This window comes from Misgurnus anguillicaudatus, chromosome 8 (assembly GCF_027580225.2).
Source record: "Misgurnus anguillicaudatus chromosome 8, ASM2758022v2, whole genome shotgun sequence".
Classification (NCBI taxonomy): domain Eukaryota; kingdom Metazoa; phylum Chordata; class Actinopteri; order Cypriniformes; family Cobitidae; genus Misgurnus; species Misgurnus anguillicaudatus.
Genome location: NC_073344.2, coordinates 44420467 through 44564645, shown reverse-complemented (window position 1 = coordinate 44564645; position 144179 = coordinate 44420467). Strand labels below are relative to the sequence as shown.

The window sequence follows — 144179 nt, the reverse complement described above, 5'->3', positions numbered from 1 at the left end:
AGTCTCACAGGGCTAACCTATAACACAGCAATGATTTAGAATAAGCTAACACACCTACATGCATTTACACACAGAAGCAGAAATATCAGAGTTAGGAAATAAGACTTTGAAATAAATGAACAATCTCCATATGCTTGATGTCCTTCAAGAGTTCATCAACCTATTTAAATGTTTCGCCTTTGTCAGAATGTCGCTTGACTGTAAAAACAGATACACTCAGAATGATTGATAAAATGTTTATTTAACATAATAATAAATGACTTCATAAAGTTAAATCATGTATCCATTGATAAAACGTGAACACAATTTCATTGGGTATACATTTTTGAATAATAAATAATAATTTTACAATTAATTTTACATAAAATTAGTAGTGAATATTGTAAAGGAAAAAAGATAGACACATTTTTAATTCAAATCCTAATAAGCATGCTCTTAAGTATGTTAATGAGGGTCTGTGTTTCACACAGAGAGTATATAAGAGAATACTGATTTTTGGATTTGGAAACAATAAAGCAATGTTACACATTTTAATAGAAACATTTTTAGGCTGTCATGTTAAATTGTCAAATAGTGGTATAGCTCTGCAATCATTGGCATGTGATTTTAGGGTGGGCCAATAAATAACTTATCCAGATATGTTTTCAATATCAAATTGTGTCAATAACAAGTGTCATGTCATTTAGAAGATTTGCAGCATATTTGCTGGTGAGCATTTGACTGTGTTCACTTTCATAAAGTGCAACTATTTAGTTGGGTTCTAGCAGGTCATGTATGTGAATAATAACCAATTGCATTATTACATGAAGTTTTGGGTGCAATATTTTAAAAAGAACGTATAAAAATGTAACTATATTATACATCATGTCAGGACACGTTTATGTCATGGAAGGTAGAATAGAATACTAATGCTACTGATGTAAATACAGCCAGACATATATCCTCTTGATAGCAGCAATTCATTTCTGATGATGCTCAGAGTTTTGGGTAAAATGGAAAACTTTAATCCATATCTTAATGATTTCCTATAAACATGCGTGCTGCAATTCAGTCGTACAAATGACACCTACACCACTGTGTGACATCACATGAAATCTTTGCATACAACAGCAGGTATTCAAATTCATTACATTTTGTATTTGATATATCTTTACACACAAAGGACAGAAAAAATGTACTATACTGATTTTATTGTTGTTGACTGAAAACCCTAGGAGTAATTTTGAAAAGTTGTTTTTGTAATTCAAACTTAAACAACTAAAGGAATAAGACTTACAATTGGTGATCACAATTTGGCATTTATATTGTCTCAAAGACTACAGGAAATTGTACTGCATTGTCTTTACTGTTGTTGAGTGAAAAACCAAGTATTAGTTAACAAAATAGTTTTTTCATATAAACATAAACATCTAGAGCAGTGTTTCTCTACTCCATTTCTGGTGGACCACTGCTCTGCACATTTTGAATGTTTCTCTCATCTGACATAATCAGTTTAGTTCATAGAGATCTCTACTATTGTGCTAATTATTTGAAGCAGGTGTGTTGAGAACCACTGATCTAGAGAACTTTTACTTCACACACATTTTTTCAGAAAGATGAACCTGAAAGTAGATTTTATATGCAAATAACAATTACGTCAGACCAATACTTATATATCATATACATATGCTATAGACATTGTTTATTGTTCTCATGTTATAGCACCACCTAGTGGACAATCTCTCCCATTTTTTGCAGTTGCTATTAATATAAATGGCATCGACTTTACCATATATGGTGGCAGACAAGGCACAGTATGTTGCTAATTGTTTAGCCCTCTTTTGGGGCATCCTAAGTTGTTGTAGCCCTGATACAACCAGCATGTGTATATGGCCTAAAACACACACACACACACACACACACACACACACACACACACATTTATAAAAGCAAGCAGAAATCGCAATGTTGGACAATAAGACTTAATACTCACATACAACAATATACAAAGGAATAACATTGAGAACCACTGATCTAGGGGACAGTTAACGTAACACCCGTTGTTCTAGATGCAAATATTTCCGGAATGATGAGCCAAAAATCCTCACAGACACTTGAGAACATAAGACAAACAGGCCCATCAGTTTAGTTGTAATCACACACCATTACACTGGACTCGTACATGGTTAATGCTGGCTGGCTGTTGGTCTCATGTTTTCTAAGATATGTAATTATCCTAATAGACCCTTATAAGAATCTGAAAGCAGATGTTAAGTGCAAAATAACAAGTAGGTCAGACAAATATTTATGTGTCGTATACATATGCTATAGTCATCGTTCTTTGTTCTTAGGTTATAGCGCCACCTAGTGGACAATCTCTGCAATTTTTTTGCATGTGACCTCGGCCTTGGTCTATACATATGTGTACCAAGTTTCGTGTTGATATCTGATTCTTATCATAAATGATAGCCATTTAAGTATTTGTTGCACCGCCTGTTCGTACTTTTAACCGTGGTGTTGCGACGAAAAGTGCAAAGTTCAACTTTTTTTTGATAATTATTGATATTCAGTGTCTAAGGAATATTCCAGCACTGGATTGGTTCAGATTGGTCAAAAAACCTAGGACTAGTTCGCAAAAGTAGGTTTAAAAGAAAATGATGAATATCTAACAAACGATTCGACTGAGACAAATGCTTCTTGAGGTAAAGTTGTTCATTATAAGTACCTCTATTAAATGATATGAAGATCTTGTTGATATCTGAAACACTGCATAATACACAATCACTTAAACACTGAAAAAACGCGATAGCGCCTCCCGGAGGCCGAATTTTTTCTTACTCTGCACAGACCTTCATGGCCAAGAGACAAACAGGCCCAACGCGTTTCGTTTTGATCGGCCTCTGTTAACCCTGTCTAATAGCTGCTTTTTCTTGATTGGCCGATGGCGGCCATGTTCTTTTGGCTACGCGAAATTCCTTTTAGAAATAGATAGTACCCTAGACCAGAAGCACCGGTGCCAAATCTTAAGTTGATCGGTTCCATATTTCTCTGGTTACAGCCCTTCAAAGTTGAGGTGGTGTTATAGCGCCAACTAGTGGTCAAGCGATGCAATTTTTTTCACGTGACCCCAGAATAGTCCGCTGTATATGTGTACCAAATTTGGTTTCGATACCTCTTTCCAGTCCCAAGTTATAGTCATTTAAGTCCAAGAAGCTCCGCCCATTGGGGGCGTTTGGGCGTGGCTTGACGACGACGAGTATAAAGTTCAACTTTTTTTTGATAACTTTTTATATTCACACTCCAAGGAATATTACAGCACTGGAACGGTTCCGATCGGACAAAAAACCTAGGACTAGTTCATTTTTATTTTTTTCGACAAAATCGAAAATAGCGGAAAATTTTTAATGACGGAAATGAAATCGGAGATATACATTTTGTTCGCATTTGTGACGCAAGGAATCCAGGGATATAAGACACTTGACATTAGGACAAGAATTGTGGAAGTTATGAGCATCAACGCGTTTGCCATCGCTATAGCGCCCCCCATAGGCCGATTGGGGTGACACTCTGTCAACTTCGCGCACGAATGAGACCTACCATTTGGCGAAGTCTCAAGTCTCTAGGCCTTACGGTTTGGTCTGCACGTTCCGTTTTACGGCAGAAGAAAAATAATAAATAGAATAATAATAAAAATCCATAAAAATACAATAGGGTTTCAGCCCTACGGGCTTGAACCCCTAATAATAATAAAAATCCATACAAATACAATAGGGTTTCAGCCCTACGGGCTTGAACCCCTAATAAAAATCCATACAAATACAATAGGGTTTCAGCCCTACGGGCTTGAACCCCTAAATATAGCTGCAGGCAGCGATTAGCGGGGTTCAAGCGATCTGGGACCTTAAAGGGGTCATAGCGTGAAAATCTGACTTTTTCCATGTGTAAGTGCTATAATTGGATCCCCAGTGCTTATATCAACCTAGAAAACATGAAAAAGATAAAAAATAAAATAATCGAGAGCACAATTGAGTTTCAATTACACAAAACCACCATCATTGTGATCAGTGTTTGCATTTCATTCGCTCATTTGCATTTTAAATGAAACACCCAAAAACGGCACACTTTTGCTCAGGCCTACAAAGTGTCAATTTTAACATGCTATAATAAATTAGCTGTGGAGTATTTTCAGCTAACACTTCACATACACACTCTGGGGACACCAACGATTCATTTTACATCTTAAAAAAACTCATAATATGACCCTTTAAGACCTTTAAGGGCATGCCTGTTTAGATTTGCTGCATTGTTATCAAATATACTTAGAATATGAAATACTAACATGTTACCAATTAGGTAAATTAGGTAAAAGAGAAAATGATGTGGTGCATGCCGTTGCAAGATTTGCCACACAAAATGTTTCAAAAATTGTTAACATGAGACAAAACAGCCCACCACAATTTCTCTATGATGTTCTAATATAGAGATATAAGTCTCACAGGGCTAACCTATAACACAGCAATGATTTAGAATAAGCTAACACACATACATGCATTTACACACAGAAGCAGAAATGGCAGAGTTAGGAAATAAGACTTTGAAATAAATGAACAATCTCCATATGCTTGATGTCCTTCAAGAGTTCATCAACCTATTTAAATGTTTCGCCTTTGTCAGAATGTCGCTTGACTGTAAAAACAGATACCGTCAGAATGATTGATAAAATGTTTATTTAAAGCTCACGTAACACACGCTGTTTCTGCATTTCTGATATCAATCTGGAGTACCTATAGAGTAGTATGACATCCTTTATATCTCTGAAGAGTCTTTAGTTTAATCAGATTTATAAAAGAAAGATTAGCTTTACCGAATCTTTCCGATAACGTACGAAAAAATGAAGAAGGAGGAGTTATAACACGGGAGGAGCGAGTACGAGTCATACAACACTATACAACACTGTTTTAACTTATGATTCACTACATGTTCGTGTCATTTATATAATATACACGCGCCTATTTCCAACATAAGACAGAAGTCTTACTTACCACGTGTAACTCGTCATGACCCGGTTCTGAAAATCCACCGCATCAAACACACACGCAAAACTCCGCTGCTAATCCGGATAATAAACTATATCCATTGTTTCCATAAGGCTGGATGTCTTCTCCTTACATCCAAAAACACACTTCTGTTGTGCCATTGTTGACTTTTGAAATTAAACAAAGCTGAGTGGCGTGATAAGCTGTTAGCAAGCTCTAGCGTCTCCCGCTGACTGACGGCTGGGCGGGGTTTTCCGGGGGAAGTTTTCCGGCGGAAGCCCATACAAAGAAGTGATATGTATCGAAAACCCCTGAAACGTCAGTTAGAACCATAATCGAAAAAAATTAGCCGAAACTTGTACGAACCATGGCGAAGTGCATTCGGCACAGAAATACTCTGAAACACGCCCAACTGCATTTTTGACACTTTGCCTACGTTTAGCATGAGGAAACAACTCTATAACTGTGTTAATAAGTCAGAATGCTTGAAATACCATTAAACCCCCCCTTTATTTAACATAATAATAAATCGTCCCCTTGGAATTATAAGGTTCTATCTGCGTTCAGAGCAGTTTTGAGATATTGAGCTTCAAAGTTTTTGCATTACATATAGGAAAACTTACATGGGGAAGAAGTTTCTTTCAAACATGAAAATAACAGGGACCCTAAATGTATTCTAAATATACAATATCAAAATCCTCTCAAATTTCTAAATGTGGATTTTTGGAAGGGGTCAAATGCAGATAGAACCTTCTAATTCTAAAACAACACTTTTCGCTAAGAATTATAAGGTTCTATCTGCCAAAACATTATTTAAACATTAAATATAAAATTAATGTTGTAACAATTTTTTAACATGTGTTAGAAAGTAACATTTTAATCCTTTCTATGACATTTTATATTTTTATTTTTAGCACTTTTATCTCTAAGAGTCTGATTTTACATTGCTCATTTACAACATTGCTCCTTCCCTCTTCTGCCTCAGTTTCTCTACCATCCTCCTGTATATGTCGGGTTCATTACAAAATAGACAATTTTGGTTTAGCATGTTATACCATTCCCTACTGAAAAATCCAGCTAAGACCAGCATAAGTTGGTGAGCTGGTTTGAGCTGGTCTCAAAACTTGGTTTTAGCAGGTCTCCCAGCTTGGTTTTAGCAGGTTTGCTGGTGTAGTAGCTGGTCTAGCTGTGTTTTGGTCACTTTTTAAGCTGGTCTAGCTGGACTTAGCTACTACCATCTTAAACCAGCTAAAACCAGCTACCAGCTTATGCTGGTCTTTGCTGGATTTTTCAGTAGGATTAAGCAGCTACAGGCTACAATCATTCTGAAATCATTGTAATAATGAGGTAACTCTGCTTTAGTAATCTTTCTCATGTTTACATTTTGACATTACAATCATAACTTACTGTAAACACACTTTTTTGGGGTAGGATAGGTTAGATAGTTTTTTCTGTATTTTTTATCTTAGTGCTTGCCTCTTAATATCAGGAACTAAGAAGCTAGCATTGCTGGCTAGTGTGGTGTCTAACTATGAAAACAATCTCCTCAGCAAGACCTAAAAAAACTGCCCCTACTGAAAAATCCAGCAAAGACCAGCATAAGCTGGTAGCTGGTTTTAGCTGGTTTAAGGTGGCAGTAGCTGGTGTAAGCTGGTCCAACCAGCCTGGCCAAGCTGGTCAAGCTGGTGGGTCAGCTGGTCTTCCAGCATGACCAGATAAGTCCAGCTAGACCAACTTAAAAAGTGACCAAAACACAGCTAGACCAGCTTAAAAAGTGACCAAAATACAGCTAGACCAGCTTAAAAAGTGACCAAAAACACAGCTAGACCAGCTTAAAAAGTGACCAAAACACAGCTAGACCAGCTTAAAAAAGGACCAAAACACAGCTAGACCAGCTTAAAAAGTGACCAAAACACAGCCAGACCAGCTTAAAAAGTGACCAAAAGACAGCTAGACCAGCTTAAAAATGTGACCAAAACACAGCTAGACCAGCTTAAAAAGTGACCAAAACACAGCTAGACCAGCTTGCTATACCAGCAATACAGCAAAAACCAAGCTGGGAGACCAGCTAAAACCATCTCACCAGCTTAAGCTGGATTTTACAGTAGGGTGTAGTAGCTGGTCTAGCTGTGTTTTGGTCACTTTTTAAGCTGGTCTAGCTGGACTTAGCTACTACCATCTTAAACCAGCTAAAACCAGCTACCAGCTTATGCTGGTCTTTGCTGGATTTTTCAGTAGGATTAAGCAGCTGCAGGCTACAATCATTCTGAAATCATTGTAATAATGAGGTAACTCTGCTTTAGTAATCTTTCTCATGTTTACATTTTGACATTACAATCATAACTTACTGTAAACACACTTTTTTGGGGTAGGATAGGTTAGATAGTTTTTTCTGTATTTTTTATCTTAGTGCTTGCCTCTTAATATCAGGAACTAAGAAGCTAGCATTGCTGGCTAGTGTGGTGTCTAACTATGAAAACAATCTCCTCAGCAAGACCTAAAAAAACTGCCCCTACTAAAAAATCCAGCAAAGACCAGCATAAGCTGGTAGCTGGTTTTAGCTGGTTTAAGGTGGCAGTAGCTGGTGTAAGCTGGTCCAACCAGCCTGGCCAAGCTGGTCAAGGTGGTGGGTCAGCTGGTCTTCCAGCAAGACCACATAAGCCCAGCTAGACCACCTTAAAAAGTGACCAAAACACAGCTAGACCAGCTTAAAAAGTGACCAAAATACAGCTAGACCAGCTTAAAAATTGACCAAAAACACAGCTAGACCAGCTTAAAAAGTGACCAAAAACACCACATATAGGAACAGTTTCACAGACAGGGATTAGACTAGTCCTAGAATAAAGCTGTCCAAACTGAAAACAACTTGCACTGACATATCTTAAAATACATCAGTGCCATTTGTTTAGCCTCAAAATGCACACAAGTAATACTTTTAGTAAGACATGTTTGTTAAATATTTTCTAATGAAACTAAGTTCTAGTTCTGGCTTAAACTAATCCCTGTCTGAGAAACCACCCCATAAAGTTGATCCTGATTGGTCCCCTTCTGTGCATTTGAAGTGCTGATTAGCTCACGCAGATAGAACCTTATAGAGCCACGTTAGAGTTCGATTTTGTAGATAGAACCTTTTTGTTTTTTTAATAAAACGTCCCAAAATGTACAAAACTTAAAATAAAACATCACATAATGTAAATAAGTTGTCACAGAGTAAGAATATGTGAATAACTCAATTTTGACAAAAATGTTAGATAGAACCTTATAATTCCAAGGGGACGAAATGACTTCATAAAGTTAAATCATGTATCCATTGATGAAACGTGAACACAATTTCATTGGGTATACATTTTTTAATAATAAATAATAATTTTACAATTAATTTAACATAAAATTAGTAGTGAATATTGTAAAGGAAAAAAGATAAACACATTTTTAATTCAAATCCTAATAAGCATGCTCTTAAGTATGTTAATGAGGGTCTGTGTTTCACACAGAGAGTATATAAGAGAATACTGATTTTTGGATTTGGAAACAATAAAGCAATGTTACATATTTTAATAGAAACATTTTTAGGCTGTCATGTTAAATTGTCAAATAGTGGTATAGCTCTGCAATCATTGGCATGTGATTTTAGGGTGGGCCAATACATAACTTATCCAGATATGTTTTCAATATCAAATTGTGTCAATAACAAATGTCATGTCATTTAGAAGATTTGCAGCATATTTGCTGGTGAGCATTTGACTGTGTTCACTTTCATAAAGTGCAACTATTTAGTTGGGTTCTAGCAGGTCATGTATGTGAATAATAACCAATTGCATAATTACATGAAGTTTTGGGTGCAATATTTTAAAAAGAACGTATAAAAAAGTAACTATATTATACATCATGTCAGGACACGTTTATGTCATGGAAGGTAGAATAGAATACTAATGCTACTGATGTAAATACAGCCAGACATATATCCTCTTGATAGCAGCAATTCATTTCTGATGATGCTCAGAGTTTTGGGTAAAATGGAAAACTTTAATCCATATCTTTATGATTTCCTATAAACATGCGTGCTGCAATTCAGTCGTACAAATGACACCTACACCACTGTGTGACATCACATGAAATCTTTGCATACAACAGCAGGTATTCAAATTCATTACGTTTTGTATTTGATATATCTTTACACACAAACTACAGAAAAAATGTACTATACTGATTTTATTGTTGTTGACTGAAAACCCTAGGAGTAATTTTGAAAAGTTGTTTTTGTAATTCAAACTTAAACAACTAAAGGAATAATACTTACAATTGGTGATCACAATTTGGCATTTATATTGTCTCACAGACTACAGGAAATTGTACTGCATTGTCTTTACTGTTGTTGAGTGAAAAACCAAGTATTAGGTAACAAAATAGTTTTTTCATATAAACATAAACATCTAGAGCAGTGTTTCTCTACTCCATTTCTGGTGGACCACTGCTCTGCACATTTTGAATGTTTCTCTCATCTGACATAATCAGTTTAGTTCATAGAGATCTCTACTATTGTGCTAATTATTTGAAGCAGGTGTGTTGAGAACCACTGATCTAGAGAACTTTTGCTTCACACACATTTTTTCAGAAAGATGAACCTGAAAGTAGATTTTATATGCAAATAACAATTACGTCAGACCAATACTTATATATCATATACATATGCTATAGACATTGTTCATTGTTCTCATGTTATAGCACCACCTATTGGACAATCTCTGCCATTTTTTGCAGTTGCTATGAATATAAATGGCATCGACTTTACCATATATGGTGGCAGACAAGGCACAGTATGTTGCTAATTGTTTAGCCCTCTTTTGGGGCATCCTAAGTTGTTGTAGTCCTGATACAACCAGCATGTGTATATGGCCTAAAACACACACACACACACACACACACACACACACACACACACACACACACACATTTATAAAAGCAAGCAGAAATCGCAATGTTGGACAATAAGACTTAATACTCACATACAACAATATACAAAGGAATAACATTGAGAACCACTGATCTAGGGGACAGTTAACGTAACACCCGTTGTTCTAGATGCAAATATTTCCGGAATGATGAGCCAAAAATCCTCACAGACACTTGAGAACATAAGACAAACAGGCCCATCAGTTTAGTTGTAATCACACACCATTACACTGGACTCGTACATGGTTAATGCTGGCTGGCTGTTGGTCTCATGTTTTCTAAGATATGTAATTATCCTAATAGACCCTTATAAGAATCTGAAAGCAGATGATAAGTGCAAAATAACAAGTAGGTCAGACAAATATTTATGTGTCGTATACATATGCTATAGTCATCGTTCTTTGTTCTTAGGTTATAGCGCCACCTAGTGGACAATCTCTGCAATTTTTTGCATGTGACGTCGGCCTAGGTCTATACATATGTGTACCAAGTTTCGTGTTGATATCTGATTCTTATCATAAATGATAGCCATTTAAGTATTTGTTGCACCGCCTGTTCGTACTTTTAACCGTGGTGTTGCGACGAAAAGTGCAAAGTTCAACTTTTTTTTGATAATTATTGATATTCAGTGTCTAAGGAATATTCCAGCACTGGATTGGTTCAGATTGGTCAAAAAACCTAGGACTAGTTCGCAAAAGTAGGTTTAAAAGAAAATGATGAATATCTAACAAACGATTCGACTGAGACAAATGCTTCTTGAGGGAAAGTTGTTCATTATAAGTACCTCTATTAAATGATATGAAGATCTTGTTGATATCTGAAACACTGCATAATACACAATCACTTAAACACTGAAAAAACGCGATAGCGCCTCCCGGAGGCCGAATTTTTTCTTACTCTGCACAGACCTTCATGGCCAAGAGACAAACAGGCCCAACGCGTTTCGTTTTGATCGGCCTCTGTTAACCCTGTCTAATAGCTGCTTTTTCTTGATTGGCCGATGGCGGCCATGTTCTTTTAGCTACGCGAAATTCCTTTTAGACATAGATAGTACCCTAGACCAGGAGCACCGGTGCCAAATCTTAAGTTGATCGGTTCCATATTTCTCTGGTTACAGCCCTTCAAAGTTGAGGTGGTGTTATAGCGCCAACTAGTGGTCAAGCGATGCAATTTTTTTCACGTGACCCCAGAATAGTCCGCTGTATATGTGTACCAAATTTGGTTTCGATACCTCTTTCCAGTCCCAAGTTATAGTCATTTAAGTCCAAGAAGCTCCGCCCATTGGGGGCGTTTGGGCGTGGCTTGACGACGACGAGTATAAAGTTAAACTTTTTTTGATAACTTTTTATATTCACACTCCAAGGAATATTACAGCACTAGAACGGTTCCGATCGGACAAAAAACCTAGGACTAGTTCATTTTTATTTTTTTCGACAAAATCGAAAATAGCGGAAAATTTTTAATGACGGAAATGAAATCGGAGATATACATTTTGTTCGTCTTGACGCAAGGAATCCAGGGATATAAGACACTTGACATTAGGACAAGAATTGTTGAAGTTATGAGCATCAACGCGTTTGCCATCGCTATAGCGCCCCCCATAGGCCGATTGGGGTGACACTCTGTCAACTTTGCGCACGAATGAGACCTACCATTTGGCCAAGTCTCAAGTCTCTAGGCCTTACGGTTTGGTCTGCACGTTCCGTTTTACGGCAGAAGAAAAATAATAAATAGAATAATAAATATAGCTGCAAGCAGCAATTGCCGGGTTTCGAGCATTAAAGCGCGTCAAAAACGTCAGACGTTGCTTACCAGGCTGAGAAGTTGCACCCGAATACAGACACAATGAATGATAGACCACCTCGCTCCAGAAAAACGAAAGAGATGGTCAAAAATGGATCATACAGACTATTTATGCTTACACAAATGTGCACCTACAAGACAAACATTTAATGTCCTTAATGTGAAGTTATAAGAATAATTTGTTAACGAGAATTAGTTATTCAGATTTATACGGAAACATACAATTCAGAAGTGGCTGTGTTTAGTTTAACTAAAAGGCCATTGAGTCATGGTATGGTCATCAATGGTTCAAACAGACTGCAGATGTGCATATACGACACAAACAGCAGCGCAGCAGACCGCAAAGACCTACAGTGGACAGCACATCAAAGATGTCAGACGTCGTCGACCAGGCTGATCCAGCATCCACAAAAACGAAAGAGATGGTCAGAAACAGTTCATACAGACTATGTATGCTTAAGCACACGTGCACCTATAGGACAAACATGTCACTTGCTTAATGTGAAGTCATTCGCTTGGGTTCAAGCAATTTGGGACCTTAAGATCTTTAAGGGCATGCCTGTGTAGATTTGCTGCATTGTACAAAATAAATGATGAAAAGTAAGCTACCAGACACACGTGTTCATAGTTGTCAGCAAAAAAAGGTGCTATCATTCAGTGAAATGTCTCCCTCTCTTCTCACGGAACATTGACAAACAGAACATTGAAGGAAATGTTTGCGGTGCTTGCAGTGGCAAAACTCGGGTCACAAAATGTTAAAATAGTGTTAATAAGTCAAAATAGCCGAACCCCATGTCTCTAAGATGTTCTGATACAGAGATACAGCTCTTGCTAAATGGTTGCTATGGTATTCTCATTGGTTGCTAGGGAGTGAACTGCAATCCACCAATGATTATACTCAAAGCCATGAAAGGCACAATCTATGATGACTCATGATTTTAGATGAAAGGTTGCAGTATTTTTAAGTGAAAATAACAAATAACCACTAGGTGGCGCTATGACAAACTCGTGCATGCAACCTCGGGGCATGACTGTGCTACATGTAGCTAGAATCACGGCTATTCACTTTAGTTTAGTGAAGAAACAATTGTATGACCATTGGGCTCACTCAATGTCAAAGGTTTTGTTCAATTATGAGGCCAACTAGTGGTGTAGGCAAACAATTTTTTTTGTATTGCCTCAGACTCTGCTCAGACATCAGCGTATCAAATCTGGTAAAAAAATGTCATTTCGTTGCGGAGTTATAACCATTTATGTGTAAAAAACATATAATTTGGAGATAATTTTTCGTTTTTTGCAATTTTTGGCCATTTCTGATAGAAATTTTAACATAACGCCAATAGAGTTTTTTGTTCAGAAGGTAAAGTTAATTTCTTCCTATGGTCGTTTCGAGTCGATCGGAAAAACCCTCGCGGAGTTATTCGCGCGTGTTTTGTAAGTGCTATTTTTGCTGTGCAGAACTAACTGTAATGCGAAATCTGGCATGATTGGTATCGTAGGACTCGGAAACAATTCAGGATGCTAAAAAAACAACTCCCATGAAAATCTCTTCACCACAGATAAAGTTATAGGCATGAAAGTTGTAACCATTGCATAATCACAGTATTTAGTGCCATTTTCCCAGTTATAGCGCCATCTAGTGTCTGATCGGCGAGCTTTTTATATTACGACCTTAGACCGATGGCCTACACATATGATTCAAGCCCCATGATGATATCTCAAACGCCTCTCGAGTTATGGCCGTTTAAATGTTTTAAGCTCCGCCCAGTTCGGATTTTGGCCACTCCTTGCGTGTTTGAATACAAATGTCAACTTTTTTTGATAATTATTCATATTCACACTCCACAGAATCAATCAGCCTTGGTTAGGTTCGGATCGGGTGAAAAACCTAGGACTAGTTCGCAAAAGTATGTTTGAATGTTATCGTCAATAACTAACGAACCGTTTGATTGACAGCAATGCTTCAAGTGGCAAAGTTTTTCGTCATGAGACGATCTATCATATGATGTCATGTTTGTGTGTGTATGTCAAACGTCACATGATGCAGGCACCAAAATACGATATAACGCCCCCCTAGTGGCCAAATGACACCATAATTCTTACAAGCCGTCAGGAGCAGTACACAAAGAAGCACAGTGCGTTTCGTTCCGATCGACCTCCGTTAACCCTGTCAAATCGGTCCTCAACCTTCCTTGGCTGATGACGACCATGTTTTTGGGGATATGCCAATGTCCTTCTAGACCCTCATGGTACATTACACAAAGACACACCATACCAAATATTACGTGTATCGGGCTAACGGTTGTGTAATAACAGCCATTCCCGAACTCAAGCCTATTATAGCGCCACCTAGTGGCTAAAATCGTCATCTTTTGTACTGTGACCCCGGAGTGAGCTAGTACACATGTGTACCAAACCTTGTTAAGATATCTCAAACCGTTCACCAATTATAGCCATTTCAGTGACGATAGGCAACTTCCTGTATGGAGTTTTGGCGCCCCCTAGTGACCCTAAAGCGAAATTTCAACTTCTGTTCGATAATTATTTACCTACTCACTTCACAGATTTCTCCTGCATTGGAACGGTTCCGATCGGGTGAAAAACCTAGGACTAGTTCATTTTGGCTTGAAATGTATATTATGCAAATTAGCGAAAAAATTTGCATACCGGAAATGAAATCGGAGATATACATTTTTTCAGTTTGGAGCAAGGGATTACAATGATACCAAACACTTGAGTGTATGATGTCCGGATTAGTAGTTATGAGCCCCAACGCGTCGGGCATTGCTATAGCGCCACCTGTGGGCCGATTGGGCTGGTTCACTGTATCTGAGTAGCCTGCTAATATACAACCAGTTGACCAAGTGGCAAGTTTCTACGACTTACGGTTTGGGCTGGGCAACGCGTTTTAGCGTGGAAAAATAAAAATAATAATAAAACAGACAAATACAATAGGTTTTCAGCACTTCGTGCTCGAAACCCTAATAAAAATCCATACAAATACAATAGGGTTTCAGCCCTACGGGCTTGAACCCCTAATAAAACAGACAAATACAATAGGTTTTCAGCACTTCGTGCTCGAAACCCTAAATATAGCTGCAAGCAGCGATACCGGGGTCAAGCCAAACATGGCAAAAAATGATTCATACGTGATGACTGTCATGATTTAAGATCTAAGTTTGCATTAGTTTTATGAAAAAATAGCATTTTTTTGTATCTTGAGACCACTAGGTGGCGCCGTGCCGAAACAATAGATGGTGCCTCAGGTCTTGATTGTGATGACACCCACCAAATTTGGTGTAAATACGATAAAGAGATGCAGAGATATAGCTTCAAATCTCTTGACCACTAGGGGGCACCGAAAAGTTTACAAGTCCTCCCAGAACATGTTGCTGATAAACCATACCAAGTTTCATAACAATACGCAATTGCGTTTCTGAAATACTTGAACTTAAAGAAAAATTCAAAATGGCCGACACACAAAATGGCCGACCAAAAACCATTTGGTATCGTTTGACTCGGCATGCCTCACGAAATCTAAAAAAGACCAGTCTCATAATTTTACATTCAAGTTTGCAGTAGTTATAAGCAAAAATAGACATTTTTTATATTCCGTGACCAGTAGGGGGCAGTGTGACGAAACGGTGCATGCACCCTCAGGACATCACTGTTATGACATATACCAAGTCTCATATTAATACGCAAAAGTTTTGCGAAGATACAGGCTCAAACACATTTTGGCGTGCTCGCCCTCGCATTCTTTGATGCGTTATACGACAACGGATAGGTCTACCGAAAAGCTTTTGATAACTTTTTGTCTGGAGTGTCTCTAGATGATGCGTACCAAAAATCAAGCCAATCACTCGAGCGCTCTAGGAGGAGTTCGAAAAAGTAGGTGTTCAATATAATTCAAAATGGCCGACAGGAAGTAGGTTTGACTCAGACATATTTGGTACAGTCGGACTCAGCATGAGCCAAGGAATCAATAGAGTGAAGTCTTATGTCAGTGTGGCAATTCAATCAAATGATATAAAGATTTGAAAATTTCTTTTTACATATCCTGACCACTAGGTGGCGCCGTCCTAAAGATTTATAGGTGCGCTCAGAACATGTCACTGATGAACCACGCCAAATTTCGTAGCGATACGCAATTCTGTCTGTGAAATACTGAACTTAATGAGAAAATTCAAAATGGCCGACACCCAAAATGGCCGACCGAAAACCGTTTGGTATCGTTTGACTCGGCATGCCTCAAGGAATCTAACAAGACCACCTTCATGATTTTAGACTCAAGTTTGAAGTAGTTATAAGCGAAAATATGCATTTTTCGAATCTCGTGACCACTAGGTGGCGCTGTGACGAAACGTTGCAGACACCCTCAGGTCATGACTGTTATGACATAAACCAAGTTTCGTGTCGATACACCAAAGTTTTGCGAAGATACAGCCTCACGTCCGTTTTGGCATGCTCGCCGCCATATATGTTGTCAGTTTATATGAGAACGCATTGGTCTATCAAAAAGCTTTTGATAACTTTTTGTCTGGGGTGTCTCTAGATGCTACATACCAAAGGACATGCAAATCGGACAAACGGTCTAGGAGGAGTTCGAAAAAGTAGATTTTACGAAAAATTCAAAATGGCGGAAAGATGTGCATGACACAAATGACATCAATGTGTGCAATTGAATCATCATGAGCAAATGATTCAGAGGAAACAAGAATTTAGTTTCTAGGACTCACGGGTCAGAAGTTGTGAGCATGAACATAAGTGGATTTTTGGACTGTTGGAGGCGCTAGAGGGTTTGAGTCAGACACACCAATGTTGCTATAGTAACTTCTGAGACTGTCCTCTACATGTGTGCCAAATTTCATAACTTTCCTGTGTACGGTTCTATGGGCTGCCATTGAATTTCGGCGGAAGAACGAGGAAGAAAAATAATAATAAGAAAACTAACAATAACAATAGGTGTCTACGCCACTTCGTGGCTTGACCCCTAATAATAATAATAATAAGAAGAAGAAAACTAACAATAACAATAGGGTTCTACGCCCCTTCGGGGCTTGACCCCTAATAATAATAAGAAAACTAACAAATAAAATAGGGGTCTTCGCCCCTTCGGGGCTTGACCCCTAAATATAGCTGCAAGCAGCGATACCGGGGTCAAGCCAAACATGGCAAAAAATGATTCATACGTGATGACTGTCATGATTTAAGATCTAAGTTTGCATTAGTTTTATGAAAAAAATAGCCATTTTTTCATATTTTGAGACCACTAGATGGCGCTGCGCCAAAACAATAGATGTTGCCTCAGGTCATGACTGTGATGACACATACCAAATTTAGTGTAAATACGATAGACCGATACGGAGATATAGCCTTAAATGACTTGACCACTAGGGGGCACTGACCAAACAATAAATTGTAACTCAGGCCTTGATTGTGATGACACCCACCAAATTTGTTGTAAATACGATAAAGAGATGCAGAGATATAGCTTCAAATCTCTTGACCACTAGGGGGCGCCAAAAAGTTTACAAGTCCTCACAGAACATGTTGCTGATGAACCATACCAAGTTTCATAACAATACGCAATTGCGTTTCTGAAATACTTGAACTTAAAGAAAAAATTCAAAATGGCCGACACACAAAATGGCCGACCAAAAACCATTTGGTATCGTTTGACTCAGTATGCCCCAAGAAATCTAACAAGACCAGTCTCATAATTTTACATTCAAGTTTGCAGTAGTTATAAACAAAAATAGACATTTTTTATATCTCGTGACCAGTAGGGGGCAGTGTGACGAAATGTTGCATGCACCCTCAGGTAATCACTGTTATGACATATACCAAGTCTCATATTAATACGCAAAAGTTTTGCGAAGATACAGGCTCAAACACATTATGGCGTGCTCGCCCTCGCATTCTTTGATGCGTTATACAAAAACGGATAGGTCTACCGAAAATCTTTTGATAACTTTTTGTCTGGAGTGTCTCTAGATGATGCATACCAAAAATCAAGCCAATCACACGAGCGCTCTAGGAGGAGTTCGAAAAAGTAGGTGTTCAATATAATTCAAAATGGCTGACAGGAAGTAGGTTTGACTCAGACATATTTGGTACAGTCGGACTCAGCACGAGCCAAGGAATAAAAAGAGTGAAGTCTTATGTCATAGTGGCAATTTAATCAAATGATATAAAGTTTTTAAACAATTTATTTACATATCCTGACCACTAGGTGGCGCTGTCCTAAAGATTTATAGGTGCGCTCAGAACATGTCTCTGATGAACCATGCCAAATTTCGTAGCGATACGCCATTCTGTTTGTGAAATACTGAACTTAATGGGAAAATTCAAAATGGCCGACACCCAAAATGGCCGACCGAAAACCGTTTGATATAGTTTGACTCGGCATGCCTCAAGGAATCTAACAAGACCAACTTCATGTTTTTAGACTCAAGTTTGAAGTAGTTATAAGCGAAAATAGGCATTTTTCGAATCTCGTGACCACTAGGTGGCGCTGTGACGAAATGTTGCAGGCACCCTCAGGTCATGACTGTAATGACATATACCAAGTTTCGTGTCGATACACATAAGTTTTGCGAAGATACAGCCTCACGTCCATTTTGGCGTGCTCGCCGCCGTATATGTTGTCACTGTATACGAGAACGCATTGGTCTATCAAAAAGCTTTTGATAACTTTTTGTCTGGGGTGTCTCTAGATGCTATATACCAAAGGACATGCAAATCGGACAAACGCTCTAGGAGGAGTTCGAAAAAGTAGGTTTTACGGAAAATTCAAAATGGCGGAAAGATGTGCATGACAGAAATGAAATCAATGTGTGCAATTGAATCATCACAAGCCAAGGATTCAGAGGAAACAAGAATGTAGTTTCTAGGACTCACGGGTCAGAAGTTATGAGCATGAACATAAGTGGACATTTGGACCGTTGGTGGCGCTAGAGAGTTTGAGTTAGACACACCAATGTTGCTATAGTAACTTCTAAGACTGTCCTCTACATGTTTGCCAAATTTCATAACTTTCCTATGTACGGTTCTATGGGCTGCCATTGACTTCAATGGCGGAAGAGGAAGAATAATAATAAGAAAACTAACAATAACAATAGGTGTCTACGCCACTTCGTGGCTTGACCCCTAATAATAATAATAATAATAAGAAGAAAACTAACAATAACAATAGGGTTCTACGCCCCTTCGGGGCTTGACCCCTAATAATAATAAGAAAACTAACAAATACAATAGGGGTCTTCGCCCCTTTGGGGCTTGACCCCTAAATATAGCTGCAAGCAGCGATACCGGGGTCAAGCCAAACATGGCAAAAAATGATTCATACGTGATGACTGTCATGATTTAAGATCTAAGTTTGCATTAGTTTTATGAAAAAAATAGCATTTTTTTCGTATCTTGAGACCACTAGGTGGCGCTGTGCCGAAACAATAGATGTTGCCTCAGGTCATGACTGTGATGACAAATACCAAATTTAGTGTAAATACGATAGACCGATACAGAGATATAGCCTTAAATGACTTGACCACTAGGGGGCACTGACCAAACAATAAATTGTAACTCAGGCCTTGATTGTGATGACACCCACCAAATTTGTTGTAAATACGATAAAGAGATGCAGAGATATAGCTTCAAATCTCTTGACCACTAGGGGGCGCCAAAAAGTTTACAAGTCCTCACAGAACATGTTGCTGATGAACCATACCAAGTTTCATAACAATACGCAATTGCGTTTCTGAAATACTTGAACTTAAAGAAAAAATTCAAAATGGCCGACACACAAAATGGCCGACCAAAAACCATTTGGTATCGTTTGACTCGGTATGCCCCAAGAAATCTAACAAGACCAGTCTCATAATTTTACATTCAAGTTTGCAGTAGTTATAAACAAAAATAGACATTTTTTATATCTCGTGACCAGTAGGGGGCAGTGTGACTAAATGTTGCATGCACCCTCAGGTAATCACTGTTATGACATATACCAAGTCTCATATTAATACGCAAAAGTTTTGCGAAGATACAGGCTCAAACACATTATGGCGTGCTCGCCCTCGCATTCTTTGATGCGTTATACAAAAACGGATAGGTCTACCGAAAATCTTTTGATAACTTTTTGTCTGGAGTGTCTCTAGATGATGCATACCAAAAATCAAGCCAATCACACGAGCGCTCTAGGAGGAGTTCGAAAAAGTAGGTGTTCAATATAATTCAAAATGGCTGACAGGAAGTAGGTTTGACTCAGACATATTTGGTACAGTCGGACTCAGCACGAGCCAAGGAATCAAAAGAGTGAAGTCTTATGTCATAGTGGCAATTTAATCAAATGATATAAAGTTTTTAAACAATTTATTTACATATCCTGACCACTAGGTGGCGCTGTCCTAAAGATTTATAGGTGCGCTCAGAACATGTCACTGATAAACCATGCCAAATTTCGTAGCGATATGTCATTCTGTTTGTGAAATACTGAACTTAATGAGAAAATTCAAAATGGCCGACACCCAAAATGGCCGACCGAAAACCGTTTGCTATCGTTTGCCTCGGCATGCCTCAAGGAATCTAACAAGACCACCTTCGTGATTTTAGGCTCAAGTTTGAAGTAGTTATAAGCGAAAATAGGCATTTTTCGAATCTCGTGACCACTAGGTGGCACTGTGACGAAACGTTGCAGGCACCCTCAGGTCATGACTGTAATGACATATACCAAGTTTCATGTCGATACAATAAAGTTTTGCGAAGATACGGCCTCATGTCTGTTTTTGCGTGCTCGCCGCCATATATGTTGTCAATTTATACGAGAACGCATTGGTCTATCAAAAAGCTTTTGATAACTTTTCGTCTGGGGTGTCTCTAGATGCTACATACCAAAGAACATGCAAATCGGACAAACGCTCTAGGAGGAGTTCGAAAAAGTAGGTTTTACGGAAAATTCAAAATGGCGTAAAGATTTGCATGACACAAATGACACCAATGTGTGCAATTGAATCATCATGAGCCAAGGATTCAGAGAAAACAAGAATTTAGTTTCTAGGACTCACGGGTCAGAAGTTATGAGCATGAACATAAGTGGACATTTGGACTGTTGGTGGCGCTAGAGGGTTTGAGTCAGACACACCAATGTTGCTATAGTAACTTCTGAGACTGTCCTCTACATGTGTGCCAAATTTCATAACTTTCCTACGTACGGTTCTATAGGCTGCCATTGACTTCAATGGCGGAAGAGGAAGAATAATAAATATAGCTGCAAGCAGCGATACCGGGGTCAAGCCAAACATGGCAAATAATGATTCATACGTGATGACTGTCATGATTTAAGATCTAAGTTTGCATTAGTTTTATGAAAAAAATAGCAATTTTTTGTATCTTGAGACCACTAGGTGGCGTTGTGCCGAAACAATAGATGGTGCCTCAGGTCATGACTGTGATGACACATACCAAATTTACTGTAAATACGATAAAGCTATACGGAGATATAGCCTTAAATGACTTGACCACTAGGGGGCACTGACCAAAACAATAGATGGTGACTCAGGTCATGATTGTGATGACACCCACCAAATTTGATGTAAATGCAATAAAGAGATGCAGAGATATAGCTTCAAATCTCTTGACCACTAGGGGGCGCCGAAAAGTTTACAAGCCCTCTCAGAACATGTTGCTGATGAACCATACCAAGTTTCATAACAATACGCAATTGCGTTTCTGAAATACTTGAACTTAAAGAAAAAATTCAAAATGGCCGACACACAAAATGGCCGACCAAAAACCATTTGGTATCGTTTGACTCGGCATGACTCACGAAATCTAAAAAGACCAGTATCATTATTTTACATTCAAGTTTGCAGTAGTTATAAGCAAAAACAGACATATTTTATATCTTGTGACCAGTAGGGGGCAGTGTGACGAAACGGTGCATGCACCCTCATGTCATCACTGTTATGACATATACCAAGTCTCATATTAATTCGCAAAAGTTTTGCGAAGATACAGGCTCAAACACATTTTGGCGTGCTCGCCCTCGCATTCTTTGATGCGTTATATGACAACGGATAGGTCTACCGAAAAGCTTTTGATAACTTTTTGTCTGGAGTGTCTCTAGATGATGCATACCAAAAATCAAGCCAATCAAACAAGCGCTCTAGGAGGAGTTCGAAAAAGTAGGTGTTCAATATAATTCAAAATGGCCGACAGGAAGTAGATTTGACTCAGACATATTTGGTACAGTCGGACTGGGCACGAGCCAAGGAATCAATAGAGTGAAGTCTTATTTCAAAATGGCGAATTTATCAAATGCTATAAAGATTTTAAAAAATTTTTTTATATAACCTGACCACTAGGTGGCGCTGTCCTAAAGATTTATAGGTGTGCTCAGAATATGTCACTGATGAACCATGCCAAATTTCGTAGCGATACGCCATTCTGTTTGTGAAATACTGAACTTAATGAGAAAATTCAAAATGGCCGACACCCAAAATGGCCGACCGAAAACCGTTTGGTATCGTTTGACTCGGCATGCCTCAAGGAATCTAACAAGACCACCTTCATGATTTTACACTCAAGTTTGAAGTAGTTATAAGTGAAAATAGTCATTTTTCGATTCTCGTGACCACTAGGTGGCGCTGTGACGAAACGTTGCAGGCACCCTCAGGTCATGACTGTAATGACATATACCAAGTTTGTTGTCGATACAATAAAGTGTTGCGAAGATACAGCCTCACGTCCATTTTGGCGTGCTCGCCGCCATATATGTTGTCAATTTATACGAGAACGCATTGGTCTATCAAAAAATTTTTGATAACTTTTTGTCTGTGGTTTCTCTAGATGCTAAATACCAAAGGACATGCAAATCGGACAAACGCTCTAGGAGGAGTTCGAAAAAGTAGGTTTTACGGAAAATTCAAAATGGCGGAAAGATGTGCATGACACAAATGACATCAATGTGTGCAACTGAATCATCATGAGCCAAGGATTCAGAGGAAACAAGAATTTAGTTTCTGGGACTCACGGGTCAGAAGTTATGAGCATGAACATAAGTGGATTTTTGGACTGTTGGTGGTGCTAGAGGGTTTGAGTTAGACACACCTATGTTGCTATAGTAACTTCTTAGACTGTCCTCTACATGTGTGCCAAATTTCATAACTTTCCTACGTACGGTTCTATGGGCTGCCATTGACTTCAATGGCGGAAGAACAAGAAGAAGATTAAATATAGCTGCAAGCAGCGATACCGGGGTCAAGCCAAACATGGCAAAAAATGATTCATACGTGATGACTGTCATGATTTAAGATCTAAGTTTGCATTAGTTTTATGAAAAAAAAGCAATTTTTTCGTATCTTGAGACCACTAGGTGGCACTGTGCCAAAAGAATAGATGGTGCCTCAGGTCATGACTGTGATGACACATACCAAATTTAGTGTAAATACAATAAAGCGATACGGAGATATAGCCTTAAATGACTTGACCACTAGGGGGCACTGACCAAAAAATAAATTGTGACTCAGGTCTTGATTGTGATGACACCCACCAAATTTGGTGTAAATACAATAAAGAGATGCAGAGATATAGCCTTAAATGACTTGACCACTAGGGGGCACTGACCAAAAAATAAATTGTGACTCAGGTCTTGATTGTGATTACACCCACCAAATTTGGTGTAAATACGATAAAGAGATGCAGAGATATAGCTTCAAATCTCTTGACCACTAGGGGGCACCGGAAAGTTTACAAGTCCTCTCAGAACATGTTGCTGATGAACCATACCAAGTTTCATAACAATACGCAATTGCGTTTCTGAAATACTTGAACTTAAAGAAAAATTCAAAATAGCCGACACCCAAAATGGCCGACCGAAAACCGTTTGGTATCGTTTGACTCGGCATGCCTCAAGGACTCTAACAAGACCACCTTCATGATTTTAGACTCAAGTTTGAAGTAGTTATAAGCGAAAATAGGCATTTTTCGAATCTCGTGACCACTAGGTGGCGCTGTGACGAAACATTGCAGGCACCCTCAGGTCATGACTGTAATGACATATACCAAGTTTCGTGTCGATACAATAAAGTTTTGCGAAGATAAGGCCTCACGTCCGTTTTGGCGTGCTCGCCGCCATATATGTTGTCAATTTATATGAGAACGCATTGGTCTATCAAAAAGCTTTTGATAACTTTTTGTCTTGGGTGTCTCTAGATGCTACATACCAAAGGACATGCAAATCGGACAAACGGTCTAGGAGGAGTTCGAAAAAGTAGGTTTTATGAAAAATTCAAAATGGCGGAAAGATGTGCATGACACAAATTACATCCATGTGTGCATTTGAATCATCATGAGCCAAGGATTCAGAGGAAACAAGAATTTAGTTTCTAGGACTCACGGGTCAGAAGTTATGAGCATGAACATAAGTGGATTTTGGACTGTTGGTGGCGCTAGAGGGTTTGAGTCAGACACACCAATGTTGCTATAGTAACTTCTAAGACCGTCCGCTACATGTGTGCCAAATTTCATAACTTTCCTATGTACGGTTCTATGGGCTGCCATTGACTTCAATGGCGGAAGAACAAGAAGAAGAATAATATATAATAATAATAATAAATATAGCTGCAAGCAGCGATACCGGGGTCAAGCCAAACATGTCAAAAAATGATTCATACGTGATGACGGTCATGATTTAAGATCTAAGTTTGCATTTGTTTTATGAAAAAAATAGTATTTTTCTTGTATCTTGAGACCACTAGGTGGCGCTTTGCCGAAACAATAGATGGTGCCTCAGGTCATGACTGTGATGACACATACCAAATTTAGTGTAATTACAATAAAGCGATACGGAGATATAGCCTTAAATGACTTGACCACTAGGGGGCACTGACCAAACAATAAATTGGGACTCAGGTCTTGATTGTGATGACACCCACCAAATTTGGTGTAAATACGATAAAGAGATGCAGAGATATAGCTTCAAATCTCTTGACCACTAGGGGGCGCCGAAAAGTTTACAAGTCCTCCCAGAACATGTTGGTGATGAACCATACCAAGTTTCATAACAATACGCAATTGCGTTTCTGAAATACTTGAACTTAAAGAAAAAATTCAAAATGGCCGACACACAAAATGGCCGACCAAAAACCATTTGGTATCGTTTGACTCGGCATGCCTAACTAAATCTAACAAGACCGGTCTCATAATTTTACATTCAAGTTTGCAGTAGTTATAAGCAAAAATAGACATTTTTTATATCTCGTGACCAGTAGGGGGCAGTGTGACGAAATTGTGCATGCACCCTCAGGTCATCACTGTTATGACATATACCAAGTCTCATATTAATACACAAAAGTTTTGTGAAGATACAGGCTCAAACACATTTTGGCGTGCTCGCCCTCGCATTCTTTGATGCGTTATACGACAACGGATAGGTCTACCGAAAAGCTTTTGATAACTTTTTGTCTAGAGTGTCTCTAGATGATGCATACCAAAAATCAAGCCAATCACACGAGCGTTCTAGGAGGAGTTCGAAAAAGTAGGTGTTCAATATAATTCAAAATGGCCGACAGGAAGTAGGTTTGACTCAGACATTTTGTACAGTCGGACTCAGCATGAGCCAAGGAATCAATAGAGTGAAGTCTTATGTCATAGTGGCAATTGAATCAAATGCTATAAAGATTTTAAACAATTTATTTACATATCCTGACCACTAGGTGGCGCTGTCCTAAAGATTTATAGGTGCACTCAGAACATGTCACTGATCAACCATGCCAAATTTCGTAGCGATACGCCATTCTGTTTGTGAAATACTGAACTTAATGAGAAAATTCAAAATGGCCGACACCCAAAATGGCCGACCGAAAACCGTTTGCTATCGTTTGACTCGGCATGCCTCAAGAAATCTATTCTGTCCTAGATGCATGCTCCCCTATGCAACATTGACAGATAGCTAACAATTAGAAGTCAAAAAAGGGCAGACGCAGGAGTAAATTTGAGGGTTTTACTGTAATGTTCTTTCTTCTTCTTTTCTTTTTTGTAAAACTGAAACATACAAAGATTACAATGTCTTGTTACAGAATATTCACAAATAAAAGCTAATGAATTTGCAATAACAGACATAACAAAGGGCATTCAGCTCTGCTTAATACTGCCATTGCCGTATAATAATTTGTTTTAAACTTAAACTTATGAATTACAATATATGTTTGCATATATATGTTTTGCACAAACACACAAAAAGAAATAAACTTACAGACAAAGCCTTTCAAGGACCCAAAATGTAAGGAAACAGAGTGAAGAGACTTTTTAGCCAACCGCATGGAAAGATTCTGGAACACTGCAGTTGTTTCCTAGTTCACCTCTAACCTAAGAGTCACATGACTTTAACCAGCCAATAAGAAAACAGTTTATAGTAATTAATGTTGTTACACTAAACTGCCACAAGATGGAGCTATAAATAACAAATGAATGTGTGCCATGACACTCCCCGCCTGGTATTGTTTAGATACCACTACTTCTAAATAAAATAAGGGCAATGTTCACATAATTAGGACTCACAAAACATCAGTCCTCTGCTGGCATGAGAAGAACTGTTTCTGATATAGGCCTAAGGAATGTCTTGATTGTCCCATCTCTGGCAACCTTTAACTCAATTGATCTCACCTTTTTGTCACTACTAGGGAACGTCTTGGTTACAAGAGCCATAGGCCATTCATTGCGCTTGGCTTGAGCATCCTTAAGAAGGACTACATCTCCCTCTTTTAGGTTTCGTTGTTCCTCTTGCCACTTGCTATGGTCTTGAAGAGTTGCAAGATATTCACGCTTCCATCTGTTCCAGAAAGTGTTAGCGAGATGCTGTACCCTTCTCCATTGCTGTCTGTGAAGATTGGTTTCCTTAAAGTCGCCTGGAGGTGGAAGAAGTGTACCCTTTTGAGTCAGGAGCGTGGCTGGTGTCAGCAAGAAAGGTGAATCTGGGTCTGCAGAAATTGGAACAAGAGGTCTTGAATTAATGATTCCAGAAACCTCCGCCATCAGAGTAGACAACACGTCATGTGTCAAACAAGAAGGACTGATTTGCTGGAGCATGTAATCTAGTATGCGTCTGGAGACTCCTATCATCCGCTCCCAGGCTCCTCCCATGTGGGATGCGTGAGGAGGATTGAAGACCCAGGAACAACCTTCTCTACTGAGGTACTTCTTCACACTGGGCTCTTGAGAGTCAGTTAGGACAATTTCCAGCTCTTTACAGGCCCCTACAAAATTGGTCCCGCAGTCAGAACGGATTTGCTTTGCAGGTCCTCGCAGAGCAAAAAACCTTCTCAAGGCATGTATAAAGGTGGATGAATCCATGCAATCGATCAGTTCTATATGTATGGCGCGAGTACTCATACAGGTGAAAAGAACAGCCCATCTTTTGCTTTGTGCCTGTCCTCCTCGTGTGCGCCTTGCAATGACTGACCAAGGTCCGAAAACATCAAGACCAACATACGTGAAGGGAGGTTCAGTGCTCAGTCGATCGATGGGTAGGTCTGCCATCTTCTGCTTAGTTACCTTTCCACGAAGCTTGTTGCATTTAACGCATTTGTGTAGAATGCTGTTGATGAGCTTCCTAACACCAACAATCCAATACCCTGCATTGCGGATAGCAGATTCAGTAAACACACGACCCTGATGCTTGATACGGTCATGGTAGTACTCCACAAGTAGTTTTGCAGCATGACTGCGTCCTGGAACAATCAAAGGAAACTTTTCTTTGAGATCCAGTGTTGCATTCTTAAGCCGACCTCCTATCCTGAGAAGACCTTTACGATCTATGTAAGGGTTCAGTTTCTTCAGAGCACTGTGCTTTGGAATGTCATTTCCTTTGGAAATACAGGTAAGCTCTTCTTGGTAAGCTTCCTTCTGCACGCTTTTGATTATGACTTCCTCTGCTTGTAACAACTCTTCCACTGTATGAGGCTTAGCACAGAAATGCCATGATTTACACGCTCCGTCTTCATGATCAGTAGACTTGTAAGTCCTGGCGACATGTATAAGAGAAGCAATGGCTCTGACTAATGATCTCCAAGAAGAGAAACGTTGGAAACGTTGACATTCAAGATGAGAATCTTCTGTGGAAAGAGTAGTAGCCAGAGGACGAACCTCTGTGTCCAACTCTGGCCCAACGAGGTCGAACTCCTTATCCTCAGATGATGTATTTTGATCTGCCTGCGATAGAAAAGCAGGTCCTGTTAGCCAGGTGCTTGTGCTCAACAGACTTGCTGGTATGGAACGAGTGGCATGGTCTGCAGGGTTATGCTTTGTAGAGACATAGTGCCATTGGGCTGGGCTTGACACTTTACGAATATGTTCCACTCTGTTGGCTACGTATACATAGAAACGTCTTGTTTGGTTATAAATGTATCCCAAGACAACTCTGCTATCTGTGTAAAATTCTACAGCATCCAGAGGGAAGTCCAGCTCATTTGTAATTGTCTCTGCTATGTCTGCAGCTAGAACTGCTGCTCCTAGTTCCAGTCTTGGAATTGTATGTGCAGCTTGTGGAGCTAACTTTGCCTTTCCTAGGATGAATCCGGTGTGACATGCTCCTTGTTCATTGATGACACGAAGATATGCCACTGCTGCAATTGCTCTGACAGAAGCATCCGAGAAAACATGGAGTTCCTTTCTCAGGGCTGTAGAGAGTGTACAATCAACATATGGTCTCAGGATCTCCAGCTTTTTGAGATCTTGTAGGGATTTTCTCCATGTATTCCATGCTTCTTTTTTATTTTTAGGGAGAGGAGAGTCCCAGTCAAGAGCCTCACTTGAGAGTTCTCGTAACAGGAATTTCCCTTCAATGATGACAGGGGCAACGAACCCAAGCGGGTCGAAAAGACTATTGACTATAGCAAGAATACCTCTGCGAGTAAAGGGCTTCTGAATGTCTGTTACATGAAAGGTGAATGTGTCCTTCTTCACATCCCAGCTAAGTCCGAGACTACGTTGAATTGGGACAGGGTCAACATCCAAATTGAGATCTTTGAGTCCCTTCGCGTGATCTTCAACCGGGAATGCATTCATTACTTCCTTGCTATTAGAAGCAAATTTGTGCAGTCTCAAATTTGAAGTGGCCAGCATCTCCTTAGTTCTTTTCAATAGGTCGATGGCCTCTGCAGCTGTAGGCATTGACAAGAGTCCATCATCAACATAGAACTCTCTCTCTACAAAGTGTTTGGCGTCTGAACCATAGTCTTTCTCACCATAAGCTGCAGCTTGTCTGAGACCGTAAATGGCTACACCAGGAGATGGACTATTTCCGAACACATGCACCCTCATGCGGTATTCAATAATCTCCTTGCCAGTGTCATTGTCCTTGAACCAGAAGAAACGAAGGAAGTCTCTATCTTCCTCTTTCACAATGAAACTGTGAAACATCTGCTCGATGTCCGCAGTTACAGCTACCAGCTCCCTTCTGAAGCGCAGCAAGACTCCCAAAAGACTATTATTTAAGTCTGGACCGGAGAGAAGAACATCATTCAGAGAGATGCCCTCTTTCTGTGCGCTGGAATCGAAAACTACCCTGATCTGACCATGTTTCTGTGGGTGGTATACCCCAAAAATAGGTAGATACCAACATTCCTGGCCTTCTTGAAGAGGTGGTGCTACTTCAGCATGGTCACGATCAAAGATGTTCTGCATAAAGGTAAGAAAATGAGACTTCATGTCAGGCTTCTTTTCCAGTGTGCGCAAAAGTGAGTTTAGGCGTGTTAGTACCTGGTCTCTGTTATCAGGGAGCCGCTGGCGAGGGGTTTTGAATGGAAGTGGCGCAACCCAACTATTGCTCTCGTCCATTAACAGCTCTCTATCCATGATTTCCAAAAAGCACCTGTCTTCAATGGACAATCCAACTTTGTTATCATCCTTTGACCTCTTAAAGATGCTATCCCCTATGGCACAGTCATCAAAGAGGAAAGTGTCACATGCCAGAGGTATCTCAGGTAGAGGCTTGATGCCAAACTTTTCATTGATGCTAAGTTTGTTAGGACATGGAGGAAGTAGAGAAGGACGTCCATTATCCAGGACATGGGTACGGTATGTATTAAGTGTTGTAGGCCTGTGTACAGATCCTAAGCAGACATCACCTACTACAACCCAGCCTAGGTCTAGTCTTTGTGCGTAGGGTGCATTATTAGGTCCATTACGTTGCTCCCGTACTTTATGAAGCTGAAGGATGTCTCGACCCAGGAGAATAAGAATTTGGGCTTTTGGATCCAAAGGAGGTATGCAATGGGCGATGGGTCTTAGGTGATTGTGCCAACGTGCTGCCTCGGGAGTCGGTATCTCAGTCCTGTCATCTGGCATATTGTTGCATTCAATCAGAATTGGCAATTTCACCTTTGTTACTCCATCTAAAGATTCTAAAACAAAACCTGCGGCTCTTCTTCCCTCCATTTCTGTTACACCTGCGCAGGTACGTAGGGTGTATGTTGAGCTCTCTCCTTTGACATGCAGCAAGTCGAAGAATTTACTTCTGGCAAGTGATCTATTGCTCTGGTCATCCAGAATGACATAAATCCTGATTGCTTCCTCTGGGTGGCCCTCTGGGTAGACCTTAGCCAGGCTAATCTTAGAGCAGGATCGTGAACTTCTACCATTACCACAAACCTCAGTACACTTGGAAGTGACAGCAGGTTGGGTTGTGTCTGTCTCTCCCTCCCCGCCATGCTCAGATAAGTTTGAAGGCAATGGTCCTGAGTGAAGCGCTGCGACATGAGCATTACTACCACATTCCTTACATTTAATAACTGCTTTACAGTCCCTAGCCAAATGAGTAGTAGTTGCACAGCACCTGTAGCAAACCCCTTTCTCCTTTAGAAAACTTTTGCGTTCGTCTAAAGATTTGCTCCTAAATCCTCTGCAACGTTTGAGAGGGTGAGGCTTTTTATGAATTGGGCAGGTCTTGTCCACATCATCTAACTCTCCAGTTGAATTATGTGTCTGACTCACAGTACCTGATGAGACCTCTGTCTTGTGAGTATAGACTGGCCTTTTTACTTGTCTCTGAAATGGCTGCTCCATCTTCATCACATTATGGATTACTGTAGTCAGAGCAAAACTCGGATCGTTGCGTGTGCGAGCCTCCCTGCAGACAAAATCACAGAAAAATGAGAATGGAGGGAAGGGTACCTGATGTACAGTTTTATACTGAGAACCTTGGGCCATCCACTTTTCCTGGAGGTTGTAAGGTAGCTTATCCACGATTGGAGCTACACCACGAGCAGTGTCAAGATAAGTAAGTCCAGGCAGGTAGCCCTCATGCTTTGCAGACTCAATTTCTTGCAGAAGATCTCCGAGCTCTTGAAGCTTTTTCACATCTTTGTTGTTAATTTTAGGAAAGCTATCGATCCTGTCGAAGAGAGATTTCTCAATAATCTCTGGAGAGCCGTAACAATTTTCCAAGCGCTCCCAAGCCTTTCGTAAGCCTGTAACTTGATTATTTGTATGCACAGCTCGGATCCTCCTAACATGATGCGAAGACTGTTCTCCCAACCATTTCGACAGAAGGTCTAACTGTTCAGTGGCTGACAGGTTCAACCCTTCTATGGCATTGATAAAAGACGACTTCCACGCCCAATAATTCTCAGGATGATCATCAAACTTGAAAAGACCAGAGTTAATAAGCTCTCTGCGTGCTAAGTACCTAGCAGTCTCACTCACATTAGCGTCATTGTTAAATGATGGCTGTGGTGTTGTTTTATATGGTGTAGAAGTGAACGGCGGCACTTGGGGTTCATGGTAGGTCATTTGAGCTGACTTCTGAGGCATGTTCTCAGTATCAGGTTTGTTATAAGCATCTCTTACATCCCAAACCATAGAGCGTTGCTTCCTTTGTGGTGTTTCAGATCTCAGAACATGGACAATGGGCTCTAAGGGTGATGGAAATGGTTCGTCTACAACAGGTGGTGACAGATCCAATTGAGACTGATGTATAACGTAATCACGAGTGCGATCAGAAACCTCTTTCACGTCAGAATTCCTTTCTCCACACTCACTTACTGCTGCTGCCTCCAACACCTTTGCCTCAGCAAGGGCAGCTGCTACCTCACTTTCATGTTTTAAAGCCGTCAGAGACGCTTCCATGCGGGCCTCTGTCACTTTTAGTTGAGCCTTTTCGATCAAGATTTCAGATTCCCTTTTAAAGACTTCAGCCCTGGCTCGTGCGGCTTCCAGCTTAGCCCGAGCCTTGACGGCAGCTTTACTAGCTGATGAGCTTCTCGATCTATTTGTAGAAACTGAGGCTATTGATCTTGTTTCTAATGCTTGACTTCGCTCTGTGACTTCCTCAACCTCTGTAGCTTTCTCCGCCATCATGTATTGCTGATTTAGGAATGCAACATGTGATGATGAACGAGGAATAATGAAGGTAGAGTTTGCTTTCCTTGAACTTTAGTGTCTACTGTGAGGATGTCTTTTTACTATTCTGTCCTAGATGCATGCTCCCCTATGCAACATTGACAGATAGCTAACAATTAGAAGTCAAAAAAGGGCAGACGCAGGAGTAAATTTGAGGGTTTTACTGTAATGTTCTTTCTTCTTCTTTTCTTTTTTGTAAAACTGAAACATACAAAGATTACAATGTCTTGTTACAGAATATTCACAAATAAAAGCTAATGAATTTGCAATAACAGACATAACAAAGGGCATTCAGCTCTGCTTAATACTGCCATTGCCGTATAATAATTTGTTTTAAACTTAAACTTATGAATTACAATATATGTTTGCATATATGTGTTTTGCACAAACACACAAAAAGAAATAAACTTACAGACAAAGCCTTTCAAGGACCCAAAATGTAAGGAAACAGAGTGAAGAGACTTTTTAGCCAACCGCATGGAAAGATTCTGGAACACTGCAGTTGTTTCCTAGTTCACCTCTAACCTAAGAGTCACATGACTTTAACCAGCCAATAAGAAAACAGTTTATAGTAATTAATGTTGTTACACTAAACTGCCACAAGATGGAGCTATAAATAACAAATGAATGTGTGCCATGACAAAATCTAACAAGACCACCTTCATGATTTTAGGCTCAAGTTTGAAGTAGTTATAAGCGAAAATAGGCATTTTTCGAATCTCGTGACCACTAGGTGGCGCTGTAACGAAACGTTGCAGGCACCCTCAGGTCATGACTGTTATGACATATACCAAGTTTCGTGTCGATACAATAAAGTGTTGCGAAGATACGGCCTCACGTCCGTTTTGGCGTGCTCGCCGCCATATATGTTGTCAGTTTATACGAGAACGCATTGGTCTATTAAAAAGCTTTTGATAACTTTTTGTCTGGGGTGTCTCTAGATGCTACATACCAAAGGACATGCAAATCGGACGAACGCTCTAGGAGGAGTTCGAAAAAGTAGGTTTTACGGAAAATTCAAAATAGCAGAAAGATTTGCATGACACAAATGACATCCATGGGTGCAATTGAATCATCATGAGCAAAGGATTCAGAGGAAACAAGATTTTAGTTGCTAGGACTCACGGGTCAGAAGTTATGAGCATGAACATAAGTGGATTTTTGGACTGTTGGTGGCGCTAGAGGGTTTGAGTCAGACACACCAATGTTGCTATAGTAACTTCTGAGACTGTCCTCTACATGTGTGCCAAATTTCATAACTTTCCTACGTTCGGTTCTATGGGCTGCCATTGACTTCAATGGCGGAAGAACAAGAAACTGAATAATAATAAGAAAACTAACAGAAACAATAGGTGTCTACGCCACTTCGTGGCTTGACCCCTAATAATAAGAAAACTAACAATAACAATAGGGTTCTACGCCCCTTCGGGGCTTGACCCCTAAATATAGCTGCAAGCAGCAATGCCGGGGTCAAGCCGAAAAGGGCACAAAAGGATGTAAAATTGAGATTGGATAAGCAGATTGAAGAACCTAGGTAAACCTAATGATTTCAGATGAAGAACGCAAAAGTAAGCAACAAAAATAATCTATGTTCTTGTCTACTGCAATTGTCCTTCTGTTATTGACAATCATGGAACATTAGAGCACTGAAAGACACGTGAGTGATGTTTGCAGTGGCAAAACATGGGTCACCACATGTTACAACAAGTCAAATGAGTCAAAAGAGACCATCCCTGTGTCTCTACGATGTTCTGATGCAGAGAAAAAGCTCTTGCAAAAAAGTTGATATGGTATTCTCATCGGTTGCTAGAGAGTAAATTGACTTCCACCAGTGATTATAGTCCAAGCCATGAAAGGAATAATCCATGATGACTCATGGTTTTAGATGTGTTGTTGCAGTAGTTTTAGGCAAAAATAGCCATTTTCTATCTCAAAACCAGTAGGTGGCGCTATGACAAAATCGTGCATGCAACCTCAGGTCATGACTGCGTTACATCTAGCTAGTTTCATGACTATACACTTTAGTTTAGTTAAGAAATAGTTGTATGACCATAGGGCTGGCTTGTTATCAAAGGTTTTGTTCAATTATAAGGCCATCTAGTGGTGCAGGCATACCAATTTTATTGTGTGGCCTCAGACTCTGCTCATACATCAGCGTATCAAATCTGGTGAAAAAATATATTTTTGTTACGAAGTTACAATCATTCATGTGTAAAAAACACAAAATTTGAAGGTAATTTTTCGTTTTTTGCAATTTTCGGCCATTTCTGATGAAAATTTTACTATAACGCCAATAGAACTTTTTGTTCAGAAGGTAAGGTTAGTTTCTTCCTATGGTGTTTTCGAGTCAATCGGAAAAACGCTCGCGGAGATATTCACGCGTGTTTTTTAAGTGTTGTTTTGCTGCGCAGGGTTAACCGTAAGGCGAATTCTGGCATGTTTGGTATCGTTGGACTCGGCAACTATTCAGAACTCCAAAGAAACAAGTCCCGTGAAAATACGTCAATCGAAGCCAAAGTTATAGGCGTGTAAAGCATAAGTCTGGCCACTAGGTGGCGCTGTGACAAAACTCAGCATGCACACTCAGTTCCTGACTGGCATCTCAAGTACCAAGTTTCGTGTCGATAGGTTTAAGTTTGGCGAAGATACAGCCTAAAATCTGTTTTTTTGCGCTCTACGTAAAATTCAATAAGGTGGTATACGACAACGGATTGCTGTATCGAAATTCTTTTGATAACTTTTTGCCATGAGTGTCTCAAGATGATGCATACCATTTTTGGGGGCAATCGGACAAAAGCTCTAGGATGAGTTCGAAAAAGTGGGTTTTATGAATAATTCAAAATGGCAGAAAGATTTTCATGACGGAAAATGACATCATAGGGTCCAATCAAATCGTCTTGAGCCAAGGAATCAGAGGAAACAAGAATTTTGTTTCTAGGCCTCACGGATCAGAAGTTATAAGCAAAAACATAAGTGCAACTTTGGACTGTTGGTGGCGCTAGCGGGTTAGACATAGAGACTCCAAATTTGCTGTGGGGACACATTGGAGTGTCCTTTATCAGTGTGCCAAATTTCATAACTTTCCTACGTACGGTTCTATGGGCTGCCATAGACCGCAATGGCGGAAGAAGAATAACTAATAAATATAGCTGCAAGCAGCAATGCCGGGGTCAAGCCGAAAAGGTCACAAAAGGATGTAAAATTGAGATAGGATAAGCAGATTGAAGAACCTAGGTAAACCTATTAATTTTAGATGAAAAAACAAAAAAGTTATCAACAAAAGTAGTCTATGTTCTTGTCTACTGCAATCGTCCTTCTGTTATTGACAATCATGGAACATTAGAGCACTGAAGGACACGTGAGTGGTGTTTGTAGTGGGAAAACATGGGTCACATCATGTTACAACAAGTTTAATGAGTCAAAAGAGACCACCCCCATGTCTCTACGATGTTCTGATGTAGAGATATAGCTTTTGCAAAAACGGTTGATAAGGTATTCTCAATGGTTGCTAGGGAGTGAATTGGCAACCACCATTGATTATAGTCAAAGCCATGAAAGAAATAATCCATGATGACTTATGGTTTTAGATGTGTTGTTGTAGTAGTTTTAGGGCAAAAAAACACATTCTACCTCAAAACCAGTAGGTGGCGCAATGACAAAATTGTGCATGCAACATTAGGTCATGATTGTGTTACATCTAGCTAGTTTTATGACTATACACTTTAGTTTAGTGAAGAAACAGTTGTATGACCATAGAGCTGGCTTGATATCAAAGGTTTTGTTCAATTATAAGGCCATCTAGTGGTGAAAGCATACAATTTTTTTTGTGTAGACTCAGAATGTGCTCATACATCAGCGTATCAAAGCTGGTGAAAAAATCTCTTTTTGTTACGAAGTTACAACCATTTATGTGTAAAAAACACAAAATTTGAAGGTAATTTTTCGTTTTTTGCAATTTTCGGCCATTTCTGATGAAAATTTTAATATAATGCCAATAGAACTTTTTGTTCAGAAGGTAAGGTTAGTTTCTTCCTATGGTGTTTTCGAGTCGATCGGAAAAACGCCCACGGAGGTATTCACGCGTGTTTTTTAAGTGCTGTTTTGCCGCAAATGGTTAACCGTAAGGCGAAATCTGGCATGTTTGGTATCGTTGGACTCGGCAACTATTCAAAACTCCAAGGAAACAAGTCCCGTGACAATACATTGACCGCAGCCAAAGTTATAGGCGTGTAATACATTAATCTGACCACTAGGTGGCGCTGCGACGAAACTGTGCATGCACCCTCAGTTCCTGACTGGCATCACAAGTACCAAGTGTCATGTCAATAGGCCTAAGTTTGACGAAGATACAGCCTAAAATCAGTTTTTTTGCACTCTATGTAAAATTTGTTAAGGCGGTATTCGACAACGGATTGCTGTATCGAAATTCTTTTGATAACTTTCTGCCATGAGTGTCTCAAGATGATACATACCAATTTTCGTGGCAATCGGACAAAAGCTCTAGGACGAGTTCGAAAAAGTAGGTTTTACGAATAATACAAAATGGCGGGGAATTTTTCTTGACGGAAAATGACGTCATAGGGTCCAATCGAATCGTCTTGAGCCAAGGAATCAGTGGAAGCATGAATTTTGTTTCTAGGGCTTACGGATAAGAAGTTATAGGCAAAAACATAAGTGCAATTTTGGACTGTTGGTGGCGCTAGTGGGTTAGATATAGAGACTCCAAATTTGCTGTGGGGACACATTGGACTGTCGTTTATCAGTGTGCCAAATTTCATAACTTTCCTACGTACGGTTCTATGGGCTGCCATAGACCGCAATGGCGGAAGAAGAATAACTAATAATAATAATAAAATTAAGAAAACTAACAAATACAATAGGGTTCTACGCCCCTTCGGGGCTTGACCCCTAAATATAGCTGCAAGCAGCAATGCCGGGGTCAAGCCGAAAAGGGCAAAAAAGGATGTAAAATTGAGATTGGATAAGCAGATTGAAGAACCTAGGTAAACCTAATAATTTTAGATGAAAAAACAACAAAGTTATCAACCAAAAATAATCTAAGTTCTTGTCTACTGCAATCGTTCTTCTGTTATTGACAATCATGGAACATTAGAGCACTGAAAGACATGTGAGTGGTGTTTGCAGTGGCAAAACATGGGTCACATCATGTTACAACAAGTTTAACTAGTCAAAAGAGACCATCCCCGTGTCTCTACGATGTTCTGATGCAGAGATATAGTTTTTGTAAAAGTGGTTGATAAGGTATTCTCAATGGTTGCTGGGGAGTGAATTGGCAACCATCAGTGATTATAGTCAAAGCTATGAAAGGAATAATCCATGATAACTCATGGTTTTAGATGTGTTGTTGCAGTAGTTTTAGGCAAAAATACCATATTCTATCTAAAAACCAGTAGGTGGCGCAATGACAAAATTGTGCATGCAACATTAGGTCATGATTGTGTTACATCTAGCTAGTTTTATGACTATACACTTTAGTTTAGTTAAGAAACAGTTGTATGACCATAAGGCTGGCTTGTTATCAAAGGCTTTGTTCAATTATAAGGCCATCTAGTGGTGAAAGCATAAAATTTTTTCTGGGTAGCCTCAGAATGTGCTCATGCATCACCGTATAAAATCTGTTGAAAAAATATATTTTCGTTACGAAGTTACAACCATTTATGTGTAAAAAAACACAAAATTTGAAGGTAATTTTTCGTTTTTTGCGATTTTCGGCCATTTCTGATGAAAATTTTAATATAACGCCAATAGAACTTTTTGTTCAGAAGGTAAGGTTAGTTTCTTCCTATGGTGTTTTCGAGTCGATCGGAAAAACGCTCGCGGAGATATTCACGCGTGTTTTTTAAGCGCTATTTTGCTGCGCAGGGTTAATCGTAAGGTGAATTCTGGCATGTTTGGTATCGTTGGACTCGGCAACTATTCAGAACTCCAAAGAAACAAGTCCCGTGAAAATACGTCAATCATAGCCAAAGTTATAGGTGTATAAAACATTTCTCTGGCCACTAGGTGGCGCTGCGACGAAACTGTGCAAGCACCCTCGGTTCCTGACTGGCATCAGAAGTCCCAAGTGTCGTGTGAATAGGCCTAAGTTTGACGAAGATACAGCCTAAAATCTGTTTTTTTGCGCTCTACGTAAAATTTGTTAAGGCGGTATACGACAACGGATTGCTGTATCGAAATTCTTTTGATAACTTTTTGCCAAGAGTGTCTCAAGATGATACATACCAATTTTCGTGGGAATCGGACAAAAGCCCTAGGACGAGTTCGAAAAAGTAGGTTTTACGAATAATTCAAAATGGCGGAACAATTTTTATGACGGAAAATAACGACATAGGGTTCAATCGAATCGTCTTGAGCCAAGGAATCGGAAGAAGTAAAAATTTTGTTTCTAGGGCTTACAGATCAGAAGTTATAAGCAAAAACATAAGTGCAACTTTGGACTGTTGGTGGCGCTAGTGGGTTAGACATAGAGACTCCAAATTTGCTGTGGGGACACATTGGACTGTCCTCTATCAGTGTGCCAAATTTCATAACTTTCCTACGTACGGTTCTATGGGCTGCCATAGACCGCAATGGCGGAAGAAGAAGAAGAATAACTAAATATAGCTGCAAGCAGCGATACCGGGGTCAAGCCAAACATGGCAAAAAATGATTCATACGTGATGACTGTCATGATTTAAGATCTAAGTTTGCATTAGTTTTATGAAAAAAATTGAATTTTTTTCTAATCTTGAGACCACTAGGTGGCGCTCTGCTGAAACAATAGATGGTGCCTCAGGGCATGACTGTGATGACACATACCAAATTTAGTGTAAATACAATAAAGCGATACGGAGATATAGCCTTAAATGACTTGACCACTAGGGGGCACTGACCAAACAATAAATTGTAACTCAAGCCTTGATTGTGATGACACCCTCCAAATTTGGTGTAAATACGATAAAGAGATGCAGAGATATAGCTTCAAATCTCTTGACCACTAGGGGGCACCGAAAAGTTTACAAGTCCTCCCAGAACATGTTGCTGATGAACCATACCAAGTTTCATAACAATACGCAATTGTGTTTCTGAAATACTTGAACTTAAAGAAAAAATTCAAAATGGCTGACACACAAAATGGCCGACCAAAAACCATTTGGTATCGTTTGACTCGGTATGCCTCAAGAAATCTAACAAGACCAGTCTCATAATTTTACATTCAAGTTTGCAGTAGTTATAAGCAAAAATAGACATGTTTTATATCTCGTGACCAGTAGGGGGCAGTGTGACGAAATGGTGCATGCACCCTCAGGTCATCACTGTTATGACATATACCAAGTCTCATATTAATACGCAAAAGTTTTGCGAAGATACAGGCTCAAACACATTTTGGCGTGCTCGCCCTCGCATTCATTGATGCGTGATACGACAACGGAAAGGTCAACCGAAAAGCTTTTGATAACTTTTTGTCTGGAGTGTCTCTAGATGATGCATACTAAAAATCAAGCCAATCACACGAGCGCTCTAGGAGGAGTTCGAAAAAGTAGGTGTTCAATATAATTCAAAATGGCCGACAGGAAGTAGGTTTGATTCGGACATATTTGGTACAGTCGGACTCAGCACGAGCCAAGGAATCAATAGAGTGAAGTCTCATGTCTGTGTGGCAATTTAATCAAATGATATAAAGATTTTAAACAATTTCTTTACATATCCTGACCACTAGGTGGCGTCGTCCTAAAGATTTATAGGTGCGCTCAGAACATGTCACTGATGAACAATGCCAAATTTCGTAGCGATACGCCATTCTGTTTGTGAAATACTGAACTTAATGAGAAAATTCAAAATGGCCGACACCCAAAATGGCCGACCGAAAACCGTTTGGTATCGTTTGACTCGGCATGCCTCAAGGAATCTAACAAGACCACCTTCATGATTTTAGACTCAAGTTTGAAGTAGTTATAAGCGAAAATAGGCATTTTCGAATCTCGTGACCATTAGGTGGCGCTGTGACGAAACGTTGCAGGCACCCTCAGGTCAAGACTGTAATGACATATACCAAGTTTCGTGTCGATACACCAAAGATTGGCGAAGATACGGCCTCACGTCCGTTTTGGCGTGCTCGCCGCCGTATATGTTGTCACGGTATACGAGAACGCATTGGTCTATCAAAAAGCTTTTGATAACTTTTTGTCTGGGGTGTCTCTAGATGCTAGATACCAAAGGACATGCAAATCGGACAAACGCTTTAGGAGGAGTTCGAAAAAGTAGGTTTTACGGAAAATTCAAAATGGCGGAAAGATGTGCATGACACAAATGAAATCAATGTGTGCAATTGAATCATCATGAGCCAAGGATTCAGAGGAAACAAGAATTTAGTTTCTAGGTCTTACGGGTCAGAAGTTATGAGCATGAACATGAGTGGATTTTTGGACTGTTGGTGGCGCTAGAGGGTTTGAGTTAGACACACCAATGTTGCTATAGTAACTTCTAAGACTGTCCTCTACATGTGTGCCAAATTTTATAACTTTCCTATGTACGGTTCTATGGGCTGCCATTGACTTCAATGGCGGAAGAACAAGGATGAATAATAATAATAATAAGAAAACTAACAATAACAATAGGGTTCTACGCCCCTTCGGGGCTTGACCCCTAATAATAATAAGAAAACTAACAAATACAATAGGGGTCTTCGCCCCTTCGGGGCTTGACCCCTAAATATAGCTGCAAGCAGCGATACCGGGGTCAAGCCAAACATGGCAAAAAATGATTCATACGTGATGACTGTCATGATTTAAGATCTAAGTTTGCATTAGTTTTATGAAAAAATAGCAATTTTTTCATATCTTGAGACCACTAGGGGGCGCTGTGCCAAAACAATAGATGGTGCCTCAGGGAATGACTGTGATGACACATACCAAATTTAGTGTAAATACAATAAAGCGATACAGAGATATAGCCTTAGATGGCTTGACCACTAGGGGGCACTGACCAAGCAATAAATTGTGACTCAGGTCTTGATTGTGATGACACCCACCAAATTTGGTGTAAATACGATAAAGAGATGCAGAGATATAGCTTCAAATCTCTTGACCACTAGGGGGCGCTGAAAAGTTTACAAGTCCTCCCGGAACATGTTGCTGATGAACCATACCAAGTTTCATAACAATACGCAATTGCGTTTCTGAAATACTTGAACTTAAAGAAAAAATTCAAAATGGCCGACACACAAAATGGCCGACCAAAAACCATTTGGTATCGTTTGACTCGGCATGCCTCACGAAATCTAACAAGACCAGACTCATAATTTTACATTTAAGTTTGCAGTAGTTATAAGCAAAATTAGAAATGTTTAATATCTCATGACCAGTAGGGGGCAGTGTGACGAAATGGTGCATGCACCCTCAGGTCATCACTGTTATGACATATACCAAGTCTCATATTAATACGCAAAAGTTTTGCGAAGATACAGGCTCAAACACATTTTGGCGTGCTCGCCCTCGCATTCTTTGATGCGTTATACGACAACGGATAGGTCTACCGAAAAGCTTTTGATAACTTTTTGTCTAGAGTGTCTCTAGAAGATGCATACCAAAAATCAAGCCAATCAGACGAGCGCTCCAGGAGGAGTTCGAAAAAGTAGGTGTTCAATATAATTCAAAATGGCCGACAGGAAGTAGGTTTGACTCAGATATATTTGGTACAGTTGGATTCAGCATGAGCCAAGGAATCAATAGAGTGAAGTATTATGTCATAGTGGCAATTTAATCAAATGATATAAAGATTTTAAACAATTTATTTACATATCCTGACCACTAGGTGGCGCTGTCCTAAAGATTTATAGGTGAGCTCAGAACATGTCACTGATGAACCATGCCAAATTTCGTAGCGATACGCCATTCTGTTTGTGAAATACTGAACTTAATGAGAAAATTCAAAATGGCCGACACCCAAAATGGCCGACCGAAAACCGTTTGGTATCGTTTGACTCGGCATGCCTCAAGGAATCTTACAAGACCACCTTCATGATTTTAGACTCAAGTTTGAAGTAGTTATAAGCGAAAATAAGCATTTTTCGAATCTCGTGACCACTAGGTGGCGCTGTGACGAAACGATGCAGGCACCCTCAGGTCATGACTGTAATGACATATACCAAGTTTCGTGTCGATACAATAAAGTTTTGCGAAGATACGGCCACACGTCCGTTTTGGCGTGCTCGCCGCCATATATGTTGTGAATTTATACGAGAACGCATTGGTCTATCAAAAAGCTTTTGATAACTTTTTGTCTGGGGTGTCTCTAGATGCTACATACCAAAGGACATGCAAATCGGATGGACGGTCTAGGAGGAGTTCAAAAAAGTAGGTTATACGGAAAATTCAAAATGGCGGAAAGATGTGCATGACACAAATGACATCAACATGTGCAATTGAATCATCATGAGCCAAGGATTCAGAGGAAACAAGAATTTATTTTCTAGGACTCACGGGTCACAAGTTGTGAGCATGAACATAAGTGGATTTTTGGACTGTTGGTGGCGCTAGAGGGTTTGAGTCAGACACACCAATGTTGCTATAGTAACTTCTGTGACTGTCCTCTACATGTGTGCCAAATTTCATAACTTTCCTATGTACGGTTCTATGGACTGCCATTGACTTTTGGGTGGAAGAACGAGGAACAAGAATAACAATAATAATAAATATAGCTGCAAGCAGCGATACCGGGGTCAAGCCAAACATGGCAAAAAATGATTCATACGTGATGACTGCCATGATTTAACATCTAAGTTTGCATTAGTTTTATGAAAAAAAGCAATTTTTTCGTATCTTGAGACCACTAGGTGGCACTGTGCCGAAAGAATAGATGGTGACTCAGGTCATGACTGTGATGACACATACCAAATTTAGTGTAAATACAATAAAGCGATACGGAGATATAGCCTTAAATGACTTGACCACTAGGTGGCACTGACCAAAAAATTAATTGTGACTCAGGTCATGACTGTGATGACACATACCAAATTTAGTGTAAATACAATAAAGCGATACGGAGATATAGCCTTAAATGACTTGACCACTAGGGGGCACTGACCAAACAATAAATTGTGACTCAGGTCTTGATTGTGATGACACCCACCAAATTTGGTGTTAATATGATAAAGAGATGAAGAGATATAGCTTCAAATCTCTTGACCACTAGGGGGCGCCGAAAAGTTTACAAGTCCTCCCAGAACATGTTGCTGATGAACCATACCAAGTTTCATAACAATACGCAATTGTGTTTCTGAAATACTTCAATTTAAAGAAAAAATTCAAAATGGCCGACACACAAAATGGCCGACCAAAAACCATTTGGTATCGTTTGACTCGGCATGCCTCACGAAATCTTAAAAGACTAGTCTCATAATTTTACATTCAAGTTTGCAGTAGTTATAAGCAAAAACCGACATATTTTATATCTCGTGACCAGTAAGGGGCAGTGTGACGAAATGGTGCATGCACCCTCAGGTCGTCACTGTTATGACATATACCAAGTCTCATATTAATACGCAAAAGTTTTGCGAAGATACAGGCTCAAAAACATTTTGGCGTGCTCGCCTCGCATTCTTTGATGCGTTATACGACAACGGATAGGTCTACCGAAAAGCTTTTGATAACTTTTTGTCTAGAGTGTCTCTAGATGATGCCTACCAAAATTCAAGCCAATCAAACAAGCGCTCTAGGAGGAGTTCGAAAAAGTAGGTCTTCAATATAATTCAAAATGGCCGACAGGAAGTAGGTTTGACTCAGACATACTTGGTACAGTCGGACTCAGCATGAGCCAAGGAATCAATAGAGTGAAGTCTTATGTCATAGTGGCAATTTAATCAAATGAAATAAAGATTTAAACAATTTATTTACATATCCTGACCACTAGGTGGCGCCGTCCTAAAGATTTATAGGTGCGCTCAGAACATGTCACTGATGAACCATGCCAAATTTCGTAGCGATACGCCATTCTGTTTTTGAAATACTGAACTTAATGAGAAAATTCAAAATGGCCGACACCCAAAATGGCCGACCGAAAACCGTTTGGTATCGTTTGACTCGGCATGCCTCAAGGAATCTAACAAGACCACCTTCATGATTTTAGACTCAAGTTTGAAGTAGTTATAAGCGAAAGTAGGCATTTTTCGAATCTCGTGACCACTAGGTGGCGCTGTGACGAAACGTTGCAGGCACCCTCAGGTCATGACTGTAATGACATATACCAAGTTTCGTGTCGATACACCAAAGTGTTGCGAAGATACGGCCTCACGTCCGTTTTGGCGTGCTCGCCGCCGTATATGTTGTCACGGTATACGAGAACACATTGGTTTATCAAAAAGCTTTTGATAACTTTTTGTCAGGGGTGTCTATAGATGCTAGATACCAAAGGACATGCAAATCGGACAAACACTCTAGGAGGAGTTCGAAAAAGTAGGTTTTACGGAAAATTCAAAATGGCGGAAAGATGTGCATGACACAAATTACATCAATGTGTGCATTTGAATCATCATGAGCCAAGGATTCAGAGGAAACAAGAATTTAGTTTCTAGGACTCACGGGTCAGAAGTTATGAGCATGAACATAAGTGGATGTTTGGACTGTTGGTGGCGCTAGAGGGTTTGAGTCAGACACACCAAAGTTGCTATAGTAACTTCTGAGACTGTCCTCTACATGTGTGCCAAATTTCATAACTTTCCTACGTACGGTTCTATGGGCTGCCATTGACTTTTGGGTGGAAGAACGAGGAACAAGAATAACAATAATAATAATTAAAGCTGCAAGCAGCATTTACCGGGTTTCGAGCATTAAAGCACGTCAAAGACGTCAGACATCGCCGACCAGGCTGATCCAGCATCCACAAAAACAAAAGAGGTGGTCAGAAACGGTTCATACAGACTATGTATGCTTAAACACACGTGCACCTATAGGACAAACATGTCACGTCCTTAATGTGAAGTCATTCGCAGCTACCAGACACACGTGTTCTAAGTTGTCAGCAAAAAAGGTGTTATCATTCAGTGAAAGTGGTGCTTGCAGTGGCAAAACTTGGGTCACAAAATGTTAAAATAGTGTTAATGAGTCAAAAGAGCCGAACCCCATGTCTCTACGATGTTCTGATACAGAGATACAGCTCTTGTAAATGGTTGCTAGGGTATTCTCATCGGTTGCTATGGAGTGAATTGCAATCCACCAATGATTATACTCAAAGCCATGAAAGACATAATCCACGATGACTCATGATTTTAGATAAAAATACTGCAAAATTACAAGTGAAAAAAACATATAACACTAGGTGGCGCTATGACAGACTCGTGCATGCAACCTCAGGTCATGACTGTGTTACTTGTAGCTAGAATCACGCCTATTCACTTTAGTTTAGTACAGTTGTCACCAGTCAACAGTTGTATGACCATTGGGCTTACTCAATGTCAAAGGTTTTGTTCAATTATGAGGCCAACTAGTGGTGCAGGCATACCATTTTTTTTGTATTGCCTCAGACTCTGCTCAGACATCAGCGTATCAAATTTGGTGAAAAAATGTCATTTCGTTGCAGAGTTATAAGCATTTATATCTAAAAAACACAAAAAATGAATGTAATTTTTCGTTTTTTGCAATTTTCGGCCATTTCTGATGGAAATTTTAACATAACACCAATAGAACTTTTTGTTCAGAAGGTAAAGTTAATTTCTTCCTATGGTTGTTTTGAGTCGATCAGAATAACCCTCGCGGAGTTATTCGCGCATGTTTTTTAAGCGCTATTTTGCTGCGCAGGGCTAACCGTAAGGCGAAACCTGGCATGTTTGGTATCGTTGGACTCGGCAACAATTCAAAACTCTTAGTAAAAAAGTCCCATGAAAATACGTCAAACTTAGCCAAAGTTATAAGCATTTAAATGATTCGTCTGACCACTAGGTGGCGCGGTGACGAAACGAGGCACGCAACCTCAGGCCATGACTCTCATCACAAATACCAAGTGTCGTGTTGATACTTCATTTCTGTCCCCAGTTATAGCCAAAAAAGTCCAATTGGCTGCGCACACTTCAGACGTTTGGGCGTGGCATGTCGACTGTGAGTCGAAAGTTCAACTTTTTTTTAATAATTATTGATATTCGAACTCCAAGGAACATTTTAGCGTTGGAACGATTCCGATCGAGCGAAAAACCTAGGACTAGTTCGTTTTTATTTTTTTCGACAAAATCGGAAATAGCGGAAAATTTTTAATGACGGAAATGAAATCGGAGATATACATTTTTTAAGTTTGGAGCCAGGGATTACAATGATACCAAACACTTGAGTGTCTGATGTCCGGTTTAGGAGTTATGAGGCCCAACGCGTCGGGCATTGCTATAGCGCCACCTATGGGCCGATTTGGCTGATTCACTGTATCTGAGTAGCCTGCTAATATACAACCAGTTGACCAAGTGGCAAGTTTCTACGACTTACGGTTTGGGCTGGGCGACGCGTTTTAAGGCGGAATAATAATAATAATAAAACAGACAAATACAATAGTTTTCAGCACTTTGTGCTCGAAACCCTAATAATAATAATAAGAAAACTAACAATAACAATAGGGTTCTACGCCCCTTCGGGGCTTGACCCCTAATAAATATAGCTGCAAGCAGCAATTACCGGGGTCAAGCCAAAAAGGGCACAGAATGAAGTAAAGTTGAGTTTGGATAAGCAGACTAAAGAACCTATGTAAACCTAATGATTTCAGATGAAAAAACGCAAAAGTAATCAACAAAAATAATCTATGTTCTTGTCTACTGCAATCGTCCTTCTGTTATTGACAATCATGGAACATTAGATCACTGAAAAACATGTGAGTGGTGTTTGCAGTGACAAAACGTGTCACAACATGTTACAACAACTTAAATGAGTGAAAAGAGACCATCGCCATGTCTCTCTGATGTTCTGATGCAGAGAAAAAGCTTTTGCAAAAATGGTTAATAAGGTATTCTCATTGGTTGCTAGAGAGTAAATGGACATTCACCAGTGATTATAGTTCAATCCTTGAAAGGAATAATCCATGAAGACTCATGGTTTTAGATGTGTTGTTGCAGTAGTTTTAGGCAAAAATACCATATTCTATGTCAAAACCAGTAGGTGGCGCAATGAAAAAATTGTGCATGCAACATCAGGTCATGATTGTGTTACATCTAGCTAGTTTTATGACAATACACTTTAGTTTAGTTAAGAAACAGTTGTATGACCATAAGGCTGGCTTGTTATCAAAGGTTTTGTTCAATTATAAGGCCATCTAGTGGTGCAAGCACACAATTTTTTTTGTGTAGCCTCAGAATGGGCTCATGCATCAGCGTATCAAATCTGGTGAAAAAATATGTTTTCGTTACGAAGTTACAACCATTTATGTCTAAAAAACACAAAATTTGAAGGTAATTTTTCGTTTTTTGCAATTTTCGGCCATTTCTGATGAAAATTTTAATATAACGCCAATAGAACTTTTTGTTCAGAAGGTAAGGTTAGTTTCTTCCTATGGTATTTTCGAGTCGATCGGAAAAACGCTCGCGGAGATATTCACGCGTGTTTTTTAAGCGCTATTTTGCTGCGCAGGGTTAACCGTAAGGCGAATTCTGGCATGTTTGGTATCGTTGGACTCGGCAACTATTCAGAACTCCAAAGAAACAAGTCCCGTGAAAATACGTCAATCGGAGCCAAAGTTATAGGCATGTAAAGCATATGTCTGACCACTAGGTGGCGCTGTGACGAAACTCTGCATGCACCCTTAGTTCCTGACTGGCATCACAAGTACCAAGTGTCATGTCAATAGGCCTAAGTTTCACGAAAATACAGCCTAAAATCTGTTTTTTTGCGCTCTACGTAAAATTCGTTAAGGCGGTATACAAGAACGGATTGATGTATCGAAATTCTTTTGATAACTTTTTGCCATGAGTGTCTCTAGATGATACATACCAATTTTTGTGGCAATCGGACAAAAGCCCTAGGACGAGTTCGAAAAAGTAGAGTTTACGAATAATTCAAAATGGCGGAAAATTTTCATGACGGAAAATGACGCCATAGGGTCCAATCAAATCGTCTTGAGCCAATGAATAAGCGAAAGCAAGAATTTAGTTTCTAGGACTTACGGATCAGAAGTTATAAGCAAAAACATAAGTGCAACTTTGGACTGTTGGTGGCGCTAGCGGGTTAGAGATAGAGACTCCAAATTTGCTGTGGGGACACATTGGACTGTCCTTTATCAGTGTGCCAAATTTCATAACTTTCCTACGTACGGTTCTATGGGCTGCTATAGACCGCAATGGCGGAAGAAGAATAACTAATAATAATAATTATTATAAAAAGAAAACAAACAAATACAATAGGGTTCTACGCCCCTTCGGGGCTTGACCCCTAATAATAAATATAGCTGCAAGCAGCGATACCGGGGTCAAGCCAAAAATGGCAAAAATGATTCATACGTGATGACTGTCATGATTTAAGATCTAATTTTGCATTAGTTTTATGAAAAAAATAGCAATTTCTTTGTATCTTGAGACCACTAGGTGGCGCTGTGCCAAAACAATAGATGGTGCCTCATGTCATGACTGTGATGACACATACCAAATTTAGTGTAAATACAATAAAGCGATACGGAGATATAGCCTTAAATGACTTGACCACTAGGGGGCACTCACCAAACAATAAATTGTGACTCAGGTCTTGATTGTGATGACACCCACCAAATTTGGTGTAAATATGATAAAGAGATGCAGAGATATAGCTTCAAATCTCTTGACCTAGGGGGCGCCGAAAAGTTTACAAGTCCTCCCCGAACATGTTGCTAATGAACCATACCAAGTTTCATAACAATACGCAATTGCGTTTCTGAAATACTTGAACTTAAAGAAAAAATTCAAAATGGCCGACACACAAAATGGCCGACCAAAAACCATTTGGTATCGTTTGACTCGGCATGCCTCACGAAATCTAACAAGACCAGTCTCATAATTTTACATTCAAGCTTGCAGAAGTTATAAACAAAAATAGACATTTTTTATATCTCGTGACCAGTAGGGGGCAGTGTGACGAAATGGTGCATGCACCCTCAGGTCATCACTGTTATGACATATACCAAGTCTCATATTAATACACAAAAGTTTTGCGAAGATACAGGCTCAAACACATTTTGGCGTGGTCGCCCTCGCATTCTTTGATGCGTTATACGACAACGGATAGGTCTACCGAAAAGCTTTTGATAACTTTTTGTCTAGAGTGTCTCTAGATGATGCATACCAAAAATCAAGCCAATCACACGAGCGTTCGAAAAAGTATGTGTTCAATATAATTCAAAATGGCCGACAGGAAGTAGGTTTGACTCAGACATATTTGGTACAGTCGGACTCAGAATGAGCCAAGGAATCAATAGAGTGTTGTCTCATGTCTGTGTGGCAATTTAATCAAATGATATAAAGATTTTAAACAATTTCTTTACATATCCTGACCACTAGGTGGCACCGTCCTAAAGATTTATAGGTGCGCTCAGAACATGTCACTGATGAACCATGCCAAATTTCGTAGCGATACGCCATTCTGTTTGTGAAATACTGAACTTAATGAGAAAATTCAAAATGGCCGACACCCAAAATGGCCGACCGAAAACCGTTTGGTATCGTTTGACTCGGCATGCCTCAAGGAATCTAACAAGACCACCTTCATGATTTTAGACTCAAGTTTGAAGTAGTTATAAGCAAAAATAGGCATTTTTTGAATCTCGTGACCACTAGGTGGCGCTGTGACGAAACGTTGCAGGCACCCTCAAGTCATGACTGTAATGACATATACCAAGTTTCGTGTCGATACACCAAAGTGTTGCGAAGATACGGCCTCACGTCCGTTTTGGCGTGCTCGCCGCCGTATATGTTGTCACTGTATACGAGAACGCATTGGTCTATCAAAAAGCTTTTGATAACTTTTTGTCTGGGGTGTCTCTAGATGCTACACACCAAAGGACATGCAAATCGGACGAACGCTCTAGGAGGAGTTCGAAAAAGTAGGTTTTACGGAAAATTCAAAATGGCGGAAAGATGTGCATGACACAAATGACATCAATGTGTGCAATTGAATCATCATGAGCAAAGGATTCAGAGGAAACAAGAATTTAGTTTCTAGGACTCACGGGTCAGAAGTTATGAACATGAACATAAGTGGATTTTTGGACTGTTGGTGGCGCTAGAGGGTTTGAGTCAGACACACCAATGTTGCTATAGTAACTTCTGAGACGGTCCTCTACATGTGTGCCAAATTTCATAACTTTCCTACGTACGGTTCTATGGGCTGCCATTGACTTTTGGGTGGAAGAACGAGGAAGATAAATAATAATAATAAGAAAACTAACAGAAACAATAGGTGTCTTCGCCACTTCGTGGCTTGACCCCTAATAAGAAAACTAACAATAACAATAGGGTTCTACGCCCCTTCGGGGCTTGACCCCTAATAATAATAATAATAAATATAGCTGCAAGCAGCGATACCGGGGTCAAGCCAAAAATGGCAAAAAACGATTCATACGTGATGACTGTCATGATTTAAGATCTAATTTTGCATTAGTTTTATGAAAAAATAGCAATTTCTTTGTATCTTGAGACCACTAGGTGGCGCTGTGCCGAAACAATAGATGGTGCCTCAGGTCATGACTGTGATGACACATACCAAATTTAGTGTAAATACGATAAAGCGATACGGAAATATAGCCTTAAATGACTTGACCACTAGGGGGCACTGACCAAACAATAAATTGTGACTCAGGTCTTGATTGTGATGACACCCACCAAATTTGGTGTAAATACGATAAAGAGATGCAGAGATATAGCTTCAAATCTCTTGACCACTAGGGGGCGCCGAAAAGTTTACAAGTCCTCCTGGAACATGTTGCTGATGAACCATACCAAGTTTCATAACAATACGCAATTGCGTTTCTGAAATACTTGAACTTAAAGAAAAAATTCAAAATGGCCGACACACAAAATGGCCGACCAAAAACCATTTGGTATCGTTTGACTCGGCATGCCTCAAGAAATCTAACAAGACCAGTCTCATAATTTTACTTTCAAGTTTGCAGTAGTTATAAGCAAAATTAGAAATGTTTAATATCTCATGACCAGTAGGGGGCAGTGTGACGAAATGGTGCATGCACCCTCAGGTCATCACTGTTATGACATATACCAAGTCTCATATTAATACGCAAAAGTTTTGCGAAGATACAGGCTCAAACACATTTTGGCGTGCTCGCCCTCGCATTCTTTGATGCGTGATACGACAACGGATAGGTCTACCGAAAAGCTTTTGATAACTTTTTGTCTAGAGTGTCTCTAGATGATGCATACCAAAAATCAAGCCAATCACACGAGCGCTCCAGGAGGAGTTCGAAAAAGTAGGTGTTCAATATAATTCAAAATGGCCGACAGGAAGTAGGTTTGACTCAGACATATTTGGTACAGTTGGACTCAGCATGAGCCAAGGAATCAATAGAGTGAAGTCTTATGTCATAGTGGCAATTTAATCAAATGATATAAAGATTTTAAACAATTTATTTACATATCCTGACCACTAGGTGGCGCTGTCCTAAAGATTTATAGGTGAGCTCAGAACATGTCACTGATGAACCATGCCAAATTTCGTAGCGATACGCCATTCTGTTTGTGAAATACTGAACTTAATGAGAAAATTCAAAATGGCCGACACCCAAAATGGCCGACCGAAAACCTTTTGGTATCGTTTGACTCGGCATGCCTCAAGGAATCTTACAAGACCACCTTCATGATTTTAGACTCAAGTTTGAAGTAGTTATAAGCGAAAATAGGCATTTTTTGAATCTCGTGACCACTAGGTGGCGCTGTGACGAAACATTGCAGGCACCCTCAGGTCATGACTGTAATGACATATACCAAGTTTCGTGTCGATACAATACAGTTTTGCGAAGATACGGCCTCACGTCCGTTTTGGCGTGCTCGCCGCCATATATGTTGTCAATTTATACGAGAACGCATTGGTCTATCAAAAAGATTTTGATAACTTTTTGTCTGGGGTGTCTCTAGATGCTACATACCAAAGGACATGCAAATCGGACAAACGCTCTAGGAGGAGTTCGAAAAAGTAGGTTTTACGGAAAATTCAAAATGGCGGAAAGATGTGCATGACACAAATGACATCAACATGTGCAATTGAATCATCATGAGCCAAGGATTCAGAGGAAACAAGAATTTATTTTCTAGGACTCACGGGTCAGAAGTTATGAGCAAGAACATAAGTGGATTTTTGGACTGTTGGTGGCGCTAGAGGGTTTGAGTCAGACACACCAATGTTGCTATAGTAACTTCTGAGACTGTCCTTTACATGTGTGCCAAATTTCATAACTTTCCTATGTACGGTTCTATGGGCTGCCATTGACTTTTGGGTGGAAGAACGAGGAACAAGAATAATAATAAGAAAACTAACAATAACAATAGGGTTCTACGCCACTTCGTGGCTTGACCCCTAATAAAACTAACAATAACAATAGGTGTCTACGCCACTTCGTGGCTTGACCCCTAAATATAGCTGCAAGCAGCGATACCGGGGTCAAGCCAAACATGGCAAAAAATGATTCATACGTGATGACTGTCATAATTTAAGATCTAAGTTTGCATTAGTTTTATGAAAAAATAGCAATTTTTGTATCTTGATACCACTAGGTGGCGCTTTGCCGAAACAATAGATGGTGCCTCAGGTCATGACTGTGATGACACATACCAAATTTAGTGTAAATACAATAAAGCGATACGGAGATATAGCCTTAAATGACTTGACCACTAGGGGGCACTGACCAAACAATAAATTGTGACTCAGATCTTGATTGTGATGACACCCACCAAATTTGGTGTAAATACAATAAAGCGATACGGAGATATAGCCTTAAATGACTTGACCACTAGGGGGCACTGACCAAATAATAAATTGTGACTCAGGTCTTGATTGTGATGACACCCACCAAATTTGGTGTAAATACAATAAAGAGATGCAAAGATATAGCCTTAAATGACTTGACCACTAGGGGGCACTGACCAAAAAATAAATTGTGACTCAGGTCTTGATTGTGATGACACCCACCAAATTTGGTGTAAATACGATAAAGAGATGCAGAGATATAGCTTCAAATCTCTTGACCACTAGGGGGCACCGGAAAGTTTACAAGTCCTCCCAGAACATGTTGCTGATGAACCATACCAAGTTTCATAACAATACGTAATTGCGTTTCTGAAATACTTGAACTTAAAGAAAAATTCAAAATGGCCGACACACAAAATGGCCGACCAAAAACCATTTGGTATCGTTTGACTCGGCATGCCTCACGAAATCTAACAAGACCACTCTCATAATTTTACATTCAAGTTTGCAGTAGTTATAAGCAAAAATAGACATTTTTTATATCTCGTGACCAGTAGGGGGCAGTGTGACGAAATGGTGCATGCACCCTCAGGTCATCACTGTTATGACATATACCAAGTCTCATATTAATACACAAAAGTTTTGCGAAGATACAGGCTCAAACACATTTTGGCGTGCTCGCCCTCGCATTCTTTGATGCGTTATAAGACAACAAATAGGTCTACCGAAAAGCTTTTGATAACTTTTTGTCTAGAGTGTCTCTAGATCAGTGTTTCCCAACCCTGGTCCTCGGGCACCCCCTCCCAGAAAGTTTTAGATGTCTCCTTATTTAGCACACCTGATTTAACTCATCAGCTTGTTAGGGACACATGTTTACCATTTTAGAAGGAGGCTGATGAGTGGAATCAGGTGTTTTAAATAAGGAGACATCTAAAACTTTCTGGGAGGGGGTGCCCGAGGACCAGGGTTGGGAAACACTGCTCTAGATGATGCATACCAAAAATCTAGCCAATCACACGAGCGCTCTAGGAGGAGTTCGAAAAAGTAGGTGTTCAATATAATTCAAAATGGCCGACAGGAAGTAGGTTTGACTCAGACATATTTGGTACAGTCGGACTCAGCATGAGCCAAGGAATCAATAGAGTGAAGTATTATGTCATAGTGGCAATTTAATCAAATGATATAAAGATTTTAAACAATTTATTTACATATCCTGACCACTAGGTGGCGCCGTCCTAAAGATTTATAGGTGCGCTCAGAACATGTCACTGATGACCCATGCCAAATTTCGTAGCGATACGCCATTCTGTTTGTGAAATACTGAACTTAATGAGAAAATTCAAAATGGCCGACACCCAAAATGGCCGACCGAAAACCGTTTGGTATCGTTTGACTCGGCATGCCTCAAGGAATCTAACAAGACCAACTTCATGATTTTAGACTCAACTTTGAAGTAGTTATCAGCGAAAATAGGCATTTTTCGAATCTCGTGACCATTAGGTGGCGCTGTGACGAAACGTTGCAGGCACCCTCAGGTCATGACTGTAATGACATATACCAAGTTTCGTGTCGATACAATAAAGTTTTGCGAAGATACGGCCTCACGTCCGTTTTGGCGTGCTCGCCGCCATATATGTTGGCAATTTGTACGAGAACGCATTGGTCTATCAAAAAGCTTTTGATAACTTTTTGTCTGGGGTGCCTCTAGATGCTACATACCAAAGGACATGAAAATCGGACAAACGGTCTAGGAGGAGTTCGAAAAAGTAGGTTTTATGGAAAATTCAAAATGGCGGAAAGATGTGCATGACACAAATGACATCAATGTGTGCAATTGAATCATCATGAGCAAAGGATTCAGAGGAAACAAGAATTTAGTTTCTAGGACTCACGGGTCAGAAGTTATGAGCATGAACATAAGTGGATTTTTGGACTGTTGGTGGCGCTAGAGGGTTTGAGTCAGACACACCAATGTTGCTATAGTAACTTCTGAGACTGTCCTTTACATGTGTGCCAAATTTCATAACTTTCCTATGTACGGTTCTATGGGCTGCCATTGACTTTTGGGTGGAAGAACGAGGAATAATAATAATAAATATAGCTGCAAGCAGCGATACCGGGGTCAAGCCAAACATGGCAAAAAATGATTCATACGTGATGACTGTCATGATTTAAGATCTAAGTTTGCATTAGTTTTATGAAAAAATAGCAATTTTTTCGTATCTTGAGACCACTAGGTGGCGCTGTGCCGAAACAATAGATGGTACCTCAGGTCATGACTGTGATGACACATACCAAATTTGGTGTAAATACAATAAAGAGATGCAGAGATATAGCCTTAAATGACTTGACCACTAGGGGGCACTGACCAAACAATAAATTGTGACTCAGGTCTTGATTGTGATGACACCCACCAAATTTGGTGTAAATACGATAAAGAGATGCAGAGATATAGCTTCAAATCTCTTGACCACTAGGGGGCACCGGAAAGTTTACAAGTCCTCCCAGAACATGTTGCTGATGAACCATACCAAGTTTCATAACAATACGCAATTGCGTTTCTGAAATACTTGAACTTAAAAAAAATTCAAAATGGCCGACACACAAAATGGCCGACCAAAAACCATTTGGTATCGTTTGACTCGGCATGCCTCACGAAATCTAAAAAGACTAGTCTCATAATTTTACATTCAAGTTTGCAGTAGTTATAAGCAAAAATAGACATATTTTATATCTCATGACCAGTAGGGGGCAGTGTGACGAAATGGTGCATGCACCCTCAGGTCATCACTGTTATGACATATACCAAGTCTCATATTAATACGCAAAAGTTTTGCGAAGATACAGGCTCAAACACTTTTTTGGCGTGCTCGCCCTCGCATTCTTTGATACGTTATACGACAACGGATAGGTCTACTGAAAAGCTTTTGATAACTTTTTGTCTAGAGTGTCTCTAGATGATGCCTACCAAAATTCAAGCCAATCAAACAAGCGCTCTAGGAGGAGTTCGAAAAAGTAGGTCTTCAATATAATTCAAAATGGCCGACAGCAAGTAGGTTTGACTCAGAAATACTTGGTACAGTCGGACTCAGCATGAGCCAAGGAATCAATAGAGTGAAGTCTTATGTAATAGTGGCAATTTAATCAAATGAAATAAAGATTTTAAACAATTTATTTACATATCCTGACCACTAGGTGGCGCCGTCCTAAAGATTTATAGGTGCGCTCAGAACATGTCACTGATGAACCATGCCAAATTTCGTAGCGATACGCCATTCTGTTTGTGAAATACTGAACTTAATGAGAAAATTCAAAATGGCCGACACCCAAAATGGCCGACCGAAAACCGTTTGGTATCGTTTGACTCGGCATGCCTCAAGGAATCTAACAAGACCACCTTCATGATTTTAGACTCAAGTTTGAAGTAGTTATAAGCGAAAATAGGCATTTTTCGAATCTCGTGACCACTAGGTGGCGCTGTGACGAAACGTTGCAGGCACCCTCAGGTCATGACTGTAATGACATATACCAAGTTTCGTGTCGATACACCAAAGTGTTGCGAAGATACGGCCTCACGTCCGTTTTGGCGTGCTCGCCGCCGTATATGTTGTCATGGTATACAAGAATGCATTGGTCTATCAAAAAGCTTTTGATAACTTTTTGTCAGGGGTGTCTATAGATGCTAGATACCAAAGGACATGCAAATCGGACAAACGCTGTAGGAGGAGTTCGAAAAAGTAGGTTTTACGGAAAATTCAAAATGGCGGAAAGATGTGCATGACACAAATGACATCAATGTGTGCAATTGAATCATCATGAGCCAAGGATTCAGAGGAAACAAGAATTTAGTTTCTAGGACTCACGGGTCAGAAGTTATGAGCATGAACATAAGTGGATTTTTGGACTGTTGGTGGCGCTAGAGGGTTTGAGTCAGACACACCAATGTTGCTATAGTAACTTCTGAGACTGTCCTCTACATGTGTGCCAAATTTCATAACTTTCCTATGTACGGTTCTATGGGCTGCCATTGACTTTTGGGTGGAAGAACGAGGAATAATAATAATAAATATAGCTGCAAGCAGCGATACCGGGGTCAAGCCGAACATGGCAAAAAATGATTCATACGTGATGACTGTCATGATTTAAGATCTAAGTTTGCATTAGTTTTATGAAAAAAAAGCATTTTTTTCCTATCTTGAGACCACTAGGTGGCACTGTGCCAAAAGAACAGATGGTGCCTCAGGTCATAACTGTGCTGACACATACCAAATTTAGTGTAAATACAATAAGGCGATACGGAGATATAGCCTTAAATGACTTGACCACTAGGGGGCACTGACCAAAAAATAAATTGTGACTCAGGTCTTGATTGTGATGACACCCACCAAATTTGGTGTAAATACAATAAAGAGATGCAGAGATATAGCCTTAAATGACTTGACCACTAGGGGGCACTGACCAAAAAATAAATTGTGACTCAGGTCTTGATTGTGATGACACCCACCAAATTTGGTGTAAATACAATAAAGAGATGCAGAGATATAGCCTTAAATGACTTGACCACTAGGGGGCACTGACCAAAAAATAAATTGTGACTCAGGTCTTGATTGTGATGACACCCACCAAATTTGGTGTAAATACGATAAAGAGATGCAGAGATATAGCTTCAAATCTCTTGACCACTAGGGGGCACCGGAAAGTTTACAAGTCCTCCCAGAACATGTTGCTGATGAACCATACCAAGTTTCATAACAATACGCAATTGCGTTTCTGAAATACTTGAACTTAAAGAAAAATTCAAAATGGCCGACACACAAAATGGCCGACCAAAAACCATTTGGTATCGTTTGACTCGGCATGCCTCACGAAATCTAACAAGACCACTCTCATAATTTTACATTTAAGTTTGCAGTAGTTATAAGCAAAAATAGACATTTTTTATATCTCGTGACCAGTAGGGGGCAGTGTGACGAAATGGTGCATGCACCCTCAGGTCATCACTGTTATGACATATACCAAGTCTCATATTAATACACAAAAGTTTTGCGAAGATACAGGCTCAAACACATTTTGGCGTGCTCGCCCTCGCATTCTTTGATGCGTATACGACAACAAATAGGTCTACCGAAAAGCCTTTGATAACTTTTTGTCTAGAGTGTCTCTAGATGATGCATACCAAAAATCAAGCCAATCACACGAGCGCTCTAGGAGGAGTTTGAAAAAGTAGGTGTTCAATATAATTCAAAATGGCCGACAGGAAGTAGGTTTGACTCAGACATATTTGGTACAGTCGGACTCAGCATGAGCCAAGGAATCAATAGAGTGAAGTCTTATGTCATAGTGGCAATTTATTCAAATGATATAAAGATTTTAAACTATTTATTTACATATCCTGACCACTAGGTGGCGCTGTCCTAAAGATTTATCGGTGCGCTCAGAACATGTCACTGATGAACCATGCCAAATTTCGTAGCGATACGCCATTCTGTTTGTGAAATACTGAACTTAATGAGAAAATTCAAAATGGCCGACACTCAAAATGGCCGACCGAAAACCGTTTGGTATCGTTTGACTCGGCATGCTTCAAGGAATCTAACAAGACCAACTTCATGATTTTAGACTCAAGTTTGAAGTAGTTATAAGCGAAAATAGGCATTTTTCGAATCTCGTGACCACTAGGTGGCGCTGTGACGAAACGTTGCAGGCACCCTCAGTTCATGACTGTAATGACATATACCAAGTTTCGTGTCGATACACCAAAGTGTTGCGAAGATACATCCACACGTCCGTTTTGGCGTGCTCGCCGCCATATATGTTGTTAATTTATACGAGAACGCATTGGTCTATCAAAAAGCTTTTGATAACTTTTTGTCAGAGGTGTCTCTAGATGCTATATACCAAAGGACATGCAAATCGGACAAACGCTCTAGGAGGAGTTCGAAAAAGTAGGTTTTACGGAAAATTCAAAATGGCGGAAAGATGTGCATGACACAAATGAAATCAATGTGTGCAATTGAATCAACATGAGCCAAGGATTCAGAGGAAACAAGAATTTAGTTTCTAGGACTCACGGGTCAGAAGTTATGAGCATGAACATAAGTGGACTTTTGGACTGTTGGTGGCGCTAGAGAGTTTGAGTTAGACACACCAAATTTGCTATAGTAACTTCTAAGACTGTCCTGTACATGTGTGCCAAATTTCATAACTTTCCTATGTACGGTTCTATGGGCTGCCATTGACTTCAATGGCGGAAGAGGAAGAATAATAATAATAATAATAAATATAGCTGCAAGCAGCGATACCGGGGTCAAGCCAAACATGGCAAAAAATGATTCATACGTGATAACTGTCATGATTTAAGATCTAACTTTGCATTAGTTTTAGGGAAAAAATAGCAATTTTTTGTATCTTGAGACCACTAGGTGGCGCTTTGCCGAAACAATAGATGGTGCCTCAGGTCATGACTGTGATGACACATACCAAATTTAGTGTAAATACGATAAAGCGATACGAAGATATAGCCTTTAATGACTTGACCACTAGGGGGCACTGACCAAACAATAAATTGGGACTCAGGTCTTGATTGTGATGACACCCACCAAATTTGGTGTAAATATGATAAAGAGATGCAGAGATATAGCTTCAAATCTCTTGACCACTAGGGGGCGCCAAAAAGTTTACAAGTCCTCCCAGAACATGTTGCTGATGAACCATACCAAGTTTCATAACAATACGCAATTGCGTTTCTGAAATACTTGAACTTAAAGAAAAAATTCAAAATGGCCGACACACAAAATGGCCGACCAAAAACCATTTGGTATCATTTGACTCGGCATGCCTCACCAAATCTAACAAGACCAGTCTCATAATTTTACATTCAAGTTTGCAGTAGTTATAAGCAAAAATAGACATGTTTTATATCTCGTGACCAGTAGGGGGCAGTGTGACGAAATTGTGCATGCACCCTCAGGTCATCACTGTTATGACATATACCAAGTCTCATATCAATACGCAAAAGTTTTGCGAAGATACAGGCTCAAACACATTTTGGCGTGCTCGCCCTCGCATTCTTTGATGCGTTATACGACAACGGATAGGTCTACCGAAAAGCTTTTGATAACTTTTTGTCTAGAGTGTCTCTAGATGATGCATACCAAAAATTAAGCCAATCACACGAGCGCTCTAGGAGGAGTTAGAAAAAGTAGGTGTTCAATATAATTCAAAATGGCCGACAGGAAGTAGGTTTGACTCAGACATATTTGGTACAGTCGGACTCAGCACGAGCCAAGGAATCAGTAGAGTAAATTCTTATGTCAGTGTGGCAATTTAATTAAATTATATAAATATTTTAAACAATTTATTTACATATCCTGACCACTAGGTGGCGCTGTCCTAAAGATTTATAGGGGCGCTCAGAACATGTCACTGATGAATCATGCCAAATTTCGTAGCAATACGCCATTCTGTTTGTGAAATACTGAACTTAATGAGAAAATTCAAAATGGCTGACACCCAAAATGGCCGACCGAAAACAGTTTGGTATCGTTTGACTCGGCATGCCTCAAGGAATCTAACAAGACCACTTTCGTGATTTTAGACTCAAGTGTGAAGTAATTATAAGCAAAAATAGGCATTTTTCGAATTTCGTGACCACTAGGTGGCGCTGTGACAAAACGTTGCAGGCAACCTCAAGTCATGACTGTAATGACATATACCAAGTTTCGTGTCGATACAATAATGTTTTGCGAAGATACAGCCTCACGTCCGTTTTGGCGTGCTCGCCGCCATATATGTTGTCAATTTATACGAGAACACATTGGTCTATCAAAAAGCTTTTGATAACTTTTTGTCTGGGGTGTCTCTAGATGCTACATACCAAAGGACATGCAAATCGGACGAACGCTCTAGGAGGAGTTCGAAAAAGTAGGTTTTAAGGAAAATTCAAAATGGCGGAAAGATGTGCATGACAGAAATGACATCAATGTGTGCAATTGAATCATCATAAGCAAAGGATTCAGAGGAAACGAGAATTTAGTTTCTAGGACTCACGGGTCAGAAGTTATGAGCATGAACATAAGTGGATTTTTGGACTGTTGGTGGCGCTAGAGGGTTTGAGTCAGACACACCAATGTTGCTATAGTAACTTCTGAGACTGTCCTCTACATGTGTGCCAAATTTCATAACTTTCCTATGTACGGTTCTATGGGCTGCCATTGACTTCAATGGCGGAAGAACAAGAAGATGAATAATAATAATAATAAGAAAACTAACAATAACAATAGGGTTCTACGCCCCTTCGGGGCTTGACCCCTAAATATAGCTGCAAGCAGCAATGCCGGGGTCAAGCCGAAAAGGGCACAAAGGATGTAAAATTGAGATTGGATAAGCAGATTGAAGAACCTAGGTAAACCTAATAATTTTAGATGAAAAAACTAAAAAGTTATCAACAAAAATAATCTATGTTCTTGTCTACTGCAATCGTCCTTCTGTTATTGACAATCATGGAACATTAGAGCACTGAAGGACATGTGAGTGGTGTTTGCAGTGGTAAAACGTAGGTCACATCATGTTACAGCAAGTTTATTGAGTCAAAAGAGACCACCCCCATGTCTCTACGATGTTCTGATGCAGAGATATAGCTTTTGCAAAAACGGTTGATAAGGTATTCTCAATGGTTGCTAGGGAGTCAATTGGCAACCACCAGTGATTATAGTCAAAGCCATGAAAGGAATAATCCATGATGACTCCTGGTTTTAGATGTGTTGTTGCAGTAGTTTTAGGCAAAAATACCATATTTCTATCTCAAAACCAGTAGGTGGCAAAATGACAAAATTGCGCATGCAACATCAGGTCATGATTGTGTTACATCTAGCTACTATTATGTCTATACACTTTAGTTTAGTTAAGAAACAGTTGTATGACCATAAGGCTGGCTTGTTATCAAAGGTTTTGTTCAATTATAAGGCCATCTAGTGGTGAAAGCATACACTTTTTTTTGTGTGGCCTCAGAATGTGCTCATACATCAGCGTATCAAATCTGGTGAAAAAATCTCTTTTCGTTACGAAGTTACAACCATTTATGTGTAACAACACAAAATTTGAAGTTACTTTTTCGTTTTTTGCAATTTTCGGCAATTTCTGATGAAAATTTTAATATAACGCCAATAGAACTTTTTGTTCAGAAGGTAAGGTTAGTTTCTTCCTATGGTGTTTTCGAGTCGATCGGAAAAACGTTCGCGGAGATATTCACACATGTTTTTTAAGCGCTATTTTGCTGCGCAGGGTTAACCGTAAGGCGGATTCTTGCATGTTTGGTATCGTTGGACTCGGCAACTACCCAGAACTCCAAAGAAACAAGTCCCGTGAAAATATGTCAATCGGGGCCAAAGTTATAGGCATGTAAAGCATTGGTCTGGCCACTAGGTGGCGCTGCGACGAAACTGTGCATGCCCCCTCAGCTCCTGACTGACATCACAAGTATCAAGTGTCGTGTCAATAGGGCTAAGTTTGACGAAGATACAGCCTAAAATCAGTTTTTTTGTGCTCTACGTTAAATTCGTTAAAGCGGTATACGACAACGGATTGCTGTATCAAAATTCTTTTGATAACTTTTTGCCATGAGTGTCTCAAGATGATACATACCGATTTTCGTGGCAATCGGACAAAAGCTCTAGGACGAGTTCGAAAAAGTAGGTTTTACGAATAATTCAAAATGGCGGAAAAATTTTCATGACGGAAAATGACGACATAGGGTCCAATCGAATCGTCTTGAGCCAAGGAATCAGAAGAAGCAAGAATTTTGTTTCTAGGGCTTACGGATCAGAAGTTATAAGCAAAAGCATAAGTGCAATTTTGGACTGTTGGTGGCGCTAGCGGGTTAGACATAGAGACTCCAAATTTGCTGTGGGGACACATTGGACTGTCCTCTATCAGTGTGCCAAATTTCATAACTTTCCTACGTACGGTTCTATGGGCTGCCATAGACCGCAATGGCGGAAGAAGAAGAATAACTAATAATAATAATAATTGTTATAAGAAAACTAACAAATACAATAGGGTTCTACGCCCCTTCGGGGCTTGACCCCTAAATATATCTGCAAGCAGCGATACCGGGGTCAAGCCAAACATGGCAAAAAATGAATCATACGTGATGACTGTCATGATCTAAGATCTAAGTTTGCATTAGTTTTATGAAAAAAATAGTAATTTTCTTGTATCTTGAGACCACTAGGTGGCGCTTTGCCGAAACAATAGATGGTGCCTCAGGTCATGACTGTGATGACACATACCAAATTTAGTGTAAATACAATAAAGTAATACGGAGATATAGCCTTAAATGACTTGACCACTAGGGGGCACTGACCAAACAATAAATTGTGACTCAGGTCTTGATTGTGATGACACCCACCAAATTTGGTGTAAATACGATAAAGAGATGCAGAGATATAGCTTCAAATCTCTTGACCACTAGGGGGTGCCGAAAAGTTTACAAGTCCTCCCAGAACATGTTGCTGATGAATCATACCAATTTTCATAACAATACGCAATTGCGTTTCTGAAATACTTGAACTTAAAGAAAAAATTCAAAATGGCCAACACACAAAATGGCCGACCAAAAACCATTTGGTATCATTTGACTCGGCATGCCTCACGAAATCTAAAAAGACTGGTCTCATAATTTTACATTCAAGTTTGCAGTAGTTATAAGCAAAAATAGACATTTTTTATATCTCGTGACCAGTAGGGGGCAGTGTGACGAAATGGTGCATGCACCCTCAGGTCATCACTGTTATGACATATACCAAGTCTCATATTAATACACAAAAGTTTTGCGAAGATACAGGCTCAAACACATTTTGGCGTGCTCGCCCTCGCATTCTTTGATGTGTTATACGACAACGGATAGGTCTACCGAAAAGCTTTTGATAACTTTTTGTCTAGAGTGACTCTAGATGATGCCTACCAAAATTCAAGCCAATCAAACAAGCGCTCTAGGAGGAGTTCGAAAAAGTAGGTATTCAATATAATTCAAAATGGCCGACAGGAAGTAGGTTTGACTCAGACATACTTGGTACAGTCTGACTCAGCATGAGCCAAGGAATCAATAGAGTGAAGTCTTATGTCATAGTGGCAATTTAATCAAATGATATAAAGATTTTAAACAATTTCTTTACATGTCCTGACCACTAGGTGGCGCCGTCCTAAAGATTTATAGGTGCGCTCAGAACATGTCACTGATGAACCATGCCAAATTTCATAGCGATACGCCATTCTGTTTGTGAAATACTGAACTTAATGAGAATATTCAAAATGGCCGACACCCAAAATGGCCGACCGAAAACCGTTTGGTATCGTTTGACTCGGCATGCCTCAAGGAATCTAACAAGACAACCTTCATGAATTTAGACTCAAGTTTGAAGTAGTTATAAGCGAAAATAGGCATTTTTCGAATCTCGTGACCACTAGGTGGCGCTGTGACGAAACGTTGCAGGCACCCTCAGGTCAAGACTGTAATGACATATACCAAGTTTTGTGTCGATACACCAAAGTTTTGCGAAGATACAGCCTCACGTCCGTTTTGGCGTGCTCGCCGCCGTATATGTTGTCAAGGTATACGAGAACGCATTGGTCTATCAAAAAGCTTTTGATAACTTTTTGTCTGGGGTGTCTCTAGATGCTAGATACCAAAGGACATGCAAATCGGACAAACGCTCTAGGAGGAGTTCGAAAAAGTAGGTTTTACGGAAAATTCAAAATGGCGGAAAGATGTGCATGACACAAATGACATCAATGTGTGCAATTGAATCATCATGAGCCAAGGATTCAGAGGAAACAAGAATTTAGTTTCTAGGACTCACGGGTCAGAAGTTATGAGGATGACCATGAGTGGATTTTTGGACTGTTGGTGGCGCTAGAGGGTTTGAGTCAGACACACCAATGTTGCTATAGTAACTTCTGAGACTGTCCTCTACATGTGCGCCAAATTTCATAACTTTCCTACGTACGGTTCTATGGGCTGCCATTGACTTCAATGGCGGAAGAACAAGAAGCAGAATAATAATAAGAAAACTAACAATAACAATAGGGTTCTACGCCCCTTCGGGGCTTGACCCCTAATAAGAAAACTAACAATAACAATAGGGTTCTACGCCCCTTCGGGGCTTGACCCCTAATAATAATAAATATAGCTGCAAGCAGCAATGCCGGGGTCAAGCCGAAAAGGGCACAAAAGGATGCAAAATTGAGATTGGATAAGCAGATTGAAGAACCTAGGTAAACCTAATAATTTTAGATGAAAAAACAAAAAGTTATCAACAAACATGATCTATGTTCTTGTCTAATGCAATCGTCTTTCTGTTATTGACAAGCATGGAACATTAGAGCACTGAAGGACATGTGAGTGGCGTTTCCAGTGGCAAATTATGGGTCACATTATGTCACAACAAGTTTAATTAGTCAAAAGAGACCATCCCTGTGTCTCTACGATGTTCTGATGCAGAGATATAGCTTTTGCAAAAACGGTTGATAAGGTATTCTCAATGGTTGCTAGGGAGTGAATTGGCAACCACCAGTGATTATAGTCAAAGCCATGAAAGGAATAATCCATAATGACTCATGGTTTTAGATGTGTTGTTGCAGTAGTTTTAGGTAAAAATACCATATTCTATCTCAAAACCAGTAGGTGGCGCAATGACAAAATTGTGCATGCAACAACAGGTCATGATTGTGTTATATCTAGCTAGTTTTATGTCTATACACTTTAGTTTAGTGAAGAAACAGTTGTATGACCATAGGGCTGGCTTGTTATCAAAGGTTTTGTTCAATTATAAGGCCATCTAGTGGTGCAAGCATACAATTTTTTTTGTGTAGGCTCAGAATGTGCTCATGCATCAGCGTATCAAATCTGGTGGAAAAATATATTTTCGTTACAAAGTTACAACCATTTATGTGTAAAAAACACAGAATTTGAAGGTATTTTTTCGTTTTTTGCAACTTTCGGCCATTTCTGATGAAAAATTTAATATAACGCCAATAGAACTTTTTGTTCAGAAGGTAAGGTTAGTTTCTTTCTATGGTGTTTTCGAGTCAATCGGAAAAACGCTCGTGGAGATATTCACGCGTGTTTTTTAAGCGCTATTTTGCTGTACAGGGTTAACTGTAAGGCGAAATCTGGCCTGTTTGGTATCGTTGGACTTGGCAACGATTCAGAACTCCAAAGAAACAAGTCCCATGAAAATACGTCAATCGCAGCCAAAGTTATAGGCGTATAAAACATTCGTCTGGCCACTAGGTGGCGCTGCGACGAAACTGTGCATGCACCCTCAGTTCCTGACTGGCATCACAAGTACCAAGTGTTGTGTCAATAGGCTTAAGTTTGGCGAAGATACAGACAAAAACCTGTTTTTTTGCACTCTACGTAAAATTTGTTGATGCGCCATACGACAAAGGATTGGTTTACCAAAATTCTTTTAATAACTTTTTGCCTTAAGTGTCTATAGATGCTGCATACTGATTTTCGTGGCAATCAGGCAAAAGGTCTAGGACGAGTTCGCAAAAGTAGGTTTTACGAATAATTCAAAATGGCGGAAAATTTTCATGACGGAAAATGACGTCATAGGGTCGAATCGTCTTGAGCCAAGGAATCAGAGGAAGCAAGAATTTTGTTTCTAGGGCTTACGTATCAGAAGTTATAAGCAAAAACATAAGTGCAACTTTGGACTGTTGGTGGCGCTAGCGGGTTAGACATAGAGACTCCAAATTTGCTATGGGGACACATTGGACTGTCCTTTATCAGTGTGCCAAATTTCATAACTTTCCTACGTACGGTTCTATGGGCTGCCATAGACCGCAATGGCGGAAGAAGAAGAAGAAGAATAACTAATAATAATAAGAAGACTAACAAATACAATAGGGGTCTTCGCCCCTTCGGGGCTTGACCCCCACACCCGTCGCTATGGGCGGGCCTTAGGGGGCCGGGCCCGCCCTCAAGGACGCTTGTGCCCCCCCCAGTATTTAAAAAAATACTGTCATTTTAAATTATTAATGTTGCTAATTTTGTGTTGCATTAATGTTGTATTCTTTATAATTAAAAAATTAAAAATATAAAAAACAATGGTGTGATTTTGTTTGATTGATGGGAATCTAGCTACACTGTAACAGCCTATCACGAGGCTACGTACGACACGTACGTGACGTAGCCTACGTCAGTGTAGCCGCTCAACAGTTACCGCACTTTTTTTAAACAGGATGAGTTTTCGCTTAGCTATACTGCTTTAAGATGGATATTATCCGCAAATGGTTAAAAGCCCAACAACAGTCTCCAAAAGACGCGCAGCAGTCAGACAGAAAGAAACTCCGGTGGCCTTGCAACCAATTTGGCGAGCTGCTCCATTGGTTTTACTTTGTTATCTGACGACGACACCAACGTAACTTAACCGCTAAAATGTAAATTTATAATTGACTGACATGTTTGTCTCAACGAAAATGAACCTTCCGACAACCACACAATGTCGCAGGCGCTCTTGGCAAACAGATGAGAGGTTTGAAAAGGATATTGACGCACACAGGCGAGAGAGTTCAGGTCTTCTCGGGTCCGTTCAAAAAAAACACATTCATTTTTAAATTACCCGAGACCCGATGCCGCTATTGTTGTACCCGACCCGTGTCTGAGGCACATGTGAAACTTTTAGACCCGAACCCGATCGGGTCTCGGGTCGGACCTCGGGTTTTCGGATCTAAGTGGACCCGTGAAGAACTCTACCGTGGAGCCCGACCCTGGGCCTAACATACTACTACATTCAGAAGATATGGACTTGTTCACTGCGGTGATTCAGCTTGCTTCTGAAAAGGACCTCACTCACAAGTTTAATTCCGAGTGGACACTTTATTAATGAGGAGCTTCTGCTCTGAGAAACGCCGCCTGCCGCTGTACTGACAGGAGGGGAGGGAGAGACGACAGCGCTTGCCTCCACAGTACCGTAGGTTCAAAGTCTGCGGGCATGTGTGTGAATGTGTGTGTGTGTACGTGTCTCATGGCAATGCATATCCCTTTGTTGACTGCTTTAAAATGCAATGTTTGAGAGATGTCTCTGGTGTTACATGTAATATGTTGTATAGATTTATGGATATTCATAAAATTGTTTCTATATGTAATGTGGTGTGTAGGCTATAGGCTATCTGGTCATATTGGTGATGGTTGTTTAACGTGGTGATTACGTGCTGCGCGAATAGAATATATATTTTATAAGTATACGTACTGTAGGCTAATAATAAGTGTGCCCTCCCATGCATTTCATATGCCCCCCTTGAGGTCTGGCGACGGGTCTGTTGACCCCTAATAAATAATAAGAAAACTAACAGATACAATAGGGGTCTTCGCCCATTCTGGGCTTTACCCCTAATTATAATAATAAGAAAACTAACAAATACAATAGGGGTCTTCGCCCCTTCGGGGCTTGACCCCTAAATATAGCTGCAAGCAGCGATACCGGGGTCAAGCCGAAAAGGGCACAAAAGGATGTAAAATTGAGATTGGATAAGCAGATTGAAGAACCTAGGTAAACCTAATGATTTCAGATGAAGAACGCAAAAGTAAGCAACAAAAATAATCTATGTTCTTGTCTACTGCAATTGTGCTTCTGTTATTGACAATCATGGAAGATTAGAGCACTGAAAGACACGTGAGTGATGTTTGCAGTGGCAAAACATGGTTCACAACATGTTATAACAAGTTAAATGAGTCAAAAGAGACCATCCCCATGTCTTTACGATGTTCTGATGCAGAGAAAAAGCTCTTGCAAAAAACGGTTGATAAGGTATTGTCATTGGTTGCTAGGGATTGAATTAACAACCACCAATGATTATACTCCAAGCCATGGAGGAATAATCAAGGAATAATCCATGAAGACTCATGGTTTTAGATGTGTTGTTGCAGTAGTTTTAGGCAAAAATAGCCATTTTCTATCTCAAAACCACTAGGTGGCGCTATGACAAAACTGTGCATGCAACCTTAAGTCATGACTGCGTTACATCTAGCTAGTTTCATGACTATACACTTTAGTTTAGCTATAAAATAGTTGTATCACCATAGGGCTTGCTTGATATGAAAGATTTTGTTTAATTATAGGGCCAACTAGTGGTGCAGGCATACAATTTTTTTTGTGTGGCCTCAGAATGTGCTCATTCATCAGTGTATCAAATCTGGTGAAAAAATATTGTTTCGTTGCGGAGTTATAAACATTAATGTGTAAAAAACACAAAATGTAAAGGTAATTTTTCGTTTTTTGCAATTTTCAGCCATTTCTGATGAAAATTATAATATAATGCCAATAGAACTTTTTGTTCAGAAGGTAAGGTTAGTTTCTTCCTATGGTGTTTTCAAGTCGATCGGAAAAACGCTCGCGGAGATATTCACACGTGTTTTTAAGCGCTATTTTGCTGCCCAGGGTTAACCGTAAGGCGAATTCTGGCAACTATTCAGAACACCAAAGAAACAAGTCCCGTGAAAAAACGTAAATCAGAGCCAAAGTTATAGGCCTATAAAACATTCGTCTGGCCACTAGGTGGCGCTGCAACGAAACTGTGCATGCTCCCTCAGTTCCTGACTGACATCTCAGGTACGAAGATTCGTGACAATAGGTCTAAGTTTGGCGAAGATACAGCCTAAAACCTGTTTTTTTGCACTCTACGTAAAGTTTGTTGACGCGCTATACAACAACGCAATGGTTTATCGAAATTCTTTTAATAACTTTTTGCCGTGAGTGTCTCTAGATGTTGCATACCAATTTTCGTGGCAATCGGGCAAAAACCCTAGGACGAGTTCGCAAAAGTAGGTTTTACGAATAATTCAAAATGGCGGAAAAATTTTCATGACGGAAAATGACGTCATAGGGTCCAGTCGAATCGTCTTGAGCCAAGGAATAATAGGAAACAAGAATTTCGTTTCTAGGACTTACGGATCAGAAGTTATAAGCAAAAACGTAAGTGCAACTTTGGACTGTTGGTGGCGCTAGCGGGTTTGAGATAGAGACTCCAAAATTGCTATGGATATTATTTGGATTGCCCTCTGTCAATGTGCCAAATTTCATAACTTTCCTATGTACGGTTCTATGGGCTGCCATAGACCGCAATGGAACAGGAAGAAGAATAATATTTAAAAAGAAAAAGAAAAAGTAAACTAACGGATACAATAGGGGTCTTCGCCCATTCTGGGCTTGACCCCTAATAATAAGAAAACTAACAAATACAATAGGGGTCTTCGCCCCTTCGGGGCTTGACCCCTAAATATAGCTGCAAGCAGCAATACCGGGGTCAAACTGAAAAGGGCACAGAAAGATGTAAAATTGAGTTTGGATAAGCAGATTAAAGAACCTAGGTAAACCTAATGATAACAGATAAAAAAACGGCAATGTAACCAACAAAAACAATCTTTGTTCTTGTCTACTGTGATCGTCCTTCTGTTATTGACAATCATGGAATATTAGAGCCCTGAAGGACATGTGAGTGGGGTTTGCAGTGCTAAAAAGTAGGTCACATCATGTTACAGCAAGTTAAATGAGTCGAAAAAGACCACCCTCGTGTCTCTACGATGTTCTGATGCAGAGATATAGCTCTTGCAAAAAACGGTTGATAAGGTATTCTCATTGGTTGCTAGGGATTGAATTGGCAACTACAAATGATTATACTCCAAGCCATGGAGGAATAATCAAGGAATAATCCATGAAGACTCATGGTTTTAGATGTGTTGTTGCAGTAGTTTTAGTCAAAAATAGCCATTTTCTATCTCAAAACCACTAGGTGGCCCTATGACAAAACTGTGCATGCAACCTTAAGTCATGACTACGTTACATATAGCTCGTTTCATGACTATACACTTTAGTTTAGCTATAAAATAGTTGTATGACCATAGGGCTAGCTCGACATGAAAGATTTTGTTCAATTATAGGGCCACCTAGTGGTGCAGGCATACGATTTTTTTTGTGGCCTCAGACTGTGCTCATACATCAGCGTATCAAATCTGGTGAAAAAATCTCTTTTCGTTGCGAAGTTATAACCATTTATGTGTAAAAAACGTCTCGGTTACATATGTAACCCTCGTTCCCTGAAGGAAGGGAACGGAGACGTCACGTCGTGACCGACGAATTGGGAACCGCTTCGCGGGTGACCTATCTGCTTCGAGAAACCTTTAAAACGCCAATGAACTTGGCATGCAGATAATTGCATCTGCCGGCGCCGCCCCGCCGCACAGGTATTTAATGAGCGGCAGGTGCAGTTATCAAATCAGCTATTTTTTGCTGAGAAAGCTGGACAGAAGGAAAGGGTCCGGCCGATATCAGCAGTGGAACAGCAAACTGTGGCGACGGGACGTGACGTCTCCGTTCCCTTGCTTCAGGGAACGAGGGTTACATATGTAACCGAGACGTTCCCTTTCAGTCGGTCACTACGACGTCACGTCGTGACCGACGAATTGGGAATCCCTACCAAAGCGCCACTGAAGCTGACCCTTCCAGTGCCTGCATAAACCCTCCGACTCTCCTCTTTAAGGGAACGGAAATGGGGTTGAAGCAGAGGCCGGTCACTACTTGTTCCTTAACCCACGATAGTGACTAGGCGAACTGGGAAGCGAACTCATCAGGCAGACTAAGATCGCTGCGGAAGAAAAACCCTCTAGGGGTCTACCACTAAGGTGATGGATAAAAAGACACGAGGTCTATAAAAATACACTCTCTTAGCAACACTAGAGAGGCGCGGAACGAACTCCGCTAAGGGAAACGTGGTAAATCATAAACTTTCCACGGAAATACTCACAAAGAAACAACTAGGGGGCGCAATGTGGGCGCTAGCCTCACCCAGATAGTCAAGAATACATCTAGTGAGAGGCTGGCAGCCGATGCTCCGCAACATCGGTCACCAAGCGGTGGAAAAGACAAAAAACATTTTTTGTAACGTTTTTGCCTTAATGGCCTTCCATAATGGTGCGGTTTCTGCACAGCCAAAAAGAAAGGCTCCAAGCCGACACAGGACCCGTTCCTCGATGTTCTCACTGATCTGACGAGAGAACTCGAGAGGATACCGGCTCAACACGAACACTGTAGAATCTAGTGAACGTATTAGGTGTCACCCAGCCAGCAGCTCTACAAATATCTGAAAGCTTGGAACCACGAGCCAAAGCCCAAGATGAAGCCACGCTTCTGGTTGAATGGGCTCTCAAACCAAAAGGGCAAGGAATGCCCTGTTTCTCATATTTCAGGGCGATTGTGTCTACAATCCAATGAGACATCCTCTGTTAAGTGACAGCTTTCCCTTTCTGCTGACCACCGTAACAGACAAAGAGCTGTTCTGAGGTCCGAAAGCTTGGAGTGCGATCCACATACACACGTAGTGCACGTACAGAACATAACAAAGCCATAGCTGGGTCTGCCTCCGAAGGCAGCGCTTGAAAAGTCCACCACCCGATCTCTAAAGGGAGTGGTGGGAACTTTAGGCACGTAGCCCGGCCGGGGTCTCAGTTTAACCCTCTGGGGTCCGACCATTTTGGGACACTGTCAGAGGTTCTGACATGCTCTTACATTTGGTCTTTTTTCAGTTGCTTTAAAACATAATAATGGCAAGTGTCTCATACCACTGTGTTCAGCACAAACTGGGCTAAAATATTATATGAGCTACATGTATGTACATGTTTGTATTTTTGAGAGAAAAAGGTTTATGCGTGGTTTTTTAAAAAGCTAAAATTTTAAGTCACCGATATAAGTCCACAAAACCCATACTAAACATGTTTTAACAAGACTTTCCTAAACAGAATCTAGTAGTCTATAGTTTTTTCTTTAAAATTATGTGAAAATCATCCTGCCTACTGATTCACCTAAACCAATATATTGATTTAGAAATTGTAAGACACTTTTTGTTTAGAGTGGCCGTATGCGAGAAGGATTGATTGACAGCTAGCAAACAAAGGCTCGCATAATGAGCTGCATAATGAGCTGCCTAATGAGGGAGGAGGGAACTACAGTAAAGAATGTGAGGACAAATGAACATGTTTGTTTGAGGTTTATTAAGAAGTTAACAATATAATCAAAATAGAAATGAAGGTCAGTAGGACCCTATTCAAAAACTTAACTTGTATAAGAAACTGATAAACAACAGAGCTGTAAACTTCATGTGGCTCATGTTACCATACAACTTTATGTCTAAAGAGTGTGAATATGTTTTTCCACTTCATAGTTTACTGATGAGAGGGATGCAGACCTGTAAGAGAGTTATGAACAGCTGTTAGCATAAATTGTCCACAGAAATACCCTTACATACATAACTGATGGGTAAATGATAGCACTTGTAACGGTGGTCGCCTAAACTCAATATACTGTATAAAAATAACTTGGCCTAACCGGTTTCGAACCCGGGTCTACCACATGGCGGCCTAACGCACTACCGCTGCGCCACCATTTGGTCACGTGATTTGTGTCTTTCACACACCTAGGTAGACTGGCCAAGGTAAATTTATAATTTTTAAAAAAAAGGCGAGTCTCCGTGTAAACAACGCGGAGCTCATAATAAAACGGTGTCTCGTGTAAAACGCAATGTATGGAATGCGTTGCATGTAAACAATATCATATTACAGCAGACTCCCCCAGTGCAGCATTACTCAAAGTTGCCATGAAGGATACGAAAGTGTCTACTGTACAGCATGTAACAATGAAATCCGCCATTACGTGATCACGCGTACTCGTTTGTAAATAAGCATGTAAACATGGAATCTTACAGCACACACTTAAAAGACACAGCAGTGCAGCATTACTCAAAGTTGCCATGAAGGATACGAAAGTGAATAACTATGTCTAACACTGTACAGCAAACAATGAAATCCGCCATTACGTGATCACGCGTAAGTTACTCGTTTGTAAACAATGCGAACGTTTTTCAATCCGAGGCGTGCAGTCTGTTGAGGTTGCTTATGTAGGTTGAACTGCACAAGCCATAACATATTACATGATAGCAAATATAAATGAAGACAAATGACTTACAGTTTCTTCAGGAATATATCCGCCTCCATTGCGCCTTCCATTGTTCTTCTTCTTAGGTAACGTTAAAGATAAACGCTTCTCTTCCTCAATGTCCAGACATAAATGAAGATATTCCTCACGTGTGTGTATAAAGTTTATAATCCAAACATGCGCTAAAGTCTTTAAATCTTATCAAACATTACGCTTTGCTGGTTTGAACAGCTCGTTTCTTCATTACCATGTCAACAGCGTGTGGGCGTGACCGCATTAGAGATAATGAGCTCAGCCAGGAAAAACGGTACTCTTTTTACTTCTATGCAGATTATATAAACAGGAAATATTTGTTTTTGATACTCATTAGCTTGTTTAAAGGTAGACATTTCAGGCTTTCTTTGGATATGTGTATTATGTTTGTGTGACGAGTATTCGCGGAGTTTCAACTAATTTTTGTAACGTGATTTGAGAGACAGCTGGCGGAGACAGAAATGTCTGAATGAGCACCCTGTTTATTTTCTTTATTTGACAAAAACACAAAGATCTGTTGTTATTGTGAATGTACACTAATTTAAGAGGACCCTTCAGAGTTTCAAATGATGTCAAACACGTAAGTGTTTGATTATTAATGATGGAGTATTTTAAGTTGATTCTGCTATGATAAGGAGAAAACACGTCAAAACGCGTCCCCGCGTTTTTGGACCCCTGGGGGTTAATGCTGGATTCAGCTGGCCCGAACTGAAGGCACGAATCGTTGACTGAAAATGCATAAAAATCCCCTATCCTTTTAATAGAAGCCAATGCGAGGAGCGTCAAAGTTTTCATAGTGAGAAACTTGACGCTCACCGTCAGCAGAGGCTCGAAAGGGCAGTGCTGAACTTTCAGCACCATGGACAAGTCCCAAGGAGGAATAGAGGGAGGCGCAAAGGATTCAGCCTCCGTGCCCCTGTTAAAAACCTAATGACCAGATCGTGCTGACCCACAGATCTACCGTCTATAGGTGCGTGATGCGCGGATATTGCCGCGATATCTACTTTAATAGTAGATGGTGACAGCCTCTTCTCCAAGCGGTGCTGGAGATATGAAAGCACAATACTGATCGAGCATTCTCGGGGGTCCTCTCGCTGAGAGGTACTCCAAACCAAATACAGGTTCCATTTCAGCGTATACGCCTGTCTCATAGACGGTGCTCGCGCTGCAGCGATGGTGTTAGATACCGCCTGGGGTAAACCACCTAAAACCTCCGCGCCCCGTCCAAAGACCACACATGGGGGTTCCACAGATCGGGGCGAGGGTGCCATAATGTGCCAAGGAGTCAGCCAGGGAGGGACTGTCGCAAGGAGAGTGAACTCTGTAAAACCAATTCCTAGTTGTCCGGTACGGCGCAACTAATAGAATGCGCTCCTCGTCCTCCCTGACTTTGCACAGTGTCTGCGCAATAAAGCTTACTGGGGAAAACACCACGGCCAGCTGTGTGCCAGTGCATCCACGCCGAGTGTTCCTTCGGATAATGAATAAAACAGGCGACAATGGGTTGTCTCTGAAGAAGCAAACAGATCTAACTGCGCTCTGCTGAAACATTTCCAAATCAGCTGAACCGACCGGGGGTGGAGTCGCCACTCGCCGGAGCGCGCTGCTCGTGAGAGCGCGACTGCCGCTGTGTTCAGCGACCCCGACATGTGAATGGCACGAAGAGACCTCAGATACTTCTGACTCCAGAGGAGGAGAGACGGGCGAGATGCGACAGGTGACGAGAGCGCAGACCGCCTTGGCGATAGATATACGCTACAGCCGCAGTGTTGTCGGTGCGCACTACATCTTAAGCATCAAATCACGTTGACGAAACGGACGAGGCAATTTATGCTAATGTCGCTGGAATGTCGAACAGACCCCCGAAGCGACGAGCCCGCCGTACGTGGCTGCCCACCCCGTGGTAGAGGCATCTTTGCCAACCATAGCATGCCTGGAGACCTCTCAGTGGCACCCGCACCCTGAGAAACGCTGGGTCTGACCACGGGGTGAAAGTGTGACGGCATCTCTATGTAATTATAATACTGTGAAAGCCGGTGAGCCACGCTCTCCTCTGGACTCGGTCATAAAGCCAACACTGAAGCGGTCTCATATGGAGCAGCCCGAGCGGTGTCACGGCCGCGGCTGCTGTCATATGCCCCAGAAGTTTCTAAAATTATTTCAGTGGAACCGCAACCCTGCCTTTAAATGTTGAGGCAAGCCAGAATTGACTGAACACGCGCTTCTATGAGACGTGTTGTTAAATCGACCAAATCCCGTTACTTTCCGAGAAAAGAGATTCTCTGCACGGGGCAAAGTTTACTCTTTCCCCAGTTGGCCTGAAGACCGAGACGAGCGAGGTGTTTAAGTACACGATCTATGTGTGTGCACAGCATCTGACGAAACTGAGCTATTATGAGCCAATACGCCAAAACGCAAACACCACTCTGTCTCTCAGGGGCTGCAGTGCGCCATCCGCAACTTTCATGAAGACACAGGGAGAGAGAGAGAGAGAAAGCCCGAACGGTGAGACTTTGTACTGATATGCCCTCCCCTCGAACACAAAGCGGAGAAACGGCCTGTGTTGGGGGAGTATGGAGACATGAAAGTACGCGTCCTTCAGGTTGAAGGCTGCGAACCAATCCTATGGGCGGATGCATTAAAATATGCTCCTCTGCGTAAACATTTTGAACAGCATTCTGTGAATGTGAATTCTGTGAATTCTCGATTCAGTACGCGCAGATCTAGGATCGGACGCAACCCGCCACTCTTCTTGGGTACAATGAAGGGTTGTAAAGCCCCGAATTTATCTCGGCTGGAGGGACCGGCTGGATCGCGTCCTTTCGCCAATAGGACAGCAATCTCCGCACGCAGTACGTGCGCATCGACAGCCTTCACTGTGGTGAAGCGAATGCCTGAATATTTGTAAGGTAGCCGGGCAAATTGAATGCGTAACCGAGACGGATCGTGCGTAAAAGCCAACGCGACGGGCTGGGAAGCTCTTCCCAGGCCCCCAGATACCGAGCGAGAGGAAATTAACGGCACAATGTGTGTACCCGTGGCAAGCGGGGAGACAGGGAACTCAACGACGTGTGCTCTTTGGCCGCATTGTGAGATGTTGTGTGTAATGAAACACTCACCCGAAACCGCTGATGGATGCTGAGCAAAGGCTCCTTTGTAGATGTCCCGCTCGATACATCCGCTGGCGAAAGAGGAAGAGGAGAACTTAGGGTTTTGAGCCCATCCGAAACTCCTATATGCCTCCGGTGATCTGGAGAAAGAAGAGGAATTCGCTCTTTGAGGTTAGTGGGTGCCGATTGAAGTCGGCGGAACACAAAACGAAACCAAGGATTCCCCACCCGGCCCTCCTCCGGGGTGGGGGGGAGAATGATGCTTTCACCATCTCCTGAAGAGCGATCCTCTCAATCTTCAGATCGCCCGACTCAGAGCCGCTAAGTTTTATTTTCCACCTCTGTAGCGGGCTGAGTGGGCGGGTGTACTGCTTACGACAGGTTCCTCAGAGCTGCCGGGATGAAGGAACAAAAAAAGCCGTAGAAGGACGCCCTCGGCGAAAAGCAGACCAATATACTGACGTAACGGAGGGGGCAGCTAGGCTCCGACGTGGCACGATGCCTCAGTCTGCTCTAAAGCGGCCGATCATTGTTGGACACTCTCAGCCGCGTCGCCGAAATGGCTGGTCTAAAATGGAACATTTAGGACGATTATTAACGACCTACTTAATGCCCGCAAGACACAACCAGAGATGGCATTCCTGGACCACCGGGGGTGGGCATAGCACGTCCGGCGGCCTGTGGGGTGAACCCAGTCGCACGTAGCGCCAGGTCAGAGCCACCGTGTCAACCAACATGCAACCCGGGAAGAAAGGCACAGAAGGTCGGGGCTGTTCTTGCAGTCCTGAAGTGCCAATCATCTAGGCGGGACGGTGCGGTGGGGGAGGAGCTCTCCGCTCCACGCAGACCGTCTCCGCGCACCCGAGCGTACATGGCCGCCACTCGGGGTCGAGCACGGAAGCCCCTACCCAACCCGAAGGCGGGAGTGGGTCCGAGTCGGCGACCGAATAGACGACCCCCTCTCCGATGCTGTGACAGACATAGAATCCTCGTGAGGACTGAAAGAGGACGAGAGCGCGTATAACACGCGCCACCCGTCTCTTACGGCACCTCTGGCTGTGGATGGGGGTGCTGAGAGTCACTGGACGAACCAGCTAACCGATTCAGCACCGTTTATACGGAGATAAGATTTCCGGAGTTTTGCCACCACATCTTTAACGGGGCTCCGCAACGGAAAAACGGGGGTGACGTTCCCGGAGGTACGAAACCCGTCTCTGCCATCCAAGAGGTTCATGCTCTCTTAGGAGTATGAACCCTCCACGATCGCAGCCTCAGCATGCACTCTTGCGCACGAGAGAAAACGATCGTGGCCACCCGGGGACCCATACATTTGCCGCATCCAGAAACACGGACGGAAAGACATCTTTAAAAAGACGCTCCCGTCTCAGTGCAAGTGAAATGTTGTCTTTAAAAAGACGCAGAACACCGCAATACTCTTTTAGAGGAAATACTCTTTTAATGTGCTGATGTTGATGAAGCACACAGGGGAACGGCTACGCACACACTCAACTAAGAGTGAGAAAAAAGTCAAAAAATTAAAAAGAGAGGTGGAACACCCACGAGCCTCCGCTGAAATGCCTTTGCCCAACCAAATCGAACACGCAGAGTTCTCCAAAGAGCAGAGAGTAGCTTCTCGTGAGCAGTCAGTCTGCCAGCTTTCGAAGCTAAAAAGCTGATTTGATAACTGCACCTGCCGCTCATTAAATACCTGTGCGGCGGGGCGGCGCCGGCAGATGCAATTATCTGCATGCCAAGTTCATTGGCATTTTAAAGGTTTCTCGAAGCAGATAGGTCACCCGCGAAGCGGTTCCCAATTCGTCGGTCACGACGTGACGTCGTAGTGACCGACTGAAAGGGAACACCAAATTTAAAGGTAATTTTTTGTTTTTGCAATTTTCGGCAATTTCTGATGGAAATTTTAATATAACGCCAATAGAACTTTTTGTTCAGAAGGTAAGGTTAGTTTCTTCCTATGGTGTTTTCGAGTCGTTCGGAAAAACGCTTGCAGAGATATTCATGCGTGTTTTTTAAGCGCTATTTTGCTGCGCAGGGTTAACCGTAAGGCGAATTCTGGCATGTTTGGTATCGTTGGACTCGGCAACTATTCAGAACTCCAAAGAATCAAGTCCCGTGAAAATACGTCAATCGGAGCCAAAGTTATAGGCGTGTAAAGCATAAGTCTGACCACTAGGTGGCGCTGTGACAAAACTCTGCATGCACCCGTAGTTCCTGACTGGCATCACAAGTACCAAGTATCGTGTCAATAGGCTTAAGTTTGCCGAAGATACAGCCTCAAATCCGTTTTTTTGCGCTCTACGTAAAATTCGTTGACGCGGTTTACGGAAACGGATTGACAAATTAACATGAATTCCATAACTTTTTGCCTTGAGGGTCTGTAGATGCTACATACCGATTTTCGTGGAAATCGGGCAAAAGCTCTAGGACGAGTTCGCAAAAGTAGGTTTTACGAATAATTCAAAATGGCGGAAAAATTTTCATGACGGAAAATGACGTCATAGGGTCTAGTTGAATCGTCTTGAGCCAAGGAATCAGAGGAAACAAGAATTTAATTTCTAGGACGTACGGGTCAGAAGTTATTAGCAAAAACGTAAGTGCAATTTTGGACTGTTGGTGGCGCTAGCGGGTTAGACATAGAGACCCCAAATTTGCTATGGGGACTCATTGGACTGTCCTTTATCAGTGTGCCAAATTTCATAACTTTCCTATGTACGGTTCTATGGGCTGCCATAGACCGCCATGGCGGAGGAATAATAATAATTATTATAAAAAGAAAACTAACGGATACAATAGGGGTCTTCGCCCATTCTGGGCTTGACCCCTTAAAACTAACAGATACAATAGGGGTCTTCGCCCATTCTGGGCTTGACCCCTAAAAAGAAAAAGAAAACTAACGGATACAATAGGGGTCTTCGCCCATTCTGGGCTTGACCCCTAATTATAAAAAGAAAACTAACAAATACAATAGGGGTCTTCGCCCCTTCGGGGCTTGACCTTTAAAAAGAAGAAAACTAACAGATACAATAGGGGTCTTCGCCCATTCTGGGCTTGACCCCTAATTATAAAAAGAAAACTAACGGATACAATAGGGGTCTTCGCCCATTCTGGGCTTGACCCCTAAAAAGAAAACTAACAGATACAATAGGGGTCTTCGCCCATTCTGGGCTTGACCCCTAATAATAAGAAAACTAACAATCCCAATAGGGGTCTCGCCCATTCTGGGCTTGACCCCTAAAAAGAAAACTAACAGATACAATAGGGGTCTTCGCCCATTCTGGGCTTGACCCCTAACTAACAGATACAATAGGGGTCTTCGCCCATTCTGGGCTTGACCCCTAATTATAAGAAAACTAACGGATACAATAGGGGTCTTCGCCCCTTTGGGGCTTGACCCCTAAAAAAAAGAAAACTAACAGATACAATAGGGGTCTTCGCCCATTCTGGGCTTGACCCCTAATAATAAGAAAACTAACAATCCCAATAGGGGTCTCGCCCATTCTGGGCTTGACCCCTAAAAAGAAAACTAACAGATACAATAGGGGTCTTCGCCCATTCTGGGCTTGACCCAAAACTAACAGATACAATAGGGGTCTTCGCCCATTCTGGGCTTGACCCCTAATAATAATAAGAAAACTAACAAATACAATAGGGGTCTTCGCCCCTTCAGGGCTTGACCCCTAATAATTTTTATAAAAAGACAACTAACGGATACAATAGGGGTCTTCGCCCATTCTGGGCTTGACCCCTAATAAGAAAAAAAGAAAACTAACAGATACAATAGGGGTCTTCGCCCATTCTGGGCTTGACCCCTAATAAGAAAACTAACAAATACAATATAATAAATATAGCTGCAAGCAGCAATACCGGGGTCAAGCCAAAACCAGTATGTGGCGCAATGACAAAATTGTGCATGCAGCATTAGGTCATGAATGTGTTACATCTAGTTAGTTTTATGACTATACACTTTAATTTAGTGAAGAAACAGTTGTATGGCCATAGGGCTGGCTTGATATCAAAGGTTTTGTTCAATTATAAGGCCATCTAGTGGTACAAGCATACCATTTTTTTGTGTGGCCTCAGAATGTGCTCATACATCAGTGTATCAAAGCGGGTTTGAGATAGAGACTCCAAATTTGCTGTGGAGACTTTTTGGACAGTCCTTTATAAGCATGCAAAATTTCATAACTTTCCTATCTACGCTGCTATGGGCTGCCATAGACCGCAATGGCGGAAGAAGAAGCAGAGGAAAACTAACGGATACAATAGGGGTCTTCGCCCATTCTGGGCTTGACCGCTAAAAAGAAAACTAACGGATACAATAGGGGTCTTCGCCCATTCTGGGCTTGACCCCTAAATATAGCTGCAATCAGCAATTACCGGGGTCAAGCCAAAAAGGGCAAGTTGAGTTCAGATGAGCAGTTTAACCTGTTAGCTAGCACTTCTATTTTTGAGCATTTTCTGAAAAACGACAACTCCAAACTAAAACATCTGCAGCTCTTAAACCCTATGGTCTATATTCATAATTCTGGTCTTGTTTGAAACTAGACACTTGACATATTGTTGCCTAATAGTCATAACAACTGAGAGTAGTAAAGAAACAGAGTAAAACAAGGAAAATATACATTAAATGACTTCCGTTTTTCTTTAAATACCATTCACTTAGCAAAAAAGGTATGAAATGGTCATGTAACACCTGGAGATACCATATAGGTGAACTGAATGTCTGACCATGCTGTGATTCAAATTTGAGAATGATACTGCAAAAAATTTTGTTTCTGTGAGCTTTTATTTAAAAAAAGTCCAGGCGTCCTTTCAGAAAAAGTGCACTTGGAAACTCCAAATATACACATGATAACAAAATGACATGATTATCAAAAGAAAATGAGTCAGGACTACATATTACATTATGTATATCAATTCAGAACTTCTCTGCCAACCAAAGCACATAGAAAAAAATATGGTGGCCGGGAAGTGCGAAACAAAACAGCAAAACCCAAATTATAACAACAAATTAAAAACACAAAGGCAAATCTAAAAACAAAATAACAATTCAGAAAACACAACGCATAATCAGAAATCAAAACAACAAGTCAGAAACTTCAACGACAGATCTGAAAACAAAATAACAAACCTGAAAACAAAATAACAAACCAGAAAACACAAAAACATGCCAGAAAGCAAATTTACAAGTCAAAAAATCACAACAGCAAATCCGAACAACTGGAAAAGGTAGGTACAATGTGTGGATTGGTTACTGCTGATTGGACGACAAGTCTGTCAATCAAAACACTGCGGAAGGTCAGGACAACAGGAAGTGACATCATTTTACACGTGCGAGGAACCGACCGTGTTATGATCGTGTTGCCTGTACGAGCAGTCTGGTATCGCGTTGTGACAGCCTGCACAACAGAATACATTATGTATTGCCCTTACTGTGGCTTCAGATTTGACACTTTGCCAACTTATTGCAGCTCATGTGGAAAAAATCTTAAGGTTTTCAAAGAGACACAACAGAAAACGTGTGCCCCCATGTCATCGGACGTTGCAGGTATTATTATAAACTAGCGTTAGCTTAGCTATTGTTTTGTATTTAAAAGAACACAAAATATTGTAATATATAGCTTAGTGCAATAAGTAGCGTGTGACTGATAGCTCAGCTTAAATACAAATCGTTGGTGAAGCAAGTAACGTTGAGGTATAAACAGGGTTGATTTTTGTCTCTTGTATACAGTAGTTAAAGCAGACGTGGGCACAACACCAACGCCCACCTTAAATCAGTTTTTGGAGTACCGACAACTGAAGTCTAAAGAAAGAACTAATTTTTCAATTTCCAAGAAAGGAGGATCAAGCAAACATGAGCAGAAGAAAGTTCAGGTAACGTTACAGTATACTTTACAAGTGGGTGTTTAGCTATGAATTTTGAATTGCACATTTCCTACAGTGATATTGTTTGAATTCTTACAGATTAATATTGGTATAATGTGTCTTCAGAGTGGTGCCTTAAAACCACTACGGGGGAAAACACTCCCCCTGTTCACAGACCCACAAATAACTGCAAACGATCTCCTTAAGGCCCGGGTATACTTTTTTTCCGCGTCCGGCTCGCGCGCGAACGCGTCCGCGCAGCTTTTCGAGTATACTCCCCGCGGCTACACGCGGATGGCCGCGTTCGACACTATACGCAATACAAATGATTTCTTATTCAAATTATTAGTCTAACAGGCTGTCAGGGCAGCACTGATTTGGCGACATTTACAGTACATTAAAACATTAGGATAGGTGAAGAAAAGTAACTGATCCACCATTGCAAACACAGTTTAGAACAAACAACCAGACAACAAAGAACAGGAATCAAACATTATGGTAACAAACATGCTCCACAGCTTTCTGTTCTTGGAAGAAGTAAAAGTTAAAGAAGAAAAACGATAGTGTGTGTGCAAATGCTGTCTATTTCCTTATGTATAATTGTTTATTGTGGAGTGCCCTGTCTAAATATATTCACGCGCATGCGCTGTTGTACGCGGACTGTCCGCGCACTGTCCGCGCGGTCTCAAATTTTGGGCTGCACGCGGACGGTCCGCGCGGCCGGCCGCGGAGATCTTGATGACGAAAATGACGTCATGCGGACGGCGCGCATACGCGGACGTCCCTAGTATACTTTCGGCTTTAGGATGGCAGAAAAAAATTCAAAGACTTTAACAAAGACATGGAGGAAGGACCCTACATACTTCTCTATCCAGATTTATCTGAAGTTATTAATGTTCCCGGGACACAGAGACCCTTTACACTTAAAGATTACAAATCTGAGATTGGAAAACCATATCAGAGGATAAATTTGTTTATTTGCAAAAATAATGACTTTGAAGGTTAGTTTATCACAATTTATTTATTCAATATATTTAAGCCCAATAACATAACACAGTTTCTTATGTGTGCAGCAAACCAAATTCTCAGTTCAGACTCTGACACAAACACAGAAGTTTTCATAAGAACAAGGCATACAGATGAATCCAACCTGGCTGACACAATGGTAAGATTATTAAGTCAATTCTTTTTCTTTAAAAGTCCTTTCCAACACTGTTGATGAAAGCAAAGATGAAAACAAATTCCTTAAAAAAGTATTGTATGGTATACCAGTTATATTTGTTTAGATTGGTGTGTGTGTGTGTGTGTGTGTGTGTGTGTGTGTGTGTGTGTGTGTGTGTGTGTGTGTGTGTGTGATATATATGTGACAGGTGGGAAAGTGATGAATTGTGATGCACCGGGCTTTAGTGCGAACAGTTTTAGCGAGTCATATGATCATGTTAGCGAGTCATGTGATCATGTTTAGCGAGTCATATGATCATGTTTAGTGAGTCACATGACGTTCTCTCAGCTGACTGGATGTAATGCGAGTAGTATATTAGGCCACCCCGCATTTACTATTTGAAATCTGATGGTGTGACTAACTTATCACAATAGGTGTGTTCGACTTCATGCGGCGCTGCGCAGACCGATCGGTGGCTGACTTGAAGCAGTGCATTCCGGTTAGTATTTTTGTCCGACTTCAGCTGGCGCTGCAGGCACGTGATTGTGTCATATGGTTTTTAAGTACCGCGAGAGCGGTTCGAGATCAGCCGCCTGAGTAAGCCAGCGCAGTTCGCGAAGAGGAGCTGCACGGGCTGTAATGACGACACAGCTGTTTCACGATTGGTCGGATTCACCACATGACAACAATCACGTGTATTTCGTGTTTATTTTCACGCCCTCAGTTCCACAAATGCTCACAAATCTGCATTTTTATAACAGTTAAAGCTCTTTTCATGTAGTCGCGATGTTATATTGTGTCATCTTTATCAAATAAAATGGATAAAAAACATAGACCTCACTACATTGGTATTTAAATAATATATGCTTATGTTGAACTTTATTCTTGTAAAAACAGATGCTGTAAGCCTCTTCAGTTCCACTCATGCTCATACACGGACATTCAAAACAGTATAATTCACTTTTTATGTAGTTTACATCTTACAAATCATGTTTAATGCGATTAAGCAAGCAAACGGCACGTGATCAGCCATGCCTGACGTAAATGCAGCAAACTACGGGAACCACAGCGCGTCCGACTTCACGTCTCCGTTTTCAGCTCCTCCCCGCCTACACGCGGCTAATCTCGCCGATCGGTTACATCCAGCCACAGCCGATGTCGAACACACCTATTGAACTTGGCCGGCGGTGATCTGATACGAAGCAGGGTCCGTTGTCTGCCGCTTGATCGGCATCTTCGGCTGTATATACATGGTGCGTTGAGATTCAGGTATTTAAAGCTATTTTGTCCATCTGTTTGGTGCAGCAGTTTTATGATGTGTTTAATATTGTAGTTTCTTGTTTGCGCTGTGTCCAGACAAGATGGATGGATAGCTTCATGAGTTTTGTTGAAGATCGTGTTACAAGTAAGTGTTATATTTACTAAAGTGTAAATCATTGATTTTAAGATAAATAAGGGATATGCTGATTGTGTGTTTAAGATGCATTCATTGTTTTTATAGTTGCTTACAAATATTAAAGTGTAAACCATTAATTTTAAGATAAATAAGGTACATGCTGATGATGTATTGAATATGCATTTGTTGTATTTATAGTTGTCTATGTGGAAACGTTGATTTCCGTCTTTATGGTATGAGATCAGTACAGACGTGATCAGGTATTAATTAATATTCTTAACCAGATATTATGTATTTCAAGTAATTGAATGGGTATGGGATTAATGTGATGGTTTGTTATTTTTAGGAGTAAATTGTAACCACTGTTTTCCCTATGTGTAAAACATCGATAAGTTAAGTGCGCTGCATTCAGGTTGTGTGAAACCATTTGCCTTGTATGTAAAACCACCTCCCAAATTAGTGTGTTATTGATTTATTGTTTGCTGTATACGGCGAGGCTTGTTCTTTTCTTTTGTTTCTTTGTCAGCTGGGGCTGGGAGAACACAGAGAGTAAAATATTCTGCTCGAACCTAGTCCGTGCTGTCGCCGTGAGGCTTGTACTAAGTGAGTGCGTGTATCGTGACATTACTAATAGTTTTGCAGTTTGTAGTGGGTTTATGGTTGATGTGCGGTGTAACTTTGAACTAATTACAGCACTTCTAATTATTGTATATAGCTTACTGCTGTGTGTATGTGGCTAGGCCTGTTATATCTGCTTGGGGTAGGTTATGCTATACCATCGCTAAGTCCTCTGTGTGATCCCGTTCTCAGTTGGCACCTTTTCACCCCTCGCCTTTAATGAGGTGATATTGATTTGGGGTTTTTTGGTTTGTTGTTAAGACCTAACATAGCAGCCTGCCTGACGTGTGTGCACATTTATTTGATGTCGATGTATATTGCCTCTGGAAAAAGTTAAGAACCTGTGTGATTTGATCACTCCTATGTCAAACAAAAGTATTTATACATAAACTCTATATTTCTACGACAACTGATTAAGGCATTAAAGTGTATTTCTCTTTGGAACACTGTGTCTACTCCCTCATTCATTCAGTTGAATACCTGATAGTGGGAATCCTTGGTTTATACATTGGTTCATTAATTGTGGCCCCCCTAGTGGTGATACCAGTGAGGTAGGGTTACATATATATATATATATATATAAAACATGTTTTTTTTTTCTTTAGCCAATAACACCTCAGCATTCAAGCACACCTGAAAAAACAACAGTTAACAAAACGTAAGGTCTTTTTAATATTGTAAATGCTTCATTTGTTGTGGGTCAAATCTGTGTTAAACATCATATGATTACCTCATTTTATTTTTTTATTGTTTGTGTGCTGTTTAGTGGTCTTGATGTGGTTCCACAACACAGAGGTGTAGTAGAGGTTAGTGGTAATTGGTGTTAATCTAGTAGTGTGTCTTGAGTTGTGTCTGATCCCTGGATCCTACTCTTGTGCTTCTATTGTTGTAATTTTTAATAAGGTACTGCATAGAACAGAACTAGTAATAGAAACTGCTAGCCAAAATTAAATAATAGTATCTGTCTTTTGAAAATGACACTGTAACAGTTCTATATAAAATTACAGCTGGCAATGAAACCTGTTTTTTGTTTAGATAATGCTTTCTGATTCCGAGGATGAGCGTCCAAGTACTTCAGACCATGCTGCCAGAGTGAATCTGTTTTACAGGTTTGTCGTGTTAGTGAAAAAAATATATTTTTGTACTTTGATTATGAAATGTGTACATTTTTTTGCTTGCTCTCTTTTGATGTAGAGAATATGTGGATGTGTATGCGCCTCCGACTACTCAAGAGGATGATGAGCTTGTAACCACAGCACAAAGTTTTGACCTCCCAGAACAGCTAGAGTAAGCTGCAGATAGAAGATATACACCGTGGGCACAATTATTAGGTAAGTGGTATTTTTGAGGATTACTTTTGTTATTGTACAACTACAGTGCTCTTGGTCAATTCAAAATGTTAACAAACCCTCAAACCTGAACATTTAAGTAGTAAAATTGAAATGTTGGCTTTCTTAAGAGAATATTTCTATGTACACCATTATTAGGCAACTATTAGTGTGCAGAATTATTAGGCAACTGAATGAAAAACAAAGATTTTCCCATCTCACTTGTTTTTTTTTCACTTGTTAAAGTGAAAATAATAAACAAACTCTACATTTACAAATAAACATTTCTGAAAAAAAACTCAGTGACCAATATAGCCACCCTTCTTTTCGATCACAGTCACAAGCCTTCCTTTCAAGGATTCAGTCAGTTTCTTGATCTGGTCAGAATCAACATTTTGTGCAGCCACAGCCTCCAGACACTGTTCAGAGAGATGTACTATTTGCCTTCACTGTAAATGTCCTGCTTAAGAAGGGTCCAAAAGTTCTTAAAAGGGTTTAAGTCAGGTGAAGAAAGGGGCCATGTCATTAGTTTTTCACCTTTAAGGCCTTTACTGGCCAGCCACTCAGTTGAGTACTTTGATGCATGTGCTGAAGCGTTGTCTTGCATAAAAAAGTCTTATTGAAAGATGCTGATTTTTTCCTGTACCACTGCTTGAAGAAAGTGTCTTCTAAAAATTGGCAGTAGGTCTGAGAGTTGTTTTTTATTTCTATTTTCAACCCAAAAAGGTCCAACTAGCTCATGTTTAATAATACCTATCTGTGCCTGCCTGCCTGTAGTGTAGAAGACACTTTCTTCAAGCAGTGGTACAGGAAAAAGTTTGCATCTTTCAAGAAGACTTTTTTATGCAAGACAACGCTCCATCACATGCATCAAAGTACTCCACTGCATGGCTGGCCAGTAAAGGCCTTAAAGGTGAAAAACTAATGACATGGCCCCTTCTTCACCTGACTTAAACCCTATTGAGAACATTTGATCCCTTCTTAAGCAGGACATTTACAGTGAAGGTAAACCGTACACCTCTCTGAACAGTGTCTGGGAGGCTGTGATTGCACAAAATGTTGATTCTGACCAGATCAAGAAACTGAATGGAAGGCTTGTGAAGAAGGCTGGCTATATTGGTCACTGAGTTTTTTATATATATATTAGGGCTGTCAATAGATTAAAAAAATTAATCTAGATTAATCGCATGATTTCATGAGTTAACTGCGATTAATCGCAAATTAATCGCACATTTTTATCCATTCTAAATTTACCCTAATTTAACACTTTTCAGGTTTTTAATATTCTAATCATATATACATATAGATGCTTTATGCAAATGTATGTTAACAACAGCCTGTTTACATTTTAACAGAATCACCAGCCATTGTTTTGTATATGAATTTTCCTTTCAGAAGATTTTTCTTTCTCCATTTTTGTTTGCTGCTGCATCATTTGTGACCTGTGCTGGCAAGTTGAGTCGGAATTAGCAAATTTTTAAAAAATAGTTGTTCATATTTTGACATTCTCTATTAAAACATAGAACAATGCATGATTTGTTAACAAAATATGACAGAACTACACGTGTTTGAAGTTGAAAGAGTCAAATTACCACAAACATTTCCACATCAATACATTATATTACCACATCAATACCTTAAAATCACTGGTAAAACTAATAGATTTAGCACACACAAAGCAAAAACATCATCAATGTATGTTCAACTTTTTTTCCTTTTGTTTGATTGACATTGAGACAGACTGCTTAAAATCTAAGTGATCTAATATAATGTTACACATCAGATATTTTTACCCAGCAGTTAACCAAACATTTACTTAAAACATAACAGATTATAGAGCCTACCTGCATGAATTCTTATCAAAACAGATATTTGTAAAACTGTAATTTTGTGTAGATGTCTATATATCCGGGTCGCGCACTCGCGCGTCTGTGTGCACGCGCTTCAGATATCAGTCAGTCAGCGTGAGGGGATCGCTTTTGAGTCTTGTCGCTCTTAATAACTCTTTAACATTAATCAGGTACCGAACTTTATCTCTCTTAATGACTCTTTTAAAATCAAGCAAGTCCTGCAGTCTATTTTCTAAGTCATGCATAAAAGCGAAACCAAAATGAATTGAGACGCATCTTTGTATTAGATTAAGCATTAGGAGGACGGTAACGTTACACCTCTCAGACGTATAAATAAAGATCATATCAGATGTCCAACGAGCATTTAGAGCATTGGATTTGGTAGACAATTTGCTTAATGTTCTTATTTCTATGAAAACCTTTTACTCATTTAGAGAGAGTCACATTTGTCTGCGTCTCTGTTCATTCAACTATGGGCTGGACCAAGGGTCAAACAGAAATTGCGCGTTGCGTTAATCTCCGTTAATAAAATTAGTGGCGTTAAAATGAATTTGCGTTAACGCGTTATTAACGCGTTAATTTTGACAGCCCTAATATATATATATATATTTTTTTTTTCAGAAATGTTTATTTGTAAATGTAGAGTTTATTATTCTCACTTTAACCGGTGAAAAAAAACAAGTGAGATGGGAAAATCTTTGTTTTTTATTTAGGTGCCTAATAATTCTGCACACTAATAGTTGCCTAATAATGGTATACATAGAAATATTCTCTTAAGAAAGCCAAAATTTCACTTTTACTACTTAAATGTTCAGGTTTGAGGGTTTGTTAACATTTTGAATTGACCAAGAGTACTGTAGTTGTACAATAACAAAAGTAATCCTCAAAAAAACCACTTGCCTAATAATTGTGCACACTGTGTGTGTGTGTGTGTGTGTGTGTGTGAGAGTGTGTGTGTATATAGTGTATATGTAACACACATACACGCACACACACACACACACACACATATATACATACATACATACATAGATATACACAAATACTGATTCACTCATTAAAAATGACAAAATGATAAAAATTGTGTTTAATACAGGGTCCCCGCGGGTCCTTAAAAAGTCTTAAAACGTCTTAAATAAAATTTTCGATTTTTAAGGTCTTAAAATGTCTTAAAATATGGAATTTCCACCAAGAAGGTCTTAAATTTCATGTCAGACTCATCATCCAGTGTTTCACATACATTGTTATATTTCATACATTTTCTATATGTATTTGTAGTATTATAATTGTAATATTTTAGTATTAAAACTGCTTTATTCATTGTTTCGAGCGCTCAGCGGCGCCGCTCTCGTGTGCGCGTGCTTTCTCTCTCTCATCCTGCGTCGTGTAGCACCTCACACATGGCACGTGGAGGAAGGACTTAAAAGTTGGCAGTGTTTATTCTCTCATATTTTATATATACGCGATCTACAATAATACTTTTACTTTTAAAAGCGCTTATAACACAACAAGACGAGAAGAGCAACGGTAAAGCTCTGCACTGCATGAGACACACAGGTAATGTAGCCAAAATCACCTCGTAATGTTATATCAGCTCTTAAATGTAAATATATGGTGAAATTGTCAGAAGCGTTTAGCTATAAATCAGGATTTAAGCAGTAAGTAACGTGCTTGGATTAAACACGAGGGTCGTGTTATTGGGTCGTGTTTAGTCAATATTTTTTAGTCAGTAACCCTGTTTATATACACAGGCTCTCAAGTCTCACGCATTGACCGTGAGACACTAGCATTTCAGTCAGTTCAAATGCCACACCTTGTATTTCTCACGCTGAGAAGTAAGAAATAAATTGTCCTGCTATATTCAATAAATGGACGAGGCGCATGGCAGTTCTGTTGAGTTCAGCTGCTTCCTTCGAGTTTTTTAAGTGTGCTTTCAACTTTACGCAGCGCCGCAAAACCGACACGCAGATGACATCAGGGTACCGCGAGAAATCTTGCGAAGGAGGCTGATTTCAAATCGCTCTTGCGTTACTCTGATGTCATCCACTTGTCGTTTTTTTGCAGCGCCTAATGAAGTCGTTCACACAATGCATCCTACCAGGCAATCAAAAATAAACGAGAAGTTGTTTCTGGTGATGTTATCCCGCTGCTAGCACGTTCATTACTAACATGGATTTAACAGAGTGGAAGTTGGATGAGCAAGATCCGATGAATGCGGTAGATATAACCCATTTTTAAGCATTTTGATTTTACGATTCCTGGACGAAATCATTGCCTTTGATCAAAGACAATGAAAGCTAATATTGGGGAATGAAGCCAAATTCGTGCTAAATTATTATTGATTCAGTCAAAAACTCCAACAGTGTTGCAACCAGAAGCTTTAGTTACCTGAAATTAAGAAAAGAAACGTTACTAGAGGCTTCCTGAAATATATAAAATGTAATAGAGATGCATTTCTTTATTATTGCCCTTTCATCATTAAATGTTCTGCAATACTGTATGTGTACAGTAAGCTCAAGTTAAAAGAGTACAATTCCATAATCCACTTAATGTGCTCTATTTTCATGTACTAATGTTGTACTTAAAGGTGCAGTGTGTAATTTTTAGAAGGATCTTTTGACAGAAATGCAAAATAATATACAAAACTATATTATCAGGGGTGTATAAAGACCTTTCATAAAGAACCGTTATGTTTTTATTACCTTAGAATGAGACGTTTTATCTACATACACAGAGGGTCCCCTTACATGGAAGACGCCATTTTGTGCCGCCCTGTTTCCTCAGAAGCTCTTAATGGGCAAACTTTTTTATTAAGTTGTCTCCAACAATGACATGTTTGTCCGGTGTTGGCTACTGTAGCTTCTCAAAAGCAAGGGCTGAGGTGTGAACTGAGCTGTTGGTTGCAATTTACAACCTCACCACTAGATGCCACTAAAATTTACACACTGCACCTTTAATATAGCCTACATTTTTTTTGTTCTTTAGTACATTAATATGAAATATGCTAAAATGTAATTTAAAAATGTATTTAGGTACCACTTGAAATAAATTTGAACCCATCTTTGTATGAAAGATGAGTACACGTTAACTTCAAGTGGTATACATTTTTGTAATACGAGATATGTTAAATGCATTTCAGTTCATATTAATGTAATCTCAAAATAACACTGATAATGACACTTAGATGTTTTTAAGATTATCTTAAGTACTAAAGTAGAAACTTTGTATTATGTACAAAACTATTTTGTGAAAATTGGGCACTTTAAAGGGATAGTTCAACCAAAAATAACAATACTGTCATAATTTTCTCACTCTCACGTTTTTACAAACCTGTATACATTTTTTTGTTCTAAAAAACACAAAGGAAGATATTTTGAGGAATGTTTGTAATCAAACCTTTAATGAGCCCTATTCACTTCCATAGTAGGATAAAGTATAATATGAAATTCAATGGGGTCCATTAACGGTTTGTTTACTAAACATTAGGTAAAATTAAACAAAAGCAAAAACTTGAGAATTGGGTGGGGCTGAGGGGTCACTGTTGCAAATACCCCTCTTCTGACATCTCACTCCAAACTTTTGGTAAAACTTGAGAGCTCTGATATACATGTCCGACAACAAAACAGATAATATGTAAAAATATAATTAAGTTGTGTTAAAATACAATATAACTCAATTAACCTACTTAAGTCTGTGTCATTAATGTTAATCAAACAACCCAAGACAAAGAGAAAATCCCTTCTGTAGCTCTAAAAATAATCATATTTAATTTATACAAAGACTTTACCTAATGTGCAACTTTGTTCTTTTTTATAAATGTTTGTAGTTACTAAATTTTTCTTACCCCTTTTTTGCTGATCTGAAAAATGAAAAGATCTATGCCTCAAAAACTGTAATGTGATCTGAACCATGAGTTTTGTGATCCGTCACACCCCTATTTTGTAATGTTCTGGGCTGTCCTCCATGTCTTTTTCAAAATGCTAAGAAGTGTCACGGTGTGATTTAAACACCGAATAAGGAAAGTAAAGGACGAACCCAAACGCAAAGATGTACAAAAATATAACTATGAATTTATTTACAAATAAGAACAAAAACACCCACGTGGGGGTAAAACAGAAAGTAAACCAAACACTGTGATGAACACAAACTAAACACTGGGAAACAGGAACAGATCTAGACATCAAACACATGAACAGAGTTTTCCAAACAATGCACGCACACCACACAGAGAACACGAGGGCATTATATAGACAGCACATCAATGGGGAACAGGTGAACATAATTAATCACTTAAGACACGAGTACGTAAGGGAGTAGGGTAAAAGTGACAAGACACTGGGAACACGTGTCACACATACATGATGTGAAAACACACGTGTTCCCACATAAACACAATGCTGCCATAGTCTTGCCCTCTAACATCCCACCTGGATAATAACCAGGGTCAGGCAAGACCATGACAGCCACAAAACACTGGGAACACGTGTCACACAGACATGATGTGAAACACACGTGTTCCCACGTAAACACAATGCTGCCATGGTCTTGCCCTCTAACATCCAACCTGGATCATAACCAAGGTCAGGCAAGACCATGACAGCCACAAAACACTGGGAACATGTGGAAGCCACACAACTATATGCCTCCACATGCTCCCACACAGAACATAGTACTGTCATGGTCTTGCCAGATACACTCAGACCTGAGTCTAGCACAAAAGCTCTGGCAAGCCCATGACAGTACCCCCATCTTCAAAGACGGATACAAGACGTCACAAACAAAACATTAAACACGAGGAACGAAAGACTGCACAACAGAAGACAACCACGACAACATTACCACGAACAACAAGGGTAAACAAACATATGTGACAAACGGATTGGGGTGATTTAACAAAAACAATACATGATGAAGGGGTGGAGGGGCAAAAACAGGGGGAACAAAATGTCCAGGGTGCATAAACCGAGTCCCAAAGTTCCAAGGCTGAGATGCCGAGGGGTGACGTGGTCCTGGTTGCGCGTGTGGCCGCGCATGCTTCTGCGCAGGTGGCTGCGCCGGCGGCTGACGTGTCCGCGTTTGCGCAGGCGGCTGCACCGGCGGGTGACGTGTCTCCGGCTGCACCGGCGTGCGACGAGTCTCCGGCTGCAACGGCGTGCGACGAGTCTCCGGCTGCACCGGCGTGCGACGAGTCTCCGGCTGCACCGGGGTGCGACGACTCTCCTGCTGCACCGGCGTGTGACGAGTCTCCTGCTGCACCGGCGTGTGACGAGTCTCCTGCTGCACCGGCGTGTGACGAGTCTCCGGCTGCACCGGCGTGTGACGAGTCTCCGGCTGCACCGGCGTGTGACGAGTCTCCGGCTGCACCGGCGTGTGACGAGTCTCCGGCTGCACCGGCGTGTGACGTGTCCCCGGCTGCACCGGCGGGTGACGTGTCCCCGGCTGCACCGGCGGGTGACGTGTCTCCGGCTGCACCGGCGTCTGACAAGTCTCCGACAGCGTCGGCGTGTGACGTGTCTCCGGCTGCACCGGCGTGTGACCTCTCTCCGGTTGCACCGGCGGGTGACCTCTCTCCGGCTGCGCCGGCGGGTGACGAGTCTCCGGCTGCGCCGGTTCCGAGGCCCTCTTCGTCCTCTTCCTCCTCCGTCTGGACGCAGGGAGTGACGGACAGAGACTGGCCCCCGGGAGTAGTCTCCAGCACCGGGAAGACGGGAGTCGACCTCTCCAGCCGGGTAGCCCCGGTCCTAATGCCCCTCAAGCTGGCCTGAGTCTGGCGGGATCCAGCAGGTCCGGATGGTCGCCGCCTGGCGTAAACTTCGGGTCCGCATACGAGTGGGTCATAGAATTCGCAACCCGACTCGTATGCGGGACGTGAACCCCTACCCCGTATCGCCAGGCGGCTACCGGCAAACATCTTCGCTGGGTTCTAGTTGGGTGCGTGCGTTATGTCACGGTGTGATTTAAACACCGAATAAGGAAAGTAAAGGACGAACCCAAACGCAAAGATGTACAAAAATATAACTATGAATTTATTTACAAATAAGAACAAAAACACCCACGTGGGGGTAAAACAGAAAGTAAACCAAACACTGTGATGAACACAAACTAAACACTGGGAAACAGGAACAGATCTAGACATCAAACACATGAACAGAGTTTTCCAAACAATGCACGCACACCACACAGAGAACACAAGGGCATTATATAGACAGCACATCAATGGGGAACAGGTGAACATAATTAATCACTTAAGACACGAGTACGTAAGGGAGTAGGGTAAAAGTGACAAGACACTGGGAACACGTGTCACACATACATGATGTGAAAACACACGTGTTCCCACATAAACACAATGCTGCCATAGTCTTGCCCTCTAACATCCCACCTGGATAATAACCAGGGTCAGGCAAGACCATGACAGCCACAAAACACTGGGAACACGTGTCACACAGACATGATGTGAAACACACGTGTTCCCACGTAAACACAATGCTGCCATGGTCTTGCCCTCTAACATCCAACCTGGATCATAACCAAGGTCAGGCAAGACCATGACAGCCACAAAACACTGGGAACATGTGGAAGCCACACAACTATATGCCTCCACATGCTCCCACACAGAACAGAGTACTGTCATGGTCTTGCCAGATACACTCAGACCTGAGTCTTGTACAAAAGCTCTGGCAAGCCCATGACAAGAAGGGCCAGAATTTAGAAATTAACTGAAGTACCTTAAAGGCAGATTTTTACATACACAGTCAACCATGTCAGAATTGTTAGGCGAATTAGCACTTAGTATAAAAGTTGTTTCCCTGTGATGTGTCCTCAGGCGTGCTGTGCCGTGCTATGCTTCAACACACAATTCTGTGTCGTGTCGTGCTGAACATTTTCCTGTTTTTTATGATAAAGTCTTAAATTTTTATTTTAGAGGATTTAAAAAGGTCTTAAAAGTCATTAACCCTCTAGGCGCCACGGTCGACTTTTGTCGACAAGATGTGTCACTGAATGTAACTGCCGATTTTGTCACATAGGGTGTCAAATTTCGTTCATCCCCCCCTCCACTAGATGGCAGACATGTCATACTTTATACCCGACTCAGAAAAACATCATGCTTCTATACAAACTATTAGAGCAAGAGCGCATTGAAGTGCGCAACAGCAAAGCTAGTGTGCAAGTGAGTCATTTTATCAGAGCGATAACCTCGCGAGTTTTTTCAATACATGATCATATAATGGCATCAAAAAAGCTTACCTGCAATGAAGTATTGGGTCTTATATTCGCTAACAATGATTATGAAGGGGAATATCTGCCTTCAGAAGATGCTGGTGATTCATTTAGTGACCACGATTCAGACGCGCCCCTGCTTTGCAATCGTGCGGCTGGACAAAGTGAAAGTGTAGCTAAGTTATACACCAAGCACATGATGAATCCTTTGCCCAATGTCAGTGGTGGGAATGTTACACGGGGTCGGAGAATTCATCGGGTTAGCGGGCGTGTTACAGGTGTGGGGAATGAGGCTGGAGGTAATATACGCGTCCAGTCTTTTTACCGTGCAAGCAATGTAGAGCGAGCTGCGTCTTCCCGACCGGGCCCTGGGAGTCTGTCGGGCGAGCGGACGACTTCCAGTGCTCCGTCCCGTGCACACAATCACGGCGACAGTAAAGGCAATAGTCCAAGCTGTGCAAATTCTCTCCACTCGGGGCGCATGCGAGGAAGATCTGGCCATTAGTGATGGGTCGTTCGCGAACGAGCGGCTCTAAGAGCTGATTCTTTGTAGCGAACGAGCAGAGCCGAATCTTCAGACGCATGCAAGGGAGCCGGCTCTTCTAAGGGAGCCGAGCCAGAAGAGCCGAATCTATGAAAAGAGCCGGACTGCCATCACTAAAATGTAGAGCCAGCGCTTGAGCCGAAAGAGCCGAATCAATGGAAAGAGCCGGACTGCCCATCACTACTGACCATGCGGCTCGTAGCAGGAGCAGAGGCGGAGTTACATTACACGGGGCAGAGGAGCCATTATGCATAACGTTAGTCTATCGGCGCGCAGATCAGTTTGTTTACTACCTACTATTTACCTGAGCATTCAGTATTGTGCACTATAGCATACAGAAGGTTAGGGACATTTTGGGGGGAAAGAAGTGCTGCATTTTATCATTCAAACATGTGACTTTTCATGAAAATTCAAGATGGCTGCCACATATGACGTCATAATATGCAAATTTAATGATTAAATTTAATTAAATTTTATTTCCCTCCATAAAGTGTTTCATCCTTAATATTTCTCTAATTTACAGAAAGTCTCTATCTCTTATCACGTTTAAGATATAGCCTTTTGAAAGTAACATGTCAAAATTAAATGTTTTAGGAAAAAACCTCTGGCGCCTAAAGGGTTAAATTTGCTGTTAAAAAATATGCAGATACCCTGTAATATCTTTAGGGGTGAAAGCAGTTTAACAGCTCCTGACATTATTTCGAATCTGGCTCTTGCCATTGATCGAAAGAGTGTCAGCAGATTCAACATAATGAGATTCAATGTGTGGGATGGAGCAGTCAGAGGATTTAAACGGGTATCATACTCAGAATTCAATGATATGTTTGTGAAGTTCTCGGATGATGCTGGCACGTTTGAAGAGGGACTTGATACAGGAGGACCAAGAAGGGAACTTCTCACTTTACTGATGAGCTCCCTGCAGAATCTACCCATTTTTGATGGACCTCCTTATAGCCGCTACGTGGTATACAATTCAGTTGGTATGCATTTATTTTGAATTTTTTTTTTTAAAAAGCATTACCTGTTATTGACAAATACCACCTGTGTAACAATCACAGTCTGTGACTCTAATATTCAGTGTGTGATTTGGTTTATTTTCTATGACAGCGGTTAGGGAAGATGAGCATTTCTTAGCAGGGAAGATGATTGCGGTGTCAATAGTTTATGGAGGACCAGGGCCCCATTTTCTCTCAAAAGACCTGGTAAACCACATTATAGACCAGCCCTCTTTCAGCGCTACTGTTAAAGATGTGACAGATGAGGGTATAGTGAAAGCATTGCAAGATGTATGGTAATAGACCGGTGATTAGTTGGAAGGTTTCAATTCATATAATTGAATTAATTGATGACCCTAGACATTTCAGAAGTTTAAGGGATTGCTGTATTTATTACAATAAAATCCTAAATATTTTATTTTCATTTTGAGAGAGTTTTTTAGAATGGATGACTTGTTAACATGTCTACCACATACCAACTTACTCTTGTCAATTTTCTCAGATTCAGAATGCCACTTCTCTGGAGTCACTACAAGATCTAATTTTAAAGAACAGCTCTCTGCTCCAGACTGCTGGGTGTTTTCGACTGGTGAAGAATGTTGAGGAGAAACATAAAGTTGTGGAAGAATATCTCAGGTGGTATGTGATTGACAGAAACCAGAGTGTAATCAAAAGGTAAATTATTAAAAAATAAGTCACATAAACATCACATCCTGGGCAAATGTTTATTATAAGATGTACAAAATAGCTGTAATTCAATGTTCATACAATTTTTTACCAAACAATTTAAGTTTATTGCATAAATGTCACAACTACAAGCCTCTATGTAAAACAGACTATACTCTGACTGCTTTACTAGATTTAAAGATGGACTTGCCACCCTGCAGTTTCTGACTGCACTTCAGCAGCATCCCCGTGTTTTAGCATCTTTCCTGTGCCACAATGAAAAGAAACTAACAGCCATCGATTTGGAAAACCTCTTCAAACACGAATTTAGCCCAGCAGGTAGTAACCAGAGGCAAAACGAATCCAAGACCCTTTCCTTTTGGTCAGACTATCTCCTCGACTGTGAAGGTGTGTTATTCGAAATTTAACAAACAGATGTTTTTACTGAACTTCAAAAATCTATAAGAGAAATAATCATTTTTGTGTTTGTAGAACACCAGACTGAAGTGTCACTGGAGAATCTGCTGATGTTCGCCACTGGTCTCACATCACTTCCACCAGCTGGAATAACACCACAACCATGCATTGTTTTTCTTGACACTTCACCCTTTCCAATGGCAAACACATGTGCAAACACCCTCAAGTTACCGCTCTCAGATACATACAGTAGTTTTAAATCTCACAAGGATTTTGGAATCCAGAATTCTCCAGGCTTTGGATGCTTTTAATTAACCTCAAATGTACTAGTCAGTATCAGTGTTCACAGTTTTTGAAATGTCACAGTTTTCAGTTTATGCATGGCATTAAGTTCTTAACATTATGTACCCCGTGGTTTCTAGTGTCATCTTTAAGAATTCTCGTGCTCAGAGACCTGCTGTTTCCTTCATTGTAAAATAAAGATGTAATGCTTCCTCCCAATTCTGTGGCCTCTGTAATTGATTATTTTCCATTGCAAATTCTAGATATTCCTGAATTTTTATATCCCCACATAACTGTGTTGCCAGCCTTGACTCAGGAAAAGCTCCTAAGTCCACATCATTAACTGGAAAGACACAATCCCTCGATCCAGATCTGCAAGAAGTAACATTATATGTATATAGCATATACATTTATGTATGCTTATCTTAATTACATTGGTTTAATGCATTTTACACATGTATGATTTGTGAACCTGTGTGGTAGAAGATACAGCTCATTTGGTACTCCACCAGGGCACATGGCAAGTCTAGAAGGCCTAATCCTGTGCTTATTCCACAGCTCTACACATTCATCCAAGTCTGCCTGCAGGATATGTTGAAAGCAAAATTGAAGCAGGCACTGGTGTTCATTGCTGCCATTGAAGTGTCCATCATTTCTGAGATCCCCAAAAAGGTTTATCCAGAACTGTGCCCTACAAAAAAAGTCCACATAAATCAGTCACATACAATACTGTATTCTTAATTGTAACCCTTCCAGCTAAAGTCATTTATTGTGATTTTCTGTTTTCCACATTAAATCATTCTGCATAATTTAAAGAACATTCTGTGAAAATATTCTGAATCAAATATGAAATTAATAGCTTTCAAAAATCAAACTTTTATACTCGTTTGTCTGGTTTACAGACAGGGTCACAAATTTGCATATTATGGCTAGTTGAAAGAAGTATACGAATGTACAAATTGTAATAGTATAGCATCAATCAAACAAACAATTACATTTATAGCATCAAGTTAATACTATGCTCAAGACTAACCTTGCTTTCCTTAAGATGGACCACCAAGATTCGATGCGCTGATTACTCATTGATGTACCATACATGTGACTTCTTAAACCAGAATAGTAATCTGTATGGTGATGGTGGAGAGTGCACTGTATTGCTGCTAATGTACCGTTTTCTGTTCCACAGTCCGTTCGTAATCTCATAGGAACAACACCCATGCGTTGTACACAGGAAATGAAGTTGTGTGCAATGACAGCAGGGTCGTTGTTTGTATGTCCACAAGTAAGCCACTTAACACGCCTCGAAAAACCATCAATGCAACCCGATATAGCGAAACCAAATGGTTTCAGTTTATCGTACCCATCTACATGCCATAGATAGTTCGGTCCCATGGAATGATATGTACGCCGGACAAATCTACGACGTGTTCTCTGAAATGTCCCTTGTGGGTTTAGCTCCTGCATCAATCGCATAACATCATCCCGTTTTACATGCAACTTGTGTTTCTGCTGAAGTGCCAACCACATTGTCCGGTAGCCGAATAACTGTCCTGGTCCATGTAGTTCCGCTCTTATGGCATTCCTGACATCGTGTAATGGGGAATAGTTTTTTCTTCTAAACATATTTGCTTCCTTTAGATGTGTTTTCAGACCTGCAAACTTGTCGCTTTTCGGCGACAATCGCCGTTTTCTTGGTCAATTGGGTCATTCACGTGAATCGCGTAGAACCGTAGAGTTTTTTTTTGAGGTGGTGGGGGGGGGGGTCGGGAGTCTGCCCTTTATCTGAATGCCATGCGGGCTAGAATTGCCAAACATTATTGGATAATTCTTATAATTGACACTTCTCTGGGCCAATCGGAATCTTGGCATTTGCTTTTCTCTGGGCCAATCGGAATCTTAGCACTTCCTTCAGAATCTTGAAGACAGCGCGCGAGCGCGGTCCTTTGGATGAGAGACACACCTGGCTACCACGCGAGTCTGATGGACACTTTTAATGTGAAGGAACCATCTTATTCAAGGTAAGTCAACTTTTTTGGACCAAAAACAACAACTATTTGTTTGCTTGATTTAAATTAGCGTTAGCTACCGCTTATATTGTATTTTTGAGGAATGAGTCTACGCCGAGTAATGCACAAACGTAGACCTTGCATAAAGTTTGCCTATGCTTCGAGCAAAATTACTAATGTTAGCTAACTTAGCAGGACGATTGTTAGCTAGGCTTATCGTTACCCGGGTGCTCTGCCCCTGAGTTCAAAGATATACGGCTACTACTCGAATTCTGAGCTAACGTTACCCTGAATAACTTCATTACGGTGGCTGTGGTGCGCGCTTGCGCAGGCAGTCATTCGTGATGTGGGTAAATGTGACTGTTTACACAATAGCTGATGCGAGAGTAATGTTAAAGGAAAACCCACCGTTTTCAATATTTTACTATGTTCTTACCTCAACTTAAACTAATTAATACATACCTATCTTTTTTAAATGCATGCACTTAATCTTTGTACATCGCGTTGTGAATGTGATTTAGCCTAGCCCCGTTCATTCCTGGTGGCTGTATACCTGGTAAACAGTAATTTTTAACAACATAGGGCTGTTTAGACAAAACAATCTGGCGAGCGTGTTGTCCTAGGCTAATACACCAACATCAAATTTCTGTATAATAAAGGGCTACATTTTGCATCAAAGTCTGTCAATGAAATCTTTACATTATGTTGTAAGTTGAATTTACATTATGAACACTAGCACTTTGAGATTGTTTATTCAATGTAAGTAGCCCTACATATAAAATGCATTATTATTATAATTATTGAACAGAAATGTATGTTGATATTCACTGCATATCAGCCATACAGTATGGAGACACGTTGTTTTATCATATTAGTCCTATGTATGATAGTTTGCAAGGTTATATTTTAATGATTTTAATTTACTTTCAGGCAATGGTTCTGGGCACTTTGGTGGAGCACTCACTGCCATTCACAATGGCCCGTCATCGTCATCCTTGCACAGATGCCGGCTGAGGACAAAGTGGCTCTGTCGCACGAAGCTTTCGCGAACATCGGCAAAATATATATATATATATATTTATTTCTGTCTGTCTCTTGTTATTTTTTATTTCAGTGTCATGCTTCACAACACTTCCAGGCGTTTCCGTGAGTTGTAAATAAAAACATTTGTAAAATATTAAATGTGTCATTCTCCTTAAGCTTCAAGGATGTTTTAACATTGATTTTTAATTAAAGTATGCTGATTTTTGTTAAGTCACGTCCAGAATCATATTAAAATCACACAAAAAATAGAGCTGGGGTAACCGCCCCAATAGTACCCCCCCCCACCCCTGGGGGCGTGACACTGTCACCTTTTTTACTCTGAGGAGTTTGCAGGTCTGGTTTTAAAGGAGCATTTCACCCGTGGAAACATTAATCTTTATTAAAAGTGGAACATATTTGTAGTCGAAATGTAACATAAATTTAGAATATGGTGCCTATTTGACAGAGAAAAGGAGTGTTTGTAGTCTCACCCCCTCTACAAAGATATTGGACTTCCTTCTTTCAATGATGCAAAATGACGATTTTTACATCATTGAAAGAAGGAAGTGCAACACTGAAATCCATATTTCTCCCGTCTCAGGGGAAACGGAGGGACTGATGCATGACCATTCTAAAACATGACTGGGTTTCTAACTATACAAAGCTTAATGCAAATGGGTGAAGTGTCCCTTTAAGAGAGCGCATGCTAATCTTAATGCCATGGTAAGTTGAAAGCATGTCCAAAATCACGGCATATGAATGTCCGTCCTCAAAATAGCGTTGAATGTATTCCATTCTTCTGCCTTCAAGTTTGTTGATTCAAAAAGTCTTACTTCCTGTATATCTTGATTGACAGATGTGTCGTCCAATCAGCAGTAACCAATCCACGACGTGTCATCCAATCAGCAGTAACCAATCCACTAACACATTGTACCTACCTTTTCCGGATGTTCTGATTTGCTGTTGTGATTTCTGACTTTTTATTTTGCTTTCTGGTTTGTTATTTTGTTTTCTGGTTTGTTATTTTGTTTTCAGATTTGTCGTTGAAGTTTCTGACTTGTTGTTTTGATTTCTGATTATGCGTTCTGTTTTCTGAATTGTTATTTTGTTTTTAGATTTGCCTTTGTGTTTTTAATTTGTTGTTTTAATTTGGGTTTTGCTGTTTTGTTTCGCACTTCCTGGCCACCGTAAAAAAATTATTTCAGAAAAAAACATTTGCACATTATAACAAAATACTTGTTATTTTGAATGTGGTCGCTCATGAATGCATATACACACACACACACACATTACATGAATATATTTATTTATAATTACAAATGTCTTATGTTTGCCAAATAACCTATATTTCTCAGCTGGTAATACTAATATTGTCCACCACATATCTTATTTTCTAGTTTTTAGTTTGTATATTATGTGCATTGGATTCATATAGCTAAAAATATGATGCATTTATATAACATGTCATAGAAAAATGAAACCATGTAAAACTCGTATCTTAGTCATCTCCAATGTTACTTTATAATCAAAACAGCTAACAAGAAACAAGAAATGTAACGTTAAATAAATAATGAACAAAAGAATCCAAACTTACTTTATCCAAGCGAGCGCAGCTGAGCTCATAGTCCGGTCCATCTCTCCTCGACGACGCGGTTTGTTTATATCCAGTCTTGCATTGTTGCTCCGCGGTCGTGCTCTTTATCAACTTCTCCAAACCACTCTCAACACAAAAAAGTCATCTGCAGGCGACGATCCACGATGGAGATGATATTTCTAACCTTTGGAAAGGTTCTCAGCGGCTCCGGAGAGCCTAGCCAGCTGCTATGCTACCCAAACAAACAAACGCGCACGGAGGGGGCGTGGGCATTTCTCTCAGTGCGCTTCTGTAGATTTGCGCAGAAGTACACTTTAATGACGTAAGTTGAATCCTTGTAATCGTTTCATGATTGGTTAGTACCCATGTCAATCAAAGCTTTGCTGGCTATGCATTGGCTGGCTTTGTTTTGGCGTAATCCAGTCAAAAGCCTATGGTGAGTTGAAGGACATCTAGCTAGGCAAATCATTGCTCGCATGACATTTTGAGTTGTCAAACCTTTTCTGATTGGACAAAACAGAAAAATAGGGCGGGATATTTATCGGAACAGTCTAACGAAGCAGGAAGAGAAGGATTTTCACTGATAAAAATCGATATTTGATAGAAAATAAACATGATCGATCATACTTGGCGGACGCGCGGATGTAAACAAAGGAGGATATTGCTGGATTTTTCACTATTTTTCGTTGTTTTGGATTAAAACGTGGGATGCTTTTTGAAGAGTGGACCCTTACGTTGCAATGTACGTTGAAGTTTTTGGGAATTGTCAGAAATTATCAGAACCATATGGCAAGATATGTGAGTACCCACAACCATTTTTATATGCATTCTGTCTGCATTTCATTTAACCCTTTCCACACAAGTGTATTGATTGCAAAAATAAGCTCAGAACATGAATTTAGAGTGTTTAAACTTTCAAATAATGCAAAGTTTATGATTGTTGATTGAATATTTAATGTTAAACAAAGTACAAAAACACGTAAAAACCCCCCCTAGGGCCCGCCGCCGGGCCGGTGCGTGTTATTAAAGAACATAGGAAAACCTCTTAGTTTCAGACAACATAATATAAAAGTTATCAGCAAAAAAGATGTGTTCTTTTTCAGTGAAATCTCTCCCTCTCTTCTTGAGGAGCACTGACAACTAGAACACTGAAGGAAATGTGATTGGTGCTTGCAGTGGCAATACAAAGCTCACAAAATGTTACAGTGGTGTTAATGAGTCAAAAGAGCCCACCCCAATGTCTCTATGATGTTTTGATGCAGAAATATAGCTCTTGCAAAAACGGTTGATAAGGTATTCTCATTGATTGTTAGGGAGTGAATAGGCAACCACCAATGATTATACTTCAAACCATGAAAGAAATTATCCATGGTTTTAGATGTGTTGTTGCAGTATTTTTAGGCAAAAAAGCCATTTTCCAAAAAATCAATTTCGTTTTGAAGTTAAAATCATTTAAGTGTAAAACACAAAAATTGAAGGTAATTTTTTGTTTTTCGCAAATTTCTGCCATTTCTGATGAAAATTTTAATATAGTGCCAATAGGGTTTTTTGTTCAGAAGCTATAGTTTTGTTTGTATTTTAATGGTTTCGAGTTGATCAAAATAATGCTTGCGAAAATATTGACAGGTGTGTTTTTAGCGCTATTTTGCTGCGCAGGACTAACCAAAATGCGAAACCTGGCATGTTTGGTATTGGTGGACTCAGCAACGATTCAGGACTCATAGGAAACAAGTCTCATGAAAATACGTCGACCATAGCTAATGTTATAAGCATGTAATACAGTTGTCCGACCACAAGTCTGTGCTGCGAGAAAATTGTGCAGGCCTGCTGTTGGAAAGCATCTTTTGCAACGATTTTTGTGTGAGCATATCAGTGAACACCCCTGACCACTCGTGAGTTTCATGTCTTTGTAAATGAAAGTTTAATGCATTTTAGGAAGGATTGTTCCAGTGCACCGATACACACATTGTAGAGGTGGGAGGTGAAACCACAAATATCCGAAAATCCTCGGGGCAGCCGCATATGTCGAAATTTCAGTCAAAACCATTCTATTTCATCATAAACAATCTGAAAACAGGGCTTTACGTGTAAAATACCGAACTTGTCCTTTAATAGGGTCCGAAACTGAAAGCAAAGACCCTTTTCAAGGAAGCCTGCAAGATTAGCATAGCAACGCTGCTAACGTAACTATACACAGGGAAGGAGACCACAAGCAGTTTTTAATAAACAGATTGAAATATAATCTTAAATTATGGTATGAAAATGTAAACTGTAACGGACTGTCGTTACACTCTGAACTAGTGCTGTGTTAAAAATACCGATACGACGATACATTGTCATGGACGTCTGACGATGCGCACATCGATACAGCACCTTCCGTATCGATTCGGATGCACTTTTGAAAGTAGCGTGATGAATCACTGTTGATCCATGATCCATATGGAAAGGACGCATGTATCCCGCAGAGTAGGCTACGCAGAGTTAAAGGTAGCGGGGTACACTTTCACTTTGCGTGTCTGTCTTGCTGGAACACGTGTCTGCATAGTGAGCCGCATGCTTGATTACGCATATTTAAAATCAATGAGTTCAGTATGAAAGCGCAGATATCTTAGCCTATACTACTGCAAAGGGCTTTATTAGCCACTCTCTTATAAAACTGTACTAACGCATTTGAAAAGAAACACAATAAAGTTTTGCATGTGTTAAGTGTACGCCTAGAGAAGAGATACAGAGCTGCTACAAACTATTACTGTCACATTAATAATCTGATTTCTATTAAATAGTATTAAGTCTGACTGCATGTTTATATAGATATATTCATAGATAAAGAATAATGAGAGACAAATATAACGCCTAGAGCAAGGCACCATCTTTGTAAAACTGCTTAAAAAAAAACATAAGTTAAAGTGCCCATATTATGACTGCTTTTCCACAAGTTAAATAGGTGTATGAGTTTCATAAAGCATGTTTCAAAAGTTGTTTGCTTGAAATAGCTTGTAGGAAAAGATTGTTACCCATCTCTAGTAGCCTCTGTTTTAGTGCATTTCGGATTGTGCCGTTTTGAGGTGGTCATTACATATTTATGAGCTGCTGCTACTTTGGCCACGCCCCACTACTAACGTCATGTGCGCGTGCTCAGTGATATTGTGAGTAGTACAGACCATACTGTGTTATTATTTTTATATATTATTATTAATGGTTTATGTTGGCAACAGACAAATCAAGCAGAAAAGTATCACTAATAAGTACACTACAGGAGAAGAAACTCATGACACACAATGATTCCAGAGTAAATTGTGATGTAGCAGTCTCAACAATTCACTCGTTTTCCCTGGACAATGCTAACATATTCCCTTTATAAAACATTTTCAAACGCATTATTTTCGCAAATTACAGAAATTAAGACCCGGCGGGGGATGTATACTGCTTGTGGACCGCGTGCTAATTGCTAGAAGCTAGCGGGAGGTCCGGACCGTAAAGTTATAAGAGACTCAAGGGTACGTTAGCCTCGTCAGAAAAGCTGGGGCGGTAAGGCCCGGTCTCGGTTAGTTTGGCAAAACACTTTTAGTTTGGCAAAGCACTATTACTTAGTTCTTGTAGAATTGTAAAATAAAGCCGTTAAATTTTTTATTAACTTTTGAAACCACGCTGCAAACTATCTAGCCTGCAAAAATATCTATATAGCCTATTGTTTACAAACAATATTAATATCACTATACATTTAAAAGGTATAATTTACGGGATTAGCATCAATGTATGATCTCTGTTTTGAGATACAGATGCTCTAGCATCATAAATTTAGTATTTTGTGACAGAAGATGACAACATGCAAAATATAATGTGACTTCTTACCTTTTGTGTTAATATAAAGATCGCGAATCGCATCCAGTGTCTGTCTCAGATGTGTGAATGATCCATGAAAGTCCAATAAAATACATTCAATAACTATTTTTGTACACAAATACGTATAATCAGTGAAATATAGATATAAAGTCTGTTGTTTACATCATATTTCGTATGAACGTCTTATCGCCTACAATCTGAGGACTATTTGCGTCGTAACACACTGTATATGAGATCACATTTTAGGTTTAAAGCTGCCGTCGGCAACTCTGGAGGATTAAGCAGTTTTTAAATGTTTACAATTTCATGTCCCTCCCCCACTACCTCCGTGCAACCTCCCTCAGACCTCGTTCTCGTCAGCGCGTGTGCAAAAGTATTATTGTGATCGCATACTTAGCAAGAATACTTAGATTACTTACATAACACCCCGAAATACAATCAATGGTTGATAAAGCACAATTACCTGTTGAGAAGAAATGTGGCAAGCTCTGCATCCAGCTTGAAATCTCGTAGATTCCTTTCAAATGCCGGTCCGATATTGATCCTAGTTTTAATACGATCACAGTCGCTTTCTATATTTGTTTCCTTCTTTTCATTGGTTGTTTTCCTAGCTCTAGTTGTTAACCGAGAAATCGGAAGTTTGTTACTGAAAGTTCTCTCCGCCATCACGCTGTTCAAACCAAAACAACTATGAATTCAGGCGGATGCACGTGATATTGTAACGCGCGCGAGGGGGATGGGGATCTGTGGCGCGTGCAGGTACTGTGATTGACAGGCAGATTTTACACAGCCCTGCACTGATTGGACCAAATGAACCAACCTGCGCTGATTGGACCAAATGAACCGGGAGCGGTGGATTTTTGCAAAACAAATAACAGGCTCCAGGTGGAGCTTAGAAGCTCTGTTTTTTTTCTTAAACAGTCTAATTGATGTTGTTCTATCGGAGCATAGTGTTGGTTTCAGTGAATATGATCAAAAAATATGATAAAATAAGTTGCCGACCGCAGCTTTAAATAAACATGCGTTTTAACTTTGTTTTTAAAAGTAGGCGGGAGTATAATCCATAATATCCAAATAGCGATGTTACTTCCGTGAGCCATGACAACAGTATAGAGGATATCAGCGAAAGTGACTGCTCTGTGCTTTCTAGCTACCTGGTGGGTGGAGACCTGCAAATGGGGTGGTGGACGGGAAAATTCAAACGGAATGTGACGAAACGGCTAGTTACGTCACAATGGCGCTGAGTTTGAACTTGTGCAATCTGAGACTCAAGGCAGAGGACATTCAGAAACCTGTATCTCACTCAAAACAGCATGGATAGATTTTTTACCAAGTTTGTATGCTTGTGGAAGCATCAGAGACACAAAATAACAACCCAAAACCCAGAAAAAGTTAGTTTTTCATAATATGGGTACTTTAAGTACTACTCTGGGATTTTAAGTATTTCTATGAGTTACCCCAGAAGCTAATAAATGAATGGCAAAAACACAACTGTTAAAACACTGCTTATTCAATGTACAATAAATAGATGTTAATAATAATAATAATAATGTTACTAAATTCTGAACAAAAATGTAATTCAAAATAGTCTTGTATCGTGAAGTGCACCGTATCGGGGCCCTTGTATCGGGATACGTATTGTATCAGGAAATTGTTGGTGATACACAGCCCTACTCTGAACGCCGCAACATATTTCACTGATCATTATTGATTGGCTGAGGCACCACACGCTAGCCAAGTTGCCTGTGTGTTTTCTAATGGAAGGTTGCCATAATATAAGCATTCTGGCTGAAAGTACGCAGCAGGTCCAGTGACGACAGGAAAAGTGCCCTTCGTATGCTTCTTGAATATAATTACAACAAACGGTGCATTAACGACTCGGAACACGAGGTGAACAACCATAAAAATAACACTTTAGGATAATGAAACTTGTATTTGGAACACTAGGTGAACAACCAGAAAAATAACACTTGAGGATAATGAAACTTGTATTTGGACATGTCATGGACGCATGGACTTTCATGCAGAGTGCCCATGTGAGGCGGAGTTATACACTGTGTCTTTTAGACATTATATTTCATTACGATAAGTTTAAATTGATTATTTTATCAAAAGACCAACTACATTGACTCATTTTACAATCCCACTCGCATGTTATTCAGACAAAATATTATCTTTAAGTTCACATGAGGAAGCTGGCGTTTTTACGCACACTTTCATGTCATTGGCTATATGCCACTGCAGTAAAGACTTATTGCACTATTATTGTTAATGATTATTCGATTGATTGATCGTTAATTTAAACAATTATCGAACATGGGAAATTGCATGAATTGACATCCCTAGCATGCACTTTTGAAAAGCCAGTAGTAGGGCTGGGAAAAAAATCTATTTGATTTTAAAATCGAGTTGGTAGGTCAAATCGAGTCATATTTTCAAAAAAATCGAGTTTTTTTAGATTTTTTTCTCCCCCTCTGCAGTATAACGCAGTACATACATTTTGCATTCGCCAAATCTTCCTTCAGGGTTTCCATAGGACGCTCCCTGCGGGGCAGCCCTCTGCCCCTCCCCTCTCCCGATGCCAGCACATGCATACACAAACAACATGGCAAAAACGGCCGGCGAAAGAGAGCAGCTCCTTCCAAAAAAATGCTCTTCGACTTCAGTCATGTGGAGTTTGTTTGGATTTGCGTGAATTTCATGTTGATGCAATTTAATTAAATATAATAAGTATATATTTCTTAAATATGTGTACAGTTTGCAATTATTTTGTTATAAATGGGGGCGGGGAAAAAAATCAAATCGAATCGTAAATCGAGTTTTTTATTAAAAAAAATCACAGATTTTTTTAGGGGGACAATTTGCCCAGCCCTAGCCAGAAGTAAACGTCAGTTCTGTAGGCTATAAGATGAATATATTTAATTTCACCTTAAACTAACATTGACTTAATGATTTAAAAAGCACCTGCTGTAACTAAGCATCTTTGTTTTACTTGTTGCACTAAACATTATTTGATTTAACATTTTTGAATAATTTATTTATATAGCTTAGTTTGGTTTTATTCGTTTAGCTTGACTGGTAAAGACCTTTTTTCTTTACCTAAAAATGTAGCTTACGGTTGGATGGAACCCGGAGTAATCTTATATACAGTGTGTTACGACGCAAATAGTCATCAGATTGTAGGCGATAAGACCTTCATGCGAAATCTGATGTAAACAACAGATTATGTATCTATATTTCACAGATTATACGCATTTGTGGACAAAAATGGTCATTGGATGTATTTTTTTGGACTTTCATGGATCATTCACACATCTGAAACAGACTGGATTCGATTCGCGATCGTTGTATCAACACAAAAGGTAAGAAGTCATGTTATATTTTGCAGGTTGTCATCTTCTGTCACAAAATACTACATTTATGATGCTAGAGCGTCTGTATCTCAAAACAGAGATCATACATTGATGCTAATCCTGTAAATTATACCTTTTAAATGTATAGTGATGTTAAAATTGTTTGTAAACAGTAGGCTATATAGATATTTTTGCAGGCTAGATAGTTTACAGCGTGGTTTCGAAAGTTAAAAAAAATATTTAACGGCTTTATTTTACAATTCTACAAGAACTAAGTAATAGTGCTTTGCCAAACTAACAGTTTTTTGCCAAACTAACCGAGACCGGGCCTTACCGCCCCGGCTTTTCTGACGAGGCTAACCCCCGAGCCTCTTATAACTTTACGGTCCGGACCTCCCGCTAGCTTCTAGCAATTAGAACGGGGTCCACAAGCAGTATACATCCCCCGCCGGGTCTTAATTTCTGTAATTTGCGAAAATAATGCGTTTGAAAATGTTTTATAATGGGAATATGTTAGCATTGTCCATGGAAAACGAGTTTATTGTTGTCACAATTGACTCTGGAATCATTGTGTGTCATGAGTTTCTTCTCCTGTAGTGTACTTATTAGTGATATTTTTCCGCATGATTTGTCTGTTGGCAACATAAACCATTAATAATAATAATATATAAAATAATAACACAGTATGGTCTATACTGCTCACGATATCACTATGCACGCGCACATGACGTTAGTAGTGGGGCATGATCAAAGGAGCAGCAGCTCATAAATATGTAATGACTAGCTCAAAACGGCACAATCTGAAATGTTCATCAGAAAAAAAAATATTTATTTTATTTATAACAACATGAGAGACATTTTTAGGTATACAAATACACACAAAAAAATTATCATTTATATTGCCACACAATGTGTCGGTTTATGTTTCAAAACATTAGATTTCTGTATGGTTTTAACTTTGGAATTCTAAAAATGTATTATTATTACTAGTAGCTTTACAACTGATCAGAGTTTCAAAGTTAGGATGTTGATATACAGTTATCCAAGATCATGATCAATCCCTGATGAAAAAACAACAACATATTAACCAGCAAGATCAGCTAATGTTGTGTTTTGGTGTTGGTATACTGGTGACCCCCAGCTAAAATTCTACCAAACCAGCATGAACTAGCCTGGGAATTACATATACTTCAGAAGCCGTTGCCGGCATGGCCTTAGCTACCATTGAGGACAACGAGGTCATGTCCTGTGTCGTTTTTGTTTGAAGTTTCGTTTTATTTTGCTGTGAAAATAGCAGACGAGACAATTATCCTTGTAATGCTCAGTTAATTATCTGAAGTAAACCTTGATGATGTATGCAGCCTGAATATGCGACCTCCGGAGGATGCAGCTTTCTGTTTGAACATTTTACAGTGCATGCATTATATTCTTATAGTCTTTTACTGCGTGTCCTTTTTTGTTTGTGTTTCCAATATTGTTCGTTTGGGAACTCGTATGAAGTCTGAGACGCGTTGTGTTTGTCTGTTGATCAGTGTCAGATGTCTCAGCAGATTAAACCCTCACTCAGAGTTTACATGATTTAATGTCTGCATGTAGTCTGACGTTGTCATACTCAATTATAGTCAGAATTTGAGTCTGATACTGCTTCATTGGGCTATGATTTTTGGCGTGTCTCAACCGAAAAATGTCTCTGCACTGAATTGGATAGACCTACAACCAATCAGAGCTATGGAGTGTGTGATGTATGTTGAAATGGCGTCTTTTGCAGCCTGACCTAAATGCTAGTTATTTCGCTACAATGACACTAACATTATGATTATACATAGTCGGAGTTAGCAAACGTACATCAACACCTACTATGTTTACAACATTTCATTTATATCACAACATTGTAAGTGTTACTAAGTCATAGTCAGACTATCTCTTACCCTTCAGCAGCCACGATTCCGGGCTTCTGAAAAAAGCTAATTATATCCATCTCGTTGTGCATGCCGAGTTGCATTGCTGTGATACCTATTTCAGTTGCTTCTTTAACTTGGTCCTCCATAAGTGCGACCAAAGGAGAAACCATAGAAATTATATACGTAGACACCTCGTAGACTGAGCTGCCTATTGGAGCTGACGTATCGCGTGGCCGCCATCTTGGATATTTAGGCAGGACGCTGTCACACATTGAAAAATACTGCTTTCATGCTAAAATACTTTGTATTATGCTCTTTAAGTATGGCATATTGACAGAGGCAGACACTACTTAAGTATTTTACTTTCTACATAAAAGTACATTTTCAAGTATCTGCATTTTATCAGTGTTTTTCTTTGGAAAACTTATTTTCCAAAGCATATTATCATAATTTTTGCTCCACTACATTTCATAATTTCAAGTTTTTGGTTTATACTTAATATTTAAGTACATTAAACATCTACTTTTTTACTTTTACTTAAGTAAAAAGTACTTTTGTACTTTTACTCAAGAAAAGTAAAAGTACACAATTTTTATGTAATTTTTACGGAATTAGGTATTCAATTAATTTTAATATGCAATATAAAATGAATACACAGTATGACTCTATGATTTGGAATGTAGTGAAAAAATGTTTAGTATAGTCAATTTTTTATCAGAACTTCTCAGTGATTTTAGTCCCGTCCGAATGCTTCATGTCAGTAAACATCACGGAATGTCAGTAAAGATTACGGCGACTTTTACCATTTCATCATTTTCTGTAATTTTGGGTATTTTCTTTTCAAATATAGAAGCACTTAAAGAAGCATTCACTTGCATTCTAGGCGGTGAAACAATTCAATGTTTTACTGAGATTTCTAATCCCGTGCAAATTGACCATCAGTATACAGACGTCCTGTGGTAAAATTACATTACTCCATCTATTCTACCCTCGTAAAACTAATCCCGTCCGAATCATAGACTGTAAGGTCCGAATAAATTATGTAGAGTAAAAATACACCTACTCTTTGGAGATGACGTGGGAAGTTTAAGACAGATGGGGTCGCACCATCTCTAAGCCTGACAATCTGACCCGTCCTTTCAAAACCATCAGGCTTGAAGGGCTCACTACAGAGCTTGACGACTCTGTCACAACAAAACCCTCCTGTTTTACAGCAACTTCCCATTGCCTCCTCATGCCTGTATCACTGGGAAACCTTCAAATGTGAAGAAAAAACAGCGAGAGATCATGAGAAAGAGAGAACCAGTTCCTGCTGAACATTGACATATTATTATAAACAATAACGTAAAATAACCAAAATGATTGTTCAATCTTGCGTGTGAAATGTAATCCCATGTGATCAGGAATCAATACTGCGCCGGTTATTGCAACCGTAAACTAAACAAAATACGGGCATAGTTGCTTTCTTTCCGATTCAACAGATTCAACACACGCGCTCTTCGGTGACATGGTTGATTACGTTACCGTTGATCATCTATCCATCATCGTATAAAGCCCGCCCTGACAATTTGATTGGTTCGACCAGCTTTGGGTCTAGCATAGTAGCTCCTCAACGGAGAAACCCCAGACCGATCTTCCAGTCCTCAAAATGTTGTGGGCGGGGCTAAGATCGGCTGGCACCCAGGCTAGTCTGCATGTTCTTGCTCAAAAATGACAGTGACAGTATCACTTCTATTGTTCATCTAAGAAATGAACATATATTAAATATTTAAATGGATTTAAACATTGTTTGGCTAAAAATAAGCATTTCTTCGTTTAAAGTGAAAGTGAAGATAGCATCTGCGAAACGAGTCCACTATCGCCCCCTGCAGGCATTTGTTATAACACATAATGCTTTTTATTTATAGACCACAAATGTAATGTGTTTTTTAATGTAATGTTGTTTAATGTAACTTGTTTTTGATACTTTATGTGAACCAATTATTATTGCATCTTTGTTATTATGTAATTTTAAAGTCTATTGCTCACTTGGCTCTATTTTTATTACCCAAAAATAACACATTACTTCATTATCAGTTAGCAAAATAATTGTTAGGGTCAGTCCTTGATTAGATAAAACATTTTAAAAAAATGTGATTTAAGTTTCTTAATCATTTAATTTATCATTAAGGATTTCTTAAAAAGTGTAAAAATTTTGTCTCGTGGATTGAGTGTCTCCTCACACCCCTATGCACTTACTGTATACCAGTAATTCTTAAAGTGTGGTCCGCGGACCACTAGTGGTCCGCCAAACCCCCCCAGTGGTCCGCCAAAAGATGACCTATACCAGGCAATTGTTTATACAATCGTCACTTATTTAAGAAGATTTTTAATGCACTTGTGAAACTGTGATATCAGTTCTTACCCTTTTGTTTTAATAACGTAAAAATGGATCGGTGGCTAAACCAAAGAGGAGTCAAAAGAAATGATCAAGCATCCACTGAGTTTTTGTTTCATGTGTAAAATCCATGTAATTTCAGTGATTTTGGACATTTAGGGGAACATTTTCTTAGCTTTTTATTGTTACTATTGTTACAACTATAAACTTCATACCCACCACCTCAGTTTTAAACTAATGGCTCTTTGGAATGACATTAAGTGGGACCTTGGCTGTTACAATATGTTTAATTGCAGTTTTTTTTCACATGTGCAGTTTGTTGTTCATATTAAGCTGCAACTCATTTCACATTTACTTTTTCAAATGAAATAAAATTCATATAATCATTTCTGAACATAGCATTGCATTTGTGTTAAAAAAATGTGTTTTTGACTTAAAACAGTTGCATAATAAACTTAAATTTAGCTTATCCTTCCTATTTTGTTGTTTTTTTGGGGGGCGTGTTAGAGTCGGATTCTGTCAGGTGGTCCTCAGAAAAAATTGGAAGATAAAGTGGTCCTTGGGCTGAAAAAGTTTGAGAAACACTGCTGTATACAAAGGCTCAAACTTTGCAGCCAATGACTCTGCATTATATAAATGCAGAAGCCACTACTCTGATGAGAGGCAGAGCATCTTTCTTTCAGAAGCAAATTTATTTCTCAAGTGTCATTTTTTGTGTTTGGCGGGGATGTCCTCTGTATTTGAAAAATACGGCCTTGGTTGCCGGGGTTGACTAGCCATTATCGAAACACTGAACTTTTGGTTGATTAAACCAACATTTGCTTATCCTAATCATGTCGGTTCTAAAACATCTGATAAGAGTTAGTTCAGTCAACCTTCTACCAGTTTTAATGCGCACACATGGGGGGAATATACATACCAGCTTCCTTGAATACACATCTGCTCCCCTGCTTTGAGTTAAGCTGTATGACAAACGGCGCTGGGCTGAAGGACGATTTCATTGCAGTTGTGGCTTAAATTGCGTGCGTGTATCACGCGTGATTTTTTTTCCCCAAACCAGTTCAGATAGGAGTTTTACTTATACATGATCTCAGGGGCAGAAAGAAATTTGATTGGTTCACAAAAATGACCAATGAAAGTCCTTAACCGGAGCCTTCAAGGCAGCTTCTGCAGTGAAACAGTTCGAGCTCACCGTTGGTCAGGTGAGTAGCGCAGATGGTTAGATAGTAATGTGACTGGTTTGGAATTCAGCTCGAAATGTCTGACTTATTGCCCTCTTTATTTTTGCTTTTTCTTTCTTTTTTTGTGTGTTTTTTGTTTGTGTGTGTAATATGTAGCCTATAAAAAATCTGCATAAATAACATTTACTATATATATACTATATATCCTATATATAGCCTACGTTCGTGTGCTGAAACAGGCCAAAATTGTTAAGACATCTTATAAGGCCTACATATTGCATTTGCAGCCAACAACGTAAAAAATATATTTATGAATAATTTGATATATAAGCAGATTATGTATTGATGTTTGTTACCTTAAGAAAATTAACCATGTAACTACAGTTAAACAAAAAACATGCTTCCTATAGTTAAACCTATAGTTACCACAAAATAATGGTGCTAAAAATATGGTTAAACAATGGCCACGGCAGTAATTTATTTTGCTAAAGATAATGAATATACAGAGAAGAAATACTAGTCAGGGGGCCAATTCTGAAAAGGGCTTCCGTTAAGACTTTTGCGGACATGTTTTGGTACAAGCTGTCACCCTATTTTTTTGTTAGAAGACACCTATAGGTAATACTTAAAAATAGTATCAAATGAAAGCAAACACTCATGGGATGTCTGCTGAAGTGTCAGAATCTATGGGAATGAGTCAAGCCAAGTTTAAAGCTTGTAGGGAGAGACAGTGCAATGATGCACAAGTTATAAAACTTTAATGTCAAGTCGAAATGTAGAACTGTAGATGGTGGTCTATGGTGCTATTTGACTTCATTAATGAACCAGGTTGTAACACATACTATATTTAATTGACATATCACTATGGTTAATAATTCTATCCTAACATAACTGTTCTCTCACTTCTTTGGGGTTAGGGGTTAGTAACTAGTTAGTAGTAATACATGGTAATGAAGAGCACCTCGAACATTAAAAAGTAAAGTTTGATTTAAGTTCAGATTTAAAGACTTTACCGCATGTCTGGATTTTAAACTTTATACATACACACGTGAGGAAGATCTTTATTTATGTCTGGACATTGAGGAAGCATTTATCTTTATCGTTACCTAAGAAGAACAATGGAGGACGCACTGGAGGAGGATATTGGAAGTAAGTAACAGTTAATTTATACTATTTATATTTGCTATCATGTAATATGCTCATGGCTTGTGCAGTTCAGCCTACGCACAGTAAGCATCAGCAGACGGCACGCTTCGGATTGAAAAAGTTTTGCATTGTTTACAAACGAGGAAGCGATCTCACGTAATGGCGGATTTCACTGTTGTATGCTGTACAATGTTAAACACAGTTATTCACTTATATCCTTCATGGCAACTTTCAGTAAGCCTGCACTGCTGTATCTTTTAAGTGTGTGATGTAATATGATTCCATGTTTGCATGCTTATTTACAAACGAGGACGCAATCTCACGTAATGGCAGATTTCACTGTTGCATGCTGTACAGTGTTAAACACAGTTATTCACTTATATCCTTCATGGCAACTTTCAGTAAGCCTGCACTGCTGTATCTTTTAAGTGTGTGATGTAATATGATTCCATGTATACATGCTTATTTACAAACGAGGACGCAATCTCACGTAATGGCGGATTTCACTGTTGCATGCTGCACAGTGTTAAACACAGTTATTCACTTATATCCTTCATGGCAACTTTCAGTAAGCCTGAACTGCTGTATCTTTTAAGTGTGTGCTGTAATATGATTCCATGTTTACATGCTTATTTACAAACGAGTACGCGTGACCTCCCGTAATGGCGGATATCTGTTACATGTTGTACAGTGTTAGACACAGTTATTCACTTTCGTATCCTTCATGGCAACTTTGAGTAATGCTGCACTGCGGGATTTGCTGTAAAATGATTCCATATTGTTTACATGCAAGGCAATTCCATACATTGCGCTTTACACGCGACACCGTTTTTATGAGTGCCGCGTTACACGGAGACGCGAGCCCGCGCACATGGCCGCCATATGCAATGTGTTTTTAAAGTTCATACACGCTTACAGAAACTCGTTTAAAACAGAAGCTAGACGATAAGGGGATGGGCATCTGAAAACAGCTTTTTATATAACTAATCACTGCAGATGTTTATCTGAGATGTTCTGAATTTAGTTTGTGTACATGATAGTTTATATGAATGTACTATCAGTGATATTTACCCATCAGTTATATATGTAAGGATATTTCTGTGGACAATTTATGCTAACAGCTGTCCATAACTCTCTTACAGGTCTGCATCCCTCTCATCAGTACAGAAACTATGAAGTGGAAAAACACTTTTTGGACATAAAGTTATATGGTAACATTAGCCACATGACCAGCTCTGTTGTTTATCAGTTTCTTATACAAGTTAAGTTTTTGAATTGAATTTGTTTCTAAATAAACTGAAAATGTCCTACTGACCTTCATTTCTATTTTGATTATATTGTTAACTTCTTAATAAACCTCAAACAAACATGTATACATTTGTCCTCACATTCTTTACTGTAGTTCCCAACATTCCTGCCTCATTATGCAGCTCATTATGCGAGCCTTTGTTTGCTAGCTGTAAATCAATCCTTTCTCGCATACGGCCCCTCTAAACAAAAACTGTCTTACAATTTCTAAATCAATATACTGGTTTATGTGAATGAGTAAGCAGAATGATTTTCACATCATTTTAATGAGAAAACTATTGACGATTAGATTCTGTTTAGAAAAGTCTTGTTAAAACATGTTTAGTATGTGTTTTGTGGACTTATATCAGTGACTTAAAATTTTTGCTTTTTTAAAAACCACGCATAAACATTTTTCTCTCAAAAATACAAACATGTACATACATATAACTCATATAATATTTTAGCCCAGTTTGTGCTGAACGCAGTGGTATAAGACACTTGCCATTAATATGTTTAAAGCAACTGAAAAAAGACCAAATGTAAGAGCATGTCAGAACCTCTGACAGTGTCCCAAAATGGTCGGACCCCAGAAGGTTAATGTCCTAATGATCAGCATACTTATTTGTATGTCCCACAGCTGACATGGAACGTTATTAACCTGTTCGGGAACTTCATTTTTTTTTGCTCTAACCGGTTCAGGAACGTCAGTTTTAGGGTAGAACCGAAAACCGGAAACGTTAAAATACTGCTTCTGTTCAGAACGAACCAATTGGGAAAAAACCTGTTCAAAGCCCTGGTTTGCAGACAAACTGTTCTTCATGTGCCATTGCCACTTTTTCATCATCATCGGGCGGCAGTGGCCTAGTGGTTCATGTAGGTTGTCTACAAACCGGAAGGTTGGTGTTTCAATCCCCGGCTCCACTGGACCAAGTGTCGAGGTGTCCTTGAGCAAGACACCTAACCCCAGCTGCTCCCGACGAGCTGTCAGTGTATGAATGTGTGAGTGAATGGGTGAATGTGAGGCTAATTGTAAAGCGCTTTGGATGGCCATAGGTCTGTTAACAGCGCTATATAAATGCCGTCCATTTACCATCATGATTAGAAAGTTTGGTTCAGACTGTTGACTCTGCTGTGATCATCTTCTCTGGATCTGCTGCCTCATGCCAAATCACAGCTAGGCTGACACAACAGTGCCCAATGTGGTGTGGTACTCTTGTGGTATTTATTGATTATTATTTTTTAATGATCATGCTTGCACATAAATTGGATTATATTGCACATTTGCCCAAAATTACAGTAGGACATAGAAAATGGAAGCACTTTGGGGGGGATCTGATTTTACCACTTTTAAGAATATAATGTTAAAATGGTCAAAAAAACATTTACTAAGCTGACAACCTGGCTAGAACACATGTTGAGGGATTAAATATTAATACTGGATAGGTTGTATGCTTGTACCAAAAAGTGTCCGACAAAGTTTTAATATCAGTTTTGGCCTCAGCTAGGCTGACACAACAGTGCCCAATGTGGTGTGGTACTCTTGTGGTATTTATTGATTATTATTTTTTAATGATCATGCTTGCACATAAATTGGATTATATTGCACATTTGCCCAAAATTACAGTAGGACATAGAAAATGGAAGCACTTTGGGGGGGATCCGATTTTACCACTTTTAAGAATATAATGTTAAGATGGTCAAAAAAACATTTACTAAGCTGACAACCTGGCTAGAACACATGTTGAGGGGTTAAATATTAATACTGGATAGGTTGTATGCTTGTACCAAAAAGTGTCCGACAAAGTTTTAATATCAGTTTTGGCCTCCTGACTATACCTTAAAATCAATATGCATTATTCTCGTAATGGCCAATATGCTTTTATGCGACAAATGAGAAATGGTGTAATTAGTGTTTAGTTTTAATTGAGCTGGTCGGTGCAATGTAATCCTGTGTTTAGGCTACCCATTCTCACCAAGATGCGTACAAATGAAAAGCAGTGTGATTATCGTGCAATAGATACGTTAAATTCCGCTTTTGCGTGCATATGATAGGCCAGTCCTTCCCATTCACTTATATGGCGAATCGTTTCGTGTCGTTTTATTTATTGTTTTCTCATTTGTTTTCTGTTTTTTAAACCATTTTTGCTTTGGGTTAGGGTTAGATTTCAGATTTGTTTAAGCAGGTTATTTAACTCATTCACCGCCATTGACGAGTTATCTCGTCATTTATGAGTTCATATTTAACTAATAAGTATGCCTTTCTGGACGAATTTCAAAGTGAAAGTGTAATACCGCTTTTAACGAATTTATCAAAAACGGAAGTTAAAAAAATATAACGTTTTATTTTAACTCTCTTTATGTTTGATAGTCATTCTGAGTCTGATCTCTAACATAAATTTCTTTACAAAAACGCAATTTTTTAAGCTTTTTGCTCAAAATGTTGTGTTTTTGAAGAGAAATATCCATATTTCAGTGGTTAAATTAAGTAGAAAAACTAAATATATAATGAAACGTTTTTTCCCCATTTTGTTTGTTTGTTTGTTTGTTTGTTTATTGCTTGTTTGAAAGCAGAGGGTGTGTTCTTTAATTTGATATAATTTGTATGTTTATATATTTATAGAAAATAATTTTTCCTGCAAGGAATTTTGTGAAAATTTTGTAAAAATCACAAAAATGCAGGTGGGCAACTTTTCTCAAAAAGGCTGGCGGTGAATGAGTTAATATACAGGTTTCTCCATGTTTTTGTTTATATTTAAGCCATGGTCGCTTGGAGTTGGGGTTAGAGATGGGGTTTGCTTTAGGATGTCATTTTTATTTAACAAAAAGTTGTTCTAATCCTAAACCCAAGCGACAATGGTAAAAAAACAGAAAACAAATGAGAAAACAATAAATAAAATGACACGAAACGATTCGCCATTTAAGTGAATGGGAAGGACTAGCGTATCATATGCACCCAAAAGCGGAATTTGGCGTATCTATTGCACGATAATCACACGACACTGCGTGTAATTTGTGGTGTTTTAAAATAGTGTCTTATAATGCAATACAGACAATACAAATAGGATCAAATGAATTTGTTTATTTTTTTTAAAGGTTTAATAAACGTTTGATGAACACGTAAAACACTTGTTTTTAAAAAAGAAAAAATATTAATGGAAATCCACAACCGAAGGTGAAATCAACATCTGTATTTTAAGCCTCCAAACCAGATATCAGAACTGCGTTGCCTTCTGTACAACCGAAGGTGAAATCAACATCTGTATTTTAAGTCTCCGAACCAGATATCATAACTGCGTTGCCTTCTTCCACAACCACGTTCCCTTCCTCTGTAAGCTGTGCCCCGCCTTCTGCATCACTATTACACCTGTCTTCCGCGCTGAGAGCATGAGCCGCTGCCTCCAACGAGCCAACTTCACAAGGACGAGTTGCCTCAATGGACAGAAGGAAACCGTCCAGGTTCACTTTGAGGTCAAAGGCAGGGAAAAAGGGACTGTAGAAAGTGATCCTCAATTGCCTCTGAGTCTTTTGACAAATTGGTCAGGCCAGCGCCGCGCAGATAGGTGGACAGGGCCGAGCTGGTCAACACCACACTCTCATCTCTGCCGTCACTGGAGACAATAGCTTTCCCTCCAAAAGAAGCAGAGAAACGAAGGGACTCCTGCTTCATCTTGCAGCATCACACCGGTGTATTGTGGACTTCTCTACGAACTCCCTCTGCTTATACTGACAGCTAGAACATTTCCTTTGAATAATCACTGCAATTCCCTCCTCCACCTCCAGATCAGCAATCTGATCTATGGTGCTGGATGGACCAGTACATAGACAGATACACCCATCTCTCTCTCGCGTGCATAGGTTCCTGAAGTTGTAAGAGTTGCCGACCTCCGCCGAGTTGACAAACCTGTCCCACAATGTCACCTTTATTTTTCCTGTCCTGTCACAGATCCACACCTCCTTAAGTTCACAGTCCATGCCGTTTACGCTCACCACTTTATTTACACATCCATGCACTCTAATCTTTCCATGGACCTCTCCCACCTAAACACACCACAAACACAACATTACTTTTCTGTCCATTACGACTACAAATAAAGCAGTCGGGAAAAGTCACCTTTGCAATTCATACCTTCTGCTTTGGACCAAGCGCTTTCACCTCCGCTATTGTCATTGCTTTGCAGCTTACGGGCACGGATCGCATAAACGAAAGACTGGTCACTTCCACGCTCGTCATGCGAGAGCACAAGACATCAAATCCATCTGGATCAGAAAAGCCTGTAGGAAAATCAAAACAGTTTTATTAAAACAGAGCCCACAGGCAATCCAGCACTGAACGACAACACATCAGTGAGGCTTTTCTATAAAAAGAACTAGGCTACTTACTTATACTGCGCCTGACATTGCGCAGCCTTACAGCATTTCCATTCTTTTCGGCTTGACTGAAGATTGCTTGCTTTTCCATAGAAAAAACAACAACTCTATGGTACTCTGTCCTGGCGCTCTGAATAACAGCAGTAAAATATGGAGAAATGTTGCGACTCTGCCTTCTGGGTGAAACGTTATAAATGAACCCTTCGACCGCATCTTCACCCTTCTTTGGGATCTTAGCAGGGCTAGCCATTTCTGGGAAAGATGCCGTGGTCCAATTTTCCTGTCTTGAACAAATGACAAAATATGCCAACAGAGACCTATTATACCTGTGATATGCTAATTCAGCTTAGACTGATAATTAGCCACTTATAGCAAAGGTCTATCACAATCACTTCTATCATTTGCAGGGGTTAAAGCAAAAAAAAATTCTGAGGTTGAAAATTTTTGCAGGCAGACACGTTGTTGAAACTAACTAGTAATGTATCTGCCATCGCTATTAACACCTGACAGGCTCAAACTACAGATTATGATGGGCTATTTGAAACACCTATATAAAGGTAACTCACTAAATATGGCAAAAAACTAAAAACTTTTTGTTAAACTTTTTGTCATCTTATACTATATGCCGCAAAGTAAACCATGATCAGACGTACAAATTCAGTCACTTTGTGCATTTAAATGTAAATACATAAATGTGGTGCACTTTGAAAGTAAAAATAAGTGACATAGATTATGAGGAATTTTATGTTCTTAAAAATATTTGGTTATATGCATGGTAATAATAGGGCACACAAATGAGATTCACCATTGGTCAAAACATGTTTAATGGTTAATAATTAGTGGTGGCATTTAATACAGATTTATTATTACTGAACACCAAGCAACCTTTGCACACTAAATGTGAAGTGAATACTGTAACATTAAAGTTACATCATTCAAATGATGTTTGACTTTGACTTTTTAGACACCTAGGAATTTAGTCAAGTGCATTTGTCTTTTGCATTGTTCTTTTGCAAAGCATAAGTCAAGAGCTACACATTTCACACACACATGCAGGCAAACCAGATCTACGAATGTGTGTGTGTGTGTGTGTCATTATATTATTATGTAATCGCATTCGTTAACGCACACACGCAAACCAGAAAAGTTATCACGGTTATCAATATTATCATGGTTTTGTTAAAGGAATAGTCTACCCTTTTGCCATATTAAATATTAATTATTACCTCAACCTAGACGAATTAATACATACACTGCATGAAAAGTAGGATTTTCGACCCCGTAAGCGCCTGTAGGCTCCCGAAAATCTCCCTAATTTTCGGCAGCTTTCCTCAATTTACAGGCAGCGAGCGTCGCGTTTGTCTGTCACAAATTGTCGTAAACGAACCATGACGTAGGTGAAGAGCCCGGCGCGGGTGCTATGCCTCTAATTAGCATATGAATAGCAGCGCAACCTCTGCCGGCCAGGTAGAGCGTCTCTGACCTAATTAGCATGTGAATGGCAGCGAAACTAGAGTAACAGCCCACTTGAATGTACTCACTCAGTATTGGCTGAAGCCACTACTTTTAAACAAGTAAAATCCCCCGTGAATGGTTGGCAGATCACTTCAAACCAATCACAAGGGATTTTTCTTGTTTAAAAGTAGTGGCTTCAGCCAATACCGAGTGAGTAAATTCAAGTCGAGCCGTTACTCTAAAGAGGGGGGTTATTGGGCATCCTGGCTCATTATAAATGTAAACCCCCAATAATAATAAATATATAATTTGTTATAATAATTTATTATATATTAATGTCATGTAATACAATATTCACACCATCAAGGAATATAAGAGAAAACACACACAGCTGTTTATTCAAAGAAAGAGCTTTATTTATAAACACACATCTTTTAAGTCAAAGAAAGAGCTTTATTTATAAACACACATCTATTAAGTCAAAGAAAGAGCTTTGTTTCTAAACACACATCTATTAAGTCAAAGAAAGAGCTTTAAATGGAAACACACAACTATGTACAAAGCAGCATAATGTCTCTTATGGTCTCCTCCAAACACGTCAAAAAGTGCGAGACATTCATGAAAGATCCATAAAAATCTTTTTTAAAGTGATCAAAGTATTGAAAAAAAAATTCAAAAACGTTGAAAAAAATAGTCACTTTTGCAGGCGTATATGGTGAGTTGCCGAAAAAGCAACAACTCTAAAACGTTGGGGAAAAGTGTCACTTTTTCAGGCGTATATGGTGAGTTGCCCTGTACTTTGGTATCGCCTCTAATCTGAATTGCAGCGTGGCACAGAGCTCGGAAAGTTCCAGGCTGCGAGAGGGCGGTGGCCGCACAATCCATCCAGACACCCCGCCAACAATGCCGTCTTCCTCATCAGATATGAGATCTATGGTGGCGCACTTCCAAATGTCCATCTCATCCTCAGCCAGCACACTTCGTCTCACTTCCAGCAACTGTAATACAATCAATAAAGACAAATAAGTGACCTGAAAAATACTCACATTGACAAAAAACTGATCTAATATAATAAATCTTACCCTTTTTCTTCTGGATCGACTCCGAGCCAAACTTTTCGCATTTTCCGCCTGCGATGCGAGTTCTGGTTGTTTGTATCTGAAGCTCCGGCGTACAGACTCATAATACGTCTTACATGCAGCTGGAAAACAATTAAATGCAACTGGTATAGATAAAAACAGTCACGGTACAATTAAACAAGAAATGAGGAAATACATTAGTTTTACTGGGAAGTTATACTTACAAACAATGTCGTCACTCTCGGCAGTTAAATCTGGACTTGCTGAAATAGCCCCAAGCAAATAGGAGGTCACGGCCTCGTTGTGAGGCGACGTTAGTCTGTGGAAACAAAATGTGCGGGTTTAAGCTCGGATCTATCAACGTATCTATTTCCTTATACAAGAATAAAAACATTATTTAAGTCATAACGTTACGTTACCCTTGCTCTGGTTCATAGCGCCTGCAGTTTGCCTCAGAATTATGAAGACGCCGTACAGCCTCCTGAAAATTACAATACAAAAAACCTATAAGTTATAAAACAAACACTGGTTCTGCTAACGTTACTTTTAGCTTTGGCTACTTAAAAATATGCTTATACATAAAGTTATTCTTACCGCAATCTTGGGATTGTGCACCCGTCTTTTCTTCTTGCAGTTATTTTCTTCCACAGTAACGTTACAGTTTTTCAACTCCAAAGCAGCCAACCTATCCTCTATGGACAGCAACCTGGAGTTTACTGCGGCAAACTGCTCATTCACATTGGAAGTAAGCAGAGTAATCTGACGAGACAGTCCACTCAAAGCATTCAGCAGTTTCTTCTCATCGGTCAGCGGACTGGATGAAACGGGTTGGTCGCGTCCATGCAGCGGAGTGGAAGGAGAGCTGAAGGCTAGACGCCGTCCTGCCATTGTAGATCTCACGAAAGCGCAAAGTAGCAAAAACACAGGAAATGTAGAAAAATGTTTGAGAACAAACACCAAACATCTGTTATATGCTCGTCTTGTACCGCTGTATGAGTCATAGGCGGTGACCTCGCACGTGATTGGACGAAGGCGACAATCTCGTCTGGCTCCTCCAATCACATGCGAGGTTATTGTTATAAGGAAGAACTCGCGAGACGTGCGCGCATGCGTATATGATATAAACAAGCGCGGCGCGGGGTGTCTGAAGCTCTGTTGTGATATCAACACGGTGTGCTGTCAGTTGAAAGATGGAAGTCCCAAGACTGAAGAAACGACCTCGCCGCTTCTGTGAACATTGCAACACTGAACTGTGTCACACACAGTATTTTGACCACAGAAAGCGCTTTTTCAAAAATGGAGTTTGGGAGAAAAAATCCAAACGGGCTACGCCAGATAACGTACAGATCCTGCTGCTGTCCAGTCATGAACCCGCTGTGAGTGATGACCCGTCAATGTGTAAAGACCCGGACGATAACTTTACTGGAATTGGAGAGATTGGTGAAAGTGAAATGCACTCCGCGGACCAAGAAAAGGAAGTGATTGAAGAATTTGAAGAAATGCACCCAGCGAATATCAGTTCAGACAACGGTGAGCATAATTACATATTTTTATATATTAGCTCTGCTTGGTTTACATATATGTTAACATATTTTAAACGGTACTAAAACATATCAACAAGTAAAATAAGTTTTGAATATACTATATCAAAAAGTAGCCCTCCAGCATGTTTTATCCATTGTGGTAGCACTTGCTAACAAAAAGGTTGGAGACCCCTCGTTAATTGTGTCGATTTTCACTGTTGTTGTTATTGTAATAGTAATTTATAATTAAATAGGAATATCGCGTTTTAATGCATAACGGTATCTTGTTGTTTTTCAGACGAAACAGCAGATGACCAAAGCATTCATCTTTTTCTGGACTCCAGCGATTCAGAGTCAATGCAAGATGATGAAGACATCTCCTGTTGTGTGGTAAGCATGAAATTACGTTTGGATATACTAGTATAAAGTTCAATACATGCTGATCCAGAGCTGAAACGGGAAAACCTAACATGTTTCACCCACATGATTGTTCTCGACTCTCAAATTTCTGTTAGTTAACTAATGAAAGCAACTAAAGTATAAACACACTTTATAAAGTATAAAAAATTCCTAAAATAAAGTTTAAGTGGATGAAGTTCCCACAAAGTACTTATCTGGTTCATTTGACTAAAGCTAGCTGTTTGAGATGCACATGATCTTTTCCAACTACAGTTTTAAAATCTTTTCATACTCAAATGGCCATATTGATGAGTAATGACCATATTAATTATGTTCTTTTTAAATCTAAAATGACCATATAAACGATCGGCTTTTCAATCTCAAATGGCCATATTCATGATGGGCTTTTCAATCTCTAATGGCCATATTATTGATGGGCTTTTCAATCTGTAATGGCCAGATTCCTGATGGGGTTTTTAATTTTTAATGGCTGTATTCATGATGGGCTTTTCAATCTCTAATGGCCATATTCATGATGGGCTTTTCAATATCTAATGGCCATATTAACGATGGGCTTTTCAATCTGTAATGGCCATATTCCTGATGGGCTTTTCAATCTCTAATGGCCATATTCATGATGGGCTTTTCAATATCTAATGGCCATATTAACGATGGGCTTTTCAATCTGTAATGGCCATATTCCTGATGGGCTTTTCAATCTCTAATGGACATATTCATGATGGGCTTTTCAATCTCAAATGACCATATTAACGATGGGCTTTTCAATGCGAGTTCTGGTTGTTTGTATCTGAAGCTCCGGCGTACAGACTCATAATACGTCTTACATGCAGCTGGAAAACAATTAAATGCAACTGGTATAGATAAAAACAGTCACGGTACAATTAAACAAGAAATGAGGAAATACATTAGTTTTACTGGGAAGTTATACTTACAAACAATGTCGTCACTCTCGGCAGTTAAATCTGGACTTGCTGAAATAGCCCCAAGCAAATAGGAGGTCACGGCCTCGTTGTGAGGCGACGTTAGTCTGTGGAAACAAAATGTGCGGGTTTAAGCTCGGATCTATCAACGTATCTATTTCCTTATACAAGAATAAAAACATTATTTAAGTCATAACGTTACGTTACCCTTGCTCTGGTTCATAGCGCCTGCAGTTTGCCTCAGAATTATGAAGACGCCGTACAGCCTCCTGAAAATTACAATACAAAAAACCTATAAGTTATAAAACAAACACTGGTTCTGCTAACGTTACTTTTAGCTTTGGCTACTTAAAAATATGCTTATACATAAAGTTATTCTTACCGCAATCTTGGGATTGTGCACCCGTCTTTTCTTCTTGCAGTTATTTTCTTCCACAGTAACGTTACAGTTTTTCAACTCCAAAGCAGCCAACCTATCCTCTATGGACAGCAACCTGGAGTTTACTGCGGCAAACTGCTCATTCACATTGGAAGTAAGCAGAGTAATCTGACGAGACAGTCCACTCAAAGCATTCAGCAGTTTCTTCTCATCGGTCAGCGGACTGGATGAAACGGGTTGGTCGCGTCCATGCAGCGGAGTGGAAGGAGAGCTGAAGGCTAGACGCCGTCCTGCCATTGTAGATCTCACGAAAGCGCAAAGTAGCAAAAACACAGGAAATGTAGAAAAATGTTTGAGAACAAACACCAAACATCTGTTATATGCTCGTCTTGTACCGCTGTATGAGTCATAGGCGGTGACCTCGCACGTGATTGGACGAAGGCGACAATCTCGTCTGGCTCCTCCAATCACATGCGAGGTTATTGTTATAAGGAAGAACTCGCGAGACGTGCGCGCATGCGTATATGATATAAACAAGCGCGGCGCGGGGTGTCTGAAGCTCTGTTGTGATATCAACACGGTGTGCTGTCAGTTGAAAGATGGAAGTCCCAAGACTGAAGAAACGACCTCGCCGCTTCTGTGAACATTGCAACACTGAACTGTGTCACACACAGTATTTTGACCACAGAAAGCGCTTTTTCAAAAATGGAGTTTGGGAGAAAAAATCCAAACGGGCTACGCCAGATAACGTACAGATCCTGCTGCTGTCCAGTCATGAACCCGCTGTGAGTGATGACCCGTCAATGTGTAAAGACCCGGACGATAACTTTACTGGAATTGGAGAGATTGGTGAAAGTGAAATGCACTCCGCGGACCAAGAAAAGGAAGTGATTGAAGAATTTGAAGAAATGCACCCAGCGAATATCAGTTCAGACAACGGTGAGCATAATTAGATATTTTTATATATTAGCTCTGCTTGGTTTACATATATGTTAACATATTTTAAACGGTACTAAAACATATCAACAAGTAAAATAAGTTTTGAATATACTATATCAAAAAGTAGCCCTCCAGCATGTTTTATCCATTGTGGTAGCACTTGCTAACAAAAAGGTTGGAGACCCCTCGTTAATTGTGTCGATTTTCACTGTTGTTGTTATTGTAATAGTAATTTATAATTAAATAGGAATATCGCGTTTTAATGCATAACGGTATCTTGTTGTTTTTCAGACGAAACAGCAGATGACCAAAGCATTCATCTTTTTCTGGACTCCAGCGATTCAGAGTCAATGCAAGATGATGAAGACATCTCCTGTTGTGTGGTAAGCATGAAATTACGTTTGGATATACTAGTATAAAGTTCAATACATGCTGATCCAGAGCTGAAACGGGAAAACCTAACATGTTTCACCCACATGATTGTTCTCGACTCTCAAATTTCTGTTAGTTAACTAATGAAAGCAACTAAAGTATAAACACACTTTATAAAGTATAAAAAATTCCTAAAATAAAGTTTAAGTGGATGAAGTTCCCACAAAGTACTTATCTGGTTCATTTGACTAAAGCTAGCTGTTTGAGATGCACATGATCTTTTCCAACTACAGTTTTAAAATCTTTTCATACTCAAATGGCCATATTGATGAGTAATGACCATATTAATTATGTTCTTTTTAAATCTAAAATGACCATATAAACGATCGGCATTTCAATCTCAAATGGCCATATTCATGATGGGCTTTTCAATCTCTAATGGCCATATTATTGATGGGCTTTTCAATCTGTAATGGCCAGATTCCTGATGGGCTTTTTAATTTTTAATGGCTGTATTCATGATGGGCTTTTCAATCTCTAATGGCCATATTCATGATGGGCTTTTCAATATCTAATGGCCATATTAACGATGGGCTTTTCAATCTGTAATGGCCATATTCCTGATGGGCTTTTCAATCTCTAATGGCCATATTCATGATGGGCTTTTCAATATCTAATGGCCATATTAACGATGGGCTTTTCAATCTGTAATGGCCATATTCCTGATGGGCTTTTCAATCTCTAATGGACATATTCATGATGGGCTTTTCAATCTCAAATGACCATATTAACGATGGGCTTTTCAATATCTAATGGTTTAATGGTGGTGATGAGTATGTGCATTGCATATGTTTTAAATATGTCCTTTACATTTCCATAGGATGACTTTGTGGATGAAGAGGGGGAAATCCTTGCTGAGGAGCAAAGTGAAGCATATCCTCACATACAAGATGGGGAGGAGCATGGAAGTGATCAGTCCAGAAGTGAAAAACCAGAACACTTGTTGATGAAACTTTTAGCCATGATGCTTTTGTCATGGCAATCAACCTTCAAGATTTCTGACAATGCCATCACATCACTTCTTCTGTGCATCAAACAGTTCATGTGGATAATTGGAAATGTTCTCTGTGCTAATACCCTCACTGCCTTTTCAAGCAACATTCCAAAGACTTTATGCTCCTTGAGGAAATGGACTGGTATACTCCGTGACGACTTCTTACAGTATGTGGTTTGTCCAAAATGTATGACAGTGTACATGCTTACTGAGACCTATGAGCTCAGACGGGATGGTACAAAGGTTTGCAGGACTTGTGGTCACATCCCATTCTACAATCACCCACAGCAGAGGTCTGCATTAAGGAAGAAATGTGGCTCTGCCTTGCTATGCAAGGCTACATATTTGAGCAGTGAAGAGAATGTCCATCCAATACGTTCTTACTGTTACAAGAGTGTTGTGCAGTCTCTGGGAGGACTTGTTAAAAGACCTGGATTTGAAGAGAAATTAGAAGAATGGCGAAAGCGGGAAATGCCAAAGGGTGTGTTAGGAGATGTATATGATGGACAAGTATGGCAGGATTACCAGTATGTGAATGGAGAGCCTTTTTTAGCAGAGCCAAATAATTTGGCCTTGATGCTGAATGTGGACTGGTTCCAACCTTTCAAATATGCACCTTATTCAGTCGGAGCCATCTACTTGGTCATTTTGAATCTACCTCGTGAAGACCGTTTTAAGGAAGAAAATATGATTCTCGTTGGACTAATACCTGGACCAAAAGAGCCATCGCTAAACATAAATGCTTTCTTAGACCCCTTAGTTGATGAGCTTCAAGAACTTTGGCATGGTGTGATTCTGGAAGACAACTCTTTTTTAGGAAATCAGGTTTACAGAGCAGCTCTGCTTTGTCTTTCATCAGATATCCCCGCAACTCGAAAATGTGGAGGCTTTGTTGGACATGGAGCATACAGAGGTAATTTAAATATTCAAACAGTCTTTACTATACATAACTATAAATGTAAATGTTATAAATAAATCATATATGAATCAAATATAAATATATGTGTGTGTGTAACATATTGCATTTAATTTACATTTGCAGGATGCCACAAGTGTTTGAAGACGTTTAGCAAGAAGGAATTTGGTGAAAATATGGACTACTCAGGATTTGAGAGGTTTTCATGGGAGCCACGCACGTCAAAGGATCACATATACTATGCTGGATTATCCAAACGGGCAAAGACAAAGGCAGAACAGAAAAGAATTGAACGCGAGTATGGAGCGAGATGGTCAGAACTTTTCCGCTTGAGTTACTATGATGCCATCAGATTTGTCGTCATAGATCCAATGCACAACCTTCTCCTTGGTACCGCAAGACATGTATTCAGACTGTGGACAGAATTGGGAATTTTAACAACAAAAAGCCTTGATGAAGTTCAAGCTAGAGTGGAAAGCATCAAAGTACCTTATGAGGTTGGAAGAATTCCCTTAAGAATTTCATCTGGCTTTACAGGATTTACAGCAGATCAGTGGAAAAACTGGACAACCATTTACTCACTGTTTTGTCTGAAGGGGCTTATCAACAACAGACACTATGACATGTGGTTTGACTTTGTGCAGGCTTGTATCATACTCTGCTCCAGAGTCATATCCATCAATAGACTGGAAGTAGCAGATCGATACCTGCAGACATTTCTCTCAAAATTTGTCGAACTCTTTGGCCCATTGCACTGCACCCCCAACATGCATCTACATCTTCATTTGAAAGAGTGCGTGTTGGATTATGGACCTGTTTATTCTTTTTGGTGTTTTTCATTCGAGCGTTTTAATGGAATACTGGGAAAGTTTAATAACAACAACAGGGCAATTGAAGTCCAGATTATGAGGCAATTTCTGCAGGGCCAACAACTTCGTATGCCATGGACATGTGAATATGGTGCTGAATTTGGCAGTATTTTAGGAAAACAAATGGTTGGGACTTTGTCATGCAATGACACAGCTGATATGCTTTATGTGAAACACAGTGTTTTGGTGTCAGCAGAAAGACTTCTCTTTGAAAACTGCACAGTGGTGCCTCTGTCTCCATTCCACCAGACAATCTTGGATGAGCCTGACAGACATGCAATATTGACAATGTATCACCAGATGTACCCTTGTGTCACTGACGTTGACCGTTTTGCCATGACATGCAAACGGGTAACATGTCTGAATGTAACTTACTCAATTGATGGATCTAGAGCAGAAAGGTCAGCATATGTATATGCTAAGTGGTGTGGAAACACAAACAGTTTTGAGGAACCCATCATTGACCCTCTAGCCGAACTACGACCAGCCATTATAAAGCAGTTTATAGTTGTTAATGTTGTCTCAAAAGGTACTGCAATCAAACATGTAATTGCACAAGTTTCCTGGCTTCATCCCCATCCGGACAGACATTTTTATGGAAAGCCAATAGAAGTTTGGGCGCGTCAGGGAACAGACTTGTCATACCCAGCATCATTTCTGCCTGTTGAGCGCATTGCTGGGAGATGTGTGGTTAACACATCCACTGTGCATTTAAGCAAGACCAAAGAAAAGGTCACTGTAGTCATGCCACTATGCACAGTATTTGAGCTGTGATGTAATTGCACAAGTTTCCTTCCTTCATCCCCATCTGGACAGACATTTTGTTGTTTTGACATGTTGTTTGCATAGAATGTACAATTTTAGCCTGATTAAAACTATTAAAATTGTTGAAATAAATTGTTGTGTGTATCTTTTTTTACCTAATAGTGGTTATTGCTAATGACATGCAGAGTAATTAATCTACACTGTTAGCCTAGACAAATTGAATCTACTTAAAGGGATAGTTCACTTTAAAATGAAAATTTGTCATCATTTACTCATCCTCATGTTGTTCTAAACCTGTATGAATTTCTTTTTTTTTTGATGAACACAAAAGAAGATATTTTGAAAAATTATGAACATTGAACTTAAATATACTTTGTACTAGCCCGTATAATAAAATTGGAACAAACTTGGTTGCACTAAAAAATTAAGTAATGTGAACTAAAACAAGTATATTTAACTTAAAATTTCTAATAATTACAATATTATTCAGAAAGTGCATTAAACTTAATTTTAAGTTAATTTTGAATTACTCTGTCCAACATCTCCGCTTAGTTAACTGAGTTTAAATATTTTCTATTTTTATAATATTTTTTATAATTATTATACTTTTATATTTATAATTCTCTTAGTGTTATAAATGGTATTGTAACACAAAACTCATGACTAAGTCAGTCATTGAATAAACTTGATTTTCCCCTGAAACCCACACAAAACTGTGTTTTTGACAACAGTTGTCAGTACTGTGGAGAAAAATAGAATACAATGTGCTGTTTATGTCAATAAACACTGATCACCTGAACAGTGACTTTCAGTTACAAAAATGGTAATTTATAATTTACAACATGAATAATATAAGAGCATAAACCTCTGACATTTTAACAAATATTTAAGTAGTTAAAGTTCTTATCAGTTCTTAATTCTGTAAAAAACTTAAATAATCATTATATTCAGGGACAAAGGATTATGGGTATTCCTTACAACATGTACTGATAAAGTTCATTCACTTGAATGTTTTAGTTTAATTAATTTTATATGCTTAAAAGTTAAATGAACTAAGATTTTTTAAGAATATGTCCAAAACTCAAAATATTAAGTGATGTTTATATCATTAAGACAATATCTGGGTTAACAGTGTAGCATACTTTAAAAATGAATTAATTCAAGCTAAAATTTAAGACTCTGTAATTTGGCTATACTGATACCAGAGATTTTCTTAAAATCAAAGTTTAAAACCTCTCAGAATGTCACCTGAGTAAAACTCCCCCAGCTGCTTCCCTGATTTGCATTTGTATAGCTCACAGCATGTTCATTTACATGGTAAAGCCTCCCCTAGAATTAGGGGAAGGGGGGACAACTTCCAAGCAAGGACCACGTCAATTTCTGACAATTTACAACAGTTTTTAATGTTGCCTGCAAACTGTCGTGCGCAGTCGTAAACTTGGAGTTTCACGTCAATCTACATTGACACATTCTGACGAAAATTCCACTTTTCATGCAGTGATAGCTATCTTTTTTCAATGTGTGCACTGTACAGCACGTTGTGAATGTGTTAGCATTTAGCCTAGCCCCATTCATTCCTATGGTACAAAAAAAAGTTGTATTTTGTGGCACCAAACTTACTGGTATAGCTCCTCATGTAACAGTCTTTAAATAGGGAAAACACGGAAGTGTTTGGTGGCTTCCCTGTTTGGTACCATAGGAATGAATGGGTCTAAGCTAAATGCTAACACATTCAAGACGCGCTGTACAGTGCACACATTGACAAAAGATAGATATGTATTAATTTGTCTAAGTTGAGGTGATAACATAGTTTAATATCGCAAAAGGGTAGACTATTCCTTTCAAATGAGATGGAAATGTTTAATAAGTTTACCGTGAATGAATAGAATACATTATCGCTTAAATGCCTTCTTGTGCAATAAACTATGTTGCATGTGCATGCCTGCTTCAAACTGACTCTGGCTGTCACAGTAGGAAAATCCATTGTTTTCCTCCGTGTCATGTTTGTGTGTGTCTGTTGTTCACTTACCCCTGCCATATGCTCGTTAGAGCAATCCCATTCACCTGTGTGTTGATTGTCTCGCTCCAGCTGTTCATCATTACATCATCTCCATATATACTCACCTGACTTTCTGTTCCCTGCCAGATTCTTATGTTTGCTCAGTCTCCGTGTTGCTTGGTTGTTTCGTGTGCTTTGGATTACGTGTTTCAGTTGGATGTGTATTGTCGTCGTCGTCTTTGTGTGGATGTTCCGTGTCAGCCTGGATTTCACCACTGCTCACCACTCCACCAACGTCGCACTCAAAGCATCAACTTCCACCGTAGTCATCGTCACCATTGCCCACCACAACACCGGACTGGATTACTTCCGCATTGACTCTGAATACTCTCTCTTTGTTTACATTCAATAAACATTGTTTATATTTTACCTGCATTTGCTTCCGCCTCATGCGTATCATTACAGAAGAATCTGGCCAACATGGAAGCAGCAGGAGATCAACCAAGGTCCGCTTTGGAGGAGTTTCTCCAGCGATCTCTGGCCCGTTTGGATCATCAGGATATAGCCATTGAAGACATGCGGAAGGCCGTCCAGGCAATGGTGGCGAAGGTTTCCGAGCTCTCTCAGCGATCTCATAACATCACGCCTCTCACTGCGCCACCCATACCGCCCGCATCATCATCACCTCCAGGGGGTAGTTTCAACCCGGAACCGAGTATTCTGGTGAGCCCAACTATTGCCGTACTTTTCTCTCTCATTGTTCCTTGCATTTCGCCCAACAGCCCCAGTCATTTCTCCTCGAAGAGACGAAAGTGGCCTTCACTCTCTCCCTACTCACAGGCAAGGCTGCCCTCTGGGGGACGGCGGTATGGGAAAACAAGGACAACTGTTGCTCCTCGTTCGCCTCGCTTTCCGAAGAGATGAAGAGGGTTTTCAATCGCTCCGTCGCCAGGAAGGAGGCCGCCCGTCTCCTCACAGATCTCAGGCAGGGGGAGCGGTCGGTCTCGGACTATGCCATCGACTTCCGGACCCTGGCGGCGGAGTGCAGGTGGAACGAGGAGGCGCAGTGGGATCATTTTCTGCATGGGTTGAGGCTGCGTTTGCCAAACTGAAAAGCTGCTTTGTTTCAGCTCCCATTCTCGTTACCCCTGATCGTTCACGTCAATTCATAGTGGAGGTCGAGGCGTCAGAGGTGGGGGTAGGAGCAGTGTTGTCCCAGCGCGCATCCTCAGACGGAATGGTGCATCCTTGCGCGTATTATTCTCATCGTTTATCTCCTGCGGAAGTTAACTATGACATTGGCAATCGAGAGTTGTTGGCAGTCAAGCTAGCACTGGAAGAATGGCGTCACTGGCTTGAAGGGTCGGGTGTACCTTTCATTGTATGGACGGACCATAAGAATCTCGAATACATTAGAACCGCCAAAAGACTTAACTCCAGGCAGGCTCGGTGGGCATTGTTTTTCGGTCGTTTCGATTTTACACTTTCTTACCGGCCGGGTTCCAAAAACATCAAACCGATGCTTTATCCCGTCTTTTTGAGCGTTCCGATCGTACTGCTACTCCCGAGCCCATTTTACCGGAGAAAATCATTATCTCCGCGCTCAGATGGGAGGTCAAATCGAAGGTGTTAACAGCCTTAGAAGGGGTAACGCCCCCGGCTCGTTGCCCACCGAACCGTTTGTTTGTGCCGGAAGGGTTACGGTCAGACGTCCTCCAGTGGGGTCATGGTTCCAGTGTTGCTTGTCACCCAGGGGTTAGTGGAACTAGGTTTCTAGTCAAACAACGATTTTGATGGCCTGGTATGGCTCGTGACGTCCACGACTTCGTCTTGGCTTGTTCGGTTTGCGCTGTTGGTAAGACTTCCAATCGTCCTCCAGATGGGTTACTTTTACCGCTGTCTGTCCCTTCGAGACCCTGGTCCCACATATCGCTAGATTTCATTACCGCCCTCCCACCCTCTAAGGGTAATACGGTGATTTTGACCGTAGTGGACCGGTTCTCGAAGGCGACTCATTTCATTCCCTTGCCCAAATTACCATCAGCCAAGGAAACAGCGGTAGCTGTCATTGACCACGTCTTCCGTATACATGGCCTCCCGACAGACGTGGTCTCTGACAGGGGTCCCCAGTTCGTGTCCAAATTTTGGCGAGAATTCTGCAAATTGCTAGGGGCGACTGTTAGCCTTTCGTCCGGGTTTCATCCCCAGAGCAACAGTCAAACCGAGCGAGCCAATCAGGACGTCGAAAGGGTGTTGCGATGTCTGGTTTCCAAGAATCCTTCGTCCTGGTGTCAGGAACTCTCAATTGTGGAGTACGCACACAATTCTCTGCCAGTGTCATCTACGGGCATGTCTCCATTTAAGTGTAGTTTAGGTTACCAACCACCTAATTTTGTCAGTACTGAGTCCGAGGTGTCGGTCCCCTCCGCACACGCACTAGTCCAGAGGTGTCACCGCACCTGGACCAGGGCTCGCAGAGCCTTGCTCCAGGCGAGGTCGCGCACCAAGGCTAAGGCCGATCGCCACCGGTCAAAGCCTCCCCGATACGTCGTCGGTCAAAGAGTGTGGCTTTCAACCCAGAACATTCCGATGCGTTCCGTTTCGAATAAGCTTGCTCCCAAATTTATTGGCCCGTTTTCTGTTACCAAAATCATTAATCCGGTAACAGTGCGTCTTAGCCTTCCTCCTGCGTACAGGAGGGTTCACCCCGTCTTTCATGTTTCCAAAATTAAACCGGTGATTTTTTTCCCGCCTTAATCCGCCTGCCCCGGTTCCCCCTCCACCTCGTATCGTTAATGGGGAGACCACATATTCGGTTAACCGTATTCTGGACTCCAGACGGAGGGGACGCGGATTTCAGTACTTGGTGGATTGGGAAAGTTACGGTCCGGAGGAGAGAAGGTGGGTTCCTGCTCGGGACATACTGGATCACCGCCTTATTGATGATTACAATCAACAGGTAAAGCAGGCTGGGAACGTCGAGGGGCGTTCCTAGGGGAGGGGGTACTGTCACGGTAGGAAAATCCATTGTTTTCCTCCGTGTCATGTTTGTGTGTGTGTGTTGTTCACTTACCCCTGCCATGTGCTCGTTAGAGCAATCCCATTCACCTGTGTGTTGATTGTCTCGCTCCAGCTGTTCATCATTACATCATCTCCATATATACTCACCTGACTTTCTGTTCCCTGCCAGATTCTTATGTTTGCTCAGTCTCCGTGTTGCTTGGTTGTTTCGTGTGCTTTGGATTACGTGTTTCAGTTGGATGTGTATTGTCGTCGTCGTCTTCGTGTGGATGTTCCGTGTCAGCCTGGATTTTACCACTGCTCACCACTCCACCAACGTTGCACTCAAAGCATCAACTTCCACCGTAGTCATCGTCACCATTGCCCACCACAACACCGGACTGGATTACTTCCACATTGACTCTGAATACTCTCTCTTTGTTTACATTCAATAAACATTGTTTATATTTCACCTGCATTTGCTTCCGCCTCATGCGTATCATTACACTGGCTAGACAGGATTTACCGCCAGTTTTCAAAATCATGATAATCAAACACAGTTGTAATGATAATTTAATTTTAAACGATAATACAAACCGTCAGGACATTTTATCGTGGTTAACTGTGAAACCGGTAATCGTCCCATCACTAAACATGATAATTCAATAAATGTAGGAATAGTGGGTTAAGCAAAGGACATTGTGTAGAAGCCTGTGCCCCAGTAGAGCTTTATGTCTAACAATGTCCCAGTTCAGTCCCTTAATTTTATGTAAAATTTCCCTTTTTTCAGTGACAGATTTGCAGTACAGAAGGTTCAGTTAAGCCTTAAAATGTTAAAATTTAGGTTTTATGTACAACAAAAAGTTGCTAAGATTGTTAATATTATGAAAATTAATCTGAAATTTAAATAAGTTACTTTTTTTAATTTGCTTAAAAACTGTGATATGTATGGTATCGCAAGCCCAGCAACGAGATACAGATGGAACCGTGAGGTTAGTGTATTGTTACCCCTATCTATTATATTTCATCAACAATACAAGTTTTTGTTTAACATTTAATATTTAAATACATAAACATAGTTTTACTCAAGTAAAAGTACACAATTTTAATGTAATTAGGTATTAAATAAATTTTAAAGTGCAATATTAAAGAATACACAGTATAATACTATGCTTTAGAATGTAGTAAAGTAAAATTTTTCCCAAGACAAACACCCTAATAAAGCAAAGATAGTTGGAAAATGTAACTAATGTAACGAAGTGTTGTCCACCTCTACTATCAAGTCCAACTAAATTAAATTTATGCTGATAATAGTCAGTTTTACTGGCATTTTCGCAGCAGTCACTATGAAAACCAGCCATTTTGTTGGACGTTTTGCCACTCAACCGGGCGAGCGTGGTCACGTGAAAAGTGACATCAAAGCATACCCTCAAATTGTCCTAATTAAAGGGCTGCAACCTTATAAGCATGAGACCTTGAAAGGTGAGCACTCGGTCTTTCATGGTGGAAGCCTCCAAAGTTTGCGATGAGAACTTAAGTGAGACGTTCTAACCTTCAGGGACCCTTGTTGGCGTCACCTGCTTCACACGCCCACCGCACCTGTCAGCAGGACACAGCAGAGACGTTTCTGACTTATTAACATAAATTTGAAATCAGAAAAATATTTATTTTAGAAAATGACACGTTGATGTAGATTAAACTATTCTTCATTATATCAAATTAAAGGCGGAGTCCACAATGTTTGAAAAACGGTTTGGAAAAGGAGACGGGCCGACTACCAAAACACACTTATAGCCAATCAAATCAAATCAAATACCGGGTTGCGTATGTGTGAGGTGGGTCTATCAACAGAAGGTCCAGATTCTATTGGGGTAGGGGCGTGTTTGTTTATGTGATTTCAAATATCAACATTGGCTTTCAAACATCATGGACTCCGCCTTTAATCAACCTTAGAAATATATGCAACATAAAAAGAATAATATTAACACAAAACATAACTTATAACTAAAACAGTGACAAGAAAAAATGTTTTCTGATAAATACTAGGGGTGTCCTCGACTAAGGATTTACATATTCAAATCAGAATTGTTGAATCTTTCCATAGTCGAATCATATCTATGTTTGTCTGCATGGGTTGGGAGGGGGTCAGACCAGGTACAAATGGGTAACTTTAATTTACTTTCACAAGCAGCACACACAAACAACTTTCTGATAAAGTGATCAAAACTGTCTTTCAAGTGATTACCAAAGACAAAACTGACGATGCATTTATATATATATATATATATATATATATATATATATATATATATATATATATATATATATATATATATTAGGGCTGTCAATAGATTAAAAAAATTAATCTAGATTAATCGCATGATTTCATGAGTTAACTGCGATTAATCGCAAATTAATCGCACATTTTTATCTATTCTAAATTTACCCTAATTTAACACTTTTCAGGTTTTTAATATTCTAATCATATATACATATATAGATGCTTTATGGAAATGTATGTTAACAACAGCCTGTTTACATTTTAACACATTCACCAGCCATTGTTTTGTATATGAATTTTCCTTTCAGAAGGTTTTTCTTTCTCCATTTTTGTTTGCTGCTGCATCATTTGTGACCTGTGCTGGCAAGTTGAGTCGGAATTAGCCAATTTAAAAAAAAAGTTGTTCATATTTTGACATTCTCTATTAAAACATAGAACAATGCATGATTTGTTGAAATATAACAAAATATGACAGAACTACACTTGTTTGAAGTTGAAAAGAGTCAAATTACCACAAACATTTCCACATCCATACATTATATTACCACATCAATACCTTAAAATCACTGGTTAAACTAATAGATTTAGCACACACAAAGCAAAAACATCATCAATGTATGTTCAACTTTTTTTCCTTTTGTTTGATTGACATTGAGACAGACTCTAAATCTAAGTGATCTAATATAAATATAATGTTATACATCAGATATTTTTACCCAACAGTTAACCAAACATTTACTTAAAACATAACAGATTATAGAGCCTACCTGCGTGAATTCTTATCAAAACAGATATTTGTAAAACTGTAATTTTGTGTAGATGTCTATATATCCGGGTCGCGCACTCGCGCGTCTGTGTGCACGCGCTTCAGATATCAGTCAGTCAGCGTGAGGGGATCGCTTTTGAGTCTTGTCGCTCTTAATAACTCTTTAACATTAATCAGGTACCGAACTTTATCTCTCTTAATGACTATTTTAACATCAAGCAAGTCCTGCAGTCTATTTTATAAGTCATGCATAAAAGCGAAACCAAAATGAATTGAGACGCATTTTTGTATTAGATTAAGCATTAGGAGGACGGTAACGTTACACCTCTCAGACGTATAAATAAAGATCATATCAGATGTCCAACGAGCATTTAGAGCATTGGATTTGGTAGACGATTTGCTTAATGTTCTTATTTCTATGAAAACCTTTTACTCATTTAGAGAGAGTCACATTTGTCTGCGTCTCTGTTCATTCAACTATGGGCTGGACTAAGGGTCAAACAGAAATTGCGCGTTGCGTTAATCTCCGTTAATAAAATTAGTGGCGTTAAAATGAATTTGCATTAACGCGTTATTAGCACGTTAATTTTGACAGCCCTAATATATATATATATATATATATATATATATATATATATATTAAGGTTAAATGTATGGCAACATTTGTTTAATTTTTCCTCATAACATTTTAAAGCCATGATCTACAGAACATCACACAAAAAAACATTTTGAAAACTAAACCTAAAAAAAACAAAGGTGATCCTGCCTTGGAAACCTCGGCTACAATTCAGTGTTTTTATTTAATTTGGAGATTTAGCGCGTCAAAGCTGTCATGACAAAAAATCGACAAATGAGAAATAATTTGTGATTGTTTCTGTAAATGATAAAAACTAAGCTTCATATACAATTCATTAAACATTAATTTATAACAAGAAAAACACTTAAATTAATGATTTTATAGACACTATGCGTTATTATTTAGCACAGAAATAGCTGCTTGCTTGCTTTGACTTCAATCCTCTCTGTATCCATTTTAGATACAGAAAGACCTGATGATTCTTATATTATTTATTTCAGGAATCTCTTTGCTATCATTTTAAAGTGAACAGCGACCATAATATTAAATCACAAGAAAGATGTGTCAGGCATAAATATAGGTGCGGTGCAGATATTTTCCGTTTCAACACTGAAATTTAAAGAAACGGCTTATACTTGTTTTGTTGTTTCACTTTTGACAAGATAATCACTCTGCTTTAAATAAATTTTAAAACTTATACCCGTCGAAAAACATGAGTTTTTTAATGTTTAGTTTAATGAACTCCTAAATATGAGACGCAGAACACCTAGCCCGTTCGGCTAAATTGCATGCGGAAGCATGGGTAGCACGCAATAGCGCAACATCGATACAACGAAAAGCAATCCAAAATGTACAGACTTAAATTAGATCAGAATTTACGTTTGTAATAAAAACTTTTTTTACTAAAATAAGGTCAGAAGTAACAAAGTGCAGAACAAATATGTGCAAAATGCATGAAGAGCACGGAAACAAAACACAAGCCAAATAGATAAATCAGATAACCCAGAGTGATTTTTAATAAAATAAAGAAATTATTAAAAGAACGAAAGTATTGCCAGAATTGCCAGCTTTGTCTTTTACATGTAGAAACAAAAGAGGCAATGGTTTATTAACATAGGAACCTCTTATGGACGTGTAGACCCGTCACAGGGGTTGTTGGATAACTGATTTTAAAAATATTTATTAAAAGCTGCTACTTTACATATTATTTGCAGCAT

The 144179-nt window shown here is 39.9% G+C and overlaps 4 protein-coding genes and 2 long non-coding RNA genes across 6 annotated transcripts; 3 read left to right on the top strand and 3 right to left on the bottom strand.

Annotated features, from left to right (window-relative positions):
- The first annotated feature begins 82236 nt into the window (after nucleotides 1–82236).
- LOC141365930 (uncharacterized) lies at nucleotides 82237–99785 on the top strand. The gene is made up of 14 exons (XM_073870945.1): nucleotides 82237–82770; nucleotides 82954–83096; nucleotides 83187–83294; nucleotides 83893–84088; nucleotides 84161–84252; nucleotides 86869–86921; nucleotides 87030–87069; nucleotides 87299–87372; nucleotides 87458–87550; nucleotides 97873–98186; nucleotides 98314–98492; nucleotides 98704–98876; nucleotides 99061–99275; nucleotides 99360–99785. Exons 1-14 carry the CDS (start codon nucleotides 82461–82463, stop codon nucleotides 99593–99595), a joined length of 2226 nt encoding a protein of 741 aa, XP_073727046.1. The 5' UTR covers nucleotides 82237–82460; the 3' UTR covers nucleotides 99596–99785.
- Nucleotides 98913–101223, bottom strand: LOC141365931 (uncharacterized). Its single transcript, XR_012370899.1, has 3 exons — nucleotides 100600–101223; nucleotides 100039–100257; nucleotides 98913–99938 (listed from the first exon to the last, which is right to left on the bottom strand). It is a non-coding gene; the product is annotated as an uncharacterized lncRNA (long non-coding RNA).
- A 244-nt stretch (nucleotides 101224–101467) lies between these two features.
- LOC141365932 (uncharacterized) lies at nucleotides 101468–102754 on the top strand. Its single transcript, XR_012370900.1, has 2 exons — nucleotides 101468–101584; nucleotides 102503–102754. It is a non-coding gene; the product is annotated as an uncharacterized lncRNA (long non-coding RNA).
- An 18718-nt stretch (nucleotides 102755–121472) lies between these two features.
- Nucleotides 121473–124893, bottom strand: LOC141365602 (uncharacterized). Its single transcript, XM_073870079.1, has 3 exons — nucleotides 123661–124893; nucleotides 123407–123552; nucleotides 121473–123318 (listed from the first exon to the last, which is right to left on the bottom strand). The coding sequence occupies exons 1-3, from the start codon at nucleotides 123896–123898 to the stop codon at nucleotides 122944–122946; spliced, it is 759 nt and encodes a 252-aa protein (XP_073726180.1). The 5' UTR covers nucleotides 123899–124893; the 3' UTR covers nucleotides 121473–122943.
- Nucleotides 124894–125575: 682 nt separating this feature from the next.
- On the bottom strand, nucleotides 125576–127070 carry LOC141365929 (uncharacterized). The gene is made up of 5 exons (XM_073870944.1): nucleotides 126777–127070; nucleotides 126602–126663; nucleotides 126407–126501; nucleotides 126186–126304; nucleotides 125576–126101 (listed from the first exon to the last, which is right to left on the bottom strand). Exons 1-5 carry the CDS (start codon nucleotides 127068–127070, stop codon nucleotides 125865–125867), a joined length of 807 nt encoding a protein of 268 aa, XP_073727045.1. The 3' UTR covers nucleotides 125576–125864.
- A 2953-nt stretch (nucleotides 127071–130023) lies between these two features.
- Nucleotides 130024–135723, top strand: LOC141365928 (uncharacterized). Its single transcript, XM_073870943.1, has 4 exons — nucleotides 130024–130363; nucleotides 130655–130746; nucleotides 131616–132702; nucleotides 132832–135723. The coding sequence occupies exons 1-4, from the start codon at nucleotides 130024–130026 to the stop codon at nucleotides 134346–134348; spliced, it is 3036 nt and encodes a 1011-aa protein (XP_073727044.1). The 3' UTR covers nucleotides 134349–135723.
- Nucleotides 135724–144179: the final 8456 nt, after the last annotated feature.

What these genes read in the sequence shown, in the direction of transcription:
- LOC141365602 (XM_073870079.1), bottom strand. Translation starts at nt 123,898, where the DNA reads ATGGCTAGCCCTGCTAAGATCCCAAAGAAGGGTGAAGATGCGGTCGAA. An exon ending in CAATGTCAGGCGCAGTATAA is followed by an intron (nt 123,553 to 123,660) that starts GTAAGTAGCCTA and finishes ATTTTCCTACAG; the next exon opens with GCTTTTCTGATCCAGATGGA. An exon ending in CGCTTGGTCCAAAGCAGAAG is followed by an intron (nt 123,319 to 123,406) that starts GTATGAATTGCA and finishes TGGTGTGTTTAG; the next exon opens with GTGGGAGAGGTCCATGGAAA.
- LOC141365930 (XM_073870945.1), top strand. Translation starts at nt 82,461, where the DNA reads ATGTGTGGATTGGTTACTGCTGATTGGACGACAAGTCTGTCAATCAAA. An exon ending in GACCTCCCAGAACAGCTAGA is followed by an intron (nt 87,551 to 97,872) that starts GTAAGCTGCAGA and finishes TAATATCTTTAG; the next exon opens with GGGTGAAAGCAGTTTAACAG. An exon ending in AACCAGAGTGTAATCAAAAG is followed by an intron (nt 98,877 to 99,060) that starts GTAAATTATTAA and finishes CTGCTTTACTAG; the next exon opens with ATTTAAAGATGGACTTGCCA.
- LOC141365929 (XM_073870944.1), bottom strand. Translation starts at nt 127,070, where the DNA reads ATGGCAGGACGGCGTCTAGCCTTCAGCTCTCCTTCCACTCCGCTGCAT. An exon ending in TGCACAATCCCAAGATTGCG is followed by an intron (nt 126,664 to 126,776) that starts GTAAGAATAACT and finishes TGTAATTTTCAG; the next exon opens with GAGGCTGTACGGCGTCTTCA. An exon ending in CGCTATGAACCAGAGCAAGG is followed by an intron (nt 126,502 to 126,601) that starts GTAACGTAACGT and finishes TTGTTTCCACAG; the next exon opens with ACTAACGTCGCCTCACAACG.
- LOC141365928 (XM_073870943.1), top strand. Translation starts at nt 130,024, where the DNA reads ATGGAAGTCCCAAGACTGAAGAAACGACCTCGCCGCTTCTGTGAACAT. An exon ending in GAATATCAGTTCAGACAACG is followed by an intron (nt 130,364 to 130,654) that starts GTGAGCATAATT and finishes GTTGTTTTTCAG; the next exon opens with ACGAAACAGCAGATGACCAA. An exon ending in TGGACATGGAGCATACAGAG is followed by an intron (nt 132,703 to 132,831) that starts GTAATTTAAATA and finishes TTACATTTGCAG; the next exon opens with GATGCCACAAGTGTTTGAAG.